Below are 144179 nucleotides of genomic sequence, written 5' to 3' on the forward strand. Positions count from 1 at the left end.
GGAACAATCCATTCAGGCTTTTGATGACACCGATCTATCAGACAAATCTGCCATCTGCCCACATCTACCATTTACTCTGTGTTTCTTCTAAAATAAAAGAGCAATCAATCTTCACATTCATCCCACTTCCTGGGCTTGGCTATCCCTCCTACCTGCGATGTTCATTGCAAAAACGGGTCAGATTAAAACAAATCAATCAAGTTGTGTCTGCCACGTTAACATCTCTGTAGGAAGTTAATTGACCCTGTTTCTGACACAAGCCTGCATGACAGATGAGAAGTAAGGGAATACGGGACATGGCTGGCAGCTCAGGACACAAACAATAAGGAGATGCCCTCTTCTATAAACGGACTGTCTGAACAATAGGACACATGGAGCAAATGTGTGGGGGAAAGTCAGAGGGTAAACAGGTGTCCGAGATTGCGGAGAGCAGGCTTAAAGCCACAGCTGTCATGGCAACTTCAGGGAAGCAATCAGACTCAGACAATGACAGGAAAAACAAGAGGGAACACCCTCTCTCTGCCTTAGGGAGAATGGGGCACAGAGCAATCATAAGGATTTGCAATTATAAGGCCTGGGTTCATGTCTGACTTTGTGGACACATCGCTTAACTCATCTGAAATCAGTTAAACTCATATTTGAAAGGAGATTCCTAATACCTAGCTTACATCTTACCAACTGAGCAATATGAGGAAGTTACCTAATCTTTCAAAGCATCTGTTTTCTCATCAGAAAGATGGTCTGACACCTGCCTAAATCTGTAAGACTGTTTTGAAGAATAAATATAGTAATTTAATGTAAAGTGCTTGATAGAGTGAAAATTGTTCACCAGATTTTGGGGTCAAGCAGATCTTGGATCCGTAATCAAAATATAGAAGTTTTCATCTTCACTATGTCCTAAATTTGGGATCTATCACTTTATTCCTCTGGACCTCAAAACAGAGTTGAGACTAGATGTTCATGCATTCCCTTGTAGTTCAGCATTTTATGCTTCAAGGATACTGGTTAGTCTATTTGGAGTTTGGGGTCACTTGAGAAGTTCCTGACAATCTAAAAAGAAGTAGGATTCAGCTCTAAGATCTGGATACAGGAGAATCTGCGTGGTTCAGCTGGTTAAGCATCTGCCTTCAGCTCAGGTCATGATCCCAGGGTACCTGGAATAAAGCCCCACATCAGGCTCCCTCCTCAGCCAGGAGCCTGTTTCTCCCTCACCCTCTCTATCTTCCCCTCCCCTGCTGTGCTCTCTTACTCTCTCTCTCAAATAAATAAATAAAATCTATTTTTTTTAGAAAAAGATCTGAATTCAATTTCCTTTCCAGCTTCTTAGTAGACATGTGACCTTGGGAAATTTACATAACTTCTCAGAGCCCCAGCTTTCTCTTCTGTAAAGTGGATCTTAATATCCCACCAAAAAATGGTGCTTTACTTAGCATCATGAAGTACATAAATATAAATCACCTATTGCCATATGGCCCAAGTTGCAATTTGAATCAATCACCACAACCCAACAACCTTCCTAAGCTCTTCAAATCCAAATTAATAATAAACCAACATCTGACAAAGCATAAACTACGTATATCTGTGTGGTATTCCAACAAATCTGAAACAATGAATAAGCCACTGTTGTGAACTAAATGTTTGCATTCCCTCCCCAAAATTCATACATTGAAACCTTAACCCCCAATCTGATGCTATGAGAAGGTGAAGCTTTGGGAAGTAATTAGGGTTAGATGAGGTTGTGAGGGTAGGGATCCCAGGATGGGATACTGTCCTTACAAGAAAAGACACCAAAGCTTCCTCCCTCTGCCTTGTGAGGACAAAGTGAGAGGGTGGCCATCTACAAACAAGGAAATGGGCCATCACTAAGAACTGAATCTGCCTGTACCATAACCTTGGACTTCCCAGCCCTGGGAACTGTGTATCTGTCCCTCGTATTTTGTTATAGCAGCTGGAGCTAAGACACATGCTATGATTCTCTGGCAGGGAGATTAATTTTTCTGTGCCTTTTGGAAATCTGTCTTTCCCAAACCATGCTTATTTAAGGTACAGTATGACCTTGGCTAAGACAGCCACCATGGCTACAGCCTGTCAGCTATAAACAGAAACACTTTGTTTACAGGGAATTTCAACTGATCTCTTATTTTTAAACCTCTACCACCTCTTGATTCACCTTTTATTTGGTAAAAAATACATGCTTCCCTCTTAAAATCTTGGCCCCTTCATATCCCTTTTAAACTCCATCCTTTTTAAAGCTTGATGTTGACCAGAAGGGGCACACTCCCTCTCTACCATCTGTGGCTCCCTATTGCCTAACTGAGGGACATAAGAGATCCTTCACAACCTGGCTCCCTTCATACCCCCAGCAAGGGAGAGTCAGCATGAAGCAGCGATTAATAGCACAGGCTTCTAGGTCAGAACTACTAACTGACCTCTTATCATTAGAGTTAGCTCATTTGCAGAAGACATTATTAATATCTGCTATATAGTTGTTCTGACGGAATGGAATACAGTATATAAAGTACAGCATGTTGTCCAAGACATATTAACTGTTCAATTATTGACAGTTAGCAATATTATCAAGGCACCTTATGCCCCAGCAAAGTTGAAAAGTTTGACATCTCTCAAGCTTACTTTGTCCTTTTAGTCCACGATTCTCACAGGTCATGATGACTCTCCTCCCTTGGCAAAGCTGGGAAAGTATGCCCATTGCCTTACTACTTAGCATCTCTGACTTTACCTGAAAGCTAAGTGAGCATATGGCTTACTTCTCTGCTAACCTCTCAGCTCTGTGAGAATAAGGCATGGGTCCAATTTATCCCTGTGTCCCACTTGGTGTCTTGCATAGTGCCTGGACCAAAGCTAGTGATCCAACTGTGTTTACATGCTCAAACGAATGGAGGGATGCATAAACATAAATGACATCTGTTGAGGGATGGTGTCAACTTCAGCAAATGTCCTTTTTCCACAATTTAAACCATTCTTGCTATGTTTATTGTCTTAATTGTGATGATAGTTTCTTGGTTGTCTGCATATGTTCAAATTGCATACTTTAAATGTGTAGTGTTTTGTATATCAATTACACCTCAATAAAGCTGTTTACAAAAAATAATAATAAATAACTATACTTGCCAATTGTGTGAAGGGGAATAAAGGTCTCCTGGCTTCTGCATAATACATTTACCTCGGTCCTATCCTTGACATCCTGATCACGAGAGCAGGCCTTCCCTGTGACCTGTGACCAAGGAAAGACGTGGTTGGCTCTGCTCTATTAGTACCTGATTCTGAGGAACTGTCCAGAGCCTTTCTGGATACCCTTTCCAGCAACATCAGAGAAAGGGATAGAAAGCTCAGGATAAACACATTTCCCCTTTGAGTATATCTGTTCACAATAAAGAAGGAATCAGTGATGGCCACAAACCTTTCATCTTATTCATTACTCTAGGGTTTAATAATTCTTAATAATTCCCACTTCAGGATGATACTGGATAAATCAAGTTCCTCTGTTCCTTAGTGTCCCCCACCTATAAAATGGGTATGACATGAAGATGTGAATAAATGGATAGAAGATCATCACCCTGAAGTTAAACCACTTTTAACTTTACCTAGCTATTCCCTCAGGCTACAGGCTCCACTCAGCTCAGCCCTCCGACTTCTAAACCTCTGGGTACCAGTGATAATGTGTGTAGACATGTATTCACTTACAGAGGGAGAAAGGAACTAATATTTACTGAATACCTATGTGGGTTCAGACACTATGCTAAGCACTTAACAGATTACTCTCAGATCTGTATCTGTAGATACAGATAAAATCTCCTGATGGGGACCAGAGAAGTTAAATAAGCCAAAGTCACATAGCTAGTAAATTATAGTGCTAAGTTCTATTTATTTGATGTTTTTGTTGTTTGTTTTTACTCTGAGTTTAAAGTCTTTGCTGAAGTCCAGGCTGATCTGATACTAAGTTGAAGAAATATTTAATTTTATGTAGTCTATTCTTTCAGAGGAATTCTTCACATTCTTTCTTACCGTCACAGCAAACCCATTACAGAGGCAAACTGCAGAAGAAATACCTTGCAATTTGGGAGGATAGGGCTCAATATTAACGCTGTGCCTCTATGAGGCAGGTATGAAGAGAAATATAAAGTGTCATGCTACCATCTGCCATGTTCCCAGAATTATTCTTTCAATGATTACATTGGATTCTTACTAAGGTAAACTTCTAGAATGATAAAAACCCTCTTCATCACCACCACCACTCGTGTGTCCCTACAAGAGAAAGCCAGGAGCCCAAAGTCCAGGTCTTTCTATTATCTGGAGACAATAAAGCCTAGGGAATAAAAACAAGCATACTGAAGTCAGAGAGACCTGGGTCTGACCCTAACTTCATTATCTCATCACAGGGGGACATTAGGCCAGTTTTACCACTAGGACATTTGTTCTAGGATTATAGGAACTATTTCTGTCTTGCTTTCACTCCATCCCAGCACCTGGAAGGATGCCTGGTAAATTGAAGGGGAGATTAGTGCTTGTTAAGTGCATATCTTGAAATCACTTGACAATGTAATAAGTACACAAGAAATGAGATTTAAGATTTATTCATAATTTGGAATTTAGAAGTTGCATATAGTTGAAGTTTTCCGATGGTAGTGGCAGAAAGACTTTGGAGACCCTCTCTCATAAAGCTAAAGAAACTGTAGCCCAGTGAATGACCTGCATTGATTTACCCAGCTCGGATTTGAACCTGCAATGCCTGACATGTTTTTGGTTACCCCTAGTTATTTTGTATATTAGCCCACAGAATCTTAGACATAGTTGTTCGATAATAAAACAATAAAAGCCAGCAGAGTCTTTCATATGACATCAAAATTATGTCTTGTGTGTTTGATTGCTAGAGAAACTAAAACCAAAGTTCTAAGGATTCCCAAGTTGTTGAGAACTCCCTAGAAAAAATACTGGAGTTGGACCCACAGGCCAGAGGCAAAAGGTCACCAGACCCTATTGGGTAATAATGAACTACAGACGGCCCCTTGAGTACTTCTTCGTGAGCTGCTTATAAAGAGTCATCTCTGGAACTCAGCAGGGGCTGTGCTAGTTATCCTCATGGTCTGACTTGTAAGGAGAAGGAAACCCTGGGATGCCAAACAGAGACCATGTACGTGGCATCTGTGTTTGATGCCAATTGCAAAGAAAAAGAAATGCCATAGAAGAAATCAAAGTATTCTTTGCACAAAGGGAAGAACAACAAGGAAGAAAAACACAGGCAGCTGAACACCTAAGCCATGTGGTTCAAATTCCATTTCATTGGTATTTCTTTGGTTGTTGTGTTCTCGGGGTAAGGTATAAGCTGTGGTCTAGTTAATGCAAATTGTGGCCATAGTGGTAACCTTTGAAAGTGCTCATGAGGGTTCATTCGCATTACCTGCCCACAACTGAAAACTTGACCTAGGGAGGTTATTAAGCTCATCACACCTAGCATATTTCCCAGACTAAATGTGCATCTGTTTTTCTTTTTCATAATACTTCTTAAGGATTAATAAACACACAAAGTCCCCACAGATGTATAAGAAACATTTCTTATTTAAACCATGTTTTTAAATGCCCCAGGAAATATGGTAGCTTTGCTTAATGCTACTCTTGAAACGGTTCCACCCTCAAAAGGTCAGCATGAAGTTGAAGCTGATGGGCTCAGAGCTTCAGCATCCACTACTGCCCGACTAACTGATTACCAGGAGCAATGTCACAGCTCAGCCTCCTGGAGTGAGCCTGCCTCCTCCAGTTAAGTCTCTGTACCCACCAAAGAACAATCCAAATTAGCACTGTTCCCAGCCAACTTATTTGTTACTTGCCTGGGGAGCTAAATCCTTTGCCTTTCCCTCATCACCTCAATAACCTCCAAGTCACTAAGTTCCTCTGCTTCCTTATTTGGGTTTCTTGGTTGCAAAAAGCTCCACTACAAAGTATACTCAATTTCAAAAGAACACCTAAACTCTGCTCCATAAAGTCTTTCAAACTGTAGCAGGTCCTTAAATTCCCAGAAGGTTATCCTGGTCTTATTCTCATGGTGATAGCAGAAAGGTAAGAGATATCAGAATTGTCAAAGGCCTCTTGAGACACAGATCTAGAATGGCCACATTGTTACTTCTATCATATTGTTGTGGAAGTAAATGAAGACCCCCAAATGACAGCAAGAAAGGCTTATTCAGAGATTGATAGCAAGGGAGTCAGCCACCATCACCTGCATTTGGCAGAGATTCAAAGACAGGCAGAAGAGGAAGGAAGCATTATAGTGGGAAAAAAACAGAAGGTTTCAGGTATGCTCTGACTGGAAGCTGTTGGCATAGGAAAGCTATAGGTGAGATATCTAGAAGGGGGACATCCTATGGGATTGGTTAGGAGTAACTATCTAGATCTCTGATTGGTTCTAATTTGGAAATAGGAGCAAAAGTTAGGAAATCTGCCAGATATTAATCAAGTCTTATCATTTTGGGCCAGTTGTTACAGAGGTTATTGTTCGGGCCCCCAGGACTCTTTGTTCCAGATAGTGGTTTGAATTTCTAGTTACTACAGATAGTAGGCTGGCTTCTTGGGCTGGTTGCTGCCAGTTGTGGGTCAGAGTCCTGTTTTTATACATAGTTTGGCCATTGTCCATTTGTATATTCAGTCTCTTATTTCTGTTGAAAGTCACAAAATTAGCCCATATTCAAGGATGGGGAAATAGACTATATTTTTATGGGAGACGCTGCAAGGTTACATTGCAAAGGATGTGGATACAGGAACATCATTAACTGAGTTCATTAAGGCAGTCAAGCTACAACAAGCTTCCAGAATGTGCTAAGGGACTAAATGTGAATTATGAGAAAGGAGTCAAGAATGACTCCAAGTGCTTTTCCTTGAAGTAACTGTAAGACCAGCACCATAAAATATAGAAGACAAGAGGTGGAATTAACACTTCCATTTTGGATTTAATACCTTGCAAGACTATTAGATATTCAAGTCAAGATATCAACTGGAAATAAAAGCGGGTGGGGGGGAGTTAGGCTAGAAATAGTAATTTGAAAGTAAGTGACTGAAAGGAGACAGCATAGTCCCTTCAGGCTGTTACAACAAACCACCATAGACTGGGTGACTTATAAACAGAAATTTATCTCTCACAATCCTGTAGACTGGAAGTCTGAGACCCAGTTGCCAAATAGTTAGGTTCCGGTGAGACCCCATTTCTTGGCTTGTTGACTTCTCAGTATATCCTCAAATGGCAGAAAGAAGGTAAGAGAGAGAGCTCCGGGGTACCTTTTATAAGATGACTAATCCCATTCATGAGGGCTCCACCCTCATGACCTAATCACCTCCCAAAGGCCCCACTTCCTAAGAACATCACATTGGGAGTTAGGATTTCAAAAACATGAATTTGGATGGAGGGACATAAATAATAAGTCCACTGCAGAAGAGAAAATAATTTATAAGCCTTGAATATTAGAAAGATACAAAAAAAAAAAAAAAAAAAAAGATTAAGAAGTGACCAGTACATTGGGGGATCCAAGAGAGGACAGCATCTCCGAAACAGAGAAGAGGTGAATTTAAGAATGACATCACCAGTATGATTTGTGTCAAATGCAGAGCAAAATGAGGACAGAAGAGAAAACTGACCACTGAATTTGGCAATATGGAGATCATTAGTGACCTTGACATTGTTGACCTCCTAAGATTGTTTCTAGACTGTTTTTTTCTTCACTTCTACTCCCACCACTAGGAGGCTGAACACCACTTCTCTCCTGGAAGATTGCAGTAGACTTAGAACTGGCCTCTCCTCACACCCACTGCCCACAGTGAAGCTTTTCTAATCCTAACCACTATCACCACCAACCCCATTTAAATCCCCATAATAGCTTCACATTGCTCTCAGAACAAAGTCCAAAACCTTATATGATCTCAACACACATGGCCTCTGTCCGTCTCTTCAACCCTCCCATTCCTCTCCCACATGCTGGCCTTCTCTTACTTCCTGGGATACTATTCTCTCTCCTATGAAAAGTCTTTTCATATGTAATTCCCTCTCCCTGAAACATTCTGCTTCCTGAAACCCAACACATGAGCTGTGTGTGTGCATGTGTGCACACATGCCTATTCATTACTATGTCACAAGCACCCTTCCTCCTCCTGTTTAAAGGGAAATAGTTGAGGACTGTCTAGTCTGACTTAAGTCCCCTAAACACCCCACACCCTATACTCTACTCCTCCATTATCCCATATCTCACATATCCTAAATTTGATTTTGGCAACAGTTTTCAAAATTATTGCACTATTTAATAGCTGTCTCCCCTGTACCTCTGTTGGCTCCTCGAAGGCTGCCAAATCCCCTGATTCCAAAGGAAGGCTTAATTAATGTTTTTTAAATACATAAATAGATATCAATTGAACTCTATGAAATATACATTATTGTCCCCTTTTTTCGGATGAGGAAACTAAGACTCAGCAAGATCAAGACCTTTTCTAAACTAATCCTGCTTTGCCTGACTCCTAAACCTTAGCTGCTACCCTCTAATGTTGTGTGTGTGTGTCTGTGTGTGTGTGTGTGTGTGTGTGTTCACCACTAGCTGGAATTTTTTTAAGGACAGAGTCTATATTTTATTCATCTCTGAGCTAGAGCTCATCCCTGGATTATTGGTACTATAGTGTCTAGAAATATTGATTGGATTGAGTTGCAGAGAATCGAATTTCATAGATTTGAGTTGAACTAAGCAAACATGTAAACCTTATAAAAATATGTTTAGATTTATCTTAGGAATTTTATGTTTGGTTTATAATAGCAACTTCTGCCTCCCCCTCCTCCCTTCATTGCTATGGTTTCCTTCTTCACGGAAATGTTATTTTGCATCTACACTTACAGCTAGTTGGTTCTGGCAGAGGTTACCTCCTGCCCTTTCTTACTTACCTCAAACACTATTTGTGTTTGTCTGATGGAGAGAGAATTCAGCCCATTATGAAGCAATAGAAAATGTGTGAATGCTTTCAGCTCAAGAATCAGTGCACTTATGGGAAATAAGGCTCTCAAGCTCCTGTAGACTGCAGACCACTTTGGCGAAACAGAGGATGCCCACGAACCACCAACTAGCCTCATTCCCACTTGGGGCTGCCCCAGATGAAAACCACACCCCAGGAAATGAAAGGCTGTACTGCCTCTGATGGGCTGCAGACGAGACAATGCTTGCTTTTATTAAATATCATAAACAAATGACTTAATAATACCAGAAACCAAGCCATGGGTACACTATAAAATAAATAACCCCTAATGCCACAGCCCACAGACCACTTGGTTCTCCAACTGTGGATCGCCAGGTGGTCCCCCAAAAGACTTCAAGAATACTCTAGTTAAGGTGGTAATCATATTGACAAAAATAATAAATAACAATATTAACAATTAACTTTGAATACTGCAGTAAAGTTTACAAAGAAGTTCACATTTGCTCTCTGAGATCTAAATAAGTCTAACAGGAATATGGAACAGAAATATAATGACCACTCCTTCTGAGGGCTCAGAAAGGTTGAATGGCAGATAGGCCAAATGCTTCATGGGCAGGGAGTAACAAAGCCAGGACTTCAAACTCTAAATACCACTAAAGGATAGACCACTAACACACACCTGCTTAGCTGTCTTGCTGGTTTGGGGTTGTGGTAGACTGCATTTTTGTTCTAAATTTTTCATCTGCCCTCCATACAGAATTATACATCTGAACACTTTTCTGTAGTACCTTACAGTTCCTCCCACTATGAGAGGGCTATAATTCCCTGCCTCCTTGATAGTTGGCTGACCATAAAATATACCTTGGCCAGTGAATGTTAATGAACATAATGTGAGCAATAGCTTTAGAGTCTTTGCATGGTTCGAATGGCTCTCTCGTACTCCTATCATTTACCATGAGAAGATGCCCAGGGCTCTGGTAGGAGTTTGAGAAGACGTTTGGAGTAGACCTGCATTCAACCTCCGTGGGGAAGCCAAATACAGTGAATCCTTCCAGATCCAGCTGATATCAGCCAAAGGCTAGCCAGCTTACAGATCCATGAGTAAAAAAAGTGAAATGTTTGTTGCTGTAAGCCAATGAATTTGGGGGTTATCCGTCATGTGGCAATATTCCAACAACAGCTAAATAGTACAGGGACTATGTCTGATTTGCAGAGAGGGAATCTGGCCGAAGGCTGATGGAACTGTCACAATGCACAGAGATTATGAGCCAAGGCTTTGCAGTCACAACTTGAAGAACTAGGATTCAAATCCTACTTCTGTTATGCCTTAGCTGTATGAGTTTGAGAAAATTATTTGGCAGTCTGAGCTCTATTTTCTTTATCTACTAATAGGAATACAAAAATCTAGTTTACAGAATAGCTGTATAGGTTAAATGGATCTTTCATATCAACATCTACAATATAGGAACCATAACTGTATACAATTATTAATTTCCTTCTTAGATATAAGTAAAACAGCTACCTTTTTTCCCCCCACAAGATATGTCAGACTCTGTGCAACCTGAAGTTAGAAAAGTGTTTGGCTCCATATGCCACTTTTTGAATACCAGGATTTAATCGGTATTTGTTCAAAGAGCAAAAACAGAGAAGGAAGGAAGGAAGGAAAGAAGGGAGGAAGGAAAGAAGGAAGGAAGGGAGGGAGGAAGGAAAGGAAGAAAGGAGGGAGGGAGGGAGGGAGAGGAGGGGGAGGGCAGCAAAAGGGAAGGGAGGGAGGCAAGGAGGGGGGAATGATGAGAATGCAACTAACTTTTAGAATGCAACTAACTTGTAGAATGCAATTAACTTTTAGAACTCACATAAGGAAAAGTGCTCCCAGGTGCCATTCCTCCCAACACATTCCTCTTAGTTCAGCTGCTAGGATACAGAGACTCAGCCTAGACATGCATGCAGAAGGTTATAAAGTATGAGAAATAAGAATGGGGAAATGAACATGTCCCTTGCGAACAGAATCATGTTAATCACAGGAAGCACCTGGTTCCTGGTTGCTTGCACCTTCTGTGTGCACAAGAGTCTGGATAGAGCTCAGTAACTATGTGCTCACTGAGTGGAGGATGAATGAATGATTTAGTGAATGGGGGTTCAGACAAGCCAGTGAGAACCTTCTACAAAGGAAGGACATGTGGGGGTGTGCCAAGAACATGTGGGGCTGAGGCAACAGGTATCCACACTGTGTAACAGGCTCTCTAGACCAGAGGAGTCCCCTAGACCCGCAGGTCCCCTACAATTCTAGAATTCTACAATTATGGTGAGGAAGAAAAGACAGTCATAAACACCACAAGCAGGCAGTTAACGAGCTGGTTGCCTGAAAAACACATGTATTACATGATGACATTAACAATTTTGCTTCTGGCCACAAATTATTACTTTCTTATAATTAATATTATGTAGGCACCACATTATCAGGTACTGATACACCTAAACCAGCAGAATTTGGCCACTGTCACTATCGACAGCTGATATTTTATTCTGGACAATTCTTTTGATGCCCAGTGTCCCTCTAAAAAATAATACCATCTTTCTATGTACCATCCTTTGTCGGGCACTAAGGACGCAGACATGAAAAACAGGCTCTGCCCACTCAATCAAGTTCTTCATGGGTTTGATCAATCACTCTTTGACTTTTTATGAACACGTCATTTCCCCAATGCCGATTCACAGTTAACATTAGTGGGAGTCTAAAAGCCCTTCCTCCCTCAGGAGTTTGATGAAACGCTTAGAATATTTACAAATATTCCAGGAGTTTTTGACTCTCTACATCTTTATCCCAGTCCCTCCTCCATGTTATACATTTATAATCTATATTACCAATTGGGCTGTTTTTACAGCTCACAGTGTTTCTCCCTTCAGCCAAACCACCTGCTCCTGGTCACAACTAAGTGATTCAGGGTACAATGCAAGAACCAAGATGAATCCAACAGATTCTCATATTCAAGAAATTAAAACGTGAATGAAGAGACACAACTGGTGTATCACTTAACTGTTGCCGTGTAATAAATACCCACAAAATTTACCTACAGCAACCATTTACCCTTTCTCTGTTGTGTCAGGTGGACAGTTGTGTGGTCTATCCTAGGTTAGTCGGCTGCTCATGAGACAGGCAGTCCTAAAATGAGCTTTCTCATAGCTGGAGGCTCAGCTCAAATAGCTGGGACCATGCAGCTCTTCTCCATCTGCCACATTATCCAGTAGGCTCACCTGGGCACATCTTCACAGCAAAGAGGAGGGACAAACAAGAAAGCAGAAATCTGCAAGTGCTTATTCATGTTTCTGATTACATCACATTTGCTGCTCTTCCTGGGCCAATTTCAGAATCAGAATGAGATGGGCCTATCGAGTTAGAGAGCAAAGGGCAGGTATGCAATGAGGTCTTCAATTAGGACTATTAATGCCACTAACCAAGCACAAGTTGGAAGTCAATAACCCCGTGGTACCACAGTAGAAGGAACATATATGGAGGCTCACTGCTGATATGCCTAGAGATTCCCTGATTTCTGCCTTTCCAAGATTTGATCAATTATGTGGGCTACTTTTCTTCAATTATGTAAACTACCCCAAAAACCTGATAAATCACCATTTCAGCTTAAGTTTGCCAGATAGTTTCTGTTATCTGCCACCAAAAAATCATCATCATCATCATCATACTGACTTTTAAATAATAAATCACATTTTGTCAATTCTAGATATAAATGTTTCTCATATTCATCCCTTCCTTCCTATGGTTGGAGTTACTGCTTCAGCTTGGACTTCCATCTTTCGTAGCCTGAACAATGGCAATAGGATTTCTGAACCAGAGTACTGAGCCACCAGATCTAAATCCCACGGCAAAATGGTTTTGAGTCTTTAGTATCCCTGAGTTACATGAGTTTTTAGTATCTCTGAGTTACATGATTTACTTATTATGTTAAGTGTTTTCCAACTTTTAGGAGTCCCACATCTTTTAACAGTAGAACAAGTTGGTGATTGTCTATGGAATTTAGTGAGAGTTGAGAGGCTGTTCTTGTCACTTTTTTCAAATACTTATTTTGGTATTTGTAGAGAAATATCTTTTAGCTTAGAAATATCTTTACTTAGAAATACCTTTTTTGCTTAGAATCCTGTTTTGGGCCTCCCAGTCTTTGTTTAGTGTGTAAAAATAAATAAACAAATGTCAAAGAAGATTTTCTTAAGAAATGTGCCATCCATGCTATCTTCAGTAGAGAAACTAACATTACAGTTTTACCTGAAAAGTAAATTTTACCTGTATGTCTTTATGACATTGGAATTGTCAACAACACAATGATCTGTTTGTACATGGCAATCTAAGAACAGTAAGAAAATTTAGTCAATGACATGAGAAGGAACCAGCACCCAACTGAGAGAGAGTGGACTATAATAATTTGTGTGTACTGGGGAATGCTCTGACCTAGTCTGTTGTGGTTAACTGAGACCTAATACTTGAAACACTAGTTATGTGTATATACACACACACACATTTTTTTTTTAAAGATTTTGTTTTATTTTATTTTATTTGAGAGAGAGAGAGAGAGAGCTGGGGGGGGGTGGGCAGAGAGAAAGGAAGAAGTAGACTTCCTACTGAGCAAGGAGCCCAAAGGGAGCCCAATCCCAGGACCCCAAGATCATGACCTGAGCCGAAGGCAGGTGCTTAACTGAATGAACCACCCAGGTGCCCCCAGTCATGTATATATTTAAAGAAGAGTTTCATTGCTTTCCAGGGGCTGACAGTCATGTAAAGTGTGAAGCTGTAAACTGTATATGAAAAGGCCTTTGCTCTCATTCAATGAGGAAAACAATAAGCAAATTGTATGATGCCCTTTACAAAACTGTGTCACCCTCCAAACCCTACCTTCATTTAACTATTTTCTGTCCTTTTCATTTTGGGGGTTATTGCTTTGGCTTTTATTCTGGGGCTTTCAAGGTTTGGCAAACTAGGTTTGCAGACTAAATCCCACTCTGCCCATTTTTGTAAATTAAGCTTTATTGTAACACAGCAGTGCTCATGTATGTTTTCATACACTCGATGGCTGCTTTTGTACCACCTGAGCACACTGATAGTAGCATACAAACCCTGTTTTCTCAAGTTCTTATCCAAAAATGCTTGCTGACCCTTGTCTAAAGAAAAACGAATTGCCTTGGGGGTCAGCAGATATGGGTTAGAACCCAAACTCTACCAGCATGAACAAATCATCTTTTCTGAACCTGGCTTTTCTCACTGTTATCTGGAAACAATAGGCACAGCCTCCTGGAGATACTATGAAGATTAAACATGTGTGCAAAGAATTTGGAACACAGTAAACCTCACAAATCTGAATGTTTGCATCCTTCATCCCTCACTAACCATACACAACCCATTCCCCTTCTCTTGAGCTGTACAATTTCAATCTACAAAAGAATTTATTTCAAATAAATTCACTGGCCTAGAAAGGATAAAAACCAAGGCTTCTTATGAGTCTTAAATGGGTGTGATTTCTCCTTTTTTCCTCCCTTTTCTTTCTCCTGATGCACTTCCAAGGGAATGGAGCAAACTACACACCCACCAGTCTGGGTAATACATTGCTTTACAATGAGAGCAAATCAGCATTTTAAAAAATGTTGGTGTGGCACCAAGTTATTCAAAACCGACACAGTTTAGGATCCACAAAATGTTTCCCCTTCAGGTAACAATGGAATTTGGTTACACCTATAGTTCAGTATTTATAAATTTATATTAATTCCTGACAATTCAGTTATAAATTGTGCTCTCCCAGATACTCTCTAAAGAAGTGGCGATTTTTCTAGTCACACAGTTCTCCAGATCCTTGAACTCTTTTTGTCACCGCTTTCAGAGGCCTTTTGTGCTTCTGTGACTGTGAAGCAGATGTTCAAGAAGATCACCACAATTTTCAAGTTCACATTCTAACAGTATGAAGCCACCATTCTCACCTATGAAAACAGGTTCTCTGTCTCATAAACCCAGCTCCTGCTTTTCTGTCCATGGTCTTTGATTCCACCTCCTAGACAAACAGAAAAGCTAAGCTCTAGCTCCAGGGTGAAGAAAGAATCCCAAGATTCCAGGGCATAATTTGTCTATAGTCTGCATTTCCTAAATGGGAGTGGGTTATTGAAGAAGCAATGTCCGGCTGGATTGAAAAAACTGAAGAAAAAAAAAAAAAAGAAAGAAAACAAACTGAAGTTAGGTTGCTCAACTGAATCAATAACCCAAAGAGAAGATGTCAAAAGCAAGCATCAGGTATGAAAATTCCATGGGAGGAGTAATAAGGATGATAATGACTGCCAAAGAAACACTTTCTTTGCACTGGGGAGTATGTTATGTCTTTCAGGAGGGCGATTAAGGTTGTTCATGGCACAGTACTGGCCACATGTGAATGGTGCTCCTTAGAGTCACTCAGTGCCCTTTCTACACAGTCATTCATGGCAGGCCTGCATAAATATATCACAATTGCATTGTTGCCCTGAGTATTTCCCATGGTTCTATGTCATTTAATTCTAGCAACAAGCCTCTGAGGTAGATTTTGTTACCCTCTTCTATCCAGATCTGGAAGTTGACTAACAGGTTAAATAATTTACCCATATCTACATGGTTACTAAGCAAAGGAGCCCAAGATTCAAACCCAGGTCTGCCTGGCTCCATGTTTTTTCCAGAATTCCACTGTGCTTCCTCTTAATTTATTGATTGTTAGTGCATACCTTTCAGAGAAGAGAAATCTGAGAAGCTTTGACAGTTTGCAGTATTCCACCAGGACTTAAGCAATTTCCCCAGAATGAGATAGGAACTCATAGGAGAATACAGAGCTCTTTGAGGCCATGGGGGCACCATTTAATAAACTGCTAGATGAGCCTTCAAAATGGAAAAAGGTGATTGATTATCAACTTCAAGATGAAAACAAAGTGAACAGGTCTTCCACTCTCCCAAAGGGTCAGCTTCTTCATGAAGAGAGCCATTCATCCAGGCACAACCTGGTCAGTCAAGTTAGGTGCAGACAAGAATATACTGCTCACCACAACAGTGTCAGAAATAATCTCTTCCAGCTTTAATGATCAACTCACACATGTTCAACCTCTTTATCTTATCATGAAGCTTCACTTGGATTTGAATATAAATATAGTAATTGACAAAGAACCTAAATCAAAACCACTCAGTTATTTACAGACTATGAGAAGCATGTTTCCTCATGAGATGATTTAGAAGAGAGATTTAGGTAGTGCTACAAGCCATAGAGAATGAACAGAGTCAGACTGACCCAATTTAGTCAACCCTGGCTGGTATCACTACCTCATTCCTACAGGCAGCTTCACCTAGAAAGAAAAATAGCCTTTGGAATCTAAAAGAATTAAGTTTAAATCTTACTTCTCTTTAAATTTGAATGATGATGTCAATCTCTGCTGGTGTAATATGAGGATTTATGAGAAATTATTCATAAAGGGCCTAGCACATGCTGCCTGGCATGTAGTGGATATTCTGTAGAAGTCAGTTCATGTCCCTCCATCCACAAGTGGTTGTGATCTATTAGTCTCAGAAATCCTGACCTTAAAATCCCAATTCACATAAACCTGTCAGTACTTGATTGTATTCAATTAGAGGGCAGTTCCTTTCGGTTTCATCCAACACGAAGCATACCTTCTACCTTAGGCACTCAATAATCATTTAACTAATAAATTAGTTAACTATTTGACAAGAATATGTGGAGAGATTAGAGAAGAGAACATTACATCTAACTGAGATTTAAATCTTAATATTTAAGAGGTAAAATTATAACGTAGGATTTCAGAAGTCAGCTGGAAAAGACAAGACAAAAAAACACTGGGGTTTTCCTGATGTTCCACACTATCTGGAAAGATGATGTCTAACTCCTTTTCTCAGAAACTGTATTATTGGTCATTTAAGCTAGTACTAGGAAAGGCTAATGTGATAAAGATTCCTACCAATTCCTCTTCTGGGCTCCCTGGAGGAAGGATGACTATCACCTGGCATAATCTTCGCCTTGCCAATAATAGTTATTAATTGAACTATGGAAGGGTACCAACACAGGATAAGAGAGAGTCTGGGTTAGCAAGCTGTAGGTCCTGAAATTACCAAGTCAAATAGACTCAAGAATTAAGCCTCCCATTTTGAAATGGTCAATTTTAGGGTTATGTGTGCTAAGAAATAAACAGGGAAGGCTAGTTTGCAAGAAAAAAAGAGAGAGAATGGAACAAATGTGTAAGGAAACAGAGAAGAGAGTCCACTTGTTTCTAAAGCCAGAGAGCAATGCAATTGTTGCCTAGTCTTTGGAAGCCTTCCAGTCCTCAATATCCATAGTTTATGAGACCTCTGAAGATCCATAGTTTATGTACTTCATAGTTTATGAAGTACAGAGTTACTGTACTTCAACTCTTAGATTCCACTAAAATCCCTTGATCCCTCATTATAAATTTTTATTTTAAATCTCCAATGAGCCACACTGAGTAGGTTTCTATTTAATATAATCAAATTATCTCTAAGACAAATCTTAGTCTTGTGGACTAAGTTATCAAATATAAACCAAATGTTTCTTAGTTCCTCAATATCTGCACAAATGGCAGAACTGTCCTCTGTGGCCCCCTTGCCACTGGATGGGCTAGATGACTAGTGTCATTTCCAAGCTAAGCATTCAGCTATTGGTAAGAGACATCAGAGCTCTACCTTTTTTTTTTCCTGTTACAACAATAGATCATGTTCAAAATGGTGGTTGCTCTGTTAGCTTGGGTCTCTGAGGCACTGTGATCAATAGCTTGCTTATTAACCTACTAAAGATATTTAGCATGAATTAAAAATAAACCTTTGCTGTGTAAGCCACTAGTATTTAGGTGTTGTTTGTTACAGCAGCATAATGTAAGTAACCTGATACAGAGATTATTTTAGGACGCTCCCCAGGGGTAGATGAGGTAGATGCTGTAGATATGAATGAAATAGCATCAAGGAGAATCAATGTCACTATAAAAGCAATGTTAGTTTCTACAGAAGGGAGAAAGGAAGTATGGGGCTGAGGACATTGGGATGAAGCCAGAGATCAAGTACTAAGAAAAACACAGGAATAGATGGTGAAATGGAGTAAAAAATGTCTTAGGGTTAAAAACACTTGTCACTGCCATTATCAAGATTCAGGGTGGAAGATGCACCATACAGGGATGGATATCTAGTTATACATGCATCCCTATGTGGTTGTTCATTACTGAATGCAGAAAGGGTTCAAGATCACCAAGACTAATGAAATACAGACAAAAGCATTTGGTAGCACCATTCAGAGAGTATAAAGATCAAAAAGTAAGTGAACAGCCACCCAATGTGTTAACTTCTATGAAGTCCTTCACATTTGTTGAATATGTTATCTGTATTACAGAAATTATGGTTCCTGAATTCAAATCCAGGTTCTGCCACTTATTGACTTCATGTTCTTAAGTAATTGTTTAAACTCTTTCAGTCTCAGTATTCTCATCTGTAAAATGGGGATGATAATAATACACCCAGAGAATCATGTTGACACTTAAATGAGATAATGTTGGTAAAGTGTGCATATCAAACAGTGGGTATTTCAATTAAAAATGCTTGGGAGTTACAATCATTACTTTCAAATATACAAAATAGTGCCAAATAAATAGTAACTTTGGGTTGTTTTGTAAAATCCAAAGGGGATGGACAGAAAATCAACAGATAGGAGTTATGGGATGACATATTTTAGTTTAATGGAAATGGAAACATGAAAATTTTACAATTGTTAGAAAGATGAAATTGACAGCATCAAGAAGAATGAGTTCCTAGTTAGGGGAAGCATTCAAGGAGAAGCAATCAGCTACCTGGAGGCCAGGAAAGCTGTTGTAGAAACCGTAAGTTGGGAACTGGTTTTACAATCTCTTCTAGTTCTGAGCATCTGTGTCTCTGCAAAGTTTCTTTCATTCATTCATTCATTCATTCATTCAATAAATGACAAACGATAACTTACTCTATGCCGAACACTATAGGCCAGGGCTGGGGAAACAAAGTATACTAACCAGAAAACACACATGAAACAAAAAAACAAACAGCCAACAACAAAACCATGAAATTATTCATTTAGTCACTAGAAACGTGAGGAGTTCTAGGAAGGAAGATGGAGAATTCTAGCATAGGAGACAAATCAGGTAATCACAACAGTGAGGTCAGGACAGCCTCTAAAATAAATTAGGATTTAACTAAGTCCCAAGGGACATGCAGGAATTTAGGTAGGTGATAAGCAGATGGCTGGAGAAAGAACATTCCAGGCAGATGGAATGGGTGGTACAATGATCTGAGGCATGAAGTAGCTTGGTATTTAAGAAAGGAAGAAAAAGTTTGTTTGATAATGTTATCAGAAAGGGACAAGCTGCAAGGAATGAAGAGTCCATTACACATGGCTTTAGAGGCCAGATTAATATTGATTTAAATGGCATGTCATAACTCCCCCCAAGAAGGAGGTCAAAAAGTTTCAGATTTCTACCTCGGAAGGGTAGAATTTCACAGACCAAAAATAAGAGGTTTATTCATAGAGTCCATCACAGTCATGTGTGAAAACCCATTCTGTGCAATAAACAGGATTCACGCCCAAGAACAGGAGTTGATTCCAATTTCACAGTCCCTCTATTACCCAATCAGCATTATTTCTTGCTTAAAATTCTACCATTATCAAACAAAAAGTATTATGTCTTGCAAAGTTTCAGTAAAATACAATAATACCAGGAAAAGTGTTACAGAGGTGTAACACCAGTTAAAATACAAGAATACCAGATTATAGTGTGAATGTACACACTTGAGCATTCCCTATCGTTAAAGGAAATAGAGACTTTTAAGGAAGATGTTTGAGAAAAAAACCTGTTAAGCCACAAATGTGCCCTACTTGGTGATGCAAGGTTTAATATACTCCAGAGTTTATAATTTCACAGGGGAGAGGAGGCAGAGTAAGAAACTGAAGAAAGCAACATTCAGAGTCAACTACTTCCAGGGAGACATCTGATTCCCATGGTTGTCAGGACTCAGAAGGGAGGTAACCCTTCCTTAAGTCAGAGTCAGATAGAGGAAGAGAAACAAACAGGCAACAGTCGGCTGCCAAATGATTGCTTGGCTAACACATCTCCGTAATAAAACACATCAATGGTCCCAATTCCCTGTGTCTCCCTAATTCCATATCCTTTGCATATACTTTTGTAGTGTCCTCCACTGTAGGTGAGGCCACCCCTACTTCCAGAATTTGGGCTCAACCATGTGATTTTCTTTGACCCACAGAACAAGATGGCTTTAAGAAGTCTTGTGTGCTGGGTCACCTGAGTGGCTCAGTTGGGTAAGCATCCCAGTCATGATTTCGGCTCAGGTCATGATCTCAGGGTCATGAGATTGATCCCTGTATCAGGCATCACACTCAGCAGAGAGTCTGCTTAGGATTCTCTCCCTCTTTCCTTCCATCCACTCAGCTTGTGCACTTTCTCTCCCAAATAAATAAGTAGAAAGAAGCCTTGTGTGCTTCCACTTGCTCTCTTGAACCTTGCCATTGCCAAGAACATACTGGGGCTGGCCTGATGATCCTAGCCAGAGGATGGAGCAAAGCCACCTGCAGCCAAGCCCAGCTACAATCCGTCAACCCTCAGCCAGTTCATAAACTGTGAGAAATAATAAATGGGTGCCATTTGAGGTTGATCTGTTACATACAATATCCAACTTGTAGAGTCTCTACTTCAAAATATTTTGTTCATAATAAAATCAGAGGTACAAAATGACCCAACAACAGAAAATAAAGCAGGAATCATGAAATTAAAGAGAAATGAAAAGAGCTAAAATTTATGGAAATACTTACTGAGCATGATGCTAAGCATTTTATTTGCACTACATTCTTTTCTCCATGTACTGGCCCCACTGTTTCTCATTATCTCCATTTTACAGATGAGAACACTGAGAAGCATAGACACTCATTACCTTTGCCAAGATTCTTTCCATTAAGAGTTAGTAAAAGGATTTAAATCCAGGGCTTTAGGAGGCCAAATATGACCCTTTCCACAGCTATATCACAGCACCTCCCAGACTCTCGGAACTTGTCCATACCTTGACAGATTCGACTGGTGCACTCTGCTTTTGGGTCAACAATTTCTCAGTGTTCATGGCGGGGGGCGGGGGGCGGGTAGGATCTCTTGACACCTACATGGAGAATTGGGTGACAATTTCCACCCTGCTAACAGGGACTGGAAGGAAGACCCCATACTTTTTCTCATAAAGGACAGTATAGAACAATTCCCAACCTTCTACTGGACTCTTCAACACCCCGACACCCCCCTCCACTCTTTCCCCCCTGGAGCCAGGCCTGCAGAGAGGACCCTGCTGCCATCCATGGACATTCACTTTCTGCTTTCATGTACTTCCATCCTCTCTCTTCAATTACTCAAATTGCAGTAAAGCAAGTCAATCAGTGTGTTCCAGGAGGTCACACTTTGGGAAGACTCTTACAATGAATTAAAATTTCATTTTAGACCCTTAATAGCCCAATCAATAATTTAGGGAACAAAGAAAACATTTTCTGGGAAAGCATTAGCTTAAAACTGAAGAGTAGCTGCTCATCCCTTGGAAATGACATAATTTTAACAAGGGTGGGGTGGAGGGAGCAAAGCCTTTAACTGCCTTTCATATATTCTTACTTGTTCTCCTTTCTTCTCTCTCTTCCTCTCTCTCCTTTTTCTCTCCTTTCTCCTTCATTTCTCCTCTTTTCTGTCTCCTATCTCTCCCATTCTCCCCTGCACTACTGTTCTTATTACCATTCTGCATTTTTTTCCTCATCTTTCTGAATATTGTCCTTGCTGGTACAGTAACTAGTTAGTGCTATAACAAATCTGCAGCTAGGAAGTATCCTTTTTTTCCTTGGAAACAGATCAAAACCATCACCCACTAATGTTATTTGATTCCATTTTGAAATAATAGTTGTACTTAAAATGAAAGATTCACCTTAAAGAAATGGCTACAATTCAAATGAAAATTTTATTTTTTCCAATGTATTTGGCTGACTAAAAATGTTTAATTAAAAAATGTCAAAACAGGGGTGTCCAGGTGGCTCAGTCGGTTAAGCATCCAACCCTTGGTTTCAGACTGGGTCATGATCTCAGGGTCATGGGGTTAAGACCCATGTCAGCTCAGTGCTCTGCATACAGTCTGTTTGAGATTCTCTGCCTCTCTGTCTCCCCTCCCCGCCCTCAAATAAATAAATAAATAAATAAAATCGTTTTTTTTTTTAAATGTCAAAATAGACAAGATTCTAAGAGTTCCAATGTTGTTTTTGAGAGCTCACATGGTAGTTAATAATACATCTAATTTGCTAAAACATTTGGAAATGATTTCCAAGAAACTACTTCAAAATGCATTTTTCCTCTTTCTCTTGTTACTGATTGCAAGTGCACTAAAAAAGATATCCATTTGGTTATAGAACAAGCGACCCTTCAAAGAAAGTAACCCGACAAAGACTTTTGCCCCAGAAATTGTTAATCTGGGCCTAATGTTAGTACAAAGTCAAAGCCTAAGAACCCAAATGCCCCATGCCTCTCTAGCCACCTCAAAGATGATTCACCAAAGCAATGCGAAATTATAACAGAAATTACACTTGTAAAAGAGAGCTAGCACAGGGGTGGTCTCTGAAAAACAGAGAGAACAGAAAACTAGTAAATATCAAAAGATAGATAAGCTGCCTTCTCTTGTCCTAAAGAAAAGTAAGAAATTTGGACAAATCAGTGATGTCAGCTGTAAAGTATCCCCACATCACATTTGCCACCATAGCAGTCACCTACAAATCCCTCTAAAGCCTGTGGATCAGGGGACTAGAGTTGTCACATGAGAAAATCCCTCTTTGGAATCGTAGGACTAGGTGATTTCAAAGTCTTTTTCAGTTTAAAAAAAAAGTCCTTAAAACTAGATTATTTGTTTAGGTTTACACCCAAAGGTAATGGTAGAAACCCAGTATCCTGATTTCTAGATCAATTCACACTTACTGATATTGTCTCTTTAGGCCCTACCCTCATTCTTTTCCACCCTGTGCATTACCACAACGAGGAGCCCCAGGCACATCCCGGTGTCTCTGCAGGCACTGCCCTAGAGATATTCCCACTGATCCACGATCCACCTCTACCCAAATTCCCGAGTCAATCCTCAGTACACTGCAAAGACAGTGATCTCCAACTTCAGTTGCATCAAAATCACCTGGATGCCTATTAAAACACAAATTGTTCAGCTCCACCTCCAGAGTTTCAGAATCAGTAGGTCTATAAGTATGTAAGATTTTATATTTCCATCAATTGTTTTAAGACATTTCTCCACAAATCTACCATTTCCTCATGTCTTGCAAGCAGAGTCACTGGCTTCCTTTTTTCTAGACTACTTTTCAAGGATTTTGTATAATGAACAGCCTTAAGAGACAGAGATAGTAAAAGGCAGGTTTATTTACACCCTGTTTAATAAAGATGACAATGTTATCTTTGTATCTCCAGGGCAAAGTTCAGACAGACTTACTGTCCACTATAAAAGCTCAGAATTCCTTAAACTCATGATTGTCCTCCTGTAATGCCATGTACTTTGTGTGCAGGAATTATCTGGCCCTCCTGTCACTGCCCTGTAAGAATTATGGCTCAGGGACTGATAAAAGCACTTTATATTTTTACAGACTTTAATTTATTTTTAAGGTTTTTTTCTACATCTCCTTCCTAGTACATTCCTTGAATTCCAGGATTCCTATTGTGTTCATTCCACTTTTGTTCCCAGGACTTAAAACAGAGTCAGGTACATAATAGGTGCTCAATAAATATTTGTTCAATGAATGAATACATACATAAAAAGTAAATAAACAATAACCCAATAAAGTTAGCACAACTCAACTCTATTTTATAGATGAAAAAACAGAGGCTAAGAGAGTTTGGGTAACTTGGCCAAAATCACAGAGCTAGTTGGTATTTGAACCTAAGTCTCTGACTCTTCCACCTAAGCTTGTAACCACTATTTTCTCCTCTGTGTCTGTGAAGAGAATCAGAGCAGAGAGCAGAGAGCAGTAGGTGGGTAGTGGCTACTTGGTAATCCCAATGATTGTGCTCTTCTTTCTGCAGAAATACACTTTCTAAATTTTCTACCAAAAAATAACATATATATTTTACCTATGTCTATATATACATATATATAAATATGCATATATATACACATATATATGTATATCTGTAGATATACATATATATGTGTATATATATATATATAAAAATGAGAAAAATCCTAATTTTTAAAAAAATCTAAGGAGTGGAATTATTTCAATGATGCTTCTACCACCAAAAACATTTTAAGACCATCTCCTTCAGAATTGTCCTCAGAGATAGTGAGTGAGGCACACAAGAAAATGATTCTTCATGCTTTGTCACATTTCATTTTCACTCAAAATGGCCTTGCCCCCATCATCCCTTCACTTAATTCTCTAGACCTGCTCTGACTCCAAATATTGTTGCTTTTTTTCCAAAATCAAACTGTCCCTTGTGGGCAAAGATTTGCAACTGCTGAGGAAGTTAAAGGGAGTTGATGTAAACTCTAAGGACATCCCATGGTATAGGGCCTAAAAATCACTGTGACCATCTTTAGAATTGGTAGTCTCTGGAGACTATTCTTTTAAACATGAGCTATGCTTATTTCTAATATATGGGTTTCAAAAGCCAATATCCTTAAATCAAGGTCATAGCTCAGGTTTTCCTTTATTATAATTTTTTGAAAAGTGACCGTCATCTTATCTGCAACTCTATCATGATGACAGCTATCAAGAACCCTGCCTGTCCCACATTCCCTTGCCATGACAGCCCGGAGTATATTGGAAACACAGAGAAGGAGCTATGCCTCCCACAGCAGCATTTGGACCCATGTAATTTAGATTCACTAAGATAATCAGTGTGTGATCATTAAAAGAACACTGTACTGTTTACAGTTCTTAAGCATTGGGGACATTCTCCTTTGTTCATTATACTCAATTAGGAATTTGAATTAAGGTTTCCATTAAGCAAACACTGATCTCTTTTCCCATGTTTATTGTGGAACAGAAGCCAACAAGCCTCTTTAATTCCTTTCCAAGTTTTGCGTATGAGTTGCATTGTTGAGAACAGGGTTTGGTAATATAATTGCTCTCCCTCTGTGTGTTTGGGCCACTTGGTAGGAAAGAGCACAACTCAATCAAAATTCTATCTTCTGAAAACCATCAGAAATTTCCAATCTTCTTTCCTTAGCATTTGGAGATACATTTGCAGAATTCTGAGAAAATCAAAATATACTTTCTGTACGTTGACTTTATAAGTAATCTTATGGTATGGTGAAAAGAACCTCACTTCAAAAATCAAAAACCTGGATTCATGTCTCAGTTGCACTTACTAGCTGGATGAACTAGGGGAAGCTATTTAACTTCTCTGAGTTGAGGTTTTTATGACTGGAAAAAAAAACGGATTTATAATACCAGTGATAACTACCTCAAAAAATTATTATCAATATCAAATGAGATAATATATGTATGAAAATGCTGACAGTGTTTATTATTTAGAATTAACAGTCACATAATCAAATCTCATTGAAGGTAATCTTCAAAGACATACCTAATTTTTAATTTGCCGCTCTAGAAATGCTTCATTATAATACAGTCTAATGTCTCATTGGAACATTTAATCCATCAACAAAGAGCATAAAAGGAGGACAGTTTCTATTTAATCATGCAAGAATAATTGTAATAGGAAGGTTACATTTGAAACATCCACTCCTGGGGGTGGGGGAAGGAGATGTATTATGCTTTAGCTTTCAAATTCACAGAAATGGATCCTTCCTTTCTTGTGTGGCATTTCATAATGTTTTTGTCCTGGAAAAGGGGTGGGGCAGGGGCTGCAGAAAGAGGGACAAATTGGAAAGGTCTCATTTCTTTTCAATTACTATAGCCAGACTCCAAGGACATCATTCACAATGGGTAGTACAAGGAGACGCTCCCTCCAGAAAACACTTTAATTATGAGCTGTTGGCATGTGTCCAGGAGGGAGCTGGCTTATCAGAGACTGGGAGGCTGGAGCAAGGCTTTCAACCATCCAGATTCAGAAAAGGGAATACCCAGGGAGGGACACAAAGTAATTACCATCATCAAGAACAATTGCAACAATCCTGGAGTTCGGCTCCAGTTGTTCACAAACAGGCAATTCCTTTTGTGCAGACATTTGTGTTGACCCCCTCATATAGTCGTTCCAGAAGGAAAAAAGCAGGGTATAACCTTTTCCTTCTTAATCATCAACATTTAGCAGGGTAAATGTCATCTGCTGTCTGACTTTTCATTAACCATATAAAATCCTGGGAAACGGTCCCTGCACTTAGAGATATGCTTTAAAAAAAAAAAATTTCCTCTGCTTCTTTCTGTTTTGTTTTAAAAGCCAACTATTTCATTTTCACGCCCCCACCCCCTCCCCCCCCAGGGACTGCTGGAGGTGGCACTTCCACAATCTCCTCATCAGAAGTTTCTTAAGGCAGAATTATTGAAAGCAAATTGGGTAACTACACTAACGAGACTCAATTTAACTGTCATCAGGAAATTATAAAATAGCTTATCAGAGATTGAATGTGAAGGAAAGACCCTGAGGATTGTCATTTAAGAAGCGGTAGGTTAAACTGTGTGGGGAAGATTTCCTTTAGCTCTTTAGTACTTGAAGTCACAAGCATTTAAAGATCTTAAGACCCGCCAAGGGAACAAGCCTGCCTTCGGTTCTCCTACTGGAGAGGGTGATTAGCTGGAATTAACAAGAGTGCCACTAGGGATTTCTTCCCAGATCAATTCAAACAACAGAGTTACCCTGACATAGAAATCTTAGGAAACAGTTAACCTGATTTTGCCACGCTGCATGCATGCCATGGGAGGAGTGTGTATGTCTGGCATTTTCTCTCTGCAGAGCAGAATGTCACTGGGAAATTATCGAGATAAAAACACATCCACCCTGCACCTGTCAGAGTCAGGTCGTGATGAGAAAAATTACCCCGTGGTGCTGGTTCTGTGGGATGTCTCCATTCTACTGCTGAGCCTGCCAGTCACTTACTTGTGGCTCCAGGAGCAAATTCCCCTAGGCAGTGTTAATGGTTGGGGGAGGAGGGTGGAAAGCCATCAGTCAACTATTAGCTTTAGCAAGCATTTCACCAGTCTGATTCATTTTGTCTAAGCTGACAGAGTCATACAGTGTAGGACAAGAACCACTTCCAAACTGCCATCTTAGATGGTTCCCCCATCTAGGCCTGGACCCAATCTCTATAATGCATTAGACATACTCCTCAGTAGATGGTATTACAAACAACAACAACAACAACAACAAACCACAAAAAAACAAAAACCAGAACAAACAAACCAACAAACAAAAACCCAGGGCCTGCTATGAACCAGCACACTGAGGGGAACAGACAGTACTGATTAAATTAAATTTCAGGCTTATCATTTCAGCTAGGCAGAGTGCTAGATTTGTCATTAAAAATATTCCTAAATGAGTTGGGGCTTGCTATCATGAAACCTGAGTTTAAATCCCAGCTACACCACAACTGCATGACTCTGGGCCAGTCACCCAAGCTCTGGAACCTCATCTCCAAACATGGAGATAATCAGGGGAGGACCCACCTCACAGGAGTAGAACAGGCTTCAGACTAAGTAGTGTATTTCAAACACACTGGAAGACATCAAGCAAACTGACATTTGACTGAGTAGTTGCTCAAACCAAGATTACCCTGATGGTAGCTCAGTAAAACAATAACAATGACGATTAACTAAAATCATGGAATATTTGTATCATAAGTCAATCCTGTCTTCAAAATAAATCAGACTACAGAGTGGAGAAAATACATTTTGATTCATTAAACATCCCCATTACTAGGTCTGCAGTTTATATAATACTATTAGAGAACAGTTTATCTATCTGCATTCTTGGCAGAAAGAAACTGGCTATCCTCAAAACAAAAAGATGTACCAAAAGTTTATGAGGAAACACAAAATTAAAAAAAAAAAGAAGAAGAAGAAGAAGAAGCAGTGTAAAAATCATCCTTCAGATGTGACAGCTGACAGACTCTTTCCTTAAACTTTAATAAGGGTCCTCCAAGTCCTGTTCTCAACGAGGCTTCAACATTGGTCCCTCTCCGGTCTTCGGCCTGCCTCATCCATAAAGCAAGAGTCCTGCCAAGTCAGTTTGGAAGAAGCCCCCAGCCTTGATACTTGGTCAAGTTACTCACCTCTCACCTTTGATATGCAAGTCCTTGGCCTACCCTTAGCAAGAATCCTGTTGGGTTAGTTTAGTAAGAAACTCCCCACCCTTGATGTCTCCTCTTTGTAACTTGCCACCCACTGACCCCATCTGATCCTGCTCCTTGGTGACAAACCCCCAGCTGTCTTTGTTGTATTCAGAGTTCAGCCCCATCTCTCCCCTCCATGCCAATAGCCATGACCCCTAGTGCAATGATCTTAAATAGAGTCTTCCTTATCCTTTTAACAAGTATCAGAGGACAATTTTGACACATGAAAGAAGGGAGTGCAGGATCAAAAACACAAACACCATGAACAGGAACCATCTGCTTTCTCACTGTGAGCTCTCCCACCGTGAGCACCACTGTGACACCCCAGATATCTCCCAAATTCTGGCCTTAGCAGCACTTGCTTCTAATGTAAAGTCTTTTTTTTTTTAAAGATTTTATTTATTTATTTGACAGACAGAGATCAAAGGTAGGCAGAGAGGCAAGCAGAGAGAGAGGAGGAAGCAGGCTCCCTGCTGAGCAGAGAGCCTGATGTGGGGCTCGATCCCCAGACCCTGGGATCATGACCTGAGCTGAAGGCAGAGGCTTTAACCCACTGAGCCATCCAGGCACCCCTAATGCAAAGTCTTATATGGAAGCATCAGATTGGTTCAGACTAGGTTCCCCACCCAAGCCCTGGCTACCAGGTGGGGAAAAAAGAGAACTTATTCTCCCTAGATTCTGGCAACAGAGATGAAGCAGGGGAGGTGTTTCCCAAAATAGGAAGGATTAGAAACGTTAATTCCATTCCATTCTATTCTATTCTAGCCACTGGGTGTGGCCCATATGCCAGAGACTTTCTATATATTGTTTCAGCTAATCCTCACAACCACCTGGGAAGATGATGAGTTATGATGTCCAGGTTACAGATAGGGAAACTAGGACTCAGATAAATTTGGTGCCTTTTTCAAGAATTATACATCCCCTAGGTAGTAAGACCCAGGTCTTTCTGGCTTGATCTTTCCACATCATTCAGCTGGCTCTCACGTGAACGGTCTTAACCATTAGGTCCAGGGCTGAAGGGAATAACAAATGAAAAAAGAAACTGTAAATCACCATGAGAGGAAGAAACCAATGGGAAATAAAATCAGGGTCTCCTTTTTTCTCTGTAAACACAAGGTCAGGTGTCTCCTCACCTCTCCTTTCCTGTGCCTCACACAAAGGAAAAGGAGGGAAGCAGCACTGTGTCACATGGGCAAGCAGGCTCACTGCCCCCTGCTGCAGAAGCTATACCCTACCCCTGAAGGAGGAGGCGACGCATTCTTGTCTTGGTGCTGTGTGAACCTCACTGCCCCAAGACACTATAGCTCCCTGTGCCACCAACATGTATGATTCCTATCAGCCAAGCACCAACGGAGACCAGCTTGACCAGAGGAGGATGCTCATCAGAAAAGGTTTTGGGGGCACCTGGATGGTTCAGTCGGTTAAGCGTCTGCCTTTGGCTCAGGTCATGATCCCAGGATCCTGGGATCCAGCCCCACACTGGGGTCCCTGCTCGGTTGAGAGCCTGCTTCTCCCTCTCCCTCTGCCTGCCGTTCTACCTACTTGTGCTCTCTAGCTCTCTGTTAAATAAATAAATAAATCTTTTTTAAAAAGAAGGAAAAAAAAAGAAAAGAAAAGGTTTTGTTGGGGCACCTGGGTGGCTCAGTAGATTAAGCCTCTGCCTTTAGCTCAGGTCATGATCCCAGGGTCCTGGGATCCAGCCCCGCATCGGGCTCTCTACTCAGCAGGGAGCCTGCTTCCTCCTCTCTCTCTCTGCCTGCCTCTCTGCCTACTTGTGATCTCTTCTGTCAAATAAATAAATAAATAGATTTTGTGCCCTTCCTGCAGATTTTTCTTCCCTGCAAGCCAAGGACATCCAAAACAATAACAGAAATTACACACTGTGTGATTTATGTCTTAATATTTCAACCATTTTTATTTATATGGGGCTGGACAATGGCGCAAATAATAATAATTTGAATTTCACATCTAAAAACCTTTCATGGAGTGCCTGCATGGCTCAGTAGGTTAAGTGTCTGACTTTAGCTCAGGTCATGATCTCAGAGTCTGGGATGGAGCCCCATGTAGTGCTGGGCTTTCTGCTCGGTGGGGAGTCTGCTTGTCTAGCTCCCTCTGCTCCTCCCCTCACTCATTTTCTCTCTCTCTCTTCCTCTCTCAAATAAATAAAATCTTTAAAAAATAAAAAAGTTTAAAAATAAAAACCTTTCATACACAATTATAAATATTTTTTCACTAATCCTCCAGACAGGGTAGAATAGTAAAGTATAAAGATTAAAAATAAAAGCCAGGATAGAATCTTTGCTTGGCTACCTATTTAGAGAGCATCTTAGAGAAAGTTAATCTCCCTAGGCCTCATTTTCTCCATCTGTAGAATGGGGATAATAATGGTATCGACCTCACAGGTTATCATGGAAACTGAGCACAGTATTTGTCATGTATTAAACATTAAATATGGGAGAATTATCATTATCATCATTTTTCAAAGGACAACCTGGAGAGATTAAGTAATTGCCAAGATCATGGGCAGCAACAAAGGATTAAACCCAATCTTTTGATTACACTATATCTCTGAGCCTTATATTTCCTACCCAACTTCCTGCTGGCTCTTACACATACACACCATTACTGTTTCATATGGATACTTGAATCCATGATGATTAGCGAGGAAGGTAAGAGATTATGCTCTAGGGCAAACAGGTTTGTAATCAGAACATAGGTTGTAAGTGTTTATCCTCCATGGAGAGCCACCCTTAGCTGGATATATTTCCAGCACCTTCCTTTTCCTTAGTGTTCTGCTAGGGACATGTTTCCCACATCTGTATGCAAGAACTTCTCAAACTTCTCTTTTTCTGTGACCTTGTTTATGAATTCTTCACATTCACTCCTTACAGGGTGAGGTAGGACTTCTTTGCCTACGGGGTACTTTCACCCAACATGGGATTCTCTATCCAAATACAGAACATACCTATGGTCCATAGATTCATAAAAGTAACTTCAAAAAGAAGCTCAGCCAAGAGATGCAAATGCAACACATGAGAAATTGAGGCTGCTTATGTCTCCATGGGGGAAAAAATTCCAATTACTGCATCAGCCCAGAAGATGGGCAAAATCCGGACAGCATTAGGGTTTTGAAATAAAGGAGAATAAAATATTCTCCCTTTTTATACCACACCAGAATCCAGCCATGAGAAAACTAGAAGGTGGCTTTATTAAAATTGTCAAAAATTATTAATTCTAATGTTTTTAAAAATGTATATATAAATGTGGGAAATAAATGTATAATGAGTGAATGTACATCCCCTGCAAAGTATAGCAATGATGCCCACCCACCCACACACACAGGACTGGGACTCTGGTACAGAGGTGACAACCCCACCCAGCTGCTGTTTCATTCACTGAGGCTAAATGATGTCGTGCCAAGTGCATGGGCTTTGAGGTCAGACACACCTACACTTAAATCCTTTAGTAGCTGCAGAGGGTTGTTGTTTCTGCCTGTGCCATGGGTAAAAGGGAGATAATTATACCTATCTCACAGGATTGTATCAAGATTAAATTAGCATAAATCAGCTCTCAAGTCAATAAATGGTAGTTTTATTCCAAATATGAGAACTTACAGTAGATATATTTTGTATCAGTGAAGTGCATTACCTTTCCCCAAACCCTTTCATTATTATTATTTTACTTTATCATCAAAACCTGGTAAAGTCAAGAGATAAAATTAAGCCTATTTAACATGGGAAAACTAGGCAAAGAGGTTATTTAGAATCGCCCGAGGGCACAAGCCAGCTGGTGACAAAGCTGAGCCAGATTCTGGTCCTTTGATATCCTGTCTCGTCTCTTCTCAGTGTCCTATAGGGGCTTCCTGACATTGCCCCTGAATATGTTTAAACCTTTCAGGTACTTGGGTTCCATGTGTTTTCTCTTCCATTTTCTTTTATTCATTCATAACTTGATTTTTCTTTGTGCATATATTACTTTCTCTCCATAATTTATTTAGAAATGATTAATACACATGCTAATATAAATTTCTACTTCCCTTCAAAATATCCCCCATCTTACGATCTCTTCCAAGGACTGTCTCTAGTATTTAAAAAAAAATACACACATATATATATATGTATATATACATATATATATACACACACACATATATATATTTATATATATACACACATATATGTACAACTAGACAACCATATGTTAAGAGGTATTTATCATTATCTTGGCATGGGTCTGATCTCAGAGATTTATTTCAAGCTGAAAAATTTTAGGTGTTAAAAAAAACTTTGATGAAGCCAATTAGTAAACACATCTATCTAACATCTTTAATATGCTTTAGATTTAATCAAAATAGAAATCAACTTAAATAACTGTACTCAAACTAAAGTAATTTTTTTATGGTTTAAGGTAATATTAAAAAGGTAAAATTAAAATATTATGGTTTAAGGTAATTTTCTAGTCATGTTTCTAAGCCCCCAGATGGACATTTGGCAAAATTATATATTATACATGAACTATTAACAAAGTTGAACAAGATGTCCCATTGGTCAAAGCTAACAGTTATGGGAGATAAAATAATCTAATATTGCCTACCATAGAGATAACACTTACTAAAGGTTTATTATTTGCCAGGTATAGGACTAAGCACTTTATAGTACACTGTTGCTTTTTAAAGGCACAATGCCTTATTCTTGTGCCCATTTTAAACCTGAGTGGCAGAGAGACAAAGTTATTGGCTAAGGGTGAGAATCTCACCTTAAGAAAGGGGTAGAACAGAGGACTTGAACCCACTATCTCAATGACTGTTTTTAAAACTACATACTCCATGGGATACCTGGATGGAACAGTCAGTTAAGCATCTAACTTCTGGTTTCAACTCAGGTCATGATCTCAGGGTCCTGGAATCGAGCCCTAAATGGGCCTCCACACTCAGCATGGAGTCTGCTTAAGACTCTTTTTCTCCCTCTTCCTCTGCTCCTCCTAACTGTGCTTTCTTTCTCTCTTTCTCTCTCAAATAAATAAATAAAATCTTAAAAAAATAAATAAAACTACATACTCTTGTGTTATTTATTGAGACCTCTTCAGTGCTGAGTGGAGTTCAAGATTCTGGTGATACAGGACTAAGCAAGAAAGGCAAAACCTCTGCCCTCCTCAAACATTTTCTTTTGGGAGCAGATGGAAAATCAATACAAGAACTAATGAACAAGATCACTGCAGATGGTGATAAGTGCTATCAAGAACAGGAGAGGAGCCAAGGGGTAAGAGCTAAAGGCAGTTGACAATTCCCATGCACAGTTCCTGAAAGCCTCACTGGGGAGGTGACATTGAAACCAGGCTCTGAACAGGAATTCACCTGGCAAGAGGGGCGTGGAGGCCAAGTCTTCAGAAAAGCCCTGCTCAGGAGACCTGCTGGGAGGCAGGAGGAATGGAAACAAAGCCAGGGCAGCTGGAGTGCACCAGGGGAAGAGGAGTATGTCAGGAGTTGACGTTGGAGACAGGCAGGACCCAATCCCATGATAACACACTGTCATGTAAAAAGTAAAATCTATGGACATAAACAACCCACTACCCTAATGCAAACACTGCCAAGAGTTACATATTAAAAGATATTTAAGTTAATCACCTCATAAGAGAAAGATTTAGCCTGTATATCAGTATACTATGATCATTATTTCCTTACATTTAGATAGGAAAAAAAAATTCATTTTTAGCACTATAAATAAACTTGGGCTTGAGCTATTAGCTACATGGGGACTATTAAAAACTTAGAGTAAGCCTCTGCCTGCTTTCCCTCCAAACTTTATTGGGATAAAATTGGCATGTGACATTATATAACTTCAAGGTGTTCAACATATTGATTTGATACACAGTGCAATATGATTACCATCATATGTCAGCTAACACCTCCAATCATCTTGCTTTAATTACAAATTCACTGAATGGACCTTGGGGGGGTGCAGAGCAGAGAGAGAATCGCAAGCAGACTCCCTACCGAGCACAGAGGCCTACGCGGGGCTCAATCTCATTACCCTGAGATCGTGACCTGAGCAGAAACCAAGATTTGGATGCTTAACCAATCGAGCCACACAGGCATCCGAGAATGAACTTTTTGATATTTATTTAACATAAATGCTGATGCATCATTATTTTTTCAAGTCCTTTTGATGGACGTTCACAAAAGAAAGGCACAATTTTGCCTTGTATTGATGTCTATAATGTCCATTGCTTCTCGGCCTTTTGGCTAAGATCAAGTGTGATCTCTATAATGTCCAAGCAGACAATAAAAGCATTCATTGGCCCTTAAAAAACATTCAACCTTCAAAGTGTACAATTTAGTGGATTTGAGTATTTGAGTATTTTCACAAAATCGTGCAGCCAACCCTGGTAGGCAGAGTAAGGAAATTGGATTTTATTCCAAGGGTAATGAGAAGTCACTGGAGGATCTTAAGCAGAATTTTTTTCCATGTTTTTATAATAATTGCCTGACTATATTGTCCTTCCCCTTACCTACTGCACCACTTACAAGCTGAGTGAGCCAACTAATGACCAGGTCACTTAATTTTCCACCTCACCTGGCTGGGACTTCTCACTCACACTCCACTTTAACCATACATGATGACATGCAGTTCTCAGATACATGGTGGCCCTTCTCACCTCTAGGCCTTTCTTTGCAACTGCTGTTCACTCTACTTGGAAAACCCACTCTACCTCCTACCTCTCTTCCTGCTGGGCAAGTCCTATCATCTAAGATTCCGACCAGTGTCACCTCTGCCCCTGATACTCCAAGGCCCATTGACTCCATTCTGTACTTTGGAGATTTCTTTTTATCTCAACTATGAACATTTTTATTATATAAGTTTTATAACTCCTTGATAAAATACTGAAAAAATAAAAATATATATACTCTACTCTTATGCAAATACTGCTTTAAGTTAAAATGAAGCTAACATTTGTTGCAGAGTACTCTTGTTCCACTTTACAAAACATTGCTATTGTATAGATTGCCAGGAGAGGCAAATACTGTGTCAACATGTAAACACAAATAGTTTCCTAAGGTGCAAGATGCTTATTAACCTACATCCCTCAGGGTATGAACAACTCTGCTCCTGCCTCTTTTCTCCTTTCCTTCCCTTCCCTCACCTCCCCTTCCCACTTCCCCTCCCTTTCCTTTTCCTTTCCCCCTCCCTTGTATCTTTTTTTTTTAATTCTTCCTTCCTTCCTTTACTACTCTCTTTTCTTTCTTCATATATATAATTCACATATAATTCACATATAAAAATTCACATTTTTAAAGCGTATAACTTAGTGGGTTTTAGTATTTTCACAAATTCTGCAACTGTTTGCAAACTGGTCTCTGTACATAAAGAGCAAGGAGAGACTAAAGACAGAGAGAGGCTAGATTGGGTAGGTGGCAGTTTTAATAAGCCCAGGAACTTACCTTCTAGGCTTGTCTAGGGCAGCAACAAAACAAGCAAAGATTCTTCACCCACCAGAGTCTTGAGAGTTATACAGAGGCCTTAAGAGATTTAGTCAGGTGTATCATCCAGATGGCCTAAACGACACTTACTTTATCAAGACTGCATCCTTGAAAATGACTACCGCTGTGGGAACAGTGCAGAGAGCATATATTCTAAGCACAGGAGTGGTGGTGAGGAGCCTCTGATTTGCCTGGGTCCAGGGTAGTTGTGTCATCTCAATGACCTCCTTGAACAACAGCCACCACCACTATCTAATTCCAAAATGTTTTTCATCCCCCCAGAAAAAACCTTGCACCCATTAGCAGTCACTCCCTATTCCTACCTAACCCCAGCTCCTGGCAAACACTAATCTATCTTCTGTTTCTAAGGATTTGCCTTTCCTGGACATTTCATACTAGTGAGATACTAGTGAGATCCTACAATATTAGTATATTTTTCTGTCTGATTTCTTGAACTTGGCATTCAGTTTTTAAGGTTCACTCATGCTGTAGAAAATACATCAGTACTTCATCTATTATGGCTGAATAATGTTCCATTTAATGAATATGCCACATTTTGTTTTTCCATTCATCAGCTGGTAGACCCTTGACCTGTTTCCACTTTTGGACAACAATGAATAACACTGCTATGAACACTTATGTACTCTGTGTGTGAATATGGGATATATACCTAAAAGTGGAATTGCTATCATTTTAAGGAACTGCCAATCTGTTTGCTAAATTAGCTGCACCATTTTACATCTCCACAAGCAGTAATGAGAGTTCCAATTTCTCCATATTCTTGTCAACACTTGCTATTGTCCATTGTTTTTATTATAGCCATGCTAGTGGGTACAATGTGGTATCTCACCACGATTCTGATTGCCATTTTCCTAATGACTAATGATGTCGAGCATTTGGGATGTGTTTATGCTTACTACTTCTTTTGCCGGGTTGACAAGTAATGTGTGTTTATGCCCATCTCTCCCCGAGATTATGAGTTCCTTAAGAGTATGTACAGTGTCATTTGTCTTTGCATCCCCAGAAACTGAAATGAATAAAAGAGTGAACAAGCTAATGAAAGGACATAAGACTCGAGGAATTCCAAAAAGCCACATCACTAAAATAAATAAACCCATACTTAAGTACATAAATAAGTTAATCAATTAATAAATTAAAAGGAAAGATATGGAAAGAAAACAAAAATAGGTAACACAGTGGCAAAATTTTAGACAAAGGAAAGAAAGCTCTATCAAGATTGGATCATCTAAAGATGAACATATTGACTGCTATTTTAATGAGCAGCAAGAGACAGCCAAGCACACAACTGAGGAGAAGGGCATCCAAGCAGAGGAAATGGCTGTGCAAATGCCCCAACACATAGCAAGAACACAGATGATGAATGGAGATGATAGCCAAGAAGAGAAGAGCATCAGTGAAACAGAACCTTAGCAATACTGATAAAGGTTTGTATCTGTGGTGGTCATTGGGACTGCTCCCAATGTTTGGTTCTCTCATTTAGTGAAATGCGATCCAATAGCTGTTCTCTACCCAGCTGAATGCAAGTTAGGCTAATCTGACTTTCTCTGACTAGTGAAAGTTGAGAGGCTGAAAAAATGGGTCACTTCCCCACAGAAAATTAAAGAACCAGCCTAGGATTCAACTAATCTGCTTGCCTTGCCTCACTGATATGGAAGCTATCAACATAGGTCCGTGAGTACCTCTGATGACCAGAGCCCCTAAGCAGACAATATTTATGGGCTTGCAAAGCCATAACATAATACCACACACTGGGTGAATACGCTGAGTGACTTCAACAACAGATATTTATTTCTCATCATTCTGAAGGCTGCAAAGTCTAAGATCAAGGATCCCACTGATTTGGTGTCTGATGAAAGCCTTCCATCTTCCTGGCTATTTACTTACTGTATTTCACATGGTGGGGAAGAGAGAGACAGGAAGCAAGCCCTCTTGTATCTCTTCTTTTAATGCTATTAATTTTATCATGGGGTCTCATTTTCATGACCTTCATCTAAACCTAATCACCTCTCAAAGGCCCTGTCTTTAGGGTTTCAACATATGAATTTGGGGGGACACAATCCAGTCCATAGTACAGACTCACAATGGATGTGCAACATGCAAGAAAAATAAATATTATTTTTGTTACCACATGAGATACTAACCCTGAGTGACTGGTGCAATATTTTATTCTAAGTTATTTGAAAAGACATTGTGGAGATTTAATCTGGGATATGATGTGATATAATATATGTCTTTAAAAATATGTAAATGTTTTGAAAGAGCAAAGAATAGCAGCAGAGGGAAAGAGAACTATTTGAAGAGAAGTTACAGATGTCCAGAGAAGAGTTAATGTGGCTTGGGCCATAATGGTGAATGTAGAAATGTACAGAAATCATTAAAACTTGCAATGGATGAGTATGGGGAGTATGAAAAAGAGAGTCAGTTACTATCTCTCTCTCCATAATAGTGCTACCAGCTCACAGAATTATAGGGGAAAATAAAGCTTTTCTGTGAAAGAATCTAACACATCACTCTTTCAGGGTTCAAAGTTAGCTCCCATTTTCCTTTCTCCTCTACCCATCCCATCATCGCTGCCATACTGTCCTAGGGCTGAAATCAACAATTACATTTTCTTCAAATTATACCATTGTCTCGCTCTTGTGGGGGACCAGAGTAGGAGAGCCTGAGTCACTAATCACAAAACTTGGCTCACCACATATTTTACCCAGGGCTGGCTTACAAATTCGATTTCTGTTTACTTCTCCTCAACAATGAGCTCTGCCTATGGCTAACAATAAATGATGCACTATTCACAGGGAGGTAGCTTGATGGGGAAGAAAAATCAAATGAAAGTGGCTCACAGTGCTATTGAGGCAACTCTCTTACTTATAATTATTCCTGACAACCAGAAATTTGTGGAAAGAGAAGATGTTTGGATTATGTTGTTTCCAGTATGCTTGTGACCACTTGACTCCAGTGAAAGGAATTGGCTGTCCCTTCTCTTTATAATAACCACAAATATTTCTTTAGGAGAACAATCAGTTTTTCCTGTAAATACTGTTCAGTTTGGAATTCTATTTGCCTAATTGTCTACTGCAGTAACAAGGTGGAAAATTGTATCATTGTTTTAGCCATGACATATCCAGTGATTTACAGCAGGCCTCGTATAAGACCGAAATTGTGGACTGCAGACCTCAAACTCCATCTGGATGGGAGTGGGCAAGGGAAATATTTCTTGCACACAATATCTCTGGGTTTAATGCCTTGCTGCTAAGAGCATATTATTTTGGGAAGCTTTTTTTTTAGAAGCTGATGCTCAATAACATAAAGTAGTTCTTACATTTTATATGCATTAGAAGAGAAAATGCTTCTCTGTTGTAATAAGTCTAGGCAGCCTCAGCAGAGTCAAGATAGTAGTGTTGACTATTTGTCCACAGATAGGGTGGGAGAGAATGTCCCCCAGGCTCCTTTGAAACTGTCTATCAAATGCCCACACCAGCATCATGAAGTCACCTAAACTTTTAAATGCCTAGATATTAACTTGCTAGAGAGATGGGAAAGGAGTGAATCTTTGAAGGAAGACAAATGGCCCTGGATCAAAAGAGGCTGAGAAAATCTAAAACAGATAGAATTGCCTCCTTTTGCTAATAGTAGAAAGGGTATTCAGGAACAAAATACAGACACTTTTGGGATAGAAAACAAGCAGAAATTCTTTTGTACCATAGCATTACTAAATAATATCCCCCTCTGGAAGATGTCTAAATCCCCAGAACATGTGAATATGTTACATGGTGAAGAGAAATTAAGGGTAGAGATGGTATTAAGGTTGATAGCCAACTGTCCTTAAAATACTAAGATTACCCTAGGGCGCCTGGGTGGCTCAGTGGGTTAAGCCTCTGCTTTCGGCTCAGGTCATGATCTCAAGGTCCTGGGATCCAGCCCCACATTGGGCTATCTGCTCACCAGTGAGTCTGCTTCCCCCTCTCTCTCTGCCTGACTCTTTGCCTATTTGTGATCTCTCTCTCTGTCAAGTAAATAAATAAAATCTTAAAAGAAAAAAATACTAAGATTACCCTGGATTAGCCAGATGGGCCCAGTGTAATCACAATAGTTCTTACAAGTATTACAAGAACTAATAGTAATTACAAGGGGAAGACCTATGAAATGAAGAAGCGAAGGTCTACATTGTTTTAATTTGCCCAAGGACACACAGCTCACGAGGGGCAAAGCCAGAACTTTTTGAATCAACCTGGGACCTCTCTTCTGTGACTCCACTCCAGCTCTCATAAAGAACCTGGGATATCCTTGTATTGTCTCCTGCAATTATTCCTTGTTTTTATTTCTAGACCCAAAGCTGTATGAAATTTTCCTAGCAGATACTCTTGTGGTATTTCACAACATATGCACTAAAGGTTCTTATTTCCAAATAAATATCAAGAGAGGAGTAGTCTGTTTAGATTTAATGAATCAGAGAGAAAGGTAAAAATGGTGTGTGCAGAGGTTACTACTTATACCGAAAGCATAGTGGAGGGCACAGGGCATTCTGTTTTCCTTCTCAGTATTTAGATCTTTCTCTGCTAAAGCAAACCCAAGATATTCCTCTGCTAAGAGATCCAAGCTGATTATGAATACAATGCATGGCAACATCTGTGTTTTGAACATTGTTGAACTAAAAAGTCTCTAATGTGTTAGAGCAGAGGCCAAGCAAACAGTATCCATGGTAACTCCGTGTTTAGTTTCAACCAACAGTTGTCAAGAGTATTCAGTCAGATTCTTATATTTGTCTAAAATGGCACCCAATAAATATTTCCCATAACCAACATTTTTATCTTGGCTTGGAAACAAAGGAAAAGGAGATCTGGGTAGGGAAGGAGAACAGGGGTAAGAATTTACCACAAACTTCAAGAAAGCTAAAATTGATGTTCCACATGTCAAGTGAAAAAGAGCTGAGGAAATTGTAATAGGTATGCATATAGATGTGAGTGGAGATGGCGAAAAATAGTATCAATACCTAGCCCAGACTGTATCATTAAAAGTGACATTGAAACACTCATGAAGGGGCACCTGGGTGGCTCAGTGGGTTAAAGCCTCTGCCTTCGGCTCAGGTCATGATCTCAGGGTCCTGGGATGGAGCCCCACATCCGGCTCTCTGCTCAGCAGGGAACCTGCTTCCTCCTCTCTCTCTCTCCCTGCCTCTCTCTGTCAAATAAATAAATAAAATCTTTAAAAATAAAAAACACTCATGAAACCAGGTTGTGAGGACACCTGGGTGGCTCAGTTGGTTAAGCCTCTGCCTTTGGCTAGGTCATGATCCCAGAGTTCTGGGATTGAGTTCCCCACTGGGCTCCTTGCTCAGCAGGAAGCCTACTTCTGCCTCTGCCTGCTGTTCTCCCTGCTTGTGCTCCCTCTCTTGTTCTCTCTCTCCGTCAATTAAATAAAATCTTAATTTTAAAAAAACCTGGTTGTGTTCACAAACTAAGAGTCCACTATTATTTATTGTTTACTGAGTATTTATTCAGGCATTATGCTAGGAACCTTACAAACATTATTTCTAATCTCCATGAACACACATACATACACATACACAACACACACAAAACCTACAAGAAAGCCATTATTACTTCCATTTTCCACTTAAGGAAGCTGCAGTCTAGAAAATTTAAACAACTTACCCCCATTACAAATTTCATCTATGAAAGATTTAAACTTCAGTCTAATTTAAAAGTCTTTGCCTTTTCCAGTGTTTCATACACTGAAGGGACCAAGAAATATTAATTAAAAAAAGAAGTTCCATCCTTGTTTCAATGAACGGTTCAAAATAAGATATTATTCTGGCAAATAATAAATTTCAAATTTGAGTCTGAGAATTTCTGTCATTATAATAGTATTTATCAAAAATTAAACAACTCCAGGAAGGGAAAGGCAAGATGTCAGAGGAGTACCAGACTGAAATGACATCAGATCCCAGGAGTTCAGCCAGATAGGTATCAAACCATTCTGAACACCTACAAATTCAACAGGAGATAGAAGAGAAGAAGACCAGTAATTCTAGGAACAGAAAATCAACCACCTTCTGAAAGATAGGACATGCAGAAAAGTGAATCTGAAGCAACGGGAAAATAGAAGGCAGAGGGAGGGGCCAGCTCACCACAAGTGGTGGAGCAGCAGAGCACAAAATCAGAAATTTAGAAGTCTGCTCCACTGAGGAACATCACTCCAGGGACTAAGCAGGGGTGAAGCCCTCACAAGGACAGTGTGGTCACAGGTTCCATGGGGTCACAGAAAGATCAGGGGTGTCTGAGTGTGGCAGAGCTGCCAGTATCAGAGCAGGGAAGCCGACTACAGAGACAGAGCCAAGGAGTGAGCTTTCAGATTGGGGTTTCATTAAACCATGATCCAAGGCACAGTCAGGTCACTGCTCCTCGGGCAGGGACCCCACAAATGGCAGATCAAAGGAGACACATCTTCCTCCTCTGGGAGGAGCAGCATGGCACGAATCTGCTGTGTTTGGAGACCCCAAACAGGGCCATGCATCAGAGATAGAAACGCTTGGTCACAGGCTGGGTGAGCTCAGAGTGTGGCCAGAGACCAGGGAGACAGGAGGGATTGACTGCTTATTTGTGAGGGAACACTGAGGAGTGGGGCCCTGAGCTCTCAGCTCCTCTGGGCTGGAGACTGGGAGGCTGCCATTTTCATTCCCATTCTCCAAAGTGGTAGAGAAAGCATTCAGGGAACAAAAGCTCCAAGAGTGAACCTGAGCAGATTACTTAGCCTGGCTTCTGGCAAGGGCAGTGCAATTCTGCCTTGGGCAGACATTTGAGAATCACTGCAACAGGCCCCTCCTGCCAAAGATCAGCAAGAACATCCAGCCAAGACCAAGCTCACTGATCAAGGAGAAGAGTGGAACTCCAGAGCTAGGGAAAGCAGTACATAGAATTCACGGCTTTTCCCCCATGATCCTTTAGTATTGCAAAGTTAAATTTTTTTTAATTTTACTTTTTTATTCTATTTTTTTAACTTTTTCCTCTTTCCTCTTTTAACATTTTTAAACTAGTTTATCTTAATAATGCCTTTAAAAAATCTTTTTAAATTTTCTGTTATATTCATACTTTATCCCTTCATTGTATTTAACCTTATTTTTTGTATAGATATGTGTTTTTTTCTAAAAAATTTGGAGATACAATTTCTTCTAATAGATCAAAATATATCCTACTCTAGCACATGGCTTTGCTCTAGTCTCCAGACTGAGCACATACCCTTTTTTTTTTTCTTTTTCCAACCAACTTATCTTATCAATTCTGTTTTTAGAATTTTTTTTAAATTTTCATCTTTACCGTCATATTCCATCCATTCATCATATTTACCCTTATTATATATATATATATATATACATATATATATATATATATATATATATATATATGTATATATATATATATGTTTTTCTTTCTTTAAATTTTGGGAGGTAGTTTCTTCTAAGAGACGAAAATACACCCAAACTCAAGTGGGTGGCTCTGTTCTATTTACCAATCATATATATATTTCTTTTAATTTTTATTTCTTTTCCCCCTTTTTTTGTCCCCCCAGTATTGGATCTCTTCTTATTTGGTTAGCATACATTTTTCTAGGGTCTTTGCCACCCTTTCAGCATTTTATTCTCTCATTCACTTATTCTTATCTGGATAAAATAATAAGGCAGAAAAACCCACCACAAAAAAAGAACAAGAGGCAGTACCGATGGCTAGGGACCTAATCAATATGGACATTGGTAATATGGCATATTCTCAAGGTGCTAGCTGGGCTCAAAAAAGGCATGGAAGACATTAGAGAAACCCTATCTGGAGAAATAAAATCCCTTTTTGGAGAAATAAAAGAACTAAAATCTAACCAAGCTGAAATTAAAAAAAAAAAAAAAACTATTAATGAGGTGCAATAAAAAATGGAGGCTCTTACTGCTAAGGTAAATGAGGCAGAAGAGAGAATTAGTGAGATAGAAGACCAAATGACTGAGCAAAAGGGAGAAAAACAACTACTGGACCACAAGGGGAGAATTTGAGAGCTAAGTGATAACATAAGAGGAAACAATTTTAGAATAATTGGGATCCGAGAAGAAGAAAGAGAGAGAGGGGCAGAAGGCATACTGGAGCAAATTATAGTAGAGAATTTCCCTAAAATGGTAAAAGGAACAAATCCCAAAATCAATAAAATCAATAAAAATAGGTCCACACCCCATCATCTAATAGGAAAATGTACAAGTCTTAGTGACAAAGAGAAAATCCTAAAATCAACAAAATCAATGTCAATAAAATCAATACAAATAGGTCCACACCCCGTCATCTAATAGTAAAACTTACAAGTCTTAGTGACATAAAGAAAATCCTAAAAGCAGCTTGGGACAAGACATCTGTAACATACAATGGTAGAAATATTAGATTGGCAGCAGACTTATCCACAGAGACATGGCAGGACAGAAAGGACTGTCATGATATATTCAGAGCACTAAATGGGAAAAATATGCAGCCAAGAATACTATATCCAGCAAGACCATCATTGAAAATAGGAGAGATAAAAAGCTTCCAGTACAAACAAAAACTAAAAGCATTTCAAAACACCAAACCAGCCCTACAGGAAATATTGAAAGGAGTCCTCTATTGAGGAGTCCTCTCTCTATTGAAAGAGAGATCCTAAAAGTAACAGACCAGAAAGGAACAGAGACAACATACAGTAACAGTTACCTTACAGGTAAAACAGTGGCACTAAATTCATATCTTTCAATAGTTACCCTGAATGTAAATGGGCTAAATGCCCCAATCAAAAGACACAGGGTGTCAGAATAGATAGAAAAATAAGACCCATCGATCTGCTGTCTATAAGAAACTCATTTTAGACCCAAAGACACCTCCAGATTTAAAGTGAGGGGGTAGAAAACAATTTACCATGCTAATGGGCATCAAAAGAAAGCTGGGGTGGCAATCCTTATATCAGATAAATTACATTTTAAGCCAGACTATAATAAGAAATGAGGAAGGACACTGTATCATACTTAAAGGTTCTGTCCAACAAGAAGATCTAACAACTTTAAATATCTATGCCCCTAACATGGGAGCAGCCAATTATATAAACCAATTAATAACAAAATCAAAGAAACACATTGACAATAATAAAATAATAGTAGGGGACTTTAACACCCCCTTCACTGAAATGGACAGATCATCCCAGCAAAAGATCAACAAGGAAATAAATGCCTTAAATGACACACTGGACCAAATGGAAATCACAGATATATTCAGAACATTCCATCCCTAAGCAACAGAATACACATTCTTCTCTAGTACACATGGAACCTTCTCAGAACAGATCATATCCTGGGTCATAAATCAGGTCTCAACCAGTACCAAAAGACTAGGATCATTCCCTTCATATTTTCAGACCACAATGCTCTGAAACTAGAACTCAATCACAAGAGGAAAGTTGGAAAGAACTCAAATACAGGGAGGCTAAAGAGCATCCAACTAAAGAATGAATGGTCAACCAGGAAATTAAAGAAGAATTTTAAAAATTCATGGAAACAAATGAAATGAAAACACAACTGTTCAATTTGGGACATAACAAAGACAATCCTGTGAGGAAAGTATATTGATACAAGCCATTCTGAAGAAACAAGAAAGGTCTCAAGTACACAACCTAACCCTACACCTAAAGGGTCTGGAGAAAGAACAGCGGAGAAAGAACAGCAAAGAAAGCCTAAACCCAGCAGGAGAAGAGAAATCATGAAGATAAGAGGAGAAATCAATGACACAGAAACCGAAAGAATAGTAGAACAAATCAATGAAACTAGGAGTTGGTTTATTGAAAGAATTAATAAGATTGATAAATCCCTGGCCGGACTTACCAAAAAGAAAAGAGAAAGGACCCAAATTAATAAAATCATGACTGAGGGAGGAGAGATCACAACCAATACCAGAGAAATACAAACAATTACAAGAACATATTATAAGCAACTATACACCAGCAAATTAACAATCTGGAAGAAATGGATGCATTCCTAGAGACCTATAAACTACCAAAACTGAACCAGGAAGAAACAGAAAACCTGAACAGACGCATAACCACTAAGGAGATTGAACCAGTCATCAAAAATAACATAATATACAAGATCCCAGGCCCAGACAGCTTCCCAGGGGAATTCTACCAAACATTTAAAGAAGACTTAATACCTATTCTCCTGAAAGTGTTCTGAAAAATAGAAATGGAAGGAAAACTTCCAAACTCATGAGGCCAGCATTACCTTGATCCCAAAAATGAATGTCCAATGGAAAAAAGACAGTCTCTTCCACAAATGGTATTGGGAAAATTGGACAGCCACATGCAGAAGAATAAAACTGGACCATTTCTTTATGCCACACACAAAAATAGACTCCAAATGGATGAAAGACCTCAATGTAAGACAGGAATCCATCAAAATTCTTGAGGAGAACACAGGCAGCAACCTCTTTGATCTCAGCCACAGTAACTTCTTCCTAGAAACATCACCAAGGACAAGGGAAGCAAGGGCAAAAATGAAATATTGGGACTTCATCTAGATCAAAAGCTTTTGCACAGCAAAGGAAACAGTCCAAAAACCAAAAGACAACTGACAGAATGGGAGAAGATATTTGCAAATGCCATATCAGATAAAGGGCTAGTATCCAAAATCAATAAAGAACTTCTCAAACTCAACACCCAAAGAACAAATAACCAAATCAAGAAATGGCCAGAGGACATGAACAGACATTTCTGCAAAGAAGACATTCAGATGGCCAAGAGACACATGAAAAATTGCTCAACATCACTCAGCATCAGGAAATACAAATCAAAACCACAATGAGATACTGCCTCACACCAGTCAGAATGGCTAAAATTAACCAGTCAGGAAATGACAGATATAGGAGAGGATGCAGAGAAAGGGATACCCTCCTACACTTTGGTGGGAATTCAACCAAAGTGTTTGGTGGGAATCCAACCACCCTGGAAAAGATTCCTCAAAAAGTTGAAAATAGAGCTAACCTATGACCCAGCAATCACAATACTGGGTATTTACCCTAAAGATACAAATGTAGTGATCTGAAGGGGCACATGCATCCGAATTTTATAACAGCATTGTCCACAATAGCCAAACTATGGAAAGAACCTAGATGTCCATCAGCAGATGAATGGATAAGAAGATGTGGTATATACATACAATGGAATACTATGCAGCCATTAAAAGAATGAAATCTTGCCATTTGCAACAACGTGGATGGAATTAGAGAGTATTATGCTGAGCAAAATAAGTCAATGAGAGAAAGACAATTATCATATTATCTCCCTGATATGAGGAATTCGATGCAGAGTTGGGGGGTTGGGGGGTAAAGAAGGAAAAAAATGAAATAAAATGGGATCGGGAGGGAGAGAAACCATAAGGGACTCTTAATTTCACAAAAAAAACCCTGAGGATTCCTGTGGGGAGGGAGATGGTGGTGTGTTATGGACACTGGGGAGGGTATGTGATATGGTGAGTGCTGAGAAATGTGTAAGCCTGACGATTCACAGACCTGTACCCCTGGGGCTAATAATACATTATATTTAATTTAAATAATTAATTAAAAAATTAAACAACTCCATATTTCACTGTAAAATAAATGTGTGAATATTCTTCATTTGTATGTGATTTGCATGTATTCATTCTAGGTCAACAAAGAGTAGAGACTGGGAGGTGAGACCTAGCTGGCTAGGTGCCAAAAACATGAATGTGATAACCCAGAGTCCTAGATAGAGACCTGAGCAGAAAACCGGACAGGAGAAGCTGCCCCTCCACATGGAAGCATCTAAAACCAAACTTCCCCACACCTTTTGGAACTTGAGGCCTTCCTAAAGGGCATTGATGATTTGCCTCTTGTTTCACTTAAACCATCTCATTGCCTGCGACTTTCAATATATCAAGCAAAAGGTACAGAGGTTTACCAAATATCCCGTCTCCACACATGTACAGCCAAGCCTCCCTCATTATCAGCATTCCCTACCAGAGTGGTATATTTGATACAACTGATGAACCAACATTAACACAACACAATGACCTAAAGTCCATAGTTTACTTTAGGGTTCACTCTTAGTATTGTACAGTCTATGGATCTGGACAAATTTATGATGACGTGGATCTACCACTATGGTACCATATACAAGTTTCACTGTCCTAAAATCAATTATCTAAAAGATTAAGTGAGTTAAAAGATCTTTAATATTTACTCATATATTTGTCATTTTTGGCACTCCATTCCTTTCTGTAGATCCTAATTTCCACTTGTCTTCATTTTCCTTCTGCCTAAACAACTTCAATATTTCTTTGTAGGACAGACATGTGGGTAATAAATTTTCTCAGATTTTGATGGTCTGACAGTCATTCATTTGCCTTTTTCTTTAAAGATGCTATCACTGGGTATAGAATTCTAGTTGACAGTTTTTCCTTTCAGCACTGCATGGTTTTGATAAGAAGTCTTCTGTCACTCTTATCTCTGTACCTCTGTGTATTATGTCCTCTTCTTTGCTTTTGAAATTCTTCTCTTTCTCACTGGTTTTCTTTAATTTGATTATGATGTAGCTTGGTGTAGCTCTCAGTGTTTCCTTTTACTTGGGATTTTTTGAGCTCCTTGGATCTGTAGGTATATAGTTTTCATCAAATTTGGAAAAAAATTTGCCATCCTTTCCAAGAATAGTTTTTCTGATCTCCAATCCACTTCAATGACACGTATGTTAATTAATCTGAAATTGTCCTGCTACTCACTGAGACCTTTTCCCCTAGTCATTTTTCTCATTATGCTTCAGTTTAGATCTTTTTTTTTTTTTTGCTATGTCTTCAAATTCACTGACACTTTCTCTTCTGTAATATCTTATCTGTTTATCCCATCTAGTGAATATTTTATTTTAGATGTTGCATTTTCATCTCTAAACATTCCATTTGTGCCTCTTCTATTCCTTTTATTTCTCTGCTGCTTATGTTAGTCAGGCTTTTAAAGTTCATGTATCCTTGAACATATTTACAAGATTTATAATAGCTGTTTTTAAGGTCTTTGTCTAATTCCACTAACTTTCTCATTTTAGGAATTGTTTTTATTGACTTTTTTTTTCCTGGTTATGGGTCATATATCTGTGTTCCTTCATGTATCTAGTAATTTTTTATTGGATGGCAGACTTTGCAAATTTTATATTGTTGGGTACTTGACGGTGTTGTATTCCTTAAAGACTGCTGAATTTTGTTTTTGTTCTATATTAGTTTCCTACTGATTCTGTAATAAACTAACACAAACTTAGTGTCTAAAACAAAACTGTTCTTGTAGAGATCTGAAAGACTTAAAAGAGGCTAAGGTCAAGGTGTTAGTCTATCTAGTTCCTCCTACAGAATCCATTTCTTGCCTCTTCTAGCTTCTGGTAGCTGCCAAAATTCCTTGACTTGTGGCTGCATCACTCCAATATCTGCTTCCAACAATACTTTGCCTTTTCTATTCTAAAGTGAAATCTCGCACTTAGGCATCATCCAGATAATCCAGGATAATGTTCCCATGTCAAGAGCCTTAATGTAATTATATCTTCAATGTCCCTTTTTTCATCCAAGGTAACATTTACAGTTTCCAAGGATCAAGGCCTATATATATATATATATATATATATATATATATCTTTGGAAACCATTATTCAGCCTATCACAGTGCCCATTTATGTACTTAAAGAGCAAATTTAATCCTTACAATGCTTGCCTTTAAGTTTTATTATGACAGGTCCAGAGTCACTTAGGGCTAATTTAACCCCACTATTAAGGTACAACCCTTCTAAGGACTCTGTCATGCCCTAGAATAACAAGCTAAGGCTTGTGGGAATACGAATTATTCTCAGTGCTATGTGAGCATCAGAAAATTTTCAGCCTATTGCTTTGCAGTGGTTCTTTCTAAGCCCCAAGTATTTTCCTCTCATATGTGCACCTATTAGTACTTACAAAAAAATTAGAGGGACCCATCTGCAGATCTCAAGCTCTCTCTCATTATCTAATTCTCTTTCTCTGTGTCTCTCTCACTTGCTTGCTCCCTCAACTCTGTTTCTCAAATTTTAGCTTCTCCAACCACCCTAAACTTCAATTTCTGTCTCTTCATTGAGACCACTAATCCTGTTTCTATTCCCTTTTCAAAGAGTGAACTGGGAAAATCACTGGGCCTCCCATGTCTATTTCCCTTCTCTTAGGCATCACAGCCCTGCACTGCCTGTTGTCCAATGTCTGGAAATCATTAGTTCATATAATTTCCCAATTATAGGTGTTTATGGCAGGTGAGAAATTCCTGTTGCAGTTCATCTTTCAGGAGAGGAAACAGAAGACTAAGAATTAGGCCTTAAACAGTCAATATGAAAGAGAAAGGCTTGTTACGTGACATAAAAGAATTTAAACCAGCACCTTCCAACCTTCCAACTGGCAGAAGACTATGACCAATATCCACAGGTACAAAGGTGGCAGGTAATCATTTGCATGCTTAGATAAATCCCTTTAGACCAGTATTATTTCAAGTTAATACCTTGAAATGGAAAACATGCCCTTTTGCCCATGATATAAAGTACTAGCAAAACTGATATTGTTATTGTCTTTTGAACTAACCAATCTTAGGAAGCATAATTTAGAAGCATAATTGAGAAGATAATTTAGAGGAATTTTTAAAAATTTCAACACCATAATGTGCATACAAAAAAAGCACATGTCCTGACTATATACAGCTTAGTACATTTTCATGAACTGAAAACATATGTTACCAGCACCCAGGTTAAGAAAGTACACTCTCAGCATCCCAGAAGTCCCCACTCATGATCCCTTCCCACTTTCTCCCCCTGCAATGATAGCCATAATCCTGACTTCTAACAATATAGATCAGTTTTGCCTGTTTTTGTATCTTATACATGAGCTCATAATTATGTGTTCTTTTGTGCTTGTGGGGTTCACCTACATTGTGTATAGTTGGAGATCCACCATTCTCACTGTTGAGTCATTTTCCATGACAACAGTGCAAAAAAAATTTATTTTCCTTTCCATTGTTTTTTTCTTTTTTTTTTCCTTTTTTTTCTTTCCATTGTTGATAAGTATTTGAGTCTCCAATTTATAGGTATTACAAATAATGCTGTAAAGTACATTCTTGTACATATTTGTTGGAGAAAATACATATACTTTTCTAAGGGCGTTTATCTAGGAATGATATTTCTGGTCAGAGGTGAGATATATACATATACATACATACACACACACACACACACACACACACACACACATTTAGCCATAAGAGATATAAGAGATACTGCCACCCAGATTTTCCAAGGTGCTTATAATGTAGGTCACTTTTAAAACCCAGCAGTCTGTTTCAAACACCAGAGAAGCAACTCTAGGCTCATGTTCTGTCTGAGGTAAGAGATCAGTATCAACAAGTAAAACCAAATTTCCATTTCCTCAGCTCACATGCAGGTATCCTTTCCTCTAGATCATTTAAGAGCCATAACAACACATGATAATTGCTCACTAAGTTAAATAACTAAAAATAAAACAAATAAACCTAATGATTTAAAACACCCGAGTTGAAATTTGTTAGCTCTTTGTTTTATAGCAGCAGAATCCTTGTAATCTAAAGCACTTTTCTGCAAAATCTTCATATATAAAACCTGCAAAAGCCAGGGAGTTCTGGAGACAGCTTTTTGAAACCACAGGGCTTTAAGAGCCCAATCTGAAAATACTGCTGTGTTCTATCCCCTTCTGTCTTAGAATAAGGAAATTCCCAAGGGCGGGAATAAATGCCTTCATGGGGTTACCTGGCCAGGTAGTGAGAAACCCAAGGATTAGAACCCAACTTCCTCCTAACCCCCAGTTCAGCACACTAGCCTCACCCTGCTGAATGGAACCATCACGAGGACTCAAACACTGTGATAATCAGATTCCTGCCCAATCCAAAGCAAGTGTAAATAGATTTGGGGAGACTCAGATCCTTTTGATAATCCTCATTTGGTTATTAACTCTTAAATAACTTGACTCACATAGAACAACGTATTCTTCTACAAAGGAAAAGAACCCTCTCCACCAGTAAAAGAGGGGAAACACAAAACTACTACACCCAGATGCTAGTTCAAAGAAAAATACATTTATTGAATGTGAATGTGGACAACTGAATACCAAATGTGAACAAAATTTATGACCTCCTAAAGTCTACTGGAAAATAAGCAATGTGTAAATGTGCCCTTCCAGTGTGTGTATCTACTTCCAACTAGCAGAAGATTGGGCTTTTGAATCTGATCCAAATATTTTTCCAAAGTATTGGGGGAAAAATGTAATTTGAATTTTTTCCAAGCAATTGACTTTAGATCTGATTTCTAAAGACCTTGAAATCTTGTACATCAAATGGCTCTTTTAAAATTTTGCAAGGACTCAAATAAAGCTGAATTCAATTTTCTCTTGAAGAACATATGGGCTTTCAAATAGACAAGAGAGGAGGTGGCTGGCAAATATGTTTTCAGTTTTAACACATTGAAAAAACAAAAACAAAAAAACAAAATAAAACAAGAATCATGGCTGGATTTGCCCTGGTCCATAATAATGACCATTTTTCCTGTCACTGATGACTATAAAGGTTTTTCTTATTATTTTATATGAAATAATTGTTCTTTGTACTAATTGTACTTGAGTAGTTTCAGGAAATGGGCTGATTTTATAAGACAAGGCAAGTCTCAGAAAAAATAAATAGTTCCTTATAAATCATCTGGAATAGAGACTATTCTTAGAAACTAATAAAGGTAAGTCCAGATTAGCACCAAGATGTAGACTGTAAATCTCAACAGAGAATCTGGGTTTAACTAAGAAGGACGAGGAGGAGGAAGAGGGGGAGGAGGAAAAAAGAAGAGGAAGATAGGAAAGAAAAGAAGAAATTCTAGAACTATTATAACAAATCAATGAATTAATGAGTCCAAAACTAGCTCTCTGGACTCTGGCATCAGAAGGGTTCTGTTTTGTTACTGAATTTGCAGTTTTTGGTAAAATGCTTTTTTTGTTTTGTTTTGGGCCCCCACCCCAAGGAATAAATGCATGAGGGCATTTGCCAGAACCCAAGTGATCCAACGTCTTAGTTACCAGAGTTTTTCAAGCATGTATTTATCTAAGAGTGTTAAAAATAATTCTTTCTATCCCTGCTATAGCCCTGGCACACAATTAGCCCCATCTCCTCAACGTTTCAGAGAGACAAATCTGATCAAATGATCAAATTAGGATCCTGCCCCTTAGGTAGCTAATTGGGGGTTATGCATATGGCATGAAATTGGAGGGGACTAAGTGAGTTCATGTTGTGAAAGGAGGAAGGAAGAAGTCCTTCCAACTGAACTGGGATGAAGGGGCCAAGGTCAGGGCTGCCTCATTATTGAAAGGGCCTATAATTTGTTGCATGATCCACTCCCTACCTGACTCTTCCAGTCCCACTACCTACTCTAGCAATATCCATCCAACAGTTCCCATCCTACCGTAGTAGGAAGGATTAGTCATACGGAAGCCCCCTCTGGCTCCCTGAACATGTTACACTGTTTTATGCATTTAATTCTGGGGATGTCCCTCCCTCTCCCTCTTCCTTTCTCCCAGACCTGCTATTCTTTGTTTGAAGACAACAGCTCTAGTGCTATCCTAGACAAAACTAATCAGTCCCTAATACTAACAAAAATGCTAACCACTGTTTACTATTAAACACATCTATGGATCAAGTACTATTCAAGGCATTTAACTCCAAACAACACTCCTATGAGTAATGGTTAGGATTCTCAATTTATAAATGAGGAAGCTGGCATATGTTTAAGAAGGGAACTGTAAGAAAGAAGGAAAAGGCAACTAAATGTATAGGGAGAAAGAATGAGTGACCCCCAACATGATTTATAAATTAGATCCCCCAAGTGATTTCAGTACTAGTCACTCCTCCATTATACCATCCTTCTTCTGATGCTTCTCAATCTGCTGTAATCTGAATGTTTGTATCCCCCAGAATTCATATGTTGAATTCTAATCCCCAAGGTCATGATATTGTGAAGTGGGGCCTTTGGAAGGTAAGTAGGTAATAAGGATAGAGCCCTCATGAATGAGATTAATGCTTGTAAAAAAGGATCAAGAAGACTCCCTTGCCACCTCCACCCACCATGCAAGGACACAGCAAGAAGGCAGTAGTCTAGGAAGAGGTTCCTTACTAGACATGGAATCTGCCAGTGTCATGATCTTGGACAAGCCCCAGAACTGTGAGAAATAAACTGTTGTTATTTATAAGCCATCCAGTCTGTGGTATCGTGCTATTGCAGCCCAGATGTCTAAGTCACCATCATCAAGTATTCGATAAAATGTAAATACATTAGACATGTTGATCAGAATTCTTACTCAAGGACAATAGAATCCACTCCAATTGGTTTAAGCATAAAGTAATTTAGTAAAAGATACTATGTGGTTCACAGAATCTCTATAAAATCCAAATTACCACATGTATGCTACATAATCCAGCATAGATGCAACTAGGTAAAATGCATCTAGAAAAACCATTCTGGCCCAACTTGAGACTATCCTAGAGGAACCATCACTGCTCCAAATGCATGTATAATACCCTGGATTGGGTGCTAGAAATACCACGCCAGCTGTCCTAGACACCTCCCCACCAAACTTTTAGAAATGCTGGTCTCTTTATGGCATATTGCCCCTTCCCTTTGCTTACTTTCACCTCCAACCTTGGGGTCTTTTGATTGGCAGATCCTAGGTCAGGTGCCTACACCCTAGCTACAAAATAGTTAAAGCAATATTGGTTTTGGCTCTCCAGGTTCTATAATACAAGAAACCAATTTCTAAGAGGGTTGGAATAAGTTTTGAGGCAAAAAACAATTTTTGATCTTTAGTAGCTACCAAGTAAAAAGATAAAAATTGAGGAGATGTGGGGAAGGGGCTTGATGGTCTTCTAAGGCAGGGAAAGGGTCCTCAAAAAAAGGACAGAGGGCTTCAAAGATGGTAAATACTCAAGGGATAATAACAAGGTCATTCTCCTGGTGGTGGTAGCCTGGGAGAGGAGGGAATAAACTACCTTGAAGAGAAGCTAAAGTGACAGCAGCCAGTTCTAGACAGTGTATCTATTCCAATTAATTTATATTAATTCTTACACTGGAGCTGCCCATCTTGTCTCCATGAACTACTTCAAGCCATTCATAGACAAGCTGAGGTATAACAGGAAAATGGAATAATACAAGCAGAGATAAAATTGAGAGAAGCAAAATGCTGTATCCTGGATAGAAATTTCTTTGGAAACAGAAACCCACACTGTTTATAACATTCTTGATATCAGTGGCACATACAATAGCTGAAATACATAATACTAAGGAAACTGCCATTCTAAAAACACATTGTACATTAAGTGACTTTGGAGAAATATGAAATGATATCAAATTGATAGATAATTGATGAAAACAAGTTTTTGGCAAACTGATGTTTCAACACATTGGTCATTTAAAAAATTGACATGTGTCTAATGCTTTTAGGAAATTGCTATTAAGCCAATCAGCCTAGAACTATTAGCCCAAACATCTCTTCCTCAGACTAGCCAATCCCTTCTAATTACATAACTGTTGCTTTTAATTCATGACACTTAGCCTTCTCTGAAATTATTTTATTCACTTTATTACTTTAGGGTTGTATTGTGTCTCATCTCACCAGAAAATAAATTCTGTAACATGTCTTATCCCACCTCTGTATCCCCACCATCTAGAACAACCCTAGTACATAGTTGGTGCCTGATAAATGTTGTTCCCTAACAGTAGTAAGTAATGATGCTTACCTTACAGAGCTATCAGTAAGATTAAATTTATCAGCATGTGTCAAGCATTTAGAAGATTATTTGGCACATAAAAGGAAGAGGCTCAATAAATGCTAGCTATTGTGATTTATTTCAGAACAATGCTCATATTCTTTGTATTCTCATATTGGTAATAAATATTCCTTCTAAAAACTTGTGCTTAATTTACCTGTATTCTAAATATGGATTTTAGTCAGAGGACCAATGGTGGTCCCACAGTAGTTCCACGTGGTCCACAGGCTGGTCTTTGCAAAATTAATGTTTAATGTAGTATAATAATATACATTTACATCTGCTACAGATTAATAATTTACATGTGATATTTAATATGAACCAGAATTCAAATCCTTAGTGCATCTTCAAAAATGTTGCCATCTGGCCCTCAAGTCCTGGGGAATATTTTGCGGTGAGAAACCAGAAGTGGGAAGCTTGTGGTCCAAGGGGTTTCTCTGCTTCTATGCCCCTCCCACCAACAGAGGTGGCCTTGAGAAACAAGTAATTAATAAAGGTTTAAGACTTCAGGAGCAGATGGAGCTGGCCCCCTAGATACCTTTGCAAACTTATAATTAAAGACTGCTTTGTGTTTGTCTATTGAACACTGCAAACCTAGAATATTGGTGCTGCAAAGAACTCCCAACATAACCCAGGTCCCCCCTTCATTTCACAAATGAAGGAACAGAGAAATAAAGTGAATTAATCAAAGATACACAGACTGTTTTAAGAAGAGCCAGTTCTAGAGATAAGTTATTTCTGTAGTAATATAATTTCTAGTTTTCCTGAGTTTCTTTTTGGATAGATGTGCCTGAATTTTTAAGAGACAGTATTCATGAATTTTTTTAAAGCAATTTACTCTTTGCAATCTCAGGAAATCATTATTCCATCTCTCTTTTGTGTGCTGACTTTTGTTTTTTAGAGAGGTTCCCCCCTCTAACTTTGGATTTTTTGTTTGACCATAACATTTTTCAAACCCAAAGGCATGTTCAGACAGTAGGAAAGCTATCCCTATCCACACCATGCTGAGCCCACCATTAGAGTTTATTAAATGTTTGTGGCCTTAAACCAAACTATATCTTTTGTGGTCCAAATTTAAGAGCTTACTGAGGAATAAAGTCAAAATTATTTCTTAAAGTAGGAAGGTTTATGTTTTAGTTATCCATTTCTTTCACAGAGGTGAGGAAGACAAGATATAGTAGTTAAAAGTGCTACTTGCTTCAAAGATAGTTGGAGCTGAGTCTGAATTCCCACTCCACCATAGGTACCAATGAAGTCACTAGAAGTTATGAGGACTGACCTGTTTTCAGACAGCAACTGGCAACTGTGTAGGGAAGAAACCAGACAAACACACATGGGAGGCAAGGAAACATGTAAAGAGACCACAGCAACCGACAGGACCAAAGGTGGTGAGTGATTATGTCATTCCCATTATCTAGGATCACCAACAATTGGCAATAATCACCCTGCCAAATCAATCCTACCAGAGGAAGGTTGAAATACATACATACATACATACATACATACACAGGAGAGAGGGAGAGTGCAAAAGTGGGTGGAGGGGTGAGGGAAGGAAGGGAGGAAAGAGAGGAGGGAAGGAAAGAAAGAAAGAAAGAGAATGAAAGGAGGGAGAAAAGCAGGGAGGAAGAATCTTTTATTTTTTCCTATCACCCCCAGTGTCTTTTGCTCAATGGATTTTATAAACCAGTGGTTCTCTCAGTGTGGTTCCCTACTAGCAGCATAAGCATCACTGGAAGCTTATTAGAAAGATAAATTCTTAGGTAGTACCCCAGGTCAACTAAATCAGAATCTCTTGGATGGGACACAGTAATTTGTGTCCTAACAAGCCATTGAGGTAATTCTGGTGCACACTCAAGTTTAGGAACTAATGGTGTGGGTGGGTGTGTGTGCGCGTGCGTGCGCACGCATAAACACACACAACATAAGTACAAGGTGTACATAAAGTCCTGGTTCAGTTCAAATAGTAAATAAATCATGTCTGTGTAACATATAAAAAGCAATTTGCAAAATACAACAGAAGATAATTATTCAAGACTTAAATAAACTCTTAATTTGTTTTAATACCTTTATTCCATTTTCTAGGTAATAAACCCTATGTATAATAATGGCTACATCCAAAGGTATCCAGTATGATGGCAGACTTGCTAAATGTTAACATTCAAAATTTTAAATCTGAATAAACCCTCTGCCACATTTTGCAGATTGCTCACATCCTATATAGAAGCAGATTTATTACAAATTAAAACTGCACAAGAATTTTATGGACACTTTCATATATAAAATAAATTTAGGTGTATTTATGTATATTTACATAATTTATGTGTATTTATAGATTTATAATTAGGTAATGTATAAGGATTTTTCAAAGTAGCTGTTCTTCATGATGTATTTTGTAGAACAGATGGGCTGTGATTTTATGAGTATAGGGGCCTTGGTTATAGACAGATTAGTTTATTCCATATTCCCAGGACATCTTTGATTTTCTCTATATTTGCTCATGTATTTTCCCAGCCTGAAAGGTCCTTCCCATGCTATAGGTTCTGCACCCAATTCTAATGTGGGAAGGGGGATCCCTCCACACCAACAAGCAATTCTCTGGACACCAACTGGGGGTCCCACAGTTCAACTCAATTCTGATACTTTCTACCCAGAGGCAGCATCAGATCCCACAGTTTAAGGTCTCAGTCCTACAAGATCTTCCCCAGTCCTGCCCCTCCTCCAACCTCAGATGCCACAAGCCCAGGTGGTCATCTGTGCTCCTGACAAACCAGCTATAGAGTGGAGGTTCCAACAGCCCCCTCCTTGGACACAGACGGCAGTCACAAGTCCAGGTTGTTACCTGTACTTCTCACAAACTGGCTATAAGCCAGAGGTTCCCAGATGCCCTCCTTGGGTGTGATTAATCTGCTAGAGCAGCTCACAGAACACAGAGAAACATTTACCTAACTATATCACCAAGTTTTCTGTAAAGGGATATAATTAAGGAGCAACCAAATAGAAGAGATGTGTATAGCAAGGTAGGTGGGAAGGCACTTAAGCTTTCATGCCCTCTCTGAGAGCACCACTCTCCCAGCACCCCCACATGTTCACCAACCTGGAAGCTCTGAACTCCATCTTTTTGAGGTTTTATGGAGGCTTCATCATAGTCGTGAATGATTAAATCACTGGCCACTGGCAATTGATTCAACCTCCAGTCCTTCTTCCCTCCCTGGAAGTCAGGGGGTGGGAATGAAAGTGCCAACCCTCCTCTGTTGGAAGTCTTTGAGAGGACATGATTTCCAGTTGGCTTGAGACCTGGACCTGGGCAATTAGAGCTCCTCACCCACTCCCTTGTCCTTGGAATGTATGTGCAGCCTCTTATTCCCTCACTGATTTCAACAACATAGCACTGAGATAGTGATGTGGGGTTGAGAACACCTACATGTTACAAGTGGCTGAATTCAGTTAAGCCCTCTTTATAAACTTCTAAGATTCTGGTAGACAGGTAGACAGGTGTGGGTATCTACCAGTCACCTACAATCTGCAGTGACCCACCTCTTCCTTCAGTCTCTCCCTGCCCTCCATATATAGGGGCCAAGTTCAGATTTCACCCAGGTTAAGCTCCCAAGTTTGAGAACCTACACCCTCTAATCACAAGATTGGTTCTTCTGGCAACCAGGTCCTTCTGGGTCCAAAAGTCGCCACATTATCATAACAAAAGACACATTTACCATTCCTAAGCTCTTGTTAGGAAATTCTAAGGATGATAGGAGTGCCAGAAATGGAGACAAAGTCCAAATCTGTCTTTCTTATTAAACATTACAATATCCACACTCCTTTCAAACAAGTATCTGTCCTGCCCTGCAAAGCTTCACATGATCACCTAGGTTGAAAATCCAAGTAATGTTTAATGTTTAATGTTTAATGTTTAATGTTTCTGAGATCACCAGCTACAAAAGCTGGGGGTTCTTAAGCAAGCAATATATCAACTTTGCTAAGGTTCACAAGGAGAGAACTGGACCATAAGGGCAATTTTTATGTGCTGGGTCAAATGACAGGCTGGGCACCAGTTTGAGGTGAAGAATCTAAGAGGTAAAATTCTGGAAAGAGACTGGCCTGGGAGATCTACAGAGCCACAGGCAAAAAGGCTAAGCAAATGACTTGACCTTGGGACCTTTCTTTGACCTGTAGGACCTAAAGGAGAGCTAAGCCTTTGGGACATTGGGTTTTCTCTGGCTACACAGCTGGGTTAGTGAGATTTGTAGCTCGTGCCCGTGAAGAACTAGGGAAGCAAGAAGCTTCCTTCTGATTATTGATAGAGGTCCTAGACTGCCACCTAGTTCAAAGTCCACTATGCCTCCCAGAATGGTGGGGCTGCTACCATTTAACATACCCCAACAGCTGGACATCAGCCCCAAACACAGGTGAGGGGAAAATGATACTCTCCCCAAATCCAGAGAAGAATGAAAAGAACATAGAATATGAGCAGAAACTAACAAAACAGAACAGCTAGAAGAATAAAAATATTTTAAGGAAGCAATTGAGATCATCGTCTAGCACAAACAATTTTAGGAGTAAATTATCTGTAAAATATGTATTCACGGAGAGTACAGTGATGGGGAGAATAAATGCAAAAGAAATATAGAAAAAAAAAGTTAAATTTCCTTTATAGCACATTGACAAGTACTTAGGATAGGAAGGGTGACCTTCCTCCAGGAACTCAACTACCTTGCTAGAGGCAAAAGGCCGACTTAGGGTGACATTAGCCTGACCTCCACGAACCTGTAAGTTTTCTGTAACATATGAAAATCCGTGTGGAAACAACTTTATCTCTACCCCATCCCACCAAGATATATGTTAGCAACCATCCTCTAAACATATAGTCCACTGAAAGGTCTCATGAATAAGGTTTTACTAAACAGAAGTAAATGACCCTTCAAGATCCTGGAAACCTTGCTTCCAAATTCCTAAAAGACTTATACTACCCCTAATCCCCTCACCCAACTTGGAAGTATGTAATCAGTCAATCCATACAATCTCAGTGCAGCTCTTTCTGCTCAAGAGCCTTGTCCCCATGCTTAATAAAACCACCTTTTTTGCACCAAAGACATCTCAAGAATTCTTTCTTGACCATTTTCTCCCAGACCCTAACATTTCACATCACTAGAAGGGAATGTGCAAAGAAAGAGAGTTTGACTTCTTCTTTGCCAATATGAATACATTTTATTTCTTTTTGTTGTCTGATTGCTATTGCTAGGACTTCTAGTACTATGTTGAACAACAGTGGCGAGAGTGGACATATGACAGGATACTTTATATGGAAAACCCAAAAGACTCTACCCCCAAACTACTAGAACTCATACAGCAATTCAGTAATGTGGGAGGATACAAAATCAATATACAGAAATCAGTTACTTTCTTATACACTAACAATGAAAATATAGAAAGGGAAATTCAAGAATCAATTCCATTTACTATAGCACCAAGAACCATAAGATACCTGGAAATAAATCTAAGCAAAGAGGTAAAGGATCTGTCTCAAGGAACTACAGAACACTCATGAAAGAAACTGAAGAAGACACAAAAAGATGGAAAGGCATTCCATGCTCATGAATCAGAAGAATAAACATTGTTAAAATGTCTATACTGCCTAGAGCAATCTATACTTTCAAAGCCATCTCGATCAAAATTCCACCAGCATTTTTCAAAGTGCTGGAACAAACAATCCTAAAATTTACATGGAACCAGAAAAGACCCCGAATTACTAAGGAAATATTGAAAAAGAAAAACAAAATTGGGGGCATCACTTTGCCTGATTTCAAGCTTTACTACAAAGCTGTGATCACCAAGACACCATGGTACTGGCATAAAAACAGACACATAGACCAGTGGAACAGAGTAGAGAGACCAGATATGGACCTGCAAATCTATGGTCAAATAATCTTCGATAAACCAGGAAAAAATATCCAGTGGAAAAAAGTCTCTTCAATAAGTGGTGCTGGGAAAATTAGACAGCTATGTATGGAGAATGAAACTTGACCATTCTCTTACACCACACACAAAGATAAACTTGAAATGGATAAAAGACCTTAACATGAGGCAGGAATCTATCAAAATCCTAGAGAAGAACACAGGCAGTAACCTCTTTGACATCGGCCACAGCAACTTCTTTCAAGACATGTCTCCAAAGGCAAAGGAAACAAAGATGAAAATGAACTTTTGGGAATTCAACAAGATCAAAAGCTTCTGCACAGCAAAGGAAACAGTCAACAAAACAAACAGGCAAACCACAGAATGGAAGAAGATACTTGTAAATGACAATACAGACAAAGGGCTGAGATCCAAGATCTACAAAGAACTCCTCAAACTCAACACTCAAAAACCAGATAATCACATCGAAAATGGGCAGAAGACATGAATACACACTTCTCCAAACAAGACATATAAATGGCTAACAGACACATGAAAAATGTTCATCATCATTAGCCATTAGGGAGATTCAAATTAAAACCACATAAACAATGAATTCTGAAACCCTGAAAAGAAATTTTAAAAATAAATAAATAAAAATTAAAAAACAAAAATTAAAAAACAAAAACCACCTTGAGATACCACCTTATACCAGTCAGAATGGGCAAAATCAACTAGACTGTAAACAACAAGTATTGGAGCTGTTGGTGGGAATGCAAGTTGGTGTAGCCACTTTGGAAAACAGTGTGGAGAATCCTCAAGAAATTAAAAATAGAGCCTATGATCCTGCAATTGCACTACTGGGTTAGGGTTAGGCCTCAGTTGTAGTCTTGCCTTTGCTCTTCATTATATGACCTTGAGCAAGTCACGTTTCTTGTCACTGAAGAAAGGTCTTTGCATATAAGAATTTTCAAATTCCTTATGTTTTAAAATTATAATTATTTCAAAAGAAATTGGTTGCCAAAAACCACTGAGAAAAAATTATAAAGGTTGAAGTTATTTTTTATTTATTTAAATTCAATTAGCCAACATATAGTACATCATTAGTTTTTGATGTAGAGTTCAATGATTCATTAGTTGCATATAACACCCAGGGCTCACCACATGACATGCCTTCCTTAATTCCCATCACTTAGTTATATATAATGGAATGGTTTGCTCCTTACACTGAGATACAAAACACAGCCCATTACTTATTCTGAATCATAGCTATCATGTTTAACCTGAGGTTCATTCACCAGGGTAACAAGAAAAGCAATCGCAATTTTTCCAATTTCACTACCTTCTTCCCCCCTGAGATTCAACAAATATCAGAGGATTTAAATGGCATCTAGAAAATGAAAACAAGCCTCTGGTTTTCAACCCATCCTGATTGCAACTGAGATGCTCAGTGTCTATGATCTTGCACTCCATTAGAAGGGTGAGAGTTTATCCTCTCAGTGTTTACCAGAGCTTTCTAAGCCTTGACACCTTGTTTCTAGCCCACACAACCTTCTACTCCAGCACCCCATCTGACCATCTCCAAGAGCTTCACAGGACGGGGGCATAGATTCTTGCCACATTGAGAAACTTCTCACGTCTTCAAATCCTCAGTCTTAGGGAACCTGATGCTCTGCTGCTGAACTCAGGTAACTTTCAACTCTCCATCTTTAGACTCCCTCTGCTCCTTATCAAAAAAATCAATCTCCATTTCTTAATGAAAACAAAGTCTTATGAATTCTTCCTTGGGCCTCTGGAATACAAGTCTGAGGTTGGAGGAGGGGTACAAAAGGAAATTATTATCATCTTTTCATGAGTCTGCTTATGATAGTCAATATTATGTTTCAGCGTGGCAGGGCAACAGTGCCCAAACATTTAGTCAATATTATTCTGGACATTTCTGTAAAGGTCATTTTGGATGAGATTAACATTTAAATCAGTGGACTCTGAGTAAAGCAGATTATCCTCCAAACTGTAGTGGGCCTCATCCAATCAGTTGAATGCCTTAATAGAACAAAGACTGACTTCCCTTGAGCAAGAAGGAATTCTATCAGAATACTGCCTTTGGACTCAGACTACAACTCTATCATGGTTCTCCAGCCTGCTCTGCAGATTTTGGATGTAGACCTCTATAATAGTATGATCCAATTCCTTAATCTGTCTCTGAAAAAAGAAAAAAAAAAGAAATGGAGAGGAGAGGAAAGAAAAGAAGAAAGGGGAGGGGAAGGAAGGGAACAGGAGAGAAGAGAGAGAGAAGAGAAAGGGGAGGGGAGAGGAAGGAAGGGAAGGGAAGGGAACAGAAGGGAGGAAGGAAGGGAGGGAGGTAGTGAGGAAGGAAGGAAGGAAAGGAGGGAGGGAGGGAGAGAAGAGAAAAGAAAAGGAGAGAAGAGAAGAGAAGAGAGAAGAGCATACATGTCTATCTGTAGATAGATGATAGATAGATAATAGATAGATAGAGATATAACCATATATATAAGCATACCTCAGAGATATTGCAGGTTTGGTTTCAGACCACTGCAACAAAGCAAGTATCTCGATAATCTCAATAAAGTGAATCAAATACATTTTTTGTTTCCCAATGCATATAAAAGTTGTGTTTATACTATACTGCAGTCTACTATGTGTGCAATAGCATTGTGTCTAAAAAATTTTATATACCTTAAAGTATACTTCATTGCTAAAAAATGCCAACCATCAGTAGTAATCATTGGTCACAGATCACTATAACAGATGTAATAATAATGAAAGAGTTTGAAATATTCCAGGTATTACCAGAATGTGACGCAGAAACACAAAGTGAACAAATGCTATTGTTGGCAAATGGTGCCAACAGACTTGCTCAACACAGAGTTGCCACAGCCTTAACTTGTAAAAAACAAAACAAGAAAAAAAACCCCTAATACATCTATAAAGCACCATGAAGCAAAGTGCAGTAAAGGTATGCCTATACACATAACATACACATATATAGAGAGGTCAATTTCTAGAGATAGAGAGATAAAGAGGTGGTAAAAATGGCCCTTTACTTCTCTGATCTTACTCCAAAAGTCACAAAACCCCAATCTGACCATGCAAAAAACATCACACAAAATCCAATTGAGGGACATTAGACAAAATACCCAACCAGTACCCCTCAAAACAGTCAAGGTCATAAAAAGCAAAAAAGGGTTGCAAAACTGCCATTGCTAAGAGGAGCCTAAGGAGACATGACAACAAAACATGATGTGGGATCCTGGATGAGATACTGGAACAGAAGAGATATGAAGTAAAATCCACGGGAATATGAACAAAGTATGAATTTCAGTTAATAAAAGGTCTCAATGGTTCATGATGATGAACTCAAAGGTTCATCAAGTATAATAAACATGCCATACTAAACTAAGCTGTTAATAGTAGGAGAGCCAGGGTACAGGGTATACGGGAAGTCTCTACACTAACTTTGAAATTGTTCTATAAATCTAAAACTGCTCTAAAATTAAATTTATTTTTTAAAAAATCACCTGGCTACAGTAATAAGAAAAACAGTAGTTTAAAGAAAACTGTGATATCCAAGAGAGTTAAGAATAAGGAGCTTCAAAAATCTACTTGGAGCTCTCTGCTTACTCCCTTGATAGAATTATACACTTAATTTTGGAACTTCATTTGTCCATTGGGAATGGAAACAACACAGATATGCTCTATTCTGGCAAATCTAGTTTTGTTTTCTTCTTTTGTTTTCTTTTGTTCTGCCTGTTTCTTTAATTTGTGAACAGAGTTGAAGCAATCCAACTTCTTAATTCAAGGCATACTGTTGTTATTGGTGCTCGATTCACTTTTTATTATTATTTACACCTGCTTATTCACAAACCCACTCTATTTCCTCCTACCTACATAAGCAACCATTTTAACATGCTTTATGAGAATCTGACAAAAGCTCACCATCCCATAGCCCAAAAAAGGCTAAAAAGTGATAATACTGCCAGTGCCTTCTTTTCTAATAGTAAAAACCTTATCGGAGATTAAAATCACTTAAATGGGAGCTTCAGAGTGACAAGTGGTATTGAAAGGCTCAGTATTGTTCCAAAGCTGTGGGTTTAATAGGACATTATTAAACCATTTAATCTCTCCTGCAGAGACATTTCACACTGTCCCTTCAGGGAACTTTCCCCGTAGGAGGTCCTGGAGTCAGCCTGTGGCCAAGTTGGTGACAGTTCAAGAAGTTCATCCTGCTCTAATTTCAACTGAGCAGCAAGAGCACTAACAGCAGGAAATTCAAATTTGAAAATATCAAGGAAAAATACACACCGCCTTTCATTTTCCACCACCCAGGATATTAAACCCTGATGACCACGGGGAAGGCAAGGGGAAGACAAATTGCAGAAATAAGCACTGCTATTCTAAGTCGTCAGGTCATTTCAAGTGACAAACATGCCCATTTTATTTCTAGGGGAGTCACCATCTTCCCTAAAGGGAATAGAAACATGCTCTTAGAAGCTAGTTTGTCAAGGGAATGGAGTTATGTAAGGAAACTGACTGGTTCTACAGAGATTAAAATTCAGAGTTTTTACTTGAATGATGTTGGTTTTGAATCCAGCTTTGTTAGGTCATTCCAGCACACTGCTGCAATCTGATCCCTGTAAAACCTATGCAGTGTTTCTCCCTTCTCTGGCAGCCAAAGTACAACCTGTCAACCTTTGTTCTATAATCTACCTGAGGCAGCAGATAAGAACCCGAAGAGAGCTTTGGAGGAAGGGAAACAGGGCTCCAACCCCAGCTCAGCCCAATTCAGCCCTTACTCCCCAGGGAAGTCGATCTATTGTTCCCTTTCCAGACATCAGTTCCAGCATTTTAGGATTACAGAAAACAGTACTAATGGTTACATTCAGCGGTTTGACTCTAGTCAGACGGTAAGGCAAGAGTCATGTCATTTTTTTTTTTAATCTCCAGGAAGCCTGCTACTTTGGAGCCCATGTGCCACTATATTTCATTTAGACCCGCAGAGCCTGTTTCTTTTCCAGTGTTGAGAGATATGGCTGCTTCTTCATCTGAAGACCAGATGAAGCCCTTGGGTTGCACATGAGGGCTGTGTTGAATGGGAACTATTTAAACATTAGAATTGCACTTAGCACAGCTGATGCTCCCCAAATGAGAAGCATCCAAACCAGAGGCCATTTTGGAGAATAATGCTTTCATGTGCCCATCTCAGGTTACTCTAAGCCAAACACTAATTAGTAGAAAGCTAACCAAACCTGAATGCACTATTGAAATATATCCTGTGCATACTTCTTCCTTTCTCCTTACCTACCCCCATTTTCTTCCTTCTATTTCTTTTGCTTTTCTGCTAGTTCTCCATCTTCCTCTCCTTCTCCCTGCAAGTTAAAATGCACGCAAGTTAAATGTATGTAGGAGTGTGTGCTGCAATTCTGCTATACTGACCTTGCATTGTGTTATTAAACGTGACCAAGTACATAAAGCAGGTATTCCCATGCCTGGTGCTTCACAGCTCTTCAATAATGGGGGCTGGTGTTGATGATGAAGGCATGGCTCTCTCAGCCACTCACACGTAGCTCCACACTCTCCTCACCAAAAGCAACAAATGTAATTTCAAGACCTGGGTTTGTTTTACCTTGGCTTCCTCCTAGAACCTCATTATTACAACACCTTTACTACAGCTCAACTGAAAGACTGAAAATTCACACAGACTTGCTTGAAAATTCTTCAGAGTTTAAGAAAAGGTATTCAGAATAAAATTAATACCTAGAGTACCAGAGTTTCGAAGTGAAAAGGAAAACAAGATTGGAAAGGAGTAGCAGCATATATTATATCTAAGACAGCATGAGACAATAAAGAGAAGATGGAATCTGGAATGATACGTATCTGAGTTAAAAGTGTTTCTCTATAATGCTATTTTAGGCAGTTTACTTAATTTCCCTGAGCCTCAGTTTCTCCAAATGTAAAACTTGGGTTTCTGATCAGTTACTGAAGCAATGAGGGTTACACTCTATTCGGCATCCTAGAGAGAGAAAAAATCCAGGTTCTTTGTATTGGCAAAGGTCCAGACAGGAAAATAAATAGCACCCTTGCTATTTCAACAAAGAGAATTTAATATAAGGAATTTGTTAAACAGGCTAGGGGACCAAAGATGCAAGAGGGAAACACTAAGGTAGAGCACACAGGTAATAATCACAGGGCCGGGGATAAAAGGAAAGAAGTTTCAATGTTCAGAGCTCTGGAGCTCTGAGGAGCCGCCCTGCCATGGTGGGACACAGACCTCTAAGAGGAGATACTGCCTGCCAGGAACTCAGAGGAGGGACACAGAGAACACAGACAGTTGGGCTCAAGTCTCTGATTGGGGGTGGGATGGGGAGGGGTCCACTGGCACCAGGAGCTCTGAGAAGTATGACTGAGGCTGCTTCTGGGGTTGCTGAAAAAAAGCACTGGAGCCAAAATGCCTTTGGGGGGCAACGCCAATGGGAAGAGCACCCTTCCTTCCTTCCAACCACACAATACAGTTCACAAAGCATCTAGCATTCACTCTAACCTTATATTCCAAAGTGAGTAACTAACCCTTATTAAAGAACACAGCTAAAAACATTCATGGTCATTTACTTGAGAAACAGTATTGTGGTTGGTAGCACAGATGTGTGGGCATGAAAAGCTCTGAATTTACATTTAGGTCTCCTCATTTCCTAGCTGTGTGACCATAAGCAAATTTTTAAAATATTATTATTTACTAATTATTTCTCCTCCTATTGGAATTCTGGTTTGTGCCTTCTTGCCCTCCAAGTCTTCTATCCCTTCACCCTCTCTTGCACTTCCCAAACTAAACATCTCAAAAAGCCTGTTAAAGATTTCTTTTTAGATGTCATATTTCCTCTATATATCTACTTATCTAAAAGTCAATAGTATTTATTGAGTTCCAACTTCATGAAAGGCAGATACTAAAATAAGACTAATTTATTATATTAAATGTTTATTCAATGCCTATATATGCCAGACACCATGCTTAGAAATACAGAAATAAATAAAACACAGTCAATATACTCAAGTGAAAGTTGTGAATGTAGCATACAATCATAAAATGAGGCAACAATGAAGTAGTATGTCCACAAGTTCTTATAGGAGCACATATGAGGGAATACCTCACTCTGGGGTCTTTCTGGAAAAGTCAACAGCTGACCCATATCTTAGAGGAGAAAGTATCCAAGTAAAGACATAAAGGATGCGGAAGAATTTAAAACAAACTCATCATGGGGCTCCTGGGTGGCTCAGTGGGTTAAGCCTCTGCCTTCGGCTCAGGTCATGATCTCAGGGTCCTGGGATCAAGCCCCGCATCGGGCTCTCTGCTTGGCAGGGAGCCTGCTTCCCCCGCCCTCCCTCTCTCTGCCTGCCCTTCTGCCTACTTGTGATCTCTGTCTGTCAAATAAATAAATAAAATCTTAAAAACAAAACAAAACCAAACTCAACATTTATCCCCTTCCTAGTACATCTTTAATGTCTCATTCTTCTGGAGATTGTTTCCCTATTCTAAAATAAGAATAATAATAATATTTCTTCAACTGAATCACTTTCTTGATCTATCATTGCTCCAGCCTTCTGAAAAGTGATATATCGCCTCCTCACCTCTATCACTTAATGTACTACTCATCACCCGAGCTTAATCGAATTATGCCAACTTGCTTGGTATTTTTTTTTACAGAACAAAACATTACAGAAGAAGCTAATGCTCCCTTTATACATGTGCCCAGCCACATTACCTCCTGCCCTCCCCAGTGGTAATCATCATCTTGACTTTGCATGTATCATGTCTTACACTATTGTTATAAGTGCATGCATCCATTAAAAATAGAATTTTGTAGGTTTTCAAACTTGATATAAATGATGTCCGTCATATGGTATTTTTTTCATTTTGCAGGTTACCTCCTTAAACTACGCTACTTTGTGTTTTGAGTTATATCCACAAAGAAGCATATATTCTCATTCATCTAAGTGCTATAAAGGATCTCTAGTACTTGCAAATCACAATTTATGTAAATATTGTCCTATTCATTCTAATTACTTCCTGTGTTTTGCTATTATCAACAACATTGCTATGAATGTTCCTGTATGTCTCCTGGTGAACAATGAGCAAGGAGAGAGTGGATTTGCTGGACTGTGGGGCAGGCATGTATTGTACTGTTGATGTTCAACCCAATCTTTCCCCCAACTTCTTGCGCTCCCTCCCCACCCCAGGTGCTAGAAGTGAAATCTAACACGAGGCACCTGAAATTGACCGTGAACCATCATGCATTCACTTCCCCACTTCAAAATTTAGGCACATTTTAAATTGGCCAAATATTGCCAAATTATTCTCCAAATTGGTTGAACTGGTGGATACTCTCATGGGCAGGGGTGAGTTGCTAAGTCTCCATTATCACCCTCAAACTTTAAAGTTAGCCAACTTTCATTCTTTTTTTCCAGTTTGATAACTGTGAGGAGACATATCTTACTGTAGTTTATTTGAAATTTCTCTGATTATTAGTGAGATAACCTCATTTTCTTTAGCCATTCACATTTCCTCTTCTGCAGATTGTCCATTCAATGCCTTTATCCATTATCCTATCAAAATGTTTGCATTTCACAGTGATATGCAGGAGTTATTAAACTCTAGAAGTTAAACATCTGTAATTTATGCAAGTTGTGAATATCTTCACCTAGCCTATGGCTTATTTAATAAGTCTATGACTTATTTCAAATTTACATCATCTTACACTAAAACATTTTCATTTTCATATACTCAAATTTATTTTTATCCTTTATAGTTTTTTTAATAAAATTTTTTGTAACCTAAAGTCAAAAAGGTTTTCTCCTGTATTTTCTTTTTTTTTTAAATTTTTTAAATTTATTTTCAGCGTAACAGTATTCATTGTTTTTGCACCACACCCAGTGCTGCATGCAATCCGTGCCCTCTCCAATACCCACCACCTGGTTCCCCCAACCTCCACCCCCTTCCCCTTCAAACCCCTCAGATTGTTTTTCAGAGTCCATAGTCTCTCATGGTTCACCTCCCCTTCCAATTTCCCTTAACTCCCTTCTCCTCTCCATCTCCCCTTGTCCTCCATGCTATTTGTTATGCTCCACAAATAAGTGAAACCATATGATAATTGACTCTCTCTGCTTGACTTATTTCACTCAGCATAATCTCTTCCAGTCCCGTCCATGTTGCTACAAAAGTTGGGTATTCATCCTTTCTGATGGAGGCATAATACTCCATAGTGTATATGGACCACATCTTCCTTATCCATTCGTCCATTGAAGGACATCTTGGTTCTTTCCACAGTTTGGTGACCGTGGCCATTGCTGCTATAAACATTGGGGTACAGATGGCCCTTCTTTTCACTCCATCTGTATCTTTGGGGTAAATAGCCAGTAGTGCAATGGCAGGGTCATAGGGAAGCTCTATTTTTAATTTCTTGAGGAATCTCCACACTGTTCTCCAAAGTGGCTGCACCAACTTGCATTCCCACCAACAGTGTAACAGGTTTCCCCTTTCTCCACCTCCTCTCCAGCACACATTGTTTCCTGTCTTGCTAATTTTGGCCATTCTAACTGGTGTAAGGTGATATCTCAGTGTGGTTTTAATTTGAATCTCCCTGATGGCTAGTGATGATGAACATTTTTTCATGTGTCTGATAGCCATTTGTATGTCTTCATTGGAGAAGTGTCTGTTCATGTCTTCTGCCTATTTTTTGACATGATTATCTGAGTAAACTTCTTAATTGTGTTGCTTAAATATTGTCTATTCTTACTAATATTCCCTCAGATTGTTCTGTAAGTATCTGACAAGGGTTAACTCTCCCACTAAAACTGTTGATTTGACCATCTTTCCTTAAATTTTGTCCTGTTTTTACTTCATGATTTCCAAGGATATGCCTTTACATGCAAATGGATTGTGATTGTTAAATCTTCTCAGAGAACTGTTCTTTACACAATTGTCCTCTTTTTTGATTAACTTTAAATCTATGTTGTATGACATTAATATTGCTACACTAATTAGTTTATTTTCCCATCTCTTTGTTTTCAACCTTTCCATGTAATTTTGTTTTTATGGTAAGCTGCATCAGCAGCATATGGCTGGATTTTGTTTTTATATCCATCTAAAAATCTCTGTCTTATGAAGACTTAATCTACTTGTACAATTCCTAATACCTGATTTATTTTAAATTACTTCTACATCTTATTTTGTGTTTGGAGTTTACCAATATTTTCTTTGCTTCTTTATCTTTTTTTCTTTTTCTTGTCTCCATTAGGTAATGTTTTTTACATGCCTTTTTTATCCACCTGTAGATTTTATTACCATGGCCTTAGTTAACTTTTTAGCATACATAATTAGCTATACATTATTCTAATACTCTAAAGATTACAGTACTTTTGCCTCCCTCTTAGACACAAAAAGGATTTTAGCACTCTATATCCATCAAATGTCCATTTCTTAGTTTTATCTTAAAGAAAAACATGACATTGGCGGGTTTTTTTACTTTGTTTCTTTTACATCAACTCTTAGAGACATTTTCCAACACAATGTGCCCTCTATTGCATCTTGTATCCCAGGGCCTACCTATGCATTCACTTTTCTATACTCTGTATCTTTAATGATTCTTATATTGGTAATATTTGTCTAGTAAACTCTTGCGCTTTTATATATCTGAAATATATTTATTTATCATCAATCTTGAATAATTCACCTTGATTATTTTTCTTGGTTGACATTTTACAATGGTAATTAAGAGTCTTCTGGCATCTGTTTTGCTGACTGAAAAGTCAATTATAAGTTTAACTGCTGTTTCTTTGTAAGTTGTCAGCCTTTTATCTGTCACAGCTTTAAAGTTTCCCTTTCTCTCTGATATTTTGCAGCTTCCCTACAATGAGAAGACAGTGTTGAATACAGTGAATTCGTCACTACTATCTTTAATGCACAAATTCTCACTTTGTGTCCTGCCAAACTAGAGCTGATTTTGTTAGAAAGTAAGACTTATGGAGTACCTAGCTGGCTCAGTTAGAAGAACATGCAGCTCTTGATCCTGGAGCTGTGAGTTCAAGCCCCTACACTGGGTATAGAGGTATTTAAATAATTAAAAACTTTAAAAAGGCGGGGGGGGAGGGGACTTATCCCTCACTTCTCAAGTATCTCTATGAAGGGATGTGCCCTAGAAAGTGACATCCTTTATTCTTGCTCCATCCCTTACACACTCCTTGCACCTGATTTCTGGGTGGCAGGCATTAATTCACACTCTTTGATTGGATAGAGCTAATCCATCATAAAGGCTATAAGCCCTGGAAGCTCAATCTTTTCCTCTTTCTGCAGTTTGAACTGATATGAGACAGCAATCCTGGGTGCCTGGGTGCCACCCCAAAAATATCCATGGGTGTGATCCAACTGGAGATGGGGTGAGCTAGAAGCAGAGCAAGCAAGGAATATCAGCAAACTTACTTGGCACTTGGCTGCATAGTTTGGCCTTGTCCTCCAACATAGCTGTTATATCAGTGGCAAAACTCACTTTTTTCTTTTTTCTTTCTTTTAAATTGACATATGATTCACATACTGTCACATTCACCCCTTTAAACTCTACTATTCAGGGTGCCTAGGTGGCTCAGTGGGTTAAGCCTATGCCTTCGGCTCAGGTCATGATCTCAGGGTCCTGGGATCAAGCCCCGCATCGGGCTCTCTGCTCAGCAGGGAGCCTGCTCCCCACCCCCCCACCTGCTCTCTGCCTGCCTCTCTGCCTACTTGTGATCTCTGTCAAATAAATAAATTTAAACTCTACTATTCATTTATTTTTCTGGATAGCCACAAAGTTGTACAACTCTATCTAATTCCAGAACAAGTTTAGCATGCCAAAAACAAACCTTGTATCCATTAGCAGCCACACCCCAACCTACCCCACTCCCAGCCCCTCGAAACCACTAATCTACTTTTTGTCCCTGTAGATTTGTCTATTCTGGTCATTTCATATCAATGGAATCATACAATATATGGCTTTTTGGTCTGATTCTTCCACTTAATAAGGCTCACTTGTACTTTCTCTCTCTCTGTCTCTCTCTCTCTCTCTCTGTCTTCTGGATCTATCCCTCAACTGGCTTCAAATATAGTAGTGCACAGAGAGGTGTTATTTATGGAACCCAGAAAACCCCACATAATTTTTGACTACTTAGTTTCAATAACTATACTTCTAATTCCCAAGATTTACTTATAAAGCCAGTTGTTCCTTTTTCTGCCTAGTTTATTTTCCCATTTAAAAAAAAATTTATTTATTTGAAAAAGAGAGAGCACCATGGGAAGGGGCAGAGAGAAAGAAAGACTATGCTGAGCATGGAGTCCGTCAGAGGGCTTGATCTCATGACCCTGAGATCATGACCTGAGGCAAAATCAAGAGTCAGATGCTCAACCAACTGAGCATCTTTGTATTATGACATAGATACAGAGAAAAGTATACATAAGAAGTATATATACCAATGAATTATTACAACCTAGTATGCAAATATTATCCCGAAATTCCCTCATGCCCCCTTGTACCCTTTCTCTTCTTCTTTACACTACAAAATAACAATATCCTTATCCTAACTTCTAAAACCACATGAGTTTTTCCAGTTTTTAAACTTTAGGAGGTGGAAATCATATGGTATACTATTTTGCATGTGTTGTGTTATTTGACTATAATACTTGCCTGTAATACTTCCACTTTTTTTTTAAGATTTTATTTATTTATTTTACAGAGAGAGAGAGAGAGATCACAAGTAGGCAGAGAGGCATGCAGAGAGAGAGGGGGAAGCAGCAAAGAGCCTGATCCGGGGCTCAATCCCAGGACTCTGAGACCATGACCTGAGCCAAAGGCAGAGGCTTAACCCACTGAGCCACCCAGGTGCTACAATACTTCCACTTTTAATAGAAAATATCTCTGGGGGGTTTTTTGTTTTGTTTTTTGTTTTGTTTTGTTTGCTTTGATGTCTTAAATACATATAAAATTCTTTGTCAGACTGGTTCCTAAAATAATTTCATCTGGAGTGAATTCATGTTTTGATTTTTTAAAAAATTCTGTTCATTGTCCTTTTCAAAAAGCATTAATTTTTTCATGTGTTTTAAATTCTGTTTATAAGCTTGTTTAAAATAGATACTTTCAAAAACTTCATTTGCTTTCATGCTATCTCTGTATGTGATTTTAGTATTTCACACTTCTACTCATCTTGTGTAGAAGTTTTCTAATTATCTCCACCCATCATCCCAAGTCCAAATCCAGGCCTGCACCCTCACAGTGGGACTGTCACAGACCCAGGTACAAAGCCAGGGAGCACTGGAACACAGTTCCTACTTATGAGGCTGTGCTTTCATCCCTCCTGAATCCCTGTGCTTTCATCCCTCCTGAATCCCTGAATTCCCACCTCCACTCCTAAACTTTTCCTCACTCCCAGCTCACAAATTTTTAGAACCAGTCACCGATTACACATCATGAGGCATTTTTTTTTTTTAGCAGTCTCTTTTCACAAGTGGTAGAAACTGTGCAGCTTTAATCAATGACATGGCTGTGTTCCCCTACCTCATCAGGAGCATGTTTGCAGAAACCAAGCTCCCTGCTTCAAAATGGAAAACCCAGAAGGTCTGTGCTGCAGCTGTCACCAACACTTGAGTTTAGAACCTTCCACTAAGTCTTTCACTTCCTTTCCTACTTGTTAAAATCTATTATTGTATACTTGAGACAAAAAGATATTTACACAGCAGGAACACATTGCCCCATCTTAAACACATGTCTCAACTCTTTCCTGAAGCCGTTATCAGCTAAATTATGTTAAATATGCTCTACAAAAGGATTCACTTAAATGATCATCTAGCTACTTCACCCAAGAGATACTGGCTTTCCCTCAACTCTAACTCTTTTTCATCTTCTGGGCACGTTTCATACTGAGCACATTCCTGGGCTAAAAAGCTCTCACCATCTTTCTTGTCCATTACCTTATATCTTCCTGATCATCTTCCTCTGCAACAGTTTCTTCTCTAGTTCATACTCACTCTTTGAACTCCCACTCCCTTTATGTGTGAACTTCCCCAAATATATCTCTGGCTTTGTCCCTCTCTTCCTCCTCTCTATACTCTTTCCTTGGGTGACCTGTGCTTTTACAGCATCAAATACCATTTCTGTTTCCAAGCCTCTGCTTATACCACTGGTGTTTCTTCCTAGTTACACTCCCACATTTCCCGTTGTTTTCTGGACATCTCCAGCTTGATAAACTGCTGGCTTCCAAAGCATATTCATCCTAACTCCCACTGTTAGCTCCTCACCAGATCTGTTCTTTCTCCTTAGCATGGCCAATTCCCTAGGTACTTGGATAAAAACTGCTAAGGTAACTTCTCTTTTTTTCTCTTGGTTTAAACAATTAGTCCTGAAATCCCACAGGATACACCCCATCCCCTTCTCATGGTTATTCTAGCTACTTCTCTAGTTAGAGCTCTAATTTCCTCTTACCTGAACCATGTACCATCCCCCAACTCATTTCATTGACTCTAGTCTCTTTGTTCCCCAGTGCACCTGACATTCAGCCCTCACAGTCATCTTCCACCCTTCACACCCTTGCTTCAAAATGGCCAGTGCTTCCACAGGTCCTGCAGCATTGCGCACAACATATTTTGGCTGCCTTTCTAAAGACCCAGTGACGCCTGGGTGGCTCAGTCGGTTGTGCATCCAACTCTTGGTTTCAACTCAGTCATGATCTCAAGGTGGTGAGACTGAACCCTGTATCTGGCTCCCTGTTCAGTGGGGAGTCTGCTTGGGATTCTCTTTCCATCTCCCTCTACCCCTCCCCCTGCACTCATATGCTCTCTCTCTCTAAAATAAATATATCTTAAAAAAAAAAAAAGAAAAAACACTCAATGACCTACAGAAATCTGTTTCTCCTAATGTATCCCTCTAACTATGCTTCCAACCAGTTATCCTGCTAAGCATGTCCTATGATACAGCCACACCTAACTTCTCTGTGTCCCCTTTTTAAGACTCCTTCATTGTCTCACAACATCCTTCTCTCTGAAATTTCTTTCTTTCCCATCCCTGTGAGATCAAACCTTCACCCTTCTTTATGTCTCTGCTGAAAAGCCACTTTCTCCAATACTTTTTATCCCATCAGTCAAAATTAGTCTCTTCTACCCTGAAACTCTTCTAGCATTCTATCTAGACTGCTATTAATCCCTGCCCATCAGCTAGGATATGTATAAACATGTAGCATAATTGCTGTGAGACTATAATCCCCTGAGGGCAGAGCATATTTTACTGAACTCCGAGTCTTTCACAAAACCTGGCACACTCACTGGCTCAGAGTAGGCACTTAATAAGTGTTTCCCTGCTGAGTGAATGTATTAAAGACATGGCAGAAGAGACTTTTGTCTTGAGCTGGAGACTGAATGAGTTAAAAAATTTTCTCCTCCCAGATTCAATAATCCTCTGATTCTCAAAGTTATGACAAGTAAAAATACATTACCATAGAAACTTGTGGAATTTTAATTAATAGTAGACAAAATTAATAGCATAACCAGCAACCTTTTGGGAATATTTAGGCATAGTTTATATCTAACCCTATGTGACCAGTAGTCTTCCATAATCTCAAGACTCTGAAAGAAAGACTTGAAGCTGAAAAATACCTTAACTTAACTCTGCATCTGGTCACACTATAGCTCAGTGAAGTGAATATCTCACTTGGCATCCAAAGCTCAGACTTCACACTTCTAACAAGCATTTATCAAACTCTTTCTGTAACAGCATGGGGAGGGTCAGTCTGGCCCAGTATGAGGCACACTCTTTGAAGGTGAGACTAGAATATTTAATGATAGACTGAAATGTTTACATTTTTATCCTATAGGCAACACTAAAGGAACTTTTTCAGAGGTAAAGTCAGCATATAAAATTTAAAACTTAAAGTAGAAAATTTGGTCTAGTACCATGGAAGGGTAGATTGGTTAGGAACACTTCCTCATATTCTAACATGTCCAAGAGCCAGATCAGGAATTCCAACCACCACTACCCCACACCAAACTCAATTTACAGCTAATATCTTTGCACTGATTTCAAAACATAACAACACATTTTCAGAAAAAAAATCTGAGCAAAAACTGTAAATTTGCCTCTACGCATGTAAATGTTATTGCATAATTAACTGAGACATGGACTAATGTAACTAAATTCACAAAAACAATCCCAATTAGGGAACTGTATCTTGAGAGGGTTTTTTTTTTAACCCAAGCACCCACAGAATTTACTGTTTCAACTCTGTTTTGATTTCTAATGTTTCCTCTCCAGTAAACACATGAGATTTCAGAAAACCATGGGTTTGAATGAAGAAGGACATTGGGGTAATTTAAAGGATGCTTAAGGAGCTCATTGCCAAGCTTTCTGCCAACTCTGAGGAACATTTGTAACCATGCTTCCAGTGGGATGCTTACCTATCTCTGAGGAAGATATTTTCTCTGTAAAAATCTCTGATCATTCTGATAGCATTTAAAGTAAAACTAACTGCACATACTCAGAAATCACTCCATTCTTATGGGGTGTAACAAAAGTAATATATAATTTTTCCTGCCACCAGTATCAGCTCTTCAACCTCCCAGGCCTAGACAAATTCCTAGTACAGTAAAATGAGAAGCATTTCAATTTTTTATTATATTTTGCCTTTGTATTATCTACATATGAATCTTATATATCATTCTACATCTTCTATTGCTGCCCCCTAGACTTGTTTTAAGTGCTATTAAGTTTTATTTAGCAAAGACAAACATACCTATTTAGTTACACATAACACACATAACATCTAAGAAAGTGCTTTCAGGCATTATTTTTCATTTTCCCATCAATTCGGTACTTATCCCAGACAGATAACGTCAATGCCTACTGAATCTTTTCTTCTAGATCTGTGCTCTTGGTTTCTGCTCTGGGAGAATCAAAATCTATTGAACTATTCACATAATCATACCAGGAAACTACTCTAAGAAAATTCTATGAACAAATGATGGACAGCACAGGTTCTATGAAGGGTCATCATACACCACAACCTATAAGGATAAAAAGTCATTTTGTGCTTATCTATCACACTATTCCAAATACCAAGTCTCTTATGGTAATACTTAAACTATTCAAAAATAATTTTAGTTCAAGGAAAGTTCTTCCAAATCCAAAAATTTACTTTTGCCTTATTTCTAAATTAATTGACAGCTAATTAATTTTATCTCTATTAATACTATTACTAGTAGTAGTAGTAGTCCTTTTCAGTAGATGTTATTGAAACAAACTCACTTCAAGTTATCATAAGCAAATCAAAAGAGAATTTACTGGCTTCTATGGCTAAAAGGAATATTTTTTAGTAACTCACAGGGTTAAGGAAAAACCTATAAAAATGAAGGAGGACCAAGATGGCAGAGAAGGAAAAGACCTAAATATCATCAGGTCCCAGGAATTCAGCTAGGTAATTATCAAACCATTCCAAACAGCTACAAACTAACAGGAGAGAGAAGAGAAGAAGAGCAACAATTCTAGGAACATAAAATCGACCACTTTCTGGAAGCTAGGACGTGAGAAATGAATCTGAGGCAAAATTCAGGAAGATAGACCGTGGCGGAAGGGGCTAGCTCCTGGCAAGTAAGAGAACAGCAGAGCACAAAATCAGAACTTTTAGAAGTCTGTTCCACTGAGGGACGTTGCTTCAGAGGCTAAGCAGGGATGGAGCCCTTGCAGGGACAATGTGGTCTCAGGAATTATAGGGTCACAAAAAGACCAGGGGTGTCTGAGTGTGGCAGAGCACCCAGGTACTGGAGCAGGGAAGCCAGCTGCAGAGACGGAGCCGACGAGTGGGCTCTCAGCTCGGGATTACCTTAAACTGTGATCCAGCAGTCAGGCCACTGCACTTCAGGCAGGGACACAACAAGCAGCAGATCCAGGAGACTTACCTTCCTCCTCCGGGAGGAGTGGTGCAGGAGTGCGCTACAAAAATCAGCTGGGTTTGGAGACCCCAAATGGGGCCATGTGCCAGAGATAGAAACACTCAGTCACAGGCCAGGTGAGCTCAGAGTGCAGCTGGAGAACAGGGAGATGGGAGGGATTGACTACTTTTTTCTGAGGCCACATTGAGGGGTGGGGCCCTAAGCTCTTGTCTCCTATGGAGCTGGAGATTGGGAGGCCACCCTTTTCATTCCCATCCTCCAAAGCTGTATGGAAAGCATCCAGAAAATAAAAGCTCCTGAGACCAAAACTGAGCAGATTACTTAGCCTGGCCCCTGGCAAGAGTGGTGCAATTCTGCCTCAGGCAAAGACATTTGAGAAACACTGCAACAAGCCTCTCCCCCAGAATATCAGCAAGAACATGCAGCCAAGACAAAGTTCACCGATCAGTGAGAACTGCAGAACTCCAGAGCTAGGGGAAAGCAATACAGAATTCATAGCTTTTTTTCCCATGATTCTTTAGTTTTCAAAGTTAAATTTTTTAATTTTATTTTTTTCTTATTCTATTTTTTTAATTTTTCCACCTTCCTATTTTAAGGTTTTTAAACTATTTTATCTTATCAATACCTTTTTAAAAATCTTTTTTAATTTTCATTGTGATAGTCATATTTTATCCCTTCACTGTATTTAACCTTATTTCTTGTATACATATAGGTATTTTCTTTCTTTAAAACTTTGGGATACAATTTCCTCTAATAGATCAAAATATACCTTAATCTAGTGCACGGCTTTGTTCTAGTCTCCAGCCTGCTCACATTCTTTCCTCCTTTTTTTTTTCTTTTCTTTTTTCAACCCACTTCTTATCAATTCCTTTTTTTAGAATCTTTTTAAATATTCATCTTTATAGTCATATTTCATCCCTTCATCATGTTTACCCTTATTTTTGTATATATAAAAATTTTTCTATCTTTAAAATTTTGGCAGGTTTTCTTTTAACAGACCAAAATACATCCAAAATCAAGTGTGTGCCTCTGTTCTAGTTCCCAGTCATTTATATAGATAGATAGATAGATAGATAGACAGATACACACACACACACACACACACATATATATATACATATATATATATATTTGATTTTATATATTAAACTGGTGGGGCAGAAATGGGGAAGAAAAGGGAAATATATATATTATATTATGTATTATAATATTTACATATAAATATTATATTATTATGTATTATAATATTTATATGTTATGTGATATATAATTATGTAGCATATTATTATATTATATTACATATTATATAATATATAATATTATTTTTATTTTTTTTCCTTTTCTTCCCCATTTCTTCTCCCTAGAGTTTTGGGTCTCTTCTGATTTGGTTAGTGTGTATTTTTCGGGGTTCCTGGCCACCCCTTTAGTACTTTGGTCTCTCATTCACCTATTCTTATCTGGATAAAATGACATGATGGAAAAACACACCACCAAAAAAAAGAACAATAGGCAGTACTGACAGTTAGGGACCTAATCAATGTGGACATTAGTAATATGTCAGAACTAGAGTTCAGAATGATGATTATCAAGTTGCTAGCTGGGCTCCAAAAAAGCATGGAAGATATTAGAGAATCCCTTTCTGGAGAAATAAAATGCCTTTCTAGAGAAATAAAAGAACTAAAATCTAACCAAGTTGAAATAAAAAAAGCAACTAATGAGGGGCAATCAAAAATGGAGGCACTTACGCCTAGGATAAATGAGGCAGAAGACGGAGTTAGTGATATAGAAGACCAAATGATGGAGAATAAAGAAGCTGAGCAAAAAGAGGGACAAACAACTACTAGACCATGAGGGCAGAATTCGAGAGATAAGTAACATTGTAAGATGAAACAATATTAGAATAATTGGAGTCCCAGAAGAAGAAGAAAGAGAGAGAGAGAGGCAGGAGGTGTATTGGAGCAAATTATAGCAGAGAATTTCCCTAATATGGCAAAGGGAACAAGCATCAAACTCCTACAGGCACAGAGAACCCCCTTCAAAATCAATAAAAATAGGTCCATACCCCATCATCTGATAGTAAAACTTACAAGTCTCAGTGACAAAGAGAAAATCCTGAGAGCAACTCAGGACTAGAGGTCTGTAACATAACGTTAGAAATATTAGGTCTACAGAGACCTGGCAGGACAGAAAGGACTGGCATGATATATTCAGAGCACTAAATGAGAAAAATATGCAGCCAAGAATACTATATGCAACTAGGCTATCACTGAAAATAGAAGGAGAGATAAAAAGCTTCCAGGACAAATAAAAACTAGAAGCATTTGTAAACACCAAACCAGCCCTAGAGGAAATACTGAAAGGGGTCTTCTAAGCAAAGAGAGATCTTAAAAGTAACAGAACAGAAAGGAATAGAGACGATATATAGTAACAGTCACCTTACAGGCAATACAGTGGCACTAAATTCATACCTTTCAATAGCTACCCTGAATGTAAATGGGCTAAATGCCCCAATCAAAAGACACAGGGTGTCAGAATGGATAGAAAAACAAGACCCATTGATCTGCTGTCTATAAGAAACTCATTTTAGACCCAAAGACACTTCCAGATTTAAAGTGAGGGGGTGGAAAACAATTTACCATGCTAATGGACATCAAAAGAAAGTTGGGGTGGCAATCCTTATATCAGATAAATTAGATTTTAAGCCAAAGACTATAATAAGAGATGAGGAAGGATGCTATATCATACTTAAAGGGTGTGTCCAACAGGAAGATCTAACAATTTTAAATATCTATGCACCTAACATGTGAGCAGCCAATTATATAAACCAATTAATAACAAAGTCAAAGAAGCACATTGACAATAATACAATAATAGTAGGGGACTTTAATCCCCCCCCCATTGATGTGGACAGATCATCTAGGCAAAAGATCAACAAGGAAACAAAGGCTTTAAATGACACACTGGACCACATGGACATCACAGATATATTCAGAAAATTCCATCCCAAAGCAATAGAACACACATTCTTCCCTAGTGCACATGGAACATTCTCCAGAATAGAATTCCAGGAATTCAGTAAAGTGTCAGGACACAGAATCAATGCACAGAAGTCAGTTGCATTTCTATACACCAACAGCAAGACAGAAGAAAGAGAAATTAAGGAGTCAATCCCATTTACAATTGCACCCAAAACTGTAAGATACCTAGGAATAAACCTAACCAAAGAGGTAAAGAATCTGTACTCAGAAAACTATAAAGTACTCATGAAAGAAATTGAGGAAGACACAAAGAAATAGAAAAATGTTCCATGCTCATGGACTGGAAGAACAAATATTGTGAAAAAGTCTATGCCACCTAAAGCAATGTATACCTTTAATGCAATCCCCTTCAAAATACCATCAACTTTTTTCAAAGGAATGGAACAAATAATCCTAAAATTTATATGGAACCAGAGAAGACCCCGAATAGCCAGAAGAATGTTGAAAAAGAAAGCCAAACTAGGTGGCATCACAATTTGAGACTTCAAGCTCTATTACAAAGCTGTCATCATCAAGACAGTATGGTACTGGCACAAAAACAGAAACATAGATCAATGGAACAGAATAGAGAGCCCAGAAATGGACTCTCCACTCTGGTCAGCTAATCTTCGACAAAGCAGGAATGAATGTCCAATGGATAAAAGACAGTCTCTTTAAAAATGATGTAGGGAATATTGGACTGCCACATGCAAAAGAATAAAACTGGACCATTTTCTTACAGCACACACAAAAATAGAATGGATGAAAGACCTCAGGGTGAGACAGGAATCCACCAAAATTCTTGGGGAGAACACAGGCAGCAACCTCTTCAACCTGAGCCACAGCAACTTCTTCCTAGAAACATCACCAGAGGCAAGGGAAGCAAGGGCAGAAATGAACTACTGGGACTTCACCAAGTTCAAAACTTTTGCACAGCAAAGGAAACAGTCCACAAAACAAAAAGACAACTGACAGAATGGGAGAAGACTGGGAGAGAAGTGGTTGGAACTAGAGGGTATTATGCTAAGCAAAATAAGTCAATTAGAAAAAGACAATTATCAAATGATCTCTCTGATATGAGGAATTTGAGAGGGAGGGCCAGGAGTCATGGGGGGAGGGAGGGAAAAAATGAAACAAGATGGGATTGAGAGGGAGACAAATCATAAGAGACTCTTAATCTCGTGAAACAAACAGAGGGTTGCTGGGCAGAAGGGGTGGGTAGGGATAGGGTGGCTGGGTCATGGACATTGGGGAGGGTATGTGCTACGGTGAGTGCTATGAAATGTGTAAGCCTGATGATTCACAGACCTGTACCCCTGGGGCAAATAATACATTATATGTTAATATAAAAAAATTTCTTAATAAAAAAATTAAAAAAAAAGAAAAATTTTATTTTTATAGATTGTAAATATTAAAATGATGAAGAATTTAATTTAAAAAATTGAAGGACTCACTAACTCAGTGCTGCCAGGACTCTCTTAGTCTCTTTTCTCTCCACTTATCTCAGTTTTTTTACCTCATTCTCTCCCACAACTGGATTTTTACCGAGTGACCAAGGAACATGGTCATTGGCATCTCTATGCCTACAAAGAGCAGTTGAGCAAGACAAGTAAGGAAGGATAGACTAATTTTCCTAGCATCCAAATACTGATCCCTAGAAAGAACCTAATTAGGCCTACCTAGCTCCAGTATCAACCCCTTCGATGGAAAACTATCATCAGTCAGATCTGAGTCAAGGGGGAAGGTCTGTTACAGAAAGTAAGGAGGTAGGCAAGCTCACAGGAAAAGCTAAAAAACAATAGCTCCAAAGCCCATTAAAAATAATAATCGGGGGGTGTCTGGGTGGCTCAGTTGGTTATACGACTACCTTCATACGACTTTATACGACTTAATCCCAGGACTCCTTGCTCAGTGGGAACCCTGCTTTTCCCTCCCCACTCTCCCTGCTTATATTCCCTCTCTTGCTATCTCTGGCAAATAAATAAATGAAATCTTTGAAATAATAACAATAACAATAACAACAATAATAATAATAATAATTGGTAATACCAATAAATGGTAATACATAAATTACATAATTAAAGGTCATACAAGGAGGCTCACAAATGAACATATGCTTTGATTAGCTTTCAAAAGTGAAATTATTATCAACCTTTTTCAAAATCCTGAGATTCCTCTTCAAAAATCCTTATTTCCAGGTTTTCTTGAAAATGCAAAAGATCTGACCACATCCCCCAAATGTTAACAAGTATAGTAATCTAAGTATGCCCCTTTTCATTGGGACATGCCCTTTCCCATTCACGATGGCCTATTTCATTCATTTCTGTCACTCACTTGGCCCTAAGTACTTCAGAGTATAACCCTGACTGGTACCACCCTTCAAATTTATGGGCATTATTTCTTTCCATCTTCTCAGTAATGCTTTGCCATTGTATTATACTCCCAAGGAAGCCGAATTCAGTTTTCATGACATGCCCAAGATCACATGGCTAATAAGTTGAAGAGTTGAGACTTCTCAGGCACATCTCAAATTTAGGGCTTTACTCCCTGATATGAGGGAGAGGAGATGCAACATGGGGGGTTAACGGGGTAGGAAAAGAGTAAATGAAACAAGAAGGGATTGGGAGGGAGACAAACCATAAGTGACTCTTAATCTCACAAAACAAACTGAGGGTTGCTGGGGGGAGGGGGGGTTGGGAGGGGGAGGTAGGGTTATGGACATTGGGGAGGGTATGTGCTATGGTGAGTGCTATGAAGTGTGTAAACCAGGCGTTTCACAAACCTGTACCCCTGGGGATAAAAATATATGTTTATAAAAAATAAAATTAAAAAAAAAATTTAGGGTTTTAAAGGAGCAGCTTTCAATCTTTTTTTTAAGCTGTGAAACACTTCCAATCAAATGAAATCCTGAGTGGATCACTCATATGTCAACTAATGGAAGTGGAGCTCTACAGATGAAGTAAGAGTGTAGGGTTGAGAACTCAGATTGGAGTCCCACAGACTGGAAGCTCTTCCACTTCACTTTCTGATTCTGTCACCACCCCTACTCCCACCTCACCCTGCACTGGCTTCTAAGGCATTTTCACTGAGCACAGTGAGACACTTTCTTGTCATAACATAATTAAAGTAAGAGGTATAAGGTAGTCCCTGGTACTCTGGGAAATCAATCCTTCAAAGAGATGAAGAGAAATACATTTACAATACACTATAAAACATAATATAAATGTAATACATAATGGGGGGCTTGCATGGCTCAGTCATTAAGTGTCTGCCTTCAACTCATGTCATGATCCCAGGATCCTGGGATCAAACCCCGCATCAGACTTCCTGCTCAGCAGAGAGCCTGCTTCTCCCTCTCCCTCTCCCTCTGCCTGCTGCTCTGCCTATTTGTGCTCTCTCTCCATCTCTCAAATAAATAAAGTCTTTTTAAAAAATTATAGAAGATGTGATTGTACTATATATTTTAATATTCATAATATGTAATCTCAAAGAATGTCTACAATGTAAAATAACATACCTGCTTGGCCATATAGATAGCAGTCTAGGAAAAGAGCCTCCAAAATTTTGGTAACCAAGTAACTCAGATGAAAGGGGGTATATCAGTCAGGCTTCATTCGGGAAAAGAAAAACCACCCTATTACTCCATTATGAAGCAGTTAATATAGGAATTAGGATTTTCTACAGTCATTGGAAGAGCTAAGGGAACAGAGATAAGGGGAAGGTGCCTGTGAAATCAAAGCCAGCTTGGTCAGCATCTTGCGCTCAGCTTGAAACATCAAAGAGTTTAGGGCACAAAACTCCAAAGGAAGCAACTTTGAGTTTGCAATGGCCTCCAGAGAACACTGGCTTCTCCCACTCTTCTCCTTTGCAAATCTTATGTAAATTCTTCTTATTAGCAAATTCAAGACTGGAACAATATGGAGATGGGGACAGGGATAACTATACTTCCTGATTTCTCTTCTGTAATGTGGAGAAAACCTTAGAGAGGGGCCATAGGGATGCAAAGTTGACAACAAAGAATTCAAATAGGGGCACTTTAGGAACAAGTAAATTTGGGCAAAGAAAATAATATATTCCTCATCTAGATGGTTATTGACTGAGGTGTGTCTCTTCAAACACATCTGGGGCTTCTGCCCTCAGTCTGTGCAGTACCTCCTGGTTTGTCTCTTGTTGAGATGGAGAACTGATGGTTAAGGAGGGAATTTGACCAAGAATTGTCAGATTCAGGACAAGTAGATGTGTATCGAGGCAGAGAATGTAAATAATACATAAACAAAATGGACATTTAAATACCAGAAGACAGATAGATATTAGTAGGACTTGGTAGGATGGAACTTTGGCAAGTATGTACTAATGGAAGCACAAAGTCTTCCCAAAAGAAAAAAAGAAAAAACAGATGTATTATAATGAAGGTTGGAGTCACATACCATAGCAGAAGCTTCTATTTACCTACTCTCACAAGTCTATTCTCTAAAAGAACAAAATAAAACAAAAACCCCACACACAATTTTTTTAGCCAGGCACACAGCCTCTCAGAATAAAAGTCTACATTGCCCATGCCTTGGTAGCCCTGTGACTAAATGTCTGCCAATGATTATAGCAGACGCATTACACAGAACTCTGAAAAATAATGCAGTCTTTCCCACTTCTTTCTTCCTACTGCCTGAAATGGGGATGTGATGGTAGGAGCTCCAACAGCCATTGTATACCATGTAATCTTGGGAATGGAAGCCATAGGGTCAGGATGGCGGAGGAAATAAGTAGGAAAAAACTGTACAAGCTACCTGCAAACTTCTTTAACATGAGAGAGAAATAAGTCTCTATCTTACTGAAGCCACTGTTGAGAGATGGGTCCTTGTTATAAACAGCCAAATGCAATTCCTAATTGATAGATGATTGAAGATATCAGAGGATACTTACTTGGAGTGCAGACATAAGACAGGGGCTGAAAATGCAAACACCTTCAGGGGCTAGGTAGTTAACAGGAATAAATAAGTGACATAAGAAAAGGAAAGGCAGGGCGCCTGGGTGGCTCAGTGGGTTAAAGCCTCTGCCTTCAGCTCAGGTCATGATCCCAGGATCCTGGGAGAGAGCCCTACCTTGGGCTCTCTGCTTAGCGGGGAGCCTGCTTCCCTTTCTCTCTCTCTGCCTGCCTCTCTGCCTACTTGTGATCTCTGTCTGTAAAATAAATAAATAAAATCTGTAAAATAAAAAAAAAAAGGAAAGGCATTGGGAGGACCAAGTCATGATCAGAAAACAAACAATGCTAACTGACCTAACACAGAAAATTGGAGATCAATTATTAAATATCAACTATCTCTATTAAATATCAATTATTAAATATAAACTATCTCTATTAAATATCAATTATTAAATATAATACTCTCATTTTCAAAAAACTGGTTTTTCTAGGTCACAAAAGCAATCATGTCACCTCCCTGCTCATCTCCATTGTCTGAGGATAAAATTCAAACTTTGTAACCATGGTCTGCAAGGCCAGAAACCTCTCTCTAGTCCTGTCTCTGTCTTCTTTCTCTATCCTCCCTGCACTGCACCACTCTACATCTGCAGATGTAGAGGCTCACCCTGATCAATCTGGAATGTGCTGCCTATCTCCTTCTCTCCACGTTGCCTTTCTAGTATAAATCCCTCGATCATTACTTTCCCAGAGGAATCCCAGATCACAGACTTTGGTGTGAAATCTTCTCTGAATACTGTGAATGTTCAAAGAATGGGAATGTTGCTTTCAGGTTCAGGAATTAGAAAAATAGTAGTTGTAGAGGTGACATTTTAATTGGGGATTAAGTGATGAGCAAACTTTTGCAAGGCTAAGGTACAGGAAGGAAAAAGTATATAACAGAAACATGAGCAAAGATCCGGAGATGAGAAACATGCTGTTAGTTTAGGGAACAGCAAGTGATATAGCTTGGTCATAACACTGGCTACACACATAAGGCAACCTTGCTAGGGAGAGCTCAAAATCACTATCAAATTATGTGCAGTTAGAACATTTAATAAGAATCTTCTACATGTAGAGCCTTATGCTAGCTCACTAATTGTAAAGTCAGATTCCTTAAGGAATTCAAGTCTACTAGGAGAAACAGACATGCAATAGGTCATCTCAATATGTTTTGGATAAATATTATGATACAGATATACATGGTGTGCGCTAGGAGCTCATGACAGGGATTATGCTCTTATTTATTAAATGTCTAATACACTATGCACTTTATACACATTATTTTACTTAAGATTCATAGCAGCCCTTGACGGTGGGTATTTTTATCTCCAAATTAAATGATGAGAACACTGTGATTCAGAGAATTTAGGCAACACTGTCCAAGGTCACACATAAATTAGTAGCATTCTTTCCACTACATCATGCTAAAAGGAGTTTACTTAACTTGGTGGACAATGAGGTGTCATTGAAGGGTTCTGAGCAGAGAAATGAAATATTCAGAACAATGTCTTTAGAGGATTAATATGGTAGTGATTTAAAAAGAGAAAGGACAACAGAGAGACCAATTAGAAAGCTATGGAAAGTCCAGGATTGAAATGATGATCTTCAGAACTGGCTGCTTAAAAACAAACAAACAAAAGGCTATAATTATGCTTATGTGCAGCAGTCATGAGCGCTGTTCACCATGTATGTTCACCAAATATTCTGTTTCTCTCCCTTCTGGGCATTTGATAAGCTTTCTCTTCTTTGTCCCCTTTGAGTTAAGTGCAGTCACATGACATGCTTTGGCCAATGAAATATGAGTAGAAATTACAGGTTTCACCACACTATCTGTTCTTCCTTACGTAACACCAATGACAAATGATCCAGAGAGCACTGGCCAATTAGCCTGGAACCTGGAGTAATAATGATGTGGAACAGAGCCCCCTCTGGTTTACCAGGGACAAGAAGCGTTAGTGAGAAATAAAATTGGTTTATTTTAAGCCCCTGGACTTGGGGCTTGTTTGTTACTGCAGCATAACTCAGCTGACTCTAATTGATACCACATCTCTTCCTGAGACTTACTCGTTTCCAGCCCTGCTTCTCAAACTTTAATATACATATAATATCTGGAGATATTGTTAAAATGTAGATTCTTGTTCAGTAGATCTGGAGTGAGGCCCAAGATACCACATTTCTAAAACAATCTCCCAATCCCAGGTGATGTGGATGCTGCTGGTTCACACTTCTGGGACTGCAAGAATCGAAAACTTCAACGCACGAGAACATAGCAAATAGCTACATATGGCCTTCCCGCACTACCCAGGAAGGAGTCCATATGGTGTTGTTTTGTATTCCCATTGTAACTCAAAGGAAATTTTCACAATATTCAGAGCCCTTGATGTCCTGCAAATGAAGGAAGAGTATGGTCCTCAAATTCCTTGCAGCAGTAACCCACTTAGGTGGCACCAACCTTGACTTCCAAATGGAACAGTACATCTGCAAAAGGAAAAGGGATGGTATCTACATCATAAATCTAAAAAGAACCTTGGAGAAGCTTCTTCTGGCAGCTCATGCCTTTGTTGCCATTGCAAACCCAGCTGATGTCAATGTCATACCATCTGGGAATACTGGCCAGCGAGCTGTACTGAAGTTTGCTGCTGCTACTGGAGCCATTCCTATTGCTGGCCTCTTCACTCTTAGAAACTTCACTAACCAGATCCAGGCAGCCTTCTGAGAGCTGAGACTTCTGGTGGTTACTGATACGAGGGCTGACCACCAGCTTCTCATGGAGACAGGTTAACCTGCCTACCACTGCTCTGTGTTAACGAGGACTCTCCTCTGAGCTCTGTGGACATCACCATCTCTTGCAACAACAAAGGAGCTCACTCGGTGGGTCTGATATGGTGGATGTTGGCCTAGGAAGTTCTGCACATGTGTGGCACCATTTCCAAGGGAGACCCATGGGAGGTCAAGCCTGATTTCTATTTCCACAGAGATCCTTAGGAGATCAAAAAGGAAGAGCAAGCTGCTGGTGACTAGGCCCTGACCAAGGAGGAATTTCAGGGTGAGTGGACTGCTCCAGCTCCAGCTCCTGAGTTCACTGCTACTCTACCTGAAGTCACAGACTGGACTGAAGGCATGCTGGTACCTTCCCTGCTGAAGACTGGAGTATGCCGTCACTGCTCAGGCCACTGAATGGGTAGGAACAACTACTGAGTGGTCTTAAGCTGCTCTTCCACAAAAACAAACAAAATGGAAAAGCATTCTTAAAAAAAAAAAAAAAAGGCTACAAAGCTACATTTAAATTAACTATAATTAAATATTCAGTCTCACAATCATACTGGCCACCTTTCAAGTGCTGAAAAGCTCCATGAGGCCAGTGGGCTACTGTATTTAATGGCAGAGAGTTGTTTAAACATTTACATCATCACAAAAAGTTTTATCAGATGGTGCTATTGTACAGCAGTATCTAGAAACTTAGTGACGGTTAGCCCCGGCATCATGGGGATGGACATGGCCAAGATAAAGGCGAGCGGAGCTGCTGGTATCAAACAGCAATGCGATGGAAAGAAGGGTGGTTTGAAGGACATAAAGCTGAGACAGAAACAAAATGCGACATTCAATCTGAGTACAGGATAAATTCCTGCCCTGCCTAATCTTATTTTAGTTCCCCTGTGGATCATTTTAAGAGATTCCATTTCAGGGAAGGCAGTTCCAGGGAGCCTCTTCTCTCCTTGCCCTGATCTTGTCTGTCCAATTTGGCTAATCTATTTACTTCCCCCAGAAAACACACAACACGAAGTACAACACTTGTTTTTGATCTCCTTTCCCCAAGAAATCAATAGCACTCAGAGAGAGCATGCCTGTAAGCACTGCCAAAAGAGCTATAGAATTATACAGTACAGCAGGCATGTGGCTACGACTGGATGCTAGCTGCTGCCTGCTACCAGTGTGGCTCTACACACTGGGGCCCACTCACCTCTCTCCCCACCTTTCTCTTCCCCAGCAATTCAGACAACAGGAAGAATTTCCTGGTTCACCTCATTCCCTCTTCCTTACCCCTGTTCCCTTTGAAAATAAGAGACCTGTTTTAGACTCAGACTTGGTCAGGGGTTATTAATCTGAGATCCATGGGCATGGTGGAATTGTGTGAAAAAGCTTGGTGTATGTTACATGGTCCCCAATGCCCCCCACCCCAAGCTAACAGGGAAGTGGGGATGGACTGTAGCTGGCTCCATCCAGATTCTGGTGGCCCAGTGCATCTGAGGAAGAGCAAATAGACTCTAAAAGGAACAAAATGATTGGCATAGACACAGAGAAGAAAAGACAGGACTAAAAGACTGCCTGTGAGGGACAGGTTAGGAGTGACCCGCTGGAAAAGTCACTGAAAAGCAGAAGGAATAGAGGAAAATGTCATCTAGATACCAATTCAGACCATATGCCCCACTAAACAGTAACTCCCTTTTCACCCTTCCCCATATTACCAAGGCCTTAGTCACATTCCCAGGGAATAATCCCAGACTGGTAAAATTCACCCCCCTCCCTAGCAGCAATTAGGACACAATAACCATTAAGCTGAAGTTGAAATCTATTACAGCCAAGTTGGTAGATGGTGCAAGTTCATAGAGTCTATAGGTTTTAGCAGATTCTTAAAGAATCTCTTGGACTAAAGGTCCACACTGCTGTCTGAAGATCTCTGACAAAAGATACAATGCATCTGTAAATACTGGCAGAACTGGCCATGTCCTTTCAAGGGCCTCCCTCTTCCACCTTCCTGCCTCCCATTATTAATAATGTCACGTTCAGGGGCACCTAGCTGGCTCAGTCAGTGGAGTAGGTGACTCTTCATCCCGGGGCCATGGTTTGAGCCCCATGTTGAGTGTAGAGATTATTTAAAAATAAAATCTTTTTAAAAAATAATAATAATGCCACATTGAGGACTTATAGAAACATAGTTACTTTAGTCCTTCTCTGACAATTTCACCTCAAAGATTTCTAATTGCAGGAGAGAATGAGTTTATCCCTGACCCCCTCTCCTCACTCCAGAGACCCGAGACAGACCCCCCAAATGATCACCATAGCAGGTCAACTTCTTTGAAGTCTGTGCCCCATCTTTAAAAATTCTGAGTTTTTACTCTGTAATCTAGCCATGCTTGTTTAAATACAAAAATCGTGATTTCTACTACAAATCTTCAAGTACAACTAATACCAGAAAGTTATGCCAAGCTAATCTGTGGATGCAGGTACTTGCCATCACATAACCATGGGCTCTCCAGACTTGTAACTCTGTGTGAGAAGCACGACAGACTTTGTTGTTTCCCTGGCTATTTTCATGAATCTACCAAGTGCCTTGCCCTTTCCAGATGCTCAAAACACATGGAAATTAAAAAACCCTGCCTTCTAGGAACTCACAGTCTAGAAGATAAAGTAAACAATCATAATTTTGTGCATGGATATACTACTGCAAAGGAAAGAACAGGGCGCAGGCAACCAGAGGCAGACAACAAGACCTATTAAGGGTCACTGAGATAATGCAGACAAGTGTCTTTGCTTAATAATTTCTCCCACAGGTGTGAATACCTTTAGAGAAGGAAAAAGAGAACTCCTTGATTTTCCTTGAGTGACCAAGACCCTAGAAGGCCTCACTAGATATGTAGGCAGCAGATCTGCAGAGAGTTCTATCTTCTCAGCTGAATCTTAATGTAGCTCCCGCTTGCTCAGTTCTGTTCTCTAGGTTACAATTATCACACCCATCCCCATAACATGAAGGTAGGTAGAAAAGGGTACCAAACAGAGCCATCTCTTGTGGCACATCTTTCCTCAGAGGGTGAACAGAAGTTCAGTCTACTGGAAACACAAAATGGGCGCTTGAGCAAGTCTCTGATATATTCAGAATGAGTCAATTCAAAAAATCCATATCCCTCCATTACAGGGGTTAGCAAAAGGCAAGACAGTAAATATTTAGGTTGCCAACCATGCCTAGTCTTTGTCACACTATTCAACTCTGCTCTTATAGCAGGAAAGTGGCCCTAACCACTCCCTCAACAAATGAGCATGACTGTGTTCCAATAAAACTTTATTAATGGACACTCTAATTTCAATTTCATCTAATTTTCCCTTCCTAAAAATATCATTCTTCTTTGATTTTTTTTTTTTTTTTGGTAACCATTTAAAAATGTAAAAACTCTTCTTAATTTGAGGGCTTATACAAAAGCAGGCAGTGTTTGCCCACTCTGTTGTATTAGTAAACTACTGCTTTTCATCACATGATGGCGAGTTGATTTTAAGAAAACCCCGCCATCATGTGACTCATTATGCATGAGTCCACATGGCCCCATAGCCATGATGACTGAAAACTCATCGAGGATATGGAGATGAATTTGTGTGTACAAAATATTCCTTTTTATTATGAGCAGTCTTTTCAAATTGTTGGATAGATATTGCAGGACATCTGCTTCTAGCAGGTAAAATTTTCCTATTTTAATTTTTTGCAGCAAACAAAGAGGAGGAACTGAATGATTTCATCCACCTAGAACAGAGAACAGTAGCCACCTCTCAACAACAAGACAAAAGGACAGCGGCAGAGGAGGCAGGGCCCCAGGCCAGGCACAGCCCGGGGAGAGCACACAGCCTTCTGCACCACCGCCCACCACCTTGCAAGCCAGGATTAATGGGATTTGCAGGCCATGCTGCCCTACTGGGGGTTGTACTCCTGTGACTAAGACAAGGTCCCTGAGCCATACACGTAGCAGATACACATCAATGCCAGGAAATGTTATCGCCAAACACTGCCTGCGTCATGAGCCATGAGCAAGGCCAGCTGCTCAGGAGTGGAATTTTCTAGCTATCAGAGAGTTCTCAACAATGCAGAGTACTGCTAAGTTCCTTGGAGACCCAAATTGGATTTCTCTTGTTTTCTTTTTTCCAACTTCAGGGATCAACTTGGGGTAGCAACTTGGGTATCTTGTTCAAGGAGACAGAAAGTGAATTGATGCACTTTCTGCAAATCCTCTTCCTACTTCCATGCCTAGTATCTCATACCCATAACAGATCTTTAGTAATTCAGTTCCATCCCATTCACTAAACTAAGCCAGTTACTGGAGATAAGGCAGTAAACCAGACAGCACTGGTTTGGACTAGTTGGCTAGCAGAGAAAACACCTTACTAGTAATTCAAATATGACACATATTACAGTAAGAAACACATCAAGTGCTATAAATGCATCTAGGAAGGGAATCCAGCCTACTCTTGGATGTAGAGAAGGCCTCCTTGAGAAAGGACCCACAGTTGGTGGCATGGTAAAGAGGAAGAGAAGATTTCCAGCAAAAGAAATAAAGTGTGTAAAGGATGCAGAGTAGAAACTGGGGTGTGATCACAGATGTGAAGTATTAAACTCCAAAAAGCTGGAAAGAAGGAACAAATTGGTCCTTGCAAAGGGCCTCTCCCAAGTGTTCCATAACCATCTGCAGCAATACAGAGAGCTAACCTCTCCCATTTTTCCTTCCTTCTGTATACAACTTTATTACAGGGCATCTTGCATGTGGATCAGTTACTTGTTTACAGTTTAGTTACCCATTTAAACCAAAAGATGGATTTTGTTTTGTATTCCTCATGCCCGTCTAAATGTAAGGGCCCAACAGTGAAAGAAACTAGACAAGAATGAACAAAGAAAGGAAGATACAGACAAAGAAAGCAAACTAGGAAGAAAGAACATCAGTGCATTAAAATAATCATTATTGTTATAGATTAATTCCTTCCCTTGGCAATGAGCAGAATGGCAGATTATGGCATTCTAGGCATGGAAGGAAGAGGAGCCGATGTCCTCTCAACCTTTTGTCTCTTGTATCTCTTTTGTGTCACTTTTTAAGCGCCAGCTAGTATTAGTCAACTACTGCTGCAATAATGCTGTATGACAACCACCCCAAAATTATTGAGCTTGATTTCTTGTTCATAGGCCTCAGGCCAGCTGTAAACTAGGTAGATCAAACTGAACTTATGGGATGGAGGCTCCAGCCTGAGGGCTGAATTCAGGTCCTTTCTGCACTGTTGGCTCAGCTGGACTTGGCTCTTGCATTCCTGTGAGCTCCACAGAAGCTCTCCCTATTTTGGCTGGTACCATTTTCATACCTCAGTTGAAAGTCAGTCACCTAATCAAATCTAGGTCTGTCCCACAGCTCACTCTAATATTCTACATGTCTTAGGTTGCTTCCATCATCCTGTGGCAAGAGAAACAGAATTGGTTTTTCAGGGTAGAAGATATTTGTATCTTATTTTATGCAGAAGGGTAAGAGCCAACAGAGAGGGAGGAGTTAATGAGTCATGAAACTGATTAACAGATGGAGCAAGGGCCTGAGGAAAAAAAGCAAGAAGGGAGAGAATCAAGGGCATAGGTAGAAGAACTGGCCTTCAATGGGAACAGAGGGAAGAGCCAAGGAGTCACTTCCTTTCAAAGAAAAGGGAGAAACTGAAGATGAGAGTTGCTAGAGATAAAGGAGGAAGGGAGGTAAGAAATGTATTCTAAGGCCTCTTTTCTCTCTGGGCAGTTTATCACCAGAGAGTAAGGGACAAAGGGTGAACAAGAGGCCCTCAGGAAAGAACTATAGAGTTGGAAGAGCTTCCCTATGAATAGGAAGAAGCACTGATGAATGCTCATAAGAGAAGTGTATGCCAAGCAGAGTTAGGGCCCAGCTAAAGATAGAGGTCAGGAGTTTGTTATGGTCCTCTTCTTTACCATTCTTTTATTTTTCTCCAAAGTGCTCAGCCACCAGGGTGTGAGAGCTGAAAAAGCTGGTAGTTGATGAGATCCAAGATTGGATAAAGGCCTTGCAAGCCAAGGAGCCAAAAGTGCAGGAGGTACTGAAAAAGAGTGGTCAAATCGATGGGTCCTGGAATGTAGGCTAAGTGGAGAGGGAAGTGAGATGTGCATAGCAACAAAGGATAAGTCAAATCATTTAGCAACTGAACCAAGTCTCTTATTTACAGAAATCAATAAATCAACACAGTATATGTTTCTCAAATGAGTTTCAGAGAACACAAATAACACTTTTTTACCCCTCAAGGAGCTTACAGCCCAGCTGGGGAAACAAGATTAATGTATAAATCAATAGATGTCACACACACACAGAAAACACAGCAATATTTCAAAAATGTCAAGTATTTGTATCTTAGAAATATAATGTGAGCTAGAGCACAGTAGCTAGGGTAGCCTATCCTCCTACACAGAACCAGCACTGGATGCCTGACTTCTTCCACTGAGGAAGGAACTTTTTTTTTTTTTTTCTTTTTCAGATTTATTTATTTATCTTAGAAAGAGAAAGAGAGAGGTAGGGTGGGGGTAAGGGCAGAGGGAGCAGGAGATAAAGAATCTCCAATAGACTTCCCACTGAGCATGGAGCCCAGTGCAGGGCTCAATGTGGGGCTCAATCTCATGACCCTAAGATCATGACCTGAGCTGAAATCAAGAGTGGGACACTTAACTAAGCCACCCAGGTGCCCCTGAGGAAGAAACTCTTACCCAGACCTACCATGAGATGACTAGATCCTTGATGGCAGATAGGATAGGATATTAGCTTTTATGTCCTAAGTATTTTGAATAGACACGTGGAGAATCAATAAATGTTTAAACAAATGACTGAATCCCTAGAAACCTTGAAACCAATGGAACTGAGCTCAGTTGACTAAAGAAAGTGTTGAATGGACGAGCAGGGTGTGTGCAGGCGAACACGTGAGACTAGAGCTATTGTTCACCACCTGCTTCACAATATGAATGGGTGATCTGGCCCCATTCAAAGGACCAGGAATGGAAAAGACCATATTACCGTGTGGTAGTACATTTCAGACCCCACGGAGTAGTCAGCCTGTACGGAGTACTTTGGGGATGGAGAAGAAAAAGAAACTTTGTTTTCAATTATGTAGTTTATTATCTAGTTGAGGAGATATGAGGTACATAAACCCATGGGGCCAAAAAACAAAACAAAACAAAACAGAAACAAAAAACATGTAAAACAATCTGTGACATCATTCTAGGCATGATGTCCACTGCAGTTAGAATTATACAAAAATTAAATTAAGTGTGTGTGTGTGTGTGTAAACATTAGCTAGAGAAGATGATGGTTGTTCTGGAGCTGATTTTAGCTGTATCCACACAATATATACTTCTTCCTCCATCAAATTCAGCTAAAGAGCTTTTTCAAAATTCACAAGCTGGCATCCCTACAGAGTCTACTCAGTAAACCCGTCATAGAACAAAATAACCTCTTCATCTTAAACACTTCCAGAAGTGATTTACCTGTCCATCAAATAGAAAGAAGCATTTATTTAAACAACTTGAAAATGGAGAGATTAGCAATGAATAAAAAGAAGCTAAGTTTTACATCCAGGTGATATAATTCAACTGACCTAAAATAGAATGAAAAAGCAAATTACAAAAAAAAAAAAAAAAAAGTACCAAACAACAAGAAGAAAGGTATGTAGACCACATGAGGAAAAAAAAGAGCCTTTGAAACACTATATGTTAACAATAACCATGTAAAAAATAAAATGCATTGATATGGCTCCAAGGAGAATATATGGTTTACAAAGTTAAGTCTACAACTAAGATTTTAACTATAAAATATATATATATTTTTAGATCTTATTTACTTATTTGACAGAGAGAGAGAGAGAGATCACAAGTAGGCAGAAAGGCAGGCAGAGAGAGGGGAAACAGGCTTCCTGCTGAGCAGAGAACCCGATGTGGGGTTCGATCCCAGGACCCTGAGATCAAGACTTGAGCTGAAGGCAGAGGCTTAACCAACTGAGCCACCCAGGTGCTCCTATAAAATATTTTTTATTAACATAAAATGTATTATTTGTTTCAGGGGTACAAGTCTGTTATCCACCAGTCTTACACAATTCACAGCACTCGCCATAGCACATACCCTCCCCAATGTCCATCACTCAGCCACATCGTCCCTCCCAGCCCCTTCCCCTCCAGCAACCCTCAGTTTGTTTCCTGAGATTAAAAGTCTCTTATGGTTTATCTCCCTCTCCAGTTTCATACCATTTCATTTCTCCCTCTCTTCCCCCATGATCCTTTGCCTTGTTTCTCACATTCTGCATATTAGTGAGATCATATCATAAATGTCTTTCTCTGATTGATGTATTTCGCTTAGCATAATACCCTCTAGTTCCATCCATGTCATTGCAAATGGCAAGATTTCAATTTTTTTTTATAAACATATAAGGTATTTTTAGCCCCAGGGGTACAGGTCTGTGAATCGCCAGGTTTACACACTTCACAGCACTCACCATAGCACACACAACCCCCAATGTCCATAACCCCACCACCCTCTTCTCACCCCACTTCCCCCAGCAACCCTCAGTTTGTTCTGTGAGATTAAGAGTCTCTTATGGTTTGTCTCCCTCCTAATCCCATCTTGTTTCATTTATTCTTTTCCTACCCCCCACGTTGCATCTCCACTTCCTCATATCAGGGAGATCATATGATAGTTGTCTTTCTCTGATTATTTCGCTAAGCGTAACACCCTCTAGTTCCATCCACGTTGTCACAAATGGTAAGATTTCATTTCTTTTGATGGTTGCATAGTACTCCATTGTATATATATACCCCATCTTCTTTATCCATTCATCTGTTGGTGGACATCTAGGTTCTTTCCATAGTTTGGCTATTATGGACATTGCTGCTATAAACATTCGGGTGCACGTGCCCCTTTGGATCACTACGTTTGTATCTTTAGGGTAAATACCCAGCAGTGCAATTGCTGGGTCATAGGATAGCTCTATTTTCAACTTTTTGAGGAACCTCCATGCTGTTTTCCAAAGTGGTTGCACAAGCTTGCATTCCCACCAACAGTGTAGGAGGGTTCCCCTTTCTCTGCATCCTTGCCAGCATCTGTCATTTCCTGACTTGTTAATTTTAGCCATTCTGACTGGTGTGAGGTGGTATCTCATTGTGGTTTTGATTTGTATTTCCCTGATGCCGAGTGATGTGGAGCATTTCTTCATGTGTCTGTTGGTCATCTGGATGTCTTCTTTGCAGAAATGTCTGTTCATGTCCTCTACCCATTTCTTCATTGGATTATTTGTTCTTTGGGTGTTGAGTTTGCTAAGCTCTTTATAGATTTTGGATACTAGCCCTTTATCTATATGTCATTTGCAAATATTTTCTCCCATTCTGTCAGTTGTCTTTTGGTTTTGTTAACTGTTTCCTTTGCTGTGCAAAAGCTTTTGATCTTGATGAAATCCCAATAGTTCATTTTTCCCCTTGCTTCCCTTGCCTTTGGCGATGTTCCTAGGAAGAAGTTGCTGCGGCTGAGGTCGAAGAGGTTGCTGCCTGTGTTCTCCTCAAGGATTTTGATGGATTCCTTTCTCACATTGGGGTCCTTCATCCATTTTGAGTCTATTTTTGTGTGTTGTGTAAGGAAATGGTCCAATTTCATTTTTCTGCATGTGGCTGTCCAATTTTCCCAACACCATTTGTTGAAGAGGTGTCTTTCTTCCATTGGACATTCTTTCCTGCTTTGTCGAAGATTAGTTGACCATAGAGTTGAGGGTCTATTTCTGGGCTCTCTATTCTGTTTCATTGATCAATGTGTCTGTTTTTGTGCCAGTACCATACTGTCTTGATGACGACAGCTTTGTAATAGAGCTTGAAGTCTGGAATTGTGATGCCACCTACTTTGGCTTTCTTATTCAATATTCCTTTGGCTATTCGAGGTCTTTTCTGGTCATATAAATTTTAGGATTATTTGTTCCATTTCTTTGAAAAAAATGGATGGTATTTTGATAGGAATTGAATTAAATGTGTAGATTGCTTTAGGTAGCATAGACATTTTCACAATATTTGTTCTTCCAATCCAGGACCATGGAACATTTTTCCATTTCTTTGTGTCTTCCTCAATTTCTTTCATGAATACTTTACAGTTTTCTGTGTATAGATTCTTTGCCTCTTTGGTTAGGTTTATTCCTAGGTATCTCATGGTTTTGGGTGCAATTGTAAATGGGATTGACTCCTTAATTTCTCTTTCCTCTTTCTTGTTGGTGTAAAGAAATGCAACTGAATTCTGTGCATTGATTTTATACCCAGACACTTTACTGAATTCCTGTACAAGTTCTAGCAGTTTTGGAGTGGAGTCTTTTGGGTTTTCCATGTACAGTATCATATCATCTGCAAAGAGTGAGAGTTTGACTTCTTTGCCAATTTGGATGCCTTTAATTTCTTTTTGTTGTCTGAGTGCTGAGGCTGGGACTTCTAGTACTACGTTGAATAGCAGTGGTGATAATAGACATCCCTGCCATGTTCCTGACCTTAGCGGAAAAGCTTTCAGTTTTTCTCCATTGAGAATGATATTTGTGGTGGGTTTTTCATAGATGTCTTTGATAATATTGAGGTATGTGCCCTCTATCCCTACACTTTGAAGAGTTTTGATCAGGAAGGGATGCTGTACTTTGTCAAATGCTTTTCAGCACCTATTGAGAGTATCATATGGTTCTTGTTCTTTCTTTTATTAATGTATTGTATCACATTGATTGATTTGCAGATGTTGAACCAACCTTGCAGCCCTGGAATAAATCTCACTTGGTCGTGGTGAGGATTTCAATTTTTTTTTAAAGATTTTATTTATTTATTTGACAGATGGAGATCACAAGTAGGCAGAGAGGCAGGCAGAGAGAGAGGAAGGGAAGCAGGCTTCCTGCTGAGCAGAGAGCCTGATGTGGGCCTCGATCCCAGGACTCTGGGATCATGACCTGAGTCGAAGGCAGAGGTTTTAACCCACTGAGCCACCCAGGTGCCCAAGATTTCAATTTTTGATGACTGCATAATATTTCACTATATAGATATAGATATAGATATAGATCTCACATCTTTATTACATTTTATTTAAAAAATATTTTAATGACTGCATAATATTCCTTTGTATTATGCAGTCATTAAAATATTTTTTAAATAAAATGTAATACTTGAGTTATGCTATGCATATGCAGTTTTTTATCAAAATGTTTATAAGCAACTAAATAATATCAGTATGGTAAATGATTAAGTCCCTCAATGATGTGATTATTTATTAATCATTGTATAGTAGGGGATGTGACTTTTCTCCAGGTAGCATCTGCATCAGAAGGATAAAGGCAAATTCCAGAAGTCTCTGCCACTTAAAATACAAATGAAGTAGTAGGGTTATTGTGGCCTAAAGAAGTGCTTGATACAATTTTACCACAATTTATGTAAGGAGTTGCATTAGGAATGTTCACTGTACATTTCAGTGAAATAGCAGGAGTATAGTGATGATGATAGTTTTTATGGATGAATGTTATAATGTCAGCAGGGGAAAGATCTATGAAGATACATTAAGTTCTATTTACGTAAGACTCAGTCACCAAGAGAAAGGATTTATCTCCTGTAACTATATTTACATGCGCAAAACAGAGTCTCTATTGTTATCCATTTGGAGCAGGCAAACATTATTAAATCCTAGTACTAGAATGATAGAGTAGTGGAAGACAAAAGGTAGGAAAGAGGAATGGTAGCCAAAAACTACCTTGCTGTCTGAAAGTAACAAAATAATTAAATCCACAAACGTGCTAAAAAATAATAAAGCTCTTCTAGATAAAAAGAGATTTCAAAAATATTTCTTGTTGCCTTACTTAGTCAACATTTACAAACAATTCTGATGCATAGATATTATTCTTATTCTCATTTTATAGAAGTAGGAATTACTAAAAACTCCTTTATATGGAAACTTCCCAGTTCCCAAAATGACTTCACAACTATAATTTAATTTAAAAAATGTTTAATAGAGAAGAAAATTAATCCCAGAAAGTTGAATGACTTGCCAGAGGTCTTATGCCTCATATGCTTCATATCCAGGATTCAAACCTCTCTTTTCTGATACAGACAGTTGTTCAGATCTGTTTTGTTAAGCCTATGGAGAGTCAGGCCACATCTGCACAAGGCATGGTCAACATCACCATTAGAAGCTCAAGTACGGTTTGCATGTTTCTAGCCCATCTCATATTCACCCCATGAGAACCACTTTTCCCAGCGCAGGGGACAGATTTCAAATGTGTTATGAATAGCCTTCCTTTGGGCCAAGAGGAAAGATCTCAGACAATCAACACCTTATAAAGTGTCGAAATACCCTACTTGCTAATCTAGAAGAGGTTTCCAAGGTCCTTAATGGACTTGAGAGCATTCCCACGTCATGGGTCAGATAGGCTAAGGCTGAATCGCAGAATCTCAGGGTAAAAAGGACTCACTTCAGGCTGAGACTTTATGGTTGGTATCTGGTCCTAACCAGGCAGCAGCCAGAGAACATTTCCCTGGCTCAGCTTCCATTCACCTCTGGATGTTGGCAAAGGATGGAAGAGGCTCTGGTATACTTCTCAATCATGGCTTTCAAACCCTTAGGGTCCCTTCTATCATATTCACTTTCCCACCCTCTAGCATAATTAACCTAGCTGTCAAAAAGGAAAAGCTGGCTCATCAAGCACACTGGAATTCTATAACGCCCAGTTGCCTAATATTGCCACCTAATCGTAGAGTTATTTCACATTTGTTCCTCAGTAAGTGACTCTTGGAAAGATAAAACCATTAAAGTACATATATAGATACATATATAGATATAGATACAGATACAGATATAGATATAGAAATATAGATACTTGGTGAATGTGGGGCATAAGAGAGAAAGACACAGTTTAACATCTTGATAAATTACACAATCATATTATTTTGCATCATCCAGATTCTTCCCAGTCTATACCACTTTGTCTCCCCAGCAACAGTGGGAGATGCATCCTAACATCCTCTTGATATTTCTTACCACAGTGAGCATGTAATAAGTTTAAAGCAAATACTAATTTTATTAGATTCAGCTACCACCGATTCAGTGACCTTCCACAGAGGCAAACACACCCAAATGTCAGATGCAACCCATCTCCCTTGAGACTCACTATTGCTCACACATCCTCTTGGGTAAAGTGTTTGCAAGCTGCTTAAGCAATCTCATGATATCCAACATAGAATGTTTAAAGTCATGATGTCACTGGAAGGTAGGACAAGATAATACTATCCTCATTTAATTCAGTCCAAGAAGTTATTTAGCACCAAAGAGAAGACTTCTTCCTTTTGCTTCTTCCCTCACCAGGTATTCCATGATAAGAGGAAAAAAATTCCAGAAGGTGGAAGAGAGAATATTTAAGAGATTCCCTTCTCTTCCTCACCATCTTCCTTCTCCCCACTTGGAAGTACATTCAAGTAGATGCATTACAGAAACACACTTTTGGGGGCTTATAGCACAATCTGTTCGAGAGCTGCTTTCAACTCTGAGGATGAAACAGAAAGGTCCAGAAAAGAAACAAAACCAGGGAACCCTACCCCATAACCAGAACCCAGCTCTTGGTTCCTCCAGGACATGCTCTCGCGCCTATCACTGTATCCACTGCCTCAGACTGCTCTGCATTTGCAGCATGTCACCAGAGCCCCTATCATCAGAACAAGAAGGTGGCTTTCAGCTCTGGGTCCACAGGACTGACAACCAGAGCTCACCTGGGCAGGACTTAGGGAACCAGGACATGGTAGCGACAAGAGGCAACATGATGGAGCACTGTGAGCAGCTGAACAGTTCCCCAGCTCTAAAGGTGATATAGAGGTTCCGGCGAGCAGGGAACTAGCTACAGCCAAGAATGAGAAATGCCCAGTCATTATGGACTCCTCTGGGCACCAAGGTCTCCTTCTAGATCAGAAGGGCCCTTGATTTTTTTTTTTTTACCTTCCTCCTACACTTTCTTCTTTCCCTAATATGTCTCAAACTATAGCATGTTAAATAAACAGGAAACAGCAAAGTACAACAAAGCCAGACTGTTATAGTGGTCAAGCAAAGAGGTGATGGTGTTCTGGACTACAGGGTGTTAGTGAAACAGACTTTAGTGTGTTTTCGAAGTAGAATTAACAGTTCCCACTGATGGACTGACCTGGCAGGGCAATGAAAGAGCAGAGTCAAAGATAAATTCTAGGTTCCAGTAAGTGTATTTCCTCTTACATTCAATTTATCAAACACATTTTCATGAAGACTTATCATGTGAAAGGCATTGTTCCGGGATCTGCAGAGAATATCTCTGACCTCCTGGAGTTTATAGCCCTGTTGCAGAATACTGAAGAAAAAATAAAACAAAGCAAAAAGGAGCAATAGCTAATATATGATACATGTTAAGCACTCTGTTAACAGTTTTTACATATATTGGCTATTTTAATACTAATACTATCATTATCCCCATTTTATGGACATGGATCCTGAGGTCTTGGTCCATAAAATGAGTAAGACTATATAATTATCCCAAGGACTGTTACTAAAGTATCACTTAATTGATCTAGGAGGGGGAAACAATTCTGATTTGGCAAAGTTAAGCGTGAGAAATCTTTGAAATGTCCAGGGGGAATTGTCTTGATAGATACATAGATAGACAGATAGATAGGTAGATCAATCAATCTATCTGGACAGATATCTATCTATCTATCTATCTATCTATCTATTTATCTATAAATATAAATATCCCAAACCAAACCAAAATATACTACCTGGTTTTTGCCTTACCAAGAGTCAGGCAGAAACAGACTTACATCTTCTCTGACAAACATACTCTAAACCGAAGATTCAAATAATTCCTACTGACAGAGTTCCAAGGAATATGAATTCACATTTGAAGTGGCAAACCATGAGGAAATGAGCCATTGTGAGTGTGAATTACCAGCAGAAGCAACAGATGGCAGAATCAGACCTGCAAAAGCAAAGATGCTGGAATTCTAAAACCAGAATATAAAATAAATATTTAAAGTAATAAAATAATAGAGTATCAAAAGTAGAAAAAAGCATCAGAAGATTATTTAAAGATATCAGACTGATCTGAAAAAGAAAAATAGAATGGCTAGAAATGAAAACTATGGTCATTTAAAATAGAAATTCAGTGGACATGGTAAACAGTTTTGATACAACAGAAGACAGAAAGAGTGAACTGGAATATCAGAAGGAGTGACCAAAATACATCACATAGAAAGGAGACAGAAAAAAAAAGAAGAAAAACAGATACTGAGAAGAGACTGACAAAATCTAAAAACACCTAACTGGAGTTCTAGACAGAAGGAACACAAAATGAGAAAGAAAAAATTTTTTTAAAAGATAGTGGCTGAGAATTTTTCTGAATTGGTCCCTGAGGTCAAGTCCACTTTCTCTATTAAGGAATAATCTAGATTAGACAATATAGTCCCCATAGCTCACTTCCCCCAGGACGAAGGGCAGTTGTGAGGTAAGAGAGGCAGATATACCTCTATCGGGGGAAAAAAAAATAGGTGCAAGGTTCACAAAGCTAAGTAAGCCCTGAGAAGTCATATGCAGCATAATTAAATTCCCCTGACAAGCAGGCAACAAAACCTCAGAAAAATCTATCCTCCAGTGCTTGGGAGGAGACAATCCACAATTTATATAAGAATGATCTAGATTTGAGATTAAATAACTGATTCTCTTACTCTCAATCTAAGAACTTTATGGAGGGACAGATGGCTTCCTGAAATTAATGCAAATGTCACTATATTATCAGTCTTGATGTAGGGTAATTCAAAAGTCCTAAGGAGAAAAAAAAAATCACAGAAAATAGCATGTAGATTGACATACTGAATTTTTCACACACCAAAAATTCACCCTATTCAGCAACATAACTTTTTATTTATTTTATTTGAGAACAGTTAACACAAACTGTTGTATTAGTTCTAGATGTACAACATAGTGATTCAACTTCTGTATATGTTATGTTATGCTCAGCACAGTGTAGTTACCATCAACACCACACAATGCTATTTTAATACCACCTATATTCTCTACGCTGTACCCTTTATTCCATGATTTATTCCCTCCATTACTAGAAGGCTATATGTTCCATTCCCCTTCCCAATTTTTTCCATCCCTCCACTCCTTCCCTTCTAGAAACCATCAGTTTGTGTTCTCTTTATTTATAGGTCTGGTTCTACTTTTTGTTTGTTGATTCCATTGTTTGGTTCTTTAGATTCCACATATAAGTGAAATCATATACTATTTGTCTTTCTTTCTGAATTTCACTTAGCATAATACCCTCTAGGTCCATCCATTCTGTCCCAAATGGCAAGATCTCATCCTTTTGTATGGCTGAGTAATACTCCAGTGTGTGTGTGTATGTGTGTGTGTACCACATCTTCTTTATCCATTCATCTGTCCATGGACACTTGGTTTGCTTCCATATTTCAGCTATTGTAAATAATGCTGCATGTATCTTTTCAAATTAGTGTTTTTCTTTTCTTTGATTAAATACCCAGCAGTGGCATTACTAGATCATATAGTATTTCTCTTTTTAATTTTTAAAGAAACCTCCAGGGATGCCTGGGTGGCTCAGTTGGTTAAGCAGCTGCCTTTGGCTCAGGTCATGATCCCAGCGTCCTGGGATCGAGTCCCACATCGGGCTCCTTGCTCATCAGGGAGCCTGCTTCTCCCTCTGCCTGCCATTCTGTCTGCCTGTGCTTGCTCTCTCTCCCTCTCTCTCTCTGACAAATAAATAAATAAAATCCTTAAAAAAAACAAAAATAAAGAAACCTCCATACTGTTTCCCACAGTGGCTGCACCAATTTACATTCCCACCAACAGTATACAAGAGATCCCTTTTTTCTACATCCTTGCCAATATTGGTTATTTCTTGTCTTTTTGATACTAACCATTTTGACAGGCATAAGGTGTATCTCACTGTGGTTTTCATTTGCATTTCCCTAATAATTAGTGATGTTGAGCATCTTTTCATGTGTCTGTTGGCTATCTGTATGTCTTCTTTGGAAAAATGTCTATTCAGATCCTCTGCCCAATTTTCATCAGATTATGGTTTTTGGGTGTTGAGTTGTATAAGCTCTTTTTTTTTTTTTCAAGATTTATTTATTTATTTTTGAGAGAGAGAGAAGGAGAGAGAGAGAAAGCATGAATGGGAGGGGCAGAGGCAGAGGGAGAAAAAGTCTACAGCAGACTCCACATTGAGGGCAAAGCCTGATGCAGGGCTTGATCTCACAACCCTGAGATCATGACCTGAACTGAAACCAAGAGTCAATCGCCCAACCGACTGCACCACCCAGGTGCCTCACGTTGTATAAGTTTCAAAATATCAGCCCCTCACTAAATAAAACTGGACCACTTTCTCATACCATACACAAAAATAAGCTCAAAATGGATTTAAGACCTAAATGTGAGACCTAAAAATCATAAAATTCCTAGAAGAGAAAATAATTTCTTTGACATGGGCCACAGCAACGTTTTTCTAAATACATCTCTTAAAGTAAGGGAAACAAAAGCAAAAGTAAACTATTGGGACTCCATCAAAATAAAATACTTTGGCATAGTGAAGGAAACCATCAATAAAACCAAAAGGCAACCTAGTTAAAGAGAGAAAATATACCTTTTTAAAATCTAATACCTAGAGTGGGGTATTAGGTAAGATGACATATAACAAATAAAAGAGAATCCAATTCAGACTGACTTAAATGTTCAAAAATGCACTGGTTCAACTGAAAGTTACTTACAAGGAACCTAAATCCATATGTCAGCCTTATTCTCAAGCTAGAGGTCAGATGCAATAGAAGTTCTGGACTTTCACATGCAACAATACACAGGGGAAGGGAATGAGATTACTTCCAAAAGGATTCCCAGAAACAAAAACAACTTTCCTAGAAGCCCCTTAGTAGACCTCTCTTTACTTCATGTTATCCAAATTTGGTCATGTCAGTTTCTGGACCAGTCAGTGCCAAAGGGATGGAGTTATCCTTTGATCATTAAATTCCAGAATCTGGAATGAGCAACAGGGCAGATAAATGACTTTTCCATTTATGAGGATAAAGAACACTGGAGGGGAAATAGATTTGTTGGAAGAATATGGGTCCTATTCTGAACGTAATATCTTGTTGGGGATAATTACACAAAGAGGAACTGAGGTATGGAATGCAGAATAGACTAAAGCAAATATCCAAATAGCACAGAAAAATTTATAATACCTCTTTCCAAAAGAGCTAAGGGAAAACAGTCCTGAGATTAGGAGCTGCCCCCTTTTCTGGCAGAGTAAAACATAAGAAGGGCTGACTGCATTTGCTTTGGGAAGATGTGTCCACAAGCAGAGCTAAGGCTAGATGACCCTACGTATTAGGGAAGAGGTATGAGAAATAGTGCCTCAGCTATGATATCTAAATCAAATGAGCTTTCCAAAACATATCAAACCTCTAGGTTACTCCACGTATCTAGGACTGGGAATTCAAAGTCAGTCTCTTTGAATCATAAAGTAAGAAAGGCATCAAACATTGGGAAGGCAGACCAAACCTAGAAATGTTATCCTTTAATACTTGTATTATCTCCAAAAAGCCAAAATGTAATTACAAGTATCTCCTTGAAAATGACAGCTAGAGATGATGAAAAAGTTCTGGAGACAGATAGTGGTTATGGCTGCATAATGTTGTGAATGTACTTAATGCTACTGAACTGTACACTTAAAAATGGTTAAAATGGTAAATTTTATTTTATGTGTATTTCACCATTATGAAAAATTCTCTGACAAGTAACAACACAAGAATCATCTGCACCATATCTGTTCGTCAACTTAACATACACAAAAATTACATTGACAGTCTCTTTATATAGTGGTCTGGATTTATTGCTTTATTTTAGTAAATGTTTAAAAAAAGACTTTTGAACACTGTAAATAGTAATAGCTACTTTGTGGAATGTTAAACTATAGGCCAGGTATTTTATTGAGAGCTTTATATACATTATTTCATCAAATCTCTAAAAAAAAAAAAAAATGCCTTACTACTTATCCTCACTTTGCTGATGAGGAAGCTGAGTTTCAGAGAGGTTAAATAGAACTAGGAAGTGGTAAATTGAGATTTGACAGAGGCCCGGGCAATTCCATTCCAGATTCTAACCATCACACCTATAAATTTCTCAACTGTTATATTCTATTGCTCAGACTTTAAAAGTATAAGCTCTAAAGCTGATAAAGAAGTACTATACTTTTAATGAAGTAAAAGCTAATTTTGATGTTAAACCAAAGAATATTTACTAATAGATTAATATCAGTTTGGCTAAAGGATTCTAGAATAGGGCTCAATCATTGAACCTACCCTCCTCAACATGGTGGAGGCTTCAAAAGTATTTCCCAGTTATCCAAGTTAGAATCCTGGGAGCTATATATAGTGGAGTTTCAGAATAACACCCTCAATATTCACACCCACCTACTGTGACACCAAAGAGGATATACCATACATAATCTAGAACCAGTATTTGATGATAGGGGAAATATCAATAATAATTAAGGCTGGAGGTAGAAAGGTGTGAGTTAGCTGGAAAGAAACACAAGAATCTTTTGGGGTGATGGAAATATTCTATATGATTACATGGATGTACACATTTTCAGAACTCATTCATTTATGCACTTAAAATGGGTACATTCTTTTAAATATATTTCAAATATGCCTCCTCCTATCTACTCAGACCTTTGCTTGTTTTCTGCTTGTTCTATGATGGTCTCACAACTAAACTCATTCCTACCTCCCCTGGCCCCCTCGAATCTACCCTCTACATTGCCACCAAAATCATCCGTTCATTGGATGGATGGATGTCTATGATGGATGGAGGATGGAAGGATGGTCAGATGGATGATGAGGATCTGAACCAGGGTAATAATTACTGAATATCAAATTAAGGAATAAAAGGAGTTCCCATTGCAAATATTAGATGCAAATCATAGTGATGGATAGCAGGAGTGTATTAGAGAAATATTTGGGAGGTTCAGAAATATTTAGGGGAGCATCCTAAAAGCAGCAGACAGTGAATAAAGAGCTTTACATTTAGAAAGCTATTTTTATATTAAGTAACCTCATGGAAGAACAGAGTATGTCTTTCCATTTGTTCAGCCTTGATTTCAAATATTGGTTCTGTCATTTGCAGGCTGGATAAACTTGGGCAAGTTACTTAAGTTCTCTATATCTCAGTTATCTCATCCATGAAATGAGAATAATAATAATAACCTTCCAGAGTTTCTGGGAAAGTTAAATGAGCTAATACATGTAAAGCACTTAGAATAGTGATAAAAATAAAGTAAGTGCTTAGCTATTTTTGAAAACTCTACCAATAAGAATTTTGAGGGTGTTTTTTTTTTTTATATAAATCCTGGCCTTGCTTACAAGATTTACTCTTAAACATTTTTATAGACTTTGTTGTTACTAAAAATAGTATATTTTTAGTATTTTCTCTGTCTAGTTGCTTATTGTTCGGCCAATGAAAACCAATTAATGGTGTGTTTTTATCCTGTATTCAGGCAAATTACCAAATTCTCTTACTGTATAAAATATTGTTAGTAGGTCCCTAGGATTTTTTAGATAAACTAAAAATCAGCAACTAGAAATAGACTTATCTCTTTTATACCTATTTTAAGCCATTTAATTCCTTTTCACTTTCATAGTGCATTCCCAACATTTAAGAAAATATTAAATAAGAATGACAAGAGGTTCCACTTCCAGCCATGAATACTACTAACACCAGATTCAACATCATGTTTTGAAGAACTACAAAACTAGGCAACATAAAACCACTTTCAGTAAACAGACAATAAGCAGCACAGGACTATGGACCTTGAGAGAAAGGAAAGAAGGGAAATAACAAATAGAGACAAACCTCAAACACATTGTGGTAGTGACCAAAGTGTGACAGTGAAGAGTATATGCTGTATGTATGCTACAAAGCCAATCTGTGATAAAAAGGAGATCACTGGCTGGAGGTAGGAAGGTGAGAGTTAACTGGAAAGGAATACAAGGGAACCCTTCAGAGTGAAGGAAATATTCTATATCTCGATTGTGGTGATAGTTACCTAGATCTACACATTTGTCAAGAGTCACCACTACGGTGGGTACTTGGGTGGCTCAGTTCATTGGGCAGCTGACTCTTGATTTGGCTCAGGTCATGATCTCAGGGTCCTGGGACTGGTCCATAAGGGCCCCTTGCAGGGCTCCAAGCTCAGCAAGGAGTCTGTTTAAGGATTCTCTCTCTCTCTCCTCCTCTCCCTCTCAAGTAAATAAATCTTAAAAAAAAAAAAAAAGAAAAGAAAGAAAAGAAAAGAAAAACTCACCAATCTGTGAACTTAAAATGGGTACAACTTTATTCATGTAAATTACACCTCAATAAAGTTTATCTGAAAGCATAAGAATGGTGAAAACCAGGATCTCTTTCCAGTCATTTATTTTTTCATAGGAAACTGTCCATCTTCTCTAGATTTTCATGGAGCTATAGCTTAAATCAGGTTCCCTTGAAATAGACTCTGAAATAGATATTTGTATAAATGAGGTTTACTGGGACGTGCACGTAGGAAAAGGACCTGTAGGAAAGTTTCAGAGGTGTGACTGAGCAGGTGGAGGAGTGACTGAACTGCGGCTACCCTACTAGTTGCTGAGGGCCTTTGGAGCTGCCCCAAAATGAGAAAGGAGGGCAGGGATTTATATTCCTTTATCAACCAGTTTTGAAATGTTAGCTGTCCCCAATACACATTGGGCCATATACTCTGGATAGTAACGAACAAGACAGCCCACTTGGACAAAAGCAATTCCTGGAGAGAAACAAAGCTGTGAGGCATCAACAACCAAGGCTCCCCCACAATGAGAGAATGCACACTGCAGTCCTGAAGGGGGCACCCGGGGAAGCACACCACGGTGCCCAGCAGAGGTGTCTGTGGCATTCTCTGATGGTTCTTATCTCTTTGCATCTTTGCTTATGTCTTTCTCTTTAATGTTTGATGTCTCTTTTCCTCAGTCAGATTTACAGTGGGTTTTTGTATTTTCAGGGAACTTCCTAGCAATCAGCTCTTTAGTTGATTCATTATTTCTACTATGGTAATATTTATTTCATTTCACGTCTTATCTTGATTAATTCCTTCTTCCTAGTTTCTATGTATTTATATTGTTATTCTATTAATTTTTTCAAATAAGGATTCATAAGACACCTGGGTGTCTCAGTTGGTTAAGCATTTCCTTCTGCCCCTCCCCGCAGGCTCCCACCACCCCTCTTGTGCATAGTCTCTCTCTCTGTCAAATAAAATCTTAAAAAAGTAATAAAATAAAATAAGGATTCATTTAAAAATAAAATAAAATAAGCATTCATTTTTTTCTTTTTTCTTTGATGATGAAAACATAAAAAAAGTATTTAAGACTAAAATTTTCCTCTGTGTATAGTTCTAGCTACAGCCCATAGGTTTTGGTACTAAGTATTTTGTTTTTGCAGTTTTTAATTTCTCTTTTAAGTTCCTTTTATTGCCAAGTTTATCTAGTAGAGTTTTTCATAAATTCCAAAAAGATAGGATTTTTGTCACCTTTTTATTATTTATGTTAACTTTTATTGAATTATGATCAGAGAATATGCCTTAAAAAAATCTCTATTTTTTCAATTTTGAAGGTCTAACTTATGGCCAAGTAAATAATTGATTTTTGCAACTATCTGATGGGCAAATGAGTATAAATACATTGCCCTCACAAACTGTTGCACATTTACATAATGTCCCTTGTTTTTTATTCAATGCATTTAACCTTGAATTCCCCCACATCAAAGAATAGCACTGTCATGCCTGTTTTCTTTTCATTTCCATTTACCCTTTTGCTTTTATATCTCTTTGACCTCTCTTAATTTTCTATCTTTCTTTATTGCTTGTTTAAGCGTAGATAAAGATATAGATAGGTATATAAGCAGACAGAAGTACAAGTATAGATATCAGTACAGACATACAGATTTTTTTAAGCCACATAGCTCAGTTTTGTGTTTTAACCCAACTGAAAATGTTTTTATTTTAAAGGAAAAAACTCTTGGGCTCCCTGCTCAGTGGGGAGCCTTCTTCTCTCTCTCCTCCTTGCTCAAGTGCTCTCTCTTTCACTATCACTATCACTGTCTCTCTTTCAAGTAAATAAAATTCTTTAAGAAAAAAATAAAGGAGAAAACTCAGTCTGCTCATATTCTGTATGAACTGACTCCATCTTTTCATGATACTTTATTTTACATTATTATTTCTTCATTTTCCTTCATTTACTGATATGATCAAACTGCTCTTCTATTTTCTCCCCTGTTAATTTGGAAGTTCTGTTATTTTGCATTTCATGGGAACCACCTTCTTTTCCCTGATCCCATAATCACAAAATTCTTTACTTTTATGAAAAAACAATATACCAACCATTTTCTCCCTCAAGACAATTTATTCCTTCCCCTTGGTTCACCCCAATAGAGAATAACCTAGTTTTGCTAAAGTGGAGAACTGCTTTCAGTTCTAGATAACTATCTGATTTTTCCTTACAGTATAACAATATGTACCTTCTAAGGTTCGAAGGTGCTGAGAGTTTAGTACCTCTATTAAATATTCCCAATCTGTTCTTATCTTCTTTGATCTAACTTTTAGAAAGAAAAAGAAATTGAGAAGGATCCTACACCCTTGCTGTCTCCCCATCTTCCTCTACCTGAAGTACTGGTTATTTTCTCATCAATTCACCCTAGAATCCAGTGACCCCTTTCAGGTGTGTATTGGTTTCATCACTCCTCTTCTGAAATGTCTATCCAAGTCTTAAATACTTATCCTTGAGTCTCTTACTGTTTCCCTTTTTTCCTTCTTATCTTGCCTTTTTTTTTTTTTTTTTTTTTTTAATTTTATTTTGAGGGTTACCTAGGTGGCTCAGTCAGTTGAGCATCCAACTCTGGATTTTGGCTCAGGTCATGATCTCAGGGTCTTGGGATCAAGCCCTACATTGGGCTCTGTGCTGGGTGGGGAGTCTACTTAAGATCCTCTCTCCTCTGTCCCTGCCCCAACCCATTCTCCCTCTCTCAAATAAATAAGTAAATCTTAAAAAAAAAAAAAAAAAAAAACAATTTTGTTTTGAAATAATTCTTGCACTTGCAAATTAGAAATCAGCAGTGACAATCCCTCCTTCAATTCTTATACAGAATTATTTACATAAGAAATCACTGGAATTTAATCATCATTTTGGGTCCCAAATGTTTTTGGTGGCCGTGGTGGTGTTCCATGACAAAGCACGTGTGTGTGCTGTGTTTGAATCTTGTCCAGTGCTATATTACTTTTCTATTCATAATGTCATCCAGATTTTGTCAGGTACATGTTCTGTTTGTAGATCTGATGGGTTTTCCTTTGTGACTTCTGGGTTCCTAGAATGTTCTTTTGTATTGAAGTTCATTGTATTTGCCTCTTGAGGTCAGACAAATGCAGACATAGCCACCTTTGTTGAAAATGGTGAAGCTGGAGCTAAAACACACCATTCTTCCCTGTCTCCCACCAAGAGGACTAAGTTATAAAGCACTGAACAAAAGAAATTACCTTTAATAATAATCAACTGAAAGCTATGTAGGCTGCATTTGCAAAACACAAAAAGACAGATGGAGCTGAGAATCTGTTTATACAGAAAGGTGGAAGAATACAAGGATAATATTAGAGACACCAGAGGTGGAAGATAGATAACACTGAGGATTTGGAAGGGGCCGGTGGGAAGATAAAAGGTTGAAAGGATCAGATATGGTCACCATAGTATATTCTAAACCATGAGATCTTTTCTCAATACCCCACCCATGCTATATTCCTCTCCTCTACTAACTAAGGTGCAGAAAACAGGCTAGCAAGGTAAACCATAATCTCTAGTCCTTGAAACTGATTGTAGGATACTCATTTGCATCCTTTAGTAGAAGAGTTTAAACCTCCACCTTACGTGAGTTCTGCTCAGTCCATGGCAAAATGGTTCAGGCATATCTCCTGCTTGGTTTCCCCTGGTTAAGAACTTACCCTCTACTTGGGGAGAGCAATGATCCACAGAAGATTACAGACAACCAGAAGAATCTCCCCACCATAAAAAATCATGAGAAAGATCCCTCTGATCTGTATTTCACCAGGGACAACAATGAAAAGCTACTCTGAGATACAAAGAAAAGGCCCAGGTATGCAGATCACACCACTAATGGTAGCAATAATTGTTATGATGCACTGAATTCCTTCCTTGTGCCTGTAATCATGTATGCATTGCCTAATTTAATCCTCCAAACACTGAAAGGTAGATGAGGGTCAGGAACATGAAAGTGACAGGTCCAAGGCCTCACAATAGATAGGTGCTGGAGCTGGACCTCACCCTGAGGACCGCCAGACTCCAATGCCCTTATTCTTTTCCAGATGACTCCACTGACTCTGTCACAAAATGAATAGCATACACAAAACACCCCACATAAATCAGATGTCATGGAAACATATCTGAGATGTGGACATGAACAGCAACTTCCTATTAAACTTGCAATACAGTTCAGCTTTCTCCTCTCTGATAGGAATTTTCCCATTCCAAAAGTGGAACCAAATATTGGAAGAGACAGTATTCTCAATCAAGCTTCCCAAGAAACAGGGGCACGGCACAGTCTCCCTCATTCACAGACCCAGAAATAACCCTTTTCCCTGAAGACTGTGGAAACCATTTCAAAAATCTCAAGTGATGGAGGAAAAAGGGCAACAGATGAGAAAGCTAGCCATGGAGATAATCCACCATGTTGCGGCTGGCTGGCTCTGCACAGGTCTCAGTGGGGTCAGAGTGATCTAGCAGTAGAGAACATTGCCTCCTCGGTGCCTATGATTGAACTGTCCCTACACCACCTTAACATACATGGTGAAGCAGAGTGGACAAATAAGATGATGATTAGATGGGCATGTGAATCTAAGCTATGCTCCTACAGTTTCTTATCCTGTCTGAACCTCAGTTCTTTATCATATAAATATGAATAGGGGAGCTTGGGCAGCTCAGTCAGTTAAGCATCTGCCTTCCATTGGGGTGAAGATCTCAGGGTCATGGGACTGGGCCCTGTATTGGGCACCCACAGTGGGGAGTCTGCTTCTTCTTCTCCCTCTGTGATCTCTCTTACTCTCACTCTCAAATTTAACAAAAGAAAAAAAAATTAAATATGGATGAAAAGAGTTTCAACCTGAGTTGAAAAAAGTAAGTAACATTTATGAAAGTATTTAGCACATAGTAGGTATTTCAAATAAATGACAGTAACCCTTCCTTTTGGCACAGTCACTTTAGAACATAATTTACAAAGTTGGTTCAAGAATCCCCCACTTCCTAAAAGTCTGTATTATACCACCTCGCTTTTATTAAACACCTACACTGGGACAACTAAGGCTTTTCTGCAAAAGCAAAAATCCTCTTCAAATTTCTTGCAGTTTGCAATGCGAACTTGCTAGAAAGCTGGGGAATACTCTTTATGTCATTTTAGCAATATAAATGGTTTCATAGGAATCTTCTGCTCCACAGGGAGCCTGCTTGAGATCCTCTCTTCCTTTACCCCTGCCTCCTCCCATCCCCTGCACTCTCTCTTTTTCAAATAAATAAATCTTAAAAAATATAAAAATTTGGTTTTGGACAGTGAAGGAAACCTGTTTCTCAGAAAAACTAGCCCAGTAGCATTCTGGTGGTGGAGTGGGGAGACGGGTTAGAGGAGATTTTACAGTTAACTATGGTTGAGAAAAGAGCATATGTTTTCTCCCTCCTTTAAATTCACAATGAGCACGACTGTTTTAAAGGCCCTGAGAATTCCCACTACATTAAGAAAGGTTTCCTAAATTCATTTGGCCTCTAAAATATTTTTATAGTTTGGTAACACTGAGTTACACCCAGAGAACACATATTTTAAAATGTATTTTTAAAGGAGATTTTACTCTTTTATACAAATGACACAAAGTATCAGAAAGAAATTCATTTTTTCATTATATTTATATTACCTTTATCTGAGGCACCTAAAAATACCCAGAGATAAACTGACAGCTCTTGAGACAGGCCGGCTGATCTGATCCTCATATTACAGTATTGCAACTGCCAAGAGACATGATCTGAGCCAAGAAAGATTGAAAGCAACAATCAGAAGCCACAAAAAAAGCAGTGCCGAGCATTTCTTAAACTGAGAAAGACGGTGAAATATACATCATCCTCTCAAGAGACAATGACAGGCAAAGCCTCTCGTCCTCCAAGTCCCCAGGTTGCTCTCACCACCACTGCCCCATGGTGTTCTCATGAAAGCCACAGCAAGGCATGTACAGGGAAGGGCACTGGGCTTGAAAACCCAACACTGGAATTCAGACTCTGGCTGTGCCATTCACAAGGTGTTTATTCCCTGAAGGTCTCAGATTCCTTAGTTATAAAATAGGGCTAGTGTTATGCTGACAAGATCTTGTATGCAAAATATTATAGTAGAGGCAATTCATGTTGCATTTAACCGAAGCATTTGGAAGACAGATTCATATGCCAATTCAAAATCTCAAGGACCTTAAAGATTACCTACTACAACCTTCTAATTTTACAGAAAGTAAAAACTGAAGTCCAGAGAATGAAGTGGTTTGTCCACAGTCACACAGCTCATTAGTGACAGAGCTAGGACTTCACCTTGGGTCTCCTAACTTTTAATCGAGAGATCTTCCCACTATACTCAAAGATCAGATTCATCTTCACTTGTGTTTAACATCAAATGAGAATAAAATTAAGTTGAATATAGCAAAGGATCTCATAAGTAAATATGAAACCCTCTTATCTAATATATTCAGGGAAAAAGGAAACTCTGGTTAATCAAAGAATCTGTCTCACGGAAATTAAAAAATTCTCCCCACAAAAAGGTCAGGGAGCCCTGATATACACCACACATAGATTAATGACTTTCAAATCATGCGAAAGCAATACAGTTCACCTTTGAAACTAGGCTGGACATAATTTCCTCTGTGTCTGATGACTTTGGATTCTCACATTGCCTCAAGGCAACCACAATGACTATCAATCATCAGCATATGAGGGCATAAACTTAAAACCCCACTCTGAGATTACACTGCATGTGGAGGGCTGGTTAATAGAACTCTGGGTTAATGAAAATCCAGGTAGCAGGGGAGAGTGCTGTGTACAGATTTATGACCAGTTTCCAGGAACTCAGTAATTTGGAAGATTTTGTACCTTTACTTTTTTAAAAGATAGTGTATTGCTTCATATTTTACTAATTTCAGAATTAAGTCTGCATCATAAAACATAAAATAGCAGAGACAGTTCACAGGACCTCAAGACTTGAAGGAAATTTAGGAGTCAGTAACTCTCATTTTGTGCTTTAAAAGATAAAGAAAAAGAGGCCAAAGAGGAGACCCTACTGACTAACTAAAAGCAGAGGAGGGACTAGAACTCAAGACTCTCAAAGCCCCCCAGAGCTCTTCATCACTATGGAATGCAGAATCTCAAATTTGATTTTTCCACTGTTTCATCAGCAGAGCCCAAGGGACCCTGCCTGGAATTAAGGGTACAGCATGAAGAGCAAAGTGGGGTGTCCGCTCCAAAGAATGAAACGTCCCACATTTAGTCACCACTAACCTCTCCCCAGATGTGTCTAACTGGACCCAAGCAAGCCCAGGAAGTTCCAGCAGGGCACAGAGACAGAGCCACAAGCTCCCATGGACAGGGCTCTTTCTGGCTTCCAAATGCCTGCTACCATCCCACCTGGGTGATTCCCCCCAACCCCTTCATCCTCAATAAGTATTTACCGTCTTCTCCTAAATCTGAACTGCTTCCTGAATTCTCTATCTCAGTTGGTAAGCAAACCCTCAGCCTATTACCCAAGCTAGAAACCTAAAATTCAACTGTAACTTTCCTCTCTCCTGGGGCTGCTGACTTTTCCAGCTAGGGTATCTCCTGAAGCCATTTTTTTTTTTTCCAATCCCAACAACCACAGCCATGGTTCAGCTTTTCATCCTCTCTCACAGAAGTTACTACAATGGTATTTCTCCTGTCAACCACCGCACCCCATCCTAGACAACCGCCTGCTTAAAACCCTCTGGTGTTTCTATTCAGGATAAAACTTTCTTAACATGTTCTTCTCATTCCTGACCCCATTCCCCAAGCTGCCAGCACACACACGTCACACTCCAGGAGCAACAACTGCTTATACCACAGTGTACTATTTCTTATCTCTGTAAGTCTCCCTAACCCTGATGCCCTTCTTTCCCTGCTTCACCAGATAATTATACCTGAGTATCCCTGTTCATGCTCCAAAACTAAAGAAGTCACCCTCAACAGGACCTTCACATCCAAACTACCGGATATACTAAGTACCCCTCCCTCTATTCTTCCAGATCACTCTAAACTTAATTTTCTCACTGCCCTTACTATATCACCATATAATATCCACTGATGTGTCTGTTTTTTCCCACTATACTGAGAGTAATTTGGCAGCAAGAAGATGATTCTGTCTTATTCCATCTTTCTATGCCTAGTACCCAACACACTTAGTAGAGTCTTAATAAATATTGAATTAACAAGCAAGCAAGCAAGCTAATTAATTAATTAATTAATTAATCCACGGCTCTTTCCCATCTTTCCTGCTTTTTGTAAGCTAAGTCCACAGGGTGCCATTCACGCCATCCATGGGCCTATCCTGGGTGCAGAACCGTTCACAGTGAGGAACTAGAAGAAACAGTCATGCGGTGATCAAATAATCAGGCAATGCTGGTGAACAGACACATCATTTCTTCCATCATGAAAATGAGGTGTAGTTTTTTTTTTTTCTTTCAATGCTGAAAGCTACAAATGCAACTGAACCACAAAAATGCTACGGCAACAACAAAGACAACATTTCTGCATAACTGTTCACCATTTGCACCTTCCTGGGTATAACCACATTCCAACCTCAGAGCAATTCTAAGCAGACAGTCAGTGTTAACCCAATTTTACAGATAAGAAAACTGAGGCTTAGAGAAATTACTAAACACACCAAAGTCCAAAGATTAATCTTTTTAAATATTTTATTTACTTGAGAGAGAGCAGAAGCAGAGGGAGGGTCAGAGGGAGAGAGAAAAGTAGACTTTCCACTGAGCAGGGAGCCCCATGTGGGGTTCAATCCCAGGACCCTGAATCATGACCTGAGCCGAAGGCAGAAACTCAACCGACTGAGCCACCCAGGCACCCCCCCCCAAAGATTAATTAAAGCTTGAATCCTACTATTCTCACAACATGCTGCCTCAAAACGTTTTTACTCAAAATAAAAATCAAAGCAATCTTCTCTCTGAATTATGACTGTGATTTCACTCTCCTGAAGCTCAGGAGAGTCGGGCAGTGCTGCGCATTTGCTTACCACCCACCCTGCCATCAGCTCGGTGGCCTCTCCCTCTCAGGAGGGAGGAACACAGCTTCCTTTAGGACCCAGTAACAGATGCTGCCGTGAAACAGCTTGAGAAGCTGCCTGACCCTCTCCCCACTCCTGGTTGCTTAGAAGCAAGAGAGCAAATTAGTATCCAAGCAGTCTCCTTAGATAGAAGGCATAATTCATACAACAGGTCAAATCCTATCTAAAAAATGTCACCGAACAAAAATCCTCGAGTGATAAAGAGATTCTCAGGCCTCAACCATGGACTATTTATTAAAAAGCAACCTTGATGTGACAAAGTTCCAAATATATGCATGTGTGTGGCACACAGACAGTCCATTTTTTTTTAAGTTATTTTGTGCTATGTTCTTACGAGGCTTTCGATGTGTTAACTCATTAATCCCCACAACATGCCTATAAGACAATCTTAATATCCCCATTTATGGCTAAGGGAGTTGAGACCACACAGCTGTAGTGACCTGAGTCTACACGGCTGGCCATGTACCAACTTACAATGAAGACATGCTGAGATAAACTACTTATCAAATCCCTACCTCGCCACTTGCCTACCCTGTGTAAGTTATGTGCTCTCTCCAGCCTCAGTCTCCTCTTGCGTGAAATGGAGCTAATAATAATAATAACTATCACCTGGCTCTGCTCTTTTCGGAGACCCAACTCTGCTTCAGGCAGCGAAGGAGAAGACGGCGTGTGGAGACCATACACAAGTTCTTACTGAACTTGACCCGGAAGTGACTCACCTCACTTGCATTCCCACTTCATTGCTGAGAATGAGTTGTATACCTGCTCCCAGAAGCAAGAGGGTGGGAAATTTGGTCTCACTGCAGGCCAAGGAAGGAGAAAACACAACACTGAAGCCTAGTGGAAAACTAGACACCCCTACCATACCTTTCACATAGTTTTATTCTGAGAATTAAGTAAGATAGCATGTGTAAAGTGGATTTATATTATAAGCCAGCAATAAACGTCAATTACAATGACTATTCTTGACAGAGCCAAGAGAAGAAGTCAGTATTTATGATGTCTCATCTACCATTCTTTAACCCTTGGAGCATATTACTTCTTTGAATTTATTGTACCAACTGTACCCAGCCTGTGCCTTCAAAGAAATTAAAAAATCATAAAAAAATACTGAATGACTACTATAATTGAAAATACATAGAAAGATCAATTTTAAACAATTGGGTAAAAAAAATCTACTTATTCATTGTTATTTAATTAACAGATACTTACTAAATATTTACAATGAGGGGCACCTACGTGGCTCAGTGGATTAAGCATCTGCCTTTGGCTCAGGTCATGATGCCCAGGAATCCTGGGATCGAGCCCCATGTCAGCTCCCTGCTCAGCAGGGTGTCTGCTTCCTCTGCCCCACACCCCGCCTGTGCTCTCTCTCTCTCTGTCTCTCTCTCAAATAAATAAATCTTTTTAAAAATTTATAATGAGCCAAATACCTATGAGTATATACCATAGAGATAAATCTTTTGTGGTAGAATTTACCATGATTTTAATTATAGACATGGCTATACATACAACATGGCTGCTGAGAGTCTCAGAGGAGATACACAGCATATCCTGATTGAGGGGGCTGTGAAGGGATCTGAGAATTGCTGTTATCTGTACACCACTTGCCCAAGAAGCTGCCTGAAGGCAAGCCTCTCAAACCTTCTCTACCAGCAGAATCAACACATAAAGATATCATGCAGGGCGTACCCATCCCACCTATGGCAAGAACCATCAGGCAGCAGGCACTTAGTAATAACAGAAAGTACGAACGATTAGACAATTCTAAATAATGAGCATATCTGACAGTGCTAGACTTGTTTACTTTCTGGTCACTATCCTCTCATTTGCCTCTGAATTGTGCTCTTTTTGCTGATTCCTGCAACATTCGATCTAGGTATCTCTTAAGGCAATTAGGTCATTCCAGCTCAAGGACTCATCATAGTAGAGCTTAAGGAGCAAAAGGAGGAAAGAAAGTATGTGCAGGTTCCCTACGGTTTTATTTCTGCTTGCTGATGAGTAATGATGACAAACAGCCAATCATTTCTCTTCTAAACAGTTATTAGACATCTGTTGTGTGTGTAACAAGTGCAAAAAGACATAACTTCTACCCACCAGCAGGGTCATGCTTAGAATACAGTTAAAATTTTTCTATATACCTTCTCAAAGTTTAAAGTAGAAATGTAAAATAAACCTTTAAAACCTTCCATCCAGAGGCACCTGGGTGGCTTAGATGGTTAAGTGTCCACCCTGAGCTCAGATCACGATCTAAGTGTCCTAGGATTGAGCCCAACATCCGGTTCTCTGCTCAACAGCAAGTTGGCTTCTCCCCTCCCTCTACGATCTCTCTCAATCTCACTCTCTCTCAAATAAATTAAAAAAAAAAAAACCCTAAAAAAAAAAAACCTTCCATCCATGTGATTGCCTTGATCAGAAATAGCCTATACCCAAAGAGTGCTCTGTCTCTGCCATTGACACATTTAAGACGTACTACAGAAAGTCATCATGACAGGATTTCAATCCAATGTGCTCTCCCTCTCTGTCTTCTCTAGGTCCTCAGCTCTGTCTTGGATCCCCAGATTCCACTCTAATTATTAGAGAGTGCTTTCCACCTCTTTTCATAGCCCGTGTAAACTTCAGTCTCTCTTGCTCCTGGGCGTTGTTCAGATCACATTTTCCCTCCTCACATTTGATTTACCTGACTATGCACACAGAAACGCCAGTTAGGACACTCTAAACCTTCAATATTAGCCTATGATAAGCCCGTTTATCTAAAGGATATGTCACCCTATTGTGTTGTAGCCAGCTTTCCCTTTCTGGAAGTTGGTCATTCTTGGAGAGTCCATAAAATGTCTTAGAAAGAGTTGGAAGACCTTGGTTCTTACCACCACCCCATCATTTGCCAGCTGTGTGAGCCTAGTTGATAATATCTTCACTTCCTAATTTTTTGCCATATCCATAAACCATCTGCCTATATTTCATATTTTTCTTTAAATGTAAATGAAATTAAATTTTAACAAACTAATATTTAAACTCAAAACTTTGAATAAACATGTAATTAGAGATGTATCACTATCCATGAACCCTAAAAGCAAAGTTATAACTATTAAAATAATTTTATCTACATATCTCCTAATACAATATCATGTATTACCACTGTATACACGTAACACTTTAAGAACCTCTCAGATGACTTAAGTCATCTCGCCTTTCTGACTGCAAAACATTCCACTTGTACACTGAAAATCTTGGCAAATGCAGCGATGGTTTGAATGGCTCAGGTGGGAGTGAGCCTGCAGTAAACTTGGTTGTATTGCAGCTGATACTGAGTGAGATTCAATCTCTGCAGAGAGCCTGAAAGTCCATGTTTCTATCAACACCAAGGTCCTTTTGCATCTCCTAGGTGGCATCATGCGGGGCACAGGAAACCTAGCTTATGGCAGCCGACCCTGATGAATGCAGGAAGATTCTACCACTCTACCAGGAGTTGAGTACCTTTGCACAGGGGTACCCTCTGCACATCTAGAGACCCACTGTCTGGAGCTGCCTGCTCTTCACTTCTGTGTGGCCATGAGAATGTACTTCACAAAGTGCCCAGTGTAGGGAGTATAACTGACAAGGGCTGGAGGCACCAAGCTCTGAAATTCTCAGCAGAGTCTGTGTGAGGCCATGACTCAGCCAGGGACTGACTGAGTGTGGCAGGGACATTAAGAAAGACGCATCCCTGAAAGATGCAGGATTTCTCTAAGGGTCACTGTGGGCTCTGGGACTCCCTGATGGCTCTGCCCAGACTTACTGCAACTGAATGACAGATGGCCATGCTTCCATGTAATACTCTGACCTCCTCTCCTCATGTGGGGTCACACTCAAAGGGCAGTCCGTGGCTCTCTCAGGTTGACCTGGGTCCCTTACTGTACTCTCATTCAGGTGTTTTCCTAATAAAATCCTTGCATCTTGAATCACATGTGGATGTCTGCTTCTTGAAGAACCTGAATTTATACACCTCCCCTCCTCTTTCTTGGTTTGGGTAGGAGATCTTGCTCAGCTCTGAGTTGCTTAATCTGTAAGTGGTTGTTAAATGAGCTAGATACTAGAGAAATCAAGTTTATTCCTTTTCACCAATGTAGATCTGCAAAGATCTGGCCCCATGGCCCATTTTTTTCTCTCCTGCATATAATTTGGAGTAGGTTTTAGATCAGTTAGAATTAGGTTTTATTAGGAGAAAGAGAAACCTTTAAAATGAGTGGTTTAAATAAGATAGAAGCTTACTTATACCTCAATAAAACAAGGCTTGGGGTGAAATGTCCAGGGCTGGTTTTACAGTTTCATGTTTCTCAGAGACTCAGGTTCTTTCTAGCTCACTGCTCCCCCAAACCTAAAATGTGTCACTCCACCCTCATCTTCACAATCCAAAATGGCTGCTGGAGATCTGGCTACCAAATATCCATTCCAAGGAATAGAATAAAGGAAAAAGAAAAGAAAGGAATGCTTATGGAGACTCACTATAACTACTATTCAACACTTCTGTTTGCAATTTATTGTCCAGAAGGCTATATAAAGTAGGTTTTTAGGTAGGGTGCAATGTGCCTAGTTAACAATCTAGGTTTGTCGCAAAGTAGGGAGGGGAAAATGGACAGGCAACTGGCAGTATCTGCCACAGCTTCCACAGCTTTTCCAGAAATTCAGTCTGGTCACAGTTAGATAATGAAAGGCTTTGTCCATTATTATAAAACTCCAAACCCTCATCCAGCTAAAGTCTCCCCCACTCATATGTTGCCCATTGATAGGACTCCAATGGCTTTATCCTCTTGCCCATCAATTGGACTCCAGTGGCTCTCCAGTGTTGCAGCTGGAGAAGGAAGAGAGATGGAAGACAGAAAGTCCCAACTCTAATAGCACAGTTATAATCTAATATTGGGATTCTCTGTGCTTAGCAAAATCCAAATGCTGAGTTGTACTCTTATGGGTGTTTTTGTGGGTTCTTCAGAGACACCTAAGCCCTATACTGTTCTCACCTACAGTTTTGTTAATGAGGGTATGCTAGAGACTGCCATTCCCCCAATATGGAATCCCAATTATTAATTGGACACATGGCCTCCAGCTCTAAACACAACATTTACCAGTTGACATCACTCTAACAGTGAAACCACTATCAACAGTTGGCTTCTGCTCAAACATATTAAGCACTTGGAGGTTATCACTCCATTCCTCACAAGAATAAAACTGAACTGCAAGTCAACAACTCTACTTAAATCCTTCAGAGAATTGAGATCACAGGGCAAACCAATGCCCTGAAAACTAGAAAGACAGACAGGCAAATAGAGAATCATAACTTATCAGGAGAAGAAATTGCTGGGGCCAGGATTTGGTAGGAAAACTTAAACTGTATGTGATGAATTGTTGAAGACTGAGTGTGGACTACTGTGAGAGTTAAAAATGCCTGGGTTCCAGCCTAAGGGGAGATCCCATACTTTCATGTGTAACTGTCATGTTACTTCCAGGAGCCCAAGTTCTGATGGTGAAGATGAAGAGATTCCTTTTGTGCTTCTAGCAGAGAAAGAGGGGAAAAATGCTCTGAGATACATCTAGAGCATTCTCTTATTCATCTGTCCTTAAGGAAAACTACTTTATGAGAGCCTAATTAATGTGAGAGAAAGGAAATACCAAACTCCAATCCCCCCTTAACCTTCCTGTCTCACCTAAAAATAAAAAATTAATAAAAGTAAAAACATTTTTAAATAAAAAGCTGAGAAGCACTTCTGAAGGTCACCGACTACGACACACACTTACTAAGAGACTGAGTGAATCATAAGAATACAAAATGCTTCTGCTCCTCCTCCCACACCTTATCATGACACAACCAGTCTCCTGAATAATAACAGAAAATTATATCTGAAAGCACTGCAAGGCTAGGACTGTATTTAAGGAGTTCCTAGGGGAACCTAAAGACACCCCAGAAGACAAAAACAAGGACACTGGAAAAAACTGAAGCCTCAGACACCTATAACTAGTACAAAGAGTAAACAGGGCATAACTGCTAGTAAGATAAACATAAAACTTTACACTCAATGCCTCTTTACTTCAGTTCTATTACCCGATACACCATGTCTGGTTTTCAACAAAAAATGACAACACAAGCTAAAAGGCAAGAAAAAAAAAAAAAAAAACCCACAAACTTAAGATACAAAGCAAGCAACAGAACTAGACTCAGATATGACAGATATTTTAGAATTGTCAGATCAGGCAAAAATAACTATGCTTTATGTCCTAAGGCATAGAACAGATGTAAGAAGATGGAAGAACAGATGGAAGAACAGATGTAATGTAAGCTGTGGGGGGAATCTCTGAAAGATTCAAAAGGAAATGCTAGAAACATAACCACTGTAACAGAACTGAAGGCTACCAGCTTCCTTTTTGGCTAGGTGTAACTGGATGCCTGGATTCTGACTAACAGGATGTGAGAAGAACTGGTATGTGCATCTTTCTGGTCATGCTATGAAGGGGCATGCCCTCTGCAGGAGTCATTAAGATTATTCACTTACAGTCCATTGTAGGATTATAATTCCTGACTCTGTTGTTAGGTCTGGCCATGTGATCGGTTCTGGCCAAAAGGTGAAAGGCAAAGTCATTTAACTGCTGATACAAGGCTAACCAGTTTACCCTTCTCCTGCCATAGGCTTTAGCAATGCTTCTGATGATGCAGGTCCATCTACTGGTGGCTCTGAGTGAAACGAACCTAAGGTATAAAGAACCTCTAGTGACCCATGATAAACATATCACACGAGCAAAAAAGTAAACCACTAATATTTCAAAATTATTATTAACAGGGCACAACCCAAGCTATTCTAAGTAATCCCCCTCCCTCTTCCCCTTTCCATCTTTGCTCCTGCTGAAACTCAGACATGCTAGTAAGCATGCTTGGATCATGTGAACAATATCCTAGTGACACAAGAACAACAAAATGGAACGAAACTAGGTCTCTGTAGAATTCTCAGAGCAAAGACTTAATACAAGCTCAAATTTCTCTGTGAAAGAGAAATAAACTTCCATTTTGTTCAAAATGTTTTATTTTATTATAGCTGAATCCATATCCTGGCTAATAAAGAAAGCCACACCTTCTCTGGACGGTTGTTTCTACTTCAGTCTCAAGAAAATCCTGAAAGCCCCATTGTTACCATAACATTACAAGTTGTGAGATTTTGTGTTTGACTAGGGCACTGATAAACAGATCTGACACACTGTTGCACTAATTGTTAGCTCTCAGCAAGTGGTAAATTAAAATGCCAAATGCTCACCCACATGTGTGTAGCCACGGGAAAAGTGTGACCCCCCTACCCCACCCTGGCTTTTGTTTAAAATCCAATGTATTTAGAGATATGAGTTTAAACAGTGCCACCATTGGAATGACCAATATTGACAATGGGGGGGAGCTGAAGAGCTGGTGAGGGTAAAAAGCACAAAGGAACATGATGTAAAGTCTTTGTTGAACTAATGAGTGTGTAAACAGATATAATTACAATGCCTTAAATTAAGAAACAGCCCATTTCTCCAACTAAATCATTCCCCAAATAAAGTATATAAATAATATATTTTCCCAAAGTCTTTGCGTAATTGTATCATTTATAATACCATCTGCAAGACTGCAAATTTTCAAGAACAGAAAGTATAAATCAAACTGAATTAAACAAAAGGAAGCGACTGGTTCTTCTGACGGAAAAACTAGATAAGGCTTCAGGTAAAGCTTGACCCAACAGCTAAAACAATGACCAGAAAGTCTCCATTTTTCAGTCCACTTTTGGTTGTTGACTTCAATCTCTAAAGCACCTCCCCGCATAGCACCTCCCCTCTCAGGATGGCTACCACAGAGCTACATGCCCTTTGTTTATCTCCATCAAGACAGAATATCCACCTAACCACTCAACAAAAAGTCTGGAGTTCCGTTTGACTGAACTAGCTTAGGTCATATACCCATCCCTGAGCAGCATAGGTGAGGGCTAAGCTAAATGCTTCATTTTGGGGGTTGTGGAGTGGGGGAGAGTGAGATCAGCATCCTCTACAACATGAGGAAGAGACCGATATCTACAGCATAGACTGTGAATTCCTGTTCTTCCCTCAGGCAATTAGAGTGCATTGCCCTGCTTCTCTTGCAGCTAGATGTATTCATATTACTGAGCTATGGCCAATTACATGAAAGCGTTGCCATGACAACCTTCCACATGTGATCCTCTATCTTTTTCCACCTGTCAGCTAAGGACTCTCAAAATTTAGAGGAGGGGTGAACCAAAAAGATGGAAGGAGTAGAGATCTCTGAATGAATAAGTACACGCCACTTTACCAGGAACAACCACATAAGATTATGACATAGGCAAGAAGTACATTTTTATGCTTAAGCACTGAAAATTTACCATTTATTTATTGCAACAGTCATGATACTTAAGCTAATGTAATACTACAAAAAAAAAAAAAAAAAAAACTGGAGTGGCATTTCCAAGAATAGGGCAAATGGATATTGGACAGCCCCAAATAAGCATCGCCCACTGCAATAATGGTTTTTAAAATTTGGGTTATCTTTAAATAAAATGGGAGCAATTATGCTGCCAGAGACATTTCAGTCTATGTACATTTTCTTTTCTAGAAGAGGAGCATTGTAATGACTTAGCCACAAACCAAATAAACAAAGCAGCAATTGCCTCTTGTACTATAATAAGCCTTTGCAAACATGCCCTGCATTTGCACATGGCTTCCTTAATAAATGGATGCTATTTGCTTGTGTTCACGAACAGTTGTATCAAATAAGAGATGCAATTTAAATTTGTTCTGCATTTTAGGTAACCACTCTTCAATACAACTAGTATTTTCTAAAATTAAAAAAATGTATTTTTCTAAAATCTCTTCCTTTTCCATGTTAATGTGCAAGCACAAAGCAGGCAGAAGAAAGCAAAAATCAAGAGGTATAGAGAAGGCAATATAGAAGAAGCTGTGAACCAGTTCCGAAGCCAGTGAAAGAGGCAAAGGCTAGTGACTGGTTGAAGCCCAAACCAATTACCTCCTATCTAAAATGGAATACACCCAGAGTGAATTGAGATTGCTACCAAAATCAAAGCACAAGCAGGTGTTTAAAAATAAACAGGAATTGACGTTAGGTGACAGATAAGTATGTGCTCTACCTGGAGCTCCTTCCTCTTCAGCTGGATAAATTCTACTCATTTTGCAGGGCTGAGCTAAAATATCGTACCTTTGGGGCAGATTCTGATGACAACTGCCTCCTCACCTTGATGTAGATATTCCTCCTCTTATAAAGACCTTAATAACCTTTACTTGTCTGCCATAGTTCTTCTCATTATTATATAGTTATCTGTGTAATTATTTGGATCCATCTTCCCATCTAGAGTGAAAGTTCTATGGGGGCAAAGACCATGCTGTCTTATACACTTGTATATATTCAGGGCCTAGCACAGTGCTTGACACATAGGAGGGACTCATAATTCCAACAACATTGTGATGAGTGGTGGGGCTGGCATCAAGCTATTTTAAAAGGACCAAGTGCCTGAGTACATCTTAGTATGACATTTCCCTTTTAGCCAATTTTTAAAAAATTTTTAATTAAATTCAATTAGCCAACATATAACACATCATTACTTTCAGATATAGTGTTCAGTAATTTACCAGTTGCTTATCAGTGCTCATCACATCACATGCCCTACTTAATCTCCATCACCCAATTAACCCATCCTCCTACCAATCTCCCCTCCAGCAAACCTCGGTTTGTTTCCTATAGTTAGGAGTCTCTCATGGTTTTTCTCCCTCTCTGATTACTTGCTATTCAGTTTTCCCTCCCTTCCCCTACGATTTTCTGTGCTATTTCTTATATTCCACATATGAGTGAAACCATATAATTATCTTTCTCTGATTGACTTATTTCACACAGCATAATACCTTCCAGTTCCACCCACATCAATGTAAATGGTAAGTATTCATCCTTTCTCATGGCTGACTAATATTCCATAGTGTACGTGTGTGTGTGTGTATACATATATGTGTGTGTGTGTGTGTATATATATACACACACATATACCACATCTTCTTTATCCATTCATCTGTCAATGGACAGGTTCACTCTTTCCATAGTTTGGCTACTGTGGACATTGCTGCTATGAACATGGGGGTGCAGGTGCCCCTTTGGATCACTACATTTGTATCTTTGGGGTAAATACCTAGTAGTGCAATTGCTGGGTTGTACAGTAGCTCTGTTTTTAACTTCTTGAGAAACCTCCATACCATTTCCCAGAGTGGCTGTACCAGTTTGCATTCCAAACAACAGTGTAAGAGGGTTCTCTTTTTTTCTCATCCTTGCCAACATTTGTTGTTTCCTGTCTTGTTAATTTTAGCCATTCTGACTGGTGTGAGGTGGTTTCTCATTGTAGTTTTGATTTGTATTTCCCTGAAACCAAGTGATGTGAAGCATTTTTTCATGTCTCTGTTGGCCATTTGTAGGTCTTCTCTAGAGAAATGACTGTTCATGTCTTCTGCCCATTTCTTGACTGGATTCTTTGTTTTTTTGGGTGTTGAGTTTGATAAGTACTTTATAGATCTAAGATACTAGTCTTTTATCTGATATGTCATCTCACATATCTTTTCCCATTCCACATTAAAAACAAAAAACAAAAAAAATCTAACCACCAACGGAACATTGTTTCTTAAATCATCTAAGAAATCATGTGTTTTGTAAAACACTTGTTAAGATTGTGAGAATTTTTCTCTGGACTTTTTTTCTTGAGGACAAATATTATCACATGATTACATATGGACTGCTATCTCTGAAATGATGAGAAGTAAACAAGTATGGACCAATCCCCTATCTCCACCACAGCCCTCCCCTCATTTCTTTCCCAGGAGGACAATGGCCCAGCCCATGAACTTGAGATCAAACTATTCAGTCATTAAAGCTTTGTTACTTTCCTGCTACATAATCCACAAGTCTCTCTCTAAGAGAACGCTGTTTTTCTCATTTTTACAATGTCCCAAATGTATAACTCTTTTTGTTATAATCTAACTGTAAAATGGAGTGAGATAATGTGGGTAAACAGCCTAGGTCCAGGTCTGTGACAAAGTACCAATGTTCTGTTATGTTTTCTTTCTTTCACAGCATTTCTTGTCCTAGAGATCCTCTGCCCTTCAGTCTTACTGCAGTCTCCAGACCTTTTTCCCACTTCTCCCTTCTTCAAATCCACTTCAAGTCTCCTCTCAGAACAGAAAGGATCTGACCATCTAATTCAGACAAAGACCTCAGTAATTGACTGGGTTTTCTTTCTTAAGCTGACATTCACTGAGATTTCATATAATCTTTTTTAATATTCACAACAACCCAGTGAAGATAAGCACTACTTATTAATTACTCATCCTTGATGAGAACCCCATTACTCACAAAAGTTAAATAACCTGCCCATCAGAACACGGCTTGTAAACAGCAGGCCTGGAATTCAATGCCTGTTCTGCCTAACTCCAAATCCACTCTCTCTACAGCACCATGTGACCTTTCTACTTTCTTCTCTTAATCTCCTTGCAAAAGCTTTCATTGGACAGTGGCCTGGTTAGATGCCAAGTCTAGAGCTAACACCAGCATTATCCCATACGGCTGGCATGAAACTATTAATTCGCAATGGTCCAAACATGTCATCTTCGGTCAGGATATTGTAAGAGACACCTTAGCTGATGGCTTTTACCTCAGCAAGTATCATCAGGATGCATTTGTGGTGATAGGCAGAAAACAGAATGGAGAGGAGGGTGTCTGATTAACGTAAATAATCTTCCAGTCATCAATCAGCCTGGAAGATATTCTCTATTCCCAACTGAAATTGCAACCACTTTGGAAGGTGTATTTTAGGCTAAGGACATTTTAGATCATTTATAGGCTTTAGAAAGAGTAACCATTTCTTATCTTAACTTCATTGTATAATAACAACTGGATACAGAAATAGGCTAATTATGTATTTATATGTTAACTAACTGAATTTAAATTAAAAAAACAAATAGCAATGATCATTGAAATGCGGTTCCTATACTCAGTATAATCCAATCAGAAAACTTAGAAGAATGCACGTCCAAGCTTTCTTGATCAAGTGGCTGAGACCTGTCCACACTGAAAATACTGGCTCAGGCACAAGAAAGATCCTAGGCCAGAGGGCCAAAAAGAGACACAGAAGGGAACCAAATGAGTTGGAGACCCAAAACCAAGGGCTCCAAAGAAGGCCCTACCAAGACTACTACTATCTTCCTGGCTAAGGAGTTCTATAGAAAAAGAGTTTGGGGGGCACCTGGGTGGCTGAGTTGATTAAACAGCTGCCTTTAGCCCAGGTCATGATTCCAGAGTCCTCGGATCGAGCCCCACATCAGGCTCTCTGCTCAGCAGAGAACCTGCTTCTCTCTCTCCCTCTGCCTGCCACTCTGCTTACTTGTGCTCTTTCTCTCTCTCTCTGTCAAATAAATAAATAAAATCTTAAAAAAAAAAAAAAAAGAAAAGAAAAGAAAAAGAGTTTGGTGATATAACGCTATACCCTAAAGTCTCCCACATAAGATACATCTGTGCAATAGTGTGTGTGTGTGTGCCTGTGTATGTGATTTTATGTTTACACTGAATATTAATAGCAGCACAAGTTCATCCCACAATTTGGGCTCCATTCCCAAAAAGAAAATCCTTTAATTGCCTCTTCAAAGTCTTAAGTTAGTTAACCTATTCAAATATTGTTAAAGGTAGTTGTACCAAATCCAGGTGACAGTAACCTTCCTGAGAATAACTCTCTTTTGTGTTCATACATATGGCTCAAGTCACCTGTCTTCCTTAGAAAATGGTTTCTGAACAGAGCTTGATCCAGTTTGATTGAACAAATAAATGTTCCTCCATCAAAGACCCTCACCAACACAGCCATTTTCCTAGCAGCCAACCTGCCCCTCATCCTGACTCAAGAAGCATTTTTCTAAGAATCTGTTCTATGCCAGGCCTGTGTTAAGTACTGGAGGTACCTTCAAAGGACTCAAAAGTAAGATCAGACACTAAAATGGTGTGGCTCCTAGGATAAAAGTTGGTGTAGATTACAGTACCAACACCAAGGAAAAAGAGGTTGATTCTACATGGGGGACAATGGCTCTCAAAACATTTTGAAAGATGGGAACATGAGCTAAATCTAGAAAGAGAAGAGAGTATCATTTTCCCATTGTAAGAGAGACAGCGGGGGGAGGGAGGGGGGAGGAGGAGGAGGAAGATTGAACCTCACTGCAGAATACTTTTTAAGATTTTATTTATTCATTTGTCAGAGAGAGAGAACACAAGTGGGGGGACAGCAGAGGCAGAGGGAGAAGCAGACTCCCCACTGAGCAGGGAGCCTGGTGCAGGGCTTGATCCCAAGACCCTGAGATCATGACCTGAGCTGAAGGCAGAGGCTTAATGATTGAGCCACCCAGGCACCTCTTACTGCAGATTTTTTAAAACATTTTATTTATTTGAGAGACAGCACATGCGAGAGAGAGTGAGAGGGGAGAAGGGGCAGAGAGAGAGAGGGAGAAGCTCCCCACAGAGCAGGGAGCCTATGCAGGGCTCAATCCCAGAACCCTAGATCATGACGTGAGACACCTAGGCATCCCATACTGCAAATTTTTTAACACTAAGATGCATTTCAATGGTAGCCTAGTACCAAAATATTGGGGCCCACATAGAGAGCTCTGTAGTAGCTCAGTTCCCTGAAAACACACATCCAAGAGTCCTTATATATCTATTAGGTGTGAAACTGTAACCCACTGATGATTTTTGAAGATGACTAGACAGAACCTCTCCTAATCACAAATAGGAAACTTGAAGTAAATTTGGCACCAGAAATTGGCAATAGATATGGCAGGGGTGGCAAAGAAGAGGAGAAGTCCTATGAGGCCGGCAAAGGCATTAGGGAAAAACAATAATAGCTGAAGTTAATTAAAAGCTTACTATGTGTTATCAGTACCTTCTATATTTTATATGCATCAATGAATCCTCAATCCCCTGTAACAGAATTATCCTAATTTCATCGGTGAGGAAGCCAATGCAGAGAGATGTTAAGCAACTTGTCCAAGGTCACAGAACTAACAAATAGGTTATCTAAACAGAAGGAGGGCACCTGGGTGGCTCAGTCATTGGGCATCTGCCTTTGGCTCAGGTCATGATCTCAAGGTCCTGGGAATCAAGCCCTGCTTCAGGCTCCCTGCTCAGTGGGGAGTCTGCTTCTCCCTCCCCCTCCTCCCCTGCTTCTGTTTCCCCTCTCACTGTCAAGTAAATTAATAAAATCTTTTAAAACTAAATAAATAAAATAAACAGGAGGGAAAACCCAGGCAGTCTCAGTGCAAAGTCCACAGTGAAAATCTTTTTGCTAGACGGCCTCAAAACCATGTAATCAGTGTTGTCTAATCAGTCTGGGAGGAGCCAGAGTCCAGGAGGATGATTAGCAAACTGATTCTGGAACACAAGTCCCTAGGTCTCTGCTGAGTACTATCCTCCCTGAAGGGCCCACAGTCACAGGCCTGCTGCTGATGTAAAAGCAGAGATGGTGACGTAGTTTCCTGAAGCATGCTTTCTATGAAGCTTAAAATCAGTGAAGACAATAGTTTCCCTGAAATTAGTACAATTACAGTCCCTTTCACCTAACCAATTTTTTTAAAATTGCATAGAACCTTCTAGAAATAGCCTTTTCCCAATTATCCCTTTCATAACTAGCAAGGCCAGAATTTTCCATTTCATGTCTGTTCTGTGTATTTAAACTCATGATCTTCATATTAACTCTTCCAAAATGACATTTTATCATGAAGAGTATCTCCATTTAACTTCCCTGTATCAATATTAACAGTGGCATTTGCGTGTTTATTAGGTAAAAATTGGGTCCTGACAATCATGCAGTCAATTCCAAAGCCCATGAGCTCATTCATCAGGACTCTTCAATTGCTTTTTTAATTTCTTCTGTTGACACTGACCCTGTGTGAGGTTATTTATAAAAATCTTTATGAATATAATTTATGACTTAATTTTAACAAGTATTAGATAGATGTTATCACTGAGTCCATGACCTGAGGTAGTGAAGATTCCTATCACATAGCATCAAGATTCATTTAAATTTCTCATTTTGTGACTCCTTTTCTATTTTCCCAGCAGCACTAAGGGTCAAATATAAATGAAATGAGAAGTATCTTTCACATTAACTGTTCTTTATTGATTCCTTGGAGCAGAAATGTAGATACTTCTAAAGCAGTTGGAGCACTGGAAAAATAAACCACCTAAAGGAGGACAAAGAATATATTTATGTGTACCTATCACAATGATACTATAAAAGGTATGTAATAAATATGTTCTACATTACATATTCCTAAGTTTATAGTTCTAGATGAAAAAAATGAAACATAATTTTTTAAACTGGAGAGGTCTTAAAAATATGCTCACCAAGGATTTAAAAGTGACCATCCATAGGATAAATAATGTTTGGCATATCCAGGGTTTTAATAGGAAAATGTCACAAAAAATCTTGATTCCTAACTTGTTTTAAGGAGTCAAAAGACCTGGAAACAATGCCCACACCTTCCCATGCAGCAAACATCCCTCCCAAAGCTGGTCTGCACACTCTCCTGTTGTCACAGGGCCCTGCCTCATTTCTGCCTTAAACCTCCAATTGTCACTGTCCAGTATTACTTCCCTGATTCCTAGAGGCTTTGGAATCGTCACTCCCTGTTCTTGTTCAACCACCTCATTTTACAGATAAGACAACTGAGAACCAGAGATATTAAATAACATGTTTACACAAGGCAAAGGTCCCAGTCTGGGTCCTGATCTGATAACCCACACCACAATTTTCCTTCGCCCTTAACAAGATCTATTGGACATATGGATACATACTATTTAACACCTCATTGAGTGTAATAAATAGGTAAACATTATTGTGCCTCTCCTCTTGCCGCAGACAATTGTAATAATGATGACTATTTACTGATCCTAATGGAATGCTTTACCACCTACAGCTCTGTCATCAGAGGGAAAGACTAGCTGTGAGGATTGCCCAGAATGATAAGATGCAATGGCATATTGCACTGATTTCTGACTGATGCCTGTAGTAATGATTCTGCAGTACTCTAAACAAGTACTCCTGAGCCCAGGAAACCAAACAGGGTCTTAGAAAAAGGCTTATAATAAAAAAACTAAAACACATCACCTGTGGTAGGTAAGCACCGAAGATGGCCCAGTGATCCACATCTCTTGGTATCATGCCCTTAAAGTAATTCTCCTCCCCATGAGTGAGGGTTGGACTTAATGAATCACTTCTAATGAACAAACTATGGCAGAAGTAATAGTATGTCAATTCCAAAGATGAGGTTATAAAATACTATGACTTCTTAGGGTTCTCACTCACTTGCTCTTAGATGGCTTGCTATGTGAAACATCAACTGTCACGCTGTGAAAGAATCCTGTGAAGAGACACAACAACCACACAAGTGAGCTGGAAGCATAACCCCCTCATAGCCTACATTCTAGATAAGACCACAACCCCACTCAATAGCCCAACTGAAACCTCATGAGAAATACTGAATGGTGTCCCAGAGACACCATGAAAGAATAAACAGTTGCTGTTTCAAAACATTAAGTTTTAGAGTAAATTGTTACATAGCAATAATCAAATAATACAGACTCATTAATCATAAATAAAACTTAAACATCCCTGAGTTCCCCATGTGCATTGAGCCACTTAAATTTTTACCACATATTGAAAATAACATATGTGTGTGTTTGTGAGTGTATACAATAAATACACACACATATATTGTATATATATGATGTATATGTTTCTATCACATATTTGTATTTATAAATACAAATATAGTACATGAATTTCAAGATTTTTCAATCACATACTGATTAAAAACAAATGCATGAGTAAAATAGAACGTGTTCAAAGCCGACATCTGTCATTTATTAGTTCAATGACCTTAGATACTCAGCTTTGATTCCTCAACTGAAAAATGAGGCCAGCATTCTCACTGCATCTTATAAATAATTCTACTTTTTTATATGTAATCAGACTTTACTGTAGTTATTGGTGCAGTCTACTCTGAGGTCACACCAGTTCCAGGGGGTGCAAACCAAATACCAGCAAAAAGATCATCCATGCACTCTAGAACACCTAGGCTTCATGGCAGGCTCTACCAGCTCACCCTAGACTAGACTCACCTTCCCCAGGAAGCTTGCAAAGGCACAACCTCCTCTGGGCACCGAATCACAGTGGGGGCTCCAAGAAGTCAGGTGGCCAAGAGCACAAACACCCTCTTATTGTTTTCCCATGCACTCCATTTCCATAGCTTCCACCAATTTGTTCTCCAACACTTTAGTAGGAACCCATGAAGTTATTTTTACAGACAGAGTAGCTGACAAAGCAAATGAAGTTTGTGTAACTTTCATTCTTAGACTTCCTACAAAATCTAGACTTTTTTTTCAATGTTTATAAGCATGAGATCAACCCATTCATTAAATGGTGTTTGCAGATATTTACCTTGTAAAGATGATATGCAATACATATCCAAATACCATATACTCCTCAGGGGATAGTGACTAGCTGAATCTTCGATCATGCAACTTTTATACTGTTCAAGATGAGTAGAGAACTGTCTGAATAAACAACATATTTTTAGCCAAAGTTCAAGATTTTTAAACCATCATCACACAGATCATTACTTTTCTCTGCATTTTCATAATTAACATCTTTGTCTAACTCCATAAAGGAAAAAGAAATTTTCACAGAGCAGCTTGTTCAGGATTATTTATAGATGTAAAAATTTGCCATCCAAGGTCGGTAACAGCTCTGTCCAAGAGTCCTGAGTGTTTGTGGGGTGGCTGCAGCTGTTTTTCTGTCATCAAACCAAAAAAAGTATGCCTGAGCAATTAATTATTCATAATTTGATTAAAATTATTTAGAACTTATTTAAATTTACTCCTTTAACAAACCTTGATTGGATATGCTTCTGTGCCAGGCACCACAATAAGCCCAACGATAAATGAGATTCCACATACACCCTCAAGTGCATTATTAACTAGTAGCAGAGACATATGTTTGAAGAAAGAATAATAGTAAAATATATGAAGAAAAGTTTCAGCACTTCAATGTACTGGAGAACTATTGGTTACTCAAAGCAGGAAGGAAATTCTGCAGGCAGAGACAGTGAGATAAATCTAGGGGGAGAGAGAGTTTGAGTTAAGCCTTGAATCATGAGCAGGAAAAACCGATGGGTAGAGAATTGAAGAGGCTGACAGATCTCCATATCCAATCATGCAAACAAAGTCAATGTGTGGAAGACAGGTCTTTGAATAGCTTCAAGAATATAGAGCTTAGGATATATGAAGATCACAGCAGGAGATGAGGATGGAATGGAAAGATGAACCCAGATCAGGGAAAACATCCGGACATGAAGAAACATGTAAGCTAGGGCAGTAGCAATTAAAATGAAAAGGAGGTCAACAGACTCAAGAATGACAGCCAACTTAGAAAAAAACTGTCACAATGAGAAAACTGACTGGATATATGTAGTTTGTATTTGGGGATTTTTGTCTTCGTTTGAAGCAAAAAAGATGAAATATAGAAGAAATAAAAGATACGAAAATAATGAGATGATCAAAAAGAAAGGATATAGCAAAAAGAGAGGTTAATTTTAGAAGACATAAAAAGGACAGTTGAAAAGTATTCTATCTGAGGAGTCAGTGGGACATACGGGTTTAGGACAGTGGAAAGCTTAAAGGCTAATGAGGGAATGAAGGGGAAGTAATTAAGAGAATTACTTTAAAAACAAAGTGCCAGACAGAATAATAGAAGATATAATGCGGATATATCCACGTCTTCAGGAGAGTTAGCATTGACCTCAGTCTTGAAAATTTATTGTTCCTACATATGACAACAGGGACAGGCAAATTTTTCTTCAAACGCCAGATAGAATTTTAAGCTTGCACTGGTCTCTGTTGCAACTATTCGACCTGCCACCATAATGCAACAGCAGACAGATATTACACAAACAAATGGGCAGGCCCATGTTCCAATAAAACTTTATTTAAAAACACAGGTGTCCTGGGACGATTGGATGGCTCAGTAGGTTAAGCAGTTAAACCTCTGCCTTCTGCTCAGGTCATGATCCCAGAGTCCCAGGACACCTGCACATCCATCCAGCTCCCTGCTCAGTGGGGAGTCTGCTTCTCCCTCTGCCCTTCCCCCTTTCCCTGCTTGTGCTTACTCTCACACTCTTCATTCTCTCTCTCTAATAAATAAATAAAATCTTACATGCATACATACATACATATATACATACATACACAGGTGTCCAACCTGCAAGCCATCGTTTGCCAATTCCTACTGCAGAACATTTTATGATGCCATTTATTCAATATGGATTTACTGAACACATCATTTTTTTTTACTAATAATCTAAACCATAGAAAAAAATAATAGTTACCACTTACAGGGCGCTTATTATGTGTCAGATATTTTGCTAAGCATTTTTGATATATATACTATTATACCTCACTTGACACAAGATTAAGAGGTAACTATTACTATATCCTTTTATAGGTGAAGAAGATGAAGACAACAGAGATTAATTTGTCCAAGGTCACCGAAAAATGGTCAAACTAGAGTTTAAAATGCAAGATAGAACTTCCCCTTCAGGCAGTACATTAGACTAGATACTGTGGAAAAAAATCCTTCCTACTGAAAACCTCTGCTGCTAGCTGATTTACAACAAATATGGTTTAAAAGGCCATTTCTGAACTCAAAGAGAGCAAGGGAATTCCCCCCAAAGCCAAAAAATTTGCCCTATACCGTAAAATGGGTAAATAAATGCAAAAGTTGGGACTTCCTGCTGGCAAGTGATAATGGTAAGAACCTAGAAAAATCAGGACTGATGGTTACACAAGGGACCTTAGGCCCATAAATAAACCTAATATTCTTGCAAAAAGAAATACCTATGTAGGCTGTGCAAGGGCTCCATCCCCAGGAGAAGGTCAAATTAGGAAAATAAAATATCCATCTCCTGACAAACAGAAGGGGGAAGACATCTGTCTCTCTCTCTATTGTAGCTTCAGGTGGACCTTTTTATTATAATGAAATGTCCCTTTTATCCCTGGCCATCCTCTGGGGTTGAAATCTACTTTATCTAGTATTAATATGACCACATTCACTTTCTTATGCTTACAGTTGTCATGCTACCTTTTTTAGTCCTTTAACTTTCAACTCTTTGTATTTATAAACTGATAGAAGTGATGACCACAAGACAAATAGATATTATCCCAAAAAAGAGATGAAATTAAAAATTTAATTAGTGTCTTCAGAGAAATTACAGAAATCCAAAAAAAAAAAAGAGTAAAACAGATTACAATGAAAAAGGGAGCAATTTGAAAAATAGAAAGATATATTGAATAATCTAAAAGACAATCTACCTATATATATTGCAAAATGACAAAGACATATATGGATTACTTTGGCCATTTTTTCCATGCAATGAGCAACCTTAAGTCCCAATGGTTTAAGCAAACATGTATTTTTTATGTTAGATGAGAGATGCAGGGTTGTTACAAAAGTGTTTGGTTCAGGAAAGCTTTGACCAGGTTCAAGTTTCTGGAAAATGGGAGAGAAAAAATTAGAGCCATAGGAAATCAATCCAGGAGACTTAATGTCAGACTAAGAAGACTTCAAGAAAATAAGGACAGGAAAAAAGATGGAGAAAATGACAAACACATGTTTCAAAAAAGAAATTTTGTAGAGCAGAAGAGAGAGAGATTTCTAAGTTGAAATGGACCACTGGATATCCAACAGAATAAATGACCAGTCACCTGGTCAAAATCACCTCCTGCAGATCAAAACCTATAAAACTCCATAACACTGCAGATGGAGAGAAATATGCTGTTATCTCAAAGAAAAAATAACCTATGAAGAATAAGAATCCAACTGGAACCAGGCTGATCAGCAACACTGAGTTCTCAAAGACAAAAGAATTCCTTCAAAGTTATGAAGAAAAGTAATTTCAACCTAGAATTCTAAAACAGATCAAATTATCAATAAAGGATAAGGACAAAAATAAGATATTTCAGTTGAAGAAAAAGCCCCTATAACTAATTTTTTTAATTGTATGGGTGGATATAAGATGAATATATTTTTATATAGTTTTACTAAAGTAATGAGTGCCAATAAGTGAAATGGAAATAAAAATATTATGTTTATTCTAAAAGTCATAGGAATATACCTAATAGAACATGAAATCTATATAAGAAAGTAATAAAATACTACTGAAGTACTTAAAACAAGATCTGAATATATTTTAAACACCATCAATTTTTGATGAGAAGAGTTAATATAAATCATTAAGTGTCTTAAAATTACTGTATAAATGTAATGAAATTAACATTGAGAGCTGACCCAACCAGCTATTGGAACATATGATAAAGCCACTTTAATCACATCAGGATGACACTGGCATAGGAACAGAGAATAATCCCAAGGTATGCAAAAATTTAATATACGACCAATATAATTATTTAATTCAATGGAGAGAAGGTAGCTTGTCTAACAAATTAAACTGGAAAAACTGTCTAAAATGATATACAAAAATATTTCAAGAATATCTATGAAACTATACAACCAAGATACAAATAAGAAAGCCTTTTGATCAAAATTGGAGAAACAGAAGATATTTTTAAATGAAAAAACGACAAGGGCATTTGTCTATATAAAGATGTCTCTAAAAATCTGTGTATGGCAAAAGATAAACATCCAACTGAAAAATGACTGGGAAATTTTCTAATGCAGAAGTAATATTTATCATATACAAATAACATAAACAGACAAGAGAAAGAAAATTTCAGTACAAAAATAGGCAAAGGGCCTGAATAGATATTTCACTGACAATTAAGTCCAAATGGCAAAAAAAATTATAAAAATACCCAAATATTTTAATATCCAGGAAAATATAGACTAAATACATTTTATACTCTCATCAAACTAACAAAAATTTAAAACTGCTACAATACTTTTTTTTGGTGACAACATGAGGGAACTCAAACTTTCTTACATTACTGATGTTACAGAAAATGTTACCAATTTTCTGGAAAGCAAGTTGATAACATCTGGTAAAATTAAAAATTCACATTATCTTATGCCCAGAAATGACACTCCTGGAATGGTCTTAGAACCACAAGTGCAGATACAACCCAACTGTGCATTAGTTGATGAATGGATAAAGAAGATATGGTATATACCCCAGAAGGAGCAAGATGGTGGAGGAGTAGGAGATGGAGATATCATCAGGTTCCAGGAGTTCAGCTAGACAATTATCAAACCATTCTGAACAGATAAAAACTCAACAGAAGATCAAAAAGAAGAACAGCAATTCTAGCAACAGAAAAGTGACCACTTTCTGGAAGGTAAGATGAGCAGAGAAGTGAATCTGAGGCAAAATTCAGGAAGAAAGACTGCAGGAGGGGAGGCTGGCTCCCTGCAAGCAGCGGAGCAGCAGAGCACAAAATCAGAACTTTTAGACATCTGCACCACTGAGGACGTCACTCCAGAGGCTAAGCAGAGATAGGGTCCTCACAGGGACAGTGAGGTCTCAGGACATGCAGGTACACAAAAAGACCAGGCGGTGTCTGAGGGTGGCAGAACTCCCAGGTATCAGAGCGGGGAAGCTGGCTGCAGAGATGAAGATAAGCAGTGGGCTCTCAGCTCAGGAGTACCTAAAATCATGATCCAAGGCATGGCTGGGCCACAGTTCTTTGAGCAGGGACACCGCAAGGAGCAGGTCCAGGGAGACCCCCTCTATCCTCCTTTGGGAGGAGCAGCACGGGAGTGCGTTGCAGGAATCTGCTGGTGTTGGAGACTTCAAGTGGGGTGGTGCACCAGAGATAGACATTTGGTCACAGGCTGGGTGAGCTGAGAGTGCAGCCAGAGACCAGGGGGAAGGGAGGGATTGACTACTTTTCTCTGAGGGCCCACTGAGGAGTGGGGCCCTGAGCTCTCGCCTCCTACAGGCCTGGAGACTGGGAGGCCACCATTTTCATTCCCATCCTCCAAAGCTATATGGAAAGTGTTCAGGGAACAAAAGCTACCAAGAGCAAACCCAGAAGATTACTTAGCCTGGCCCCCCCTGGCAAGGGTGGTGCAATTCTGCATTGGGCAAAAACATTTGAGAATCATGGCAACAGGCCCCTTCCCCAGAAGATTAGCACGAACATCCAGCCAAGACCAAGTACACCGATCAATGAGAATTGCAGAATTCCAGAGCGAGGGGAAAACAACACATAGAATTCATGCATTTTTTTCCCCACAATCCTTTAGTCTTTCAAAGTTAAATTTTTTTTAATTTTATTTTTTCTTATTCTATTTTTTAAATTTTTCCACTT

The 144179-nt window shown here is 39.1% G+C and overlaps 1 pseudogene; it reads left to right on the top strand.

The window, feature by feature from the left end:
- Positions 1-15816: 15816 nt before the first annotated feature.
- LOC111148873 lies at positions 15817-90698 on the top strand (annotated as a pseudogene).
- The last annotated feature ends 53481 nt before the right edge of the window (positions 90699-144179 follow it).

Source organism: Enhydra lutris, unplaced genomic scaffold (genome assembly GCF_002288905.1).
Source record: "Enhydra lutris kenyoni isolate GAN:26980312 unplaced genomic scaffold, ASM228890v2 scaffoldscaffold21, whole genome shotgun sequence".
Classification (NCBI taxonomy): domain Eukaryota; kingdom Metazoa; phylum Chordata; class Mammalia; order Carnivora; family Mustelidae; genus Enhydra; species Enhydra lutris.